This window comes from Gavia stellata, chromosome 4 (genome assembly GCF_030936135.1).
Source record: "Gavia stellata isolate bGavSte3 chromosome 4, bGavSte3.hap2, whole genome shotgun sequence".
Classification (NCBI taxonomy): Eukaryota; Metazoa; Chordata; class Aves; order Gaviiformes; family Gaviidae; genus Gavia; species Gavia stellata.
The window spans coordinates 833,072-941,748 of record NC_082597.1 but is presented as its reverse complement, the minus strand read 5'-3'; the positions used below and the strand labels follow the sequence as shown (position 1 = coordinate 941,748).

General features: G+C 60.2%; 1 protein-coding gene across 1 annotated transcript; it reads right to left on the bottom strand.

Moving 5' to 3' along the window:
• Positions 1-5,317: 5,317 nt before the first annotated feature.
• Positions 5,318-90,558, bottom strand: SBF1 (SET binding factor 1). Its single transcript, XM_059817078.1, has 43 exons — positions 90,504-90,558; positions 45,834-45,919; positions 38,472-38,609; positions 38,126-38,260; positions 34,881-34,991; positions 32,948-32,971; positions 31,632-31,737; positions 30,942-31,074; positions 29,533-29,641; positions 28,573-28,686; positions 27,736-27,813; positions 27,053-27,166; positions 24,788-24,916; positions 23,063-23,161; positions 22,209-22,413; positions 21,737-21,849; positions 21,067-21,216; positions 20,862-20,930; positions 20,143-20,301; positions 19,688-19,947; positions 19,237-19,409; positions 18,942-19,015; positions 18,635-18,830; positions 18,056-18,183; positions 16,612-16,787; positions 14,274-14,413; positions 12,784-12,991; positions 12,442-12,638; positions 12,193-12,330; positions 11,040-11,132; positions 10,653-10,730; positions 9,837-10,021; positions 9,558-9,734; positions 8,778-8,879; positions 8,510-8,695; positions 8,231-8,357; positions 8,014-8,144; positions 7,052-7,285; positions 6,728-6,838; positions 6,322-6,533; positions 5,994-6,081; positions 5,770-5,901; positions 5,318-5,599 (listed from the first exon to the last, which is right to left on the bottom strand). Exons 1-43 carry the CDS (start codon positions 90,556-90,558, stop codon positions 5,501-5,503), a joined length of 5,772 nt encoding a protein of 1,923 aa, XP_059673061.1. The 3' UTR covers positions 5,318-5,500.
• Between the last annotated feature and the right edge of the window lie 18,119 nt (positions 90,559-108,677).

The window sequence follows — 108,677 nt, the reverse complement described above, 5'->3', positions numbered from 1 at the left end:
TATATACATGGAGCGGGTAATACGTATTATTGCACATTGGAATGCCCATGGTTCTAATGATATTTTTTACTATAGGGTGTATCTGCTCGAGACAGACAAACTTCCTTTTTAGGCGCTGATTTTCCTAACCCGACAGGACGCCGTCGTTTAACCAGTTAATTTGCACTTCGCATATTTAAAGCAATCAGAACATTAAATATTCTTTGCCACCTTATCTTGGTCCACAGTCTGTTGACTTGGAGCTTCTGGAGTTGCTTCTCCGGGGCTTTTCCGTAACCTCCATCGGTTTCTTTGCTGTTTGGCGTTAGGCTGCAGTTTAGACTTGAGGCGATTGGAAACGTTCGGCTTTTTGACTGTTAGCACAAACCACTTATTTAAGGCCTGTCCGCCCTAGAAAACCCACCAGTTACCACCTTAGGCTAAAGGACCCAAAATGCTTCTTTAAACTAAAAATAAACGAAAAGAGTTTTGGGTTTTTTTTAAAGGATTGCTTATCTCCAGGAGAACTGGGAGGCTGTAGTGACTGCAGCGATGCTGGTCGGAGCCTGGGAGCTGGCGGGTCCATCCAGGCATCTCCTAAAGGGAGCGGAGCTCCGGCCGGGGAGGGTGCGTGACCGGCCCGGGGTGCCCGCGGCCATGCCCTGCGCCTGGGCTTTCCTCGTTCCTGCAGCCGCCCGTTGCGGGGGAAGACGGTGGAGACGGCCACCGCTGCAGCCCCTGTGTCGCAGCCAGGGTAGAGCTGAAGTCCAGGGTGCGAGGGGAAACCTCCCTGCGCCCCTGAGAACAGGGGATCCTTCAAACCCACCGGTCCGAGCTGGGGAAGGCACCGCGGGGTGGGGATGGGGCATTAATGTGTTTGAGAGCTGGATTTTGCCGTGCTCGGTACCCAAACGTGAGCCCAGATTTTCAGCGTAGCTCTGCACCTGCTTTTCTCTGCTCTTCTAAAAATCCAGTCGTTTTGTTGCGGTGTCCCGAGAGCCGAGTTTCCCTGAAAATCTGCCGGTGACCTGTGGAGCGCTGTCGGGAAGTCCAGCCGCTGTTCCTCCCTGAGGGGGCAGGTCGCACGTGCAGGCGCTCGGGTGGCCTGGCTGGAAAAGCGAGCGCCAGGGGCTGGATCGATGCCTTTCCAAAAAAAACCCAACCCATGAACCGATGGCTGATAGGTAAGAGGCACTCTGTATAGCAATAAGAAACACTTGCCTGCATCAACGGTGTCCTGGGGCTGTCGCCGCGGCCGTACCGGTAACGGCGGATGGATGAGGCTGGGGTGGGGAGGGTTCTTGCCGAGCCCGGGACCCCCGGGGCTCGGCGCCGGGGAACGCGGAAATCCCGTTCTAGCTCCGCGTGGCCTTTCCTCTGAAGCGGGGAGGGGTGGCGGAGGGGGTGCCCACCGGGGTTAATTAATTTAGTGCAATGAGATAGGGGAGCCTTTTTTCTCATGATGCCTACTGCCCTTAAATGTTGAAACCGGGTCTTTGTAAGCAATGTCTGTGTATCTATGTGTATATATGAGGGACAAATTTTAAATTACTGCCTTTTTTCCCTGTTTATTTTTCTGAGTAATTCCAGATGTACTTTAGTCTCTCTACTGTCAAAACTTTTATATTGTAAATCTGATGCTGGTGGCTTTTGGTTATTTTGGTTTTTGTTTTTGTAAAAAAGAAAAAAAAAGAAAAAAAGAAAAAAGAAAAAGAAAAAAAAAAGTCTGCATCTCTCTATGTTGTCAGTTTTAGGCTGTAAATTCCAACTATCAATAAAAGCTCAAAATTCACGTGCCAGTGGTGGATTCCTCCATCCTGCAGGACACGCTGGGCCCCCGCCGTGCTGCGTCCCACCCTCTGCTCGCATGAGCGGGACAGCTTCGCGCTCCAGCTTCGTGCTCCAGCTTCGGCCCGACCACCGGCTGCGGGCAGGGGGTGAGTGCAGGCAGGCAGCGATGCGCAGGCAGCGTTCGGGATGGTGCCTGCAGAAACCGGCACCTTTCTTCTGCCCGCACACCCAGGAGGGGTGACGGACCCGCGGCGGGAGGGCGGAGGAGGAGCTCGGGTGGCTTCCTGCAGCCCCCGGCGAAAGCAGAGGTCGGGGTCGCTGGTTTGCAAGTCATCTGTTGCCGTCAAAGGGAAGAGAAGGTGAAAGCGGCGTTGGCCCGGCGCTGTCTCGCAGGAGGATGGGTAAAGCAACGCCACTGCTCTAAGGCAAACGCGGTTTCACTCTTACAAATGCACCGCTCACCGCCCGAGTACGAGGGACGTGGTCCCCGTGGGTGGCGGGGCTGGGGCAGGGTTGCGGATGCGGGATGAAAGGCCGGGTGCCTGGGGGCTGTAACCGCTCATGGGAGAGGCGCTGAAGTGACCGATGTCGCCACCCCGGCCGGTGCTTTCGCTTACCCTGGTTCAGTCCTTGCCAAGGCCCGGCGTGCGAGCCTGCAAACCGCAGGCAGCGACCAGGGGGCCTTGGCCATTAGCAGCTTTGCCGGATGTTTGCCTCGGTACGTGGCTGGTCCCTTTTTGTTGAATCGCGTTAGCTGCGTTGACAGAAACTCTCCATCCCCATCCTCAAGTCTTCACCCTGAAGAGAGGTGCTGGTTTTGCAGCGCGAGGCTGGGATAGCAGCACTCGGGGGGAGCAGGGCTGGCCTGAAGGCACCACCCCGGTGGCATCCTCTCGCCTGGGGCCCTGGTGGCCTTTCAGGACTTTGTGAGGACACTGAAACATGGAGCCTCCTCTTGTGCCCTGTGGTTTTTCAAGGAGTCCCTCTCCCGGTGGCTGCAGCCAGGAGCAGCTTTGAGCTCACTGCGTGCAGTCCCTGTTCCTCTAATGAAGCAGGCAGTTAGTTAGGGCGGCTGTTCAAAGGGAACCAGACGCAGGCAGGGCGTTGCAAACCAGCACCGTGGGGTTTGGGTTTCTTTCCAGCTTTCCTTTAACCCTGTTTCCATCCCCTGCTGCAGAGCAAGGCGGTTTTCAGCGTGCCCCAGATCAGCAGCTCCCGGCAGATGCCAGCCCGGCGGCGTCGTGCCGCTGCTGGTCTCGGGGAACGGCCGTTTGCTCAGCAGGGACAGGCAGGGTGGGGTGGAGCTGGGTGCAGCCTGAGGTGTAACAGCCTGCCACCCGCCCCACCACCTTTCCCAGGGAAGAGGGGCTGCTGCCAGACCGGAGCCCAGGCAGGGACTAACGCAGCCGGGCACACCGGCACAGCTCCGCCTTGGTGCCACTGGACTCGTCAAACCAGCGTCCCTTGGCGAAGAGTAAAACTTGGCAGAAGAAGCAGGAGGGGTAGGACAGTGCAGCCTCGCAGGACAGGACAAAGGTCCTTGTCTGCCACGGGCAGCCCGGGGAGCAGCGCAGCCGCTGCTCAGGCACGTCCCTGGTGCTGTGCCAGCACCTCTGGCTGAGGCTCCGGCCCTACGAAGCTGGGGACAGCCCAGGGCCCGTGGGACAGGCGCCGAGGCCGGGTCCTGTGGTTCCTGCAGCGCTGGCCCAGTGCACAGCGGGGGCTGATACCCTTGGCAGTGAGGCAAAGGGCATGTGTCATATTAATTTTTTTATTAAATTCAGTTAGTTTTCTCTTTATATAATAACCTTTTTCCTCTAGGCACAATACAATACAAGGACTCTGTATGTTTGACACAATGTACAGAAACTTCAATAATCTACAACTGCTCAGGTAAGTTACAAAAAACCTCCATGTTACACCAGCTACCTGCCACAGCCATTATTGTACAATAAAACAAAGACGGGAACTTGGGGGTTAAGACTGTACAAAGATCTCTGCACTGAAATAAAACATTGTACTCCTTTAAAAACAAGACAGGTAGAAGAGCTGGCCGAGCTTGCGGGGAGGCGGGAGGGTCGGCCCCCGCTCCGGCGGGCAGGGAGGGCTGTGGAGGCCGGTTCCTGTCCAGCGGCGGGACGGCAGCGGGTCCTGAGCGACCTCGCAATGCCTCTTGGGGCTTCCCGGCTCGCACGGAGCTGGGCCAACCCCCCCCCGCCACGTTCACACCAGTGCAGGGGATAGATGAGGTGCTGCAGGATCCGTTTCTGTACCGAGATTCCCCCCTTACACTGACACTGTGACAGCAACAAGCAGGGAGGTGGCTGTGGGCGGTGGGATGCGCAGCCCCCAGCAGCGCTGCGCTGCTGCAGGGTGAACCTGCCCTCCTGGGGGGCCTGGGGCTCCTGCCGAGCCCCCTCTGCCAGCACGCTTGGCCTGACAGCGCGGGCAGAGCACAAGCACGGCGGGCCGGGGTGCTCGGGGAGGGGATGAGCCCCGGGGTGGTGGGGAGAAGAGGGCAGCGCTGTGCGGTGCCCTCTGGGGTGCTGCCCCCTCCTTCCCGCAGGAGGGCTCAGGGCAGGGGGTGACCTGTGCAAAGGGACCGGGTGGCACCTGCCCGCAGCGCTGTGCCCAGCCATGTCCTAGCCCTGCCGTCACGGCAGGCAGGGACCCTCAGCCTCAGAGGCCCTGGCTGCAGCCAAGCAGGAGCCCTGGTCCCGGTCTGGTCCTCTCCCCACGCACGGGGACGGAAGGGACCACACCAGGGCACCGAGGAGGCTGCAGCATTTGGCACCTCCCGTGGGAAACATGCCCCCTGCAACAGTAAGCCTGACCCTGGAGGTAGAGACTGTGCCCCAGCCAGGACAGGGAGCCACATCTACGTCCCCTCCTGTGACAGACACAGAGCCCAGCACCTGCAGCTACAACCGCCACCATCCCTGGGCAGACAGCAACCGCGCTCATTTGTTCCTGTGCGAGTCTGGGACAGCCGAAGCTCAAGGGCTGGGACGCTCTGCCCGCTGCTGCCAGGGGCACGCCGGCCAGGCAGGATGGTCCCGGTGCTCAGGCAAGCGTCCTTCGTGAACACTGGCACCCTGAGCTGCAGATCCCCGGATCCAGCAAGATGGGAGCGAAGCCCAGGGCACGCTTAGGCCAGCTACTGCACTACGGGGCAGTGGCACCAGGTCAGGAGGGAGCGGGAGTGGTTCTCCCTCCATGGATGCTCTGGCAGACATGCAAGCCGTGGGGAGGACGAGGCAGGCAGGCAGCTCCTGCTTTCTCCAGCAGCACAGGGTAAGGGGGAGGCGAGATGCACCCTCTCCAGCCGCTGACGACACCCCTGCTGCCGCAGAGAGCTGGAGCGGGGCCGCCCGGCGCAGGAGGTGCACAGAAGACACACAGTAATAATTACAGGGCTCAGACAGGCCTGGGAGGACAGAGCGGGATGGGCTCCCGCCCGCACCCCCAGCCTGCTTCAACGCAAAGAATTCCTCCGCTACACAGTCCTACCATAGTGTAACATACTGATCCTGCCCCCGCTGCCGCCTGGGGGGTGCGTGGCCGCGGGCTCCCCAGCACCGCACACCCGCGGCAGGTGCGAAGGAAGGCCGTCTCCTCCGCTCCAGTCAGTCACAGCCCGGCTCGGACACGAGCCTGGGCGCTGCCTCTGCTCCACGTGCTGGGGCCCGGGAGACTCTGTGCCTGGAATAGAGGCTCCTCTGAGCCAGTCTCATGCGTCCGACAAGCAGCTCTGGATGCGGTCGATCCACTGCTGGGCTAGCTGCACATCCTGGGCGCAGAAATTGTAAACTCGTTTTGTCGTCTTCAGCTGCAGGGGAGGAGAGAGGAGGTGAGCGGGGCCGGGCAGCTGCACCCGGCGAGCCAGCAGCACCGCAGCCCCCGGAGCCTCGTGCTGCCGGAGCAGACGGCTGGGGTCCGCGGCCGGGCCACGGGCTGCCGAGCTCCTTTCCCTGAGGTGGAGCTCTGTGCCACACTCACATCGAAGAAGGCTTTCTCGTCCACCGTCTTGGGGGCCCCCATGGTGGGGGTTCCTGGGGTGATGGACTCCACCTCGGCCAGGTCAATGACCCCTTTGCACTCCGTGTCCATCCGGCTGTCGTAGTACCGCAGCTGCAGGGAGAGGTCCCACACGCGTCAGCTCACGGGAGGGAGGGAAGGACAGGCCCTGGGTCCCACCCGCCCCTCGTCCTGCCCCTCAGTACCTGATGCTTGGTTTTATCCAGCACGAACCAGCGAGGCTTCCACGGTTTCATGAAGGCTCCTTTCTTGTACAGCGATCCCTCGTAGGACCTGCGGGAGCCAGGCAGCACGTTAGGGCGGAAAAGGGAGAGGGGCGGAAAAGGGAGAGGGGTGGAAAGGGGAGAGGGGCAGAAAGGGGAGAGGGGCAGAAAGGGCCCTTTGGTCTGTGGCACCCCAGCGTCAGCGGGGACGAGAAGCGATGGGGATCCGTGCTCTGCAGAACCCACATGCCTTCACCCCTCCCTGGAGAGGGATCCCCCTTCCCAGCGCCGCCAGCAGCCCCCCGCCTGCCTGTTCTCGCTCTCCGACATCTGGAACTGGCTGTAGAGCGTGCTGGTGCTCTTGCGGCCGCCCTGCTTCCCGCTGGAGGGGGTGGAGGTGCTGCTGGTGTCGCTGTCGAGGCTGAGGTTGAGAGTAGAGCCCACACCGCTCTCCTGCAGGTATACGCCCAGCGAGCGCCGGTGGTGGGAGAGGCCGGAGGACATCAGCAAGGAGCTGGGGGTCTGTGGGGAGCAGAGAGCACACCGTGAGGGGGAGGACAGTCCCACACCCCTCGGGCACACCCAGCCTGGGGGCTGAGCACCAGCACCCCTTCTCGACCCCAGGCTGCAGCAGCAAACACCCGCTTCGCTCGGGGCACCCTTGGGCAAAGCCGACCCCCCTACTTCAGCACCCAGTCACACAGCCCCCAACCTACCCGGCTGCCCTCCTGCCGCGCCTCGGTGCGCTGGGAAGCCTTGACCTTGTCCCACGTGTCCTTCCAGCGCTCCGGGACCTGCCCCAGCTCCATCTCCAGGTTGTGCAGCTCCTGCGGGGGGATTCAAGCACCAGTCCAGGAGGGGACAAGGGCCCTGGGACCGCTGTCCCTGTCCCAGGGGCTCAACCAACTCCAACCCTGCCACAACCCTGTCCCACTGTGTGCATGGGGCAGCGTCCCACCCCCGGGGACACCATGGGGAGCCCAGGCCAGCACCAAACCCAGAAGCAACGTGTAGACGATGCCGCCATCAGCTGCGCTCACCTCCAGCAGTTTGGAGATGGCGTCGGGCTCCACGCGGCTGCGGTTGTCATAGCACGGCCAGATGATCTTGCGCTTGGTCTGGGGGGCACTGGTGTCCTGCCGATCCGCCTCCTCCACATGCTCCGGCTGCCCCTGCACCAGCTCCCAGTCATAGGAGGGGCCCTCAGAAAGCGTCTCCTCCGTATAGTAGTCCCATATCTTCAGGTTGGAAATGTTGCTGTACGGCCTTAGCACCTGCAGAAGAAGCAGGGGGCAGGGGTTATGCTCAGGAAGGGCAGCAGCGTCCAGGCAGGACATGTCCCTGGCTACACCGCAGGGACAATCCATCCAGATGGGAAATGAGTCCCTTCACAATGAGCTTTCCCCAAGGGCAATGCTTTCTGACCGGTAACAAGAGGCAGCTGAAGCTGGAAGGCTGCGGGCTGGTCAGGAAAGGCAAAGCTGGGCTGGAGAAAGGCAGAGCTGTGCCCAGCTCTGGCCGAGACGAAGCCCAGACCAAATGAGAGCTCTGAGCAGCTCGGCCGCAGCCTGGCCGCATCGGCAGAGAGCTGCTGACCTGCTGAGCCCACGCACCAGAAGCTGCCGCTTCCTCTCCTGGAAGGACATTCCCAGCCCAAAACGAGACCCTGGCAGCTCCAGCTCAGGATCCCCCCTCTGCCCCAGCCCTCTGCAGCCTCACCTATGTCCCCCCGACTGCTCTGCGGGGACACAGCTCTCAGGGCCCCGACTCTGCTCGTGCCCCCCGAGGCGGCAGGCACCCTTCCCAGGGTCCCCCTGCGGCAGCCGGGCAAGACCGCTCAGGTGGGCAAACGCCGTGGGTCCAGCCGACAAAGGGCTGCTCACTCGGCTCCACGTGGGCGAGGAGACCCCAGGGTGTCCCCGGAAAGCCCCATCCGAGCCCTCGGCACCGGGCGGGGGCTTGGCTGGGCTGGGCTGACCCAGGGCAGGAGCAGAGCTCTCACCTCCCCATCCTCAGGGGCATACATGTAGTTGAAGAAGATGGGGGCTTTCTTGTTCAGCCGGTCGATGTAATCCCAGATGGACTTGTAGACCTGCTGGCTCTTCCGCTCACCCTTCTCCTCGTAAAGGAGGCCTGCGGAGAAGAGAGCGGGAAAGGGGCATTATTTAGGGCAAGGCACCGGGCTGCCATCCGCTGTGGGCCCCGCACACTGCCCTCACCCAGCTCGATGCGCTCGTAGTCAGAGTCCAGCAGGAACGTCCGGAAACGGTTGGAAATGTAGTGGTAGCTGAGGAACTTCAAGTAGTACTGGCTGAACTCGAACTCCATGGGGAACTGCAGGTGGATCTGCAAGGAGCAGCACAGGTGAGACCTCCTGGGACCCACAGACTGCAGGCTGGCTCTGGACTCGTTCCCCGCTGCACAAGAAGCCAGCCAGCCCCGGTACTCGGGGAGACCCGGCCGGTGCAGAGCCAGCAGCCGGTGTGCTCGGAGCTCACCTGATGTACGCAGTCCAGGAACTGCAGGAATATGGGGGCAAAACCGCTGCTCTGGCCAGCCAGGGTCTGGGCCCCGCGGTGGCTGAAGCGGTGCCCGAAGGACAGCCACTCCTTCTCCACAAGCAGACGGAAGCCCTCCAGCGTCCGGTAGTAGGGATCCGACAGCAGCTGCACCAAGGAGACCACCTGCAGGGACAGGGGGGCTCGAGACGCTCGTGGGGAGGGGGTCAGGGGCAGCCATGGTGTTCGGCAGCTGTGGGGCTCCTACCTGCGTGGTGATGTCCCAGCCGTCCTCCAGGCTGACCAGCACAGAGGAGCCGGTGTCCAGGAGCTCCACCACCAAGACCGAAATCTGCAGGATCTTATGGATCTGCCAACGTAAAGGCCGAGAGTTACTAGGCTGCAGGAAACTCATTTGCTGGACGTTGTGCAAAGCGACCCTTTCTCCTGGAAACGGGTGAGCCAAACGAAGCAGAGCACAGGGGTTATGCCACGATACACAACCCCCGTGTTCAGACGCTGTGCAGCACCCTTTGTCTGTAACAGCAAAGCCAGCGGGGCAGAACCACCACACCACGAGCAGAGCCGTGGGTCCTGAGCAGAGCTGCGGGTCCCTCACTCCTTCCAGCAGCCAGAGGGTCCAGTCCCACAGCAGCTTCGCAGTGGGACCAGTCCTGCAGAGCAGCAGCCACCCGGGTCACCCTGGCTACTGCAGGCACTGCCTTGTACCCAGCCCTTTGTAGCCTTCTGCCATCCTGCAGGTCCTGCCCTGCTTCCCCAGCCGGCAGCCGCCCCGGACACAGGCAGCTCTCGCGTCCAGAGCCACCGAGCAGTACTCTGGGCTATTTTATCCTTGTTCCTTATACCAACCTTGCTCCCTTAGTGTCCCCCACTCCATGCCAGAGTGATGCTCTTGGAGAGGGCACCCAGACCCCCATTCTCACTTTGTCAGGAGGTAAGAGCACGTGCCCTTGAGCGAGAGCCAACAGCAAAGACTCCTACCCTGGGGACGGACCAGGGCCCCGCCAGGCTTTGGGTGACAACTGACCTGGGACAGCCACTCAGACTCCTCCAGGGACCGCAAGTAGGTGACGCTGGGGTCACTGGAGGGGCAGCCGGGCACGCAGGCCTTCATCAGCTTCTTGAAGCTGGCCTTCACCTGCCGCACGTCGAACACCTCGATGGGCACCACCTCCCAGTGCTGCAGCGGGTCCGGCTTCACCCCCTGAGGGAGGAGAGAATCAGCGCCCTCCTGAGAGACGCCCGGAGCAGACCCACCGCCCCCCCGTCCTCCCCCGAGGAGGCTGCTGCCAGGCATCGGGGTTACCTTCAGCTGTGACTTGTCCCCGATGATGTAGAGCGAGGCCCGGTGCTGGCGCAGGAAGCTGGCCTCCGAGGGGGTGCCGTTGTGCTGGGCACCCAGCAGGTCTTTCCCAGCCAGGCGCGACCCAATCTCCATGTTCAGGGCGTAGCTGCTCATGCGCCCGCTGCCTCGGATGCTGCCCCACTTGCCTGTAAGACAGCGGCAGTCAGGCTGGGGGTCCCCGGCATGCTCACGGGCTGCGCTGGCATCCGCGTCCCCCTGGCCGGGCTGGCGTGGGGATGAGCAGGTCGCCACAGAAGCAGCGGCCAAGCTGCTGTCACCCCGCAGCCCAGCGCCCTGGGAGCACATGCTGGGAAGGTGTTGGGAACCAGGTTTGCTTTTGCTCCTTCTCCTTGCTGGGTGCTGTAGGATTTCCTGCCTGGTGGATACGGAGACCAACCCCGGCGGCTTCGTGTCCCACCACCTGCGCAGCCGCACCGTGCTCCTGCCCCAGGCCTGCGTCCGCACCGCCAGGACCTGCCCCTTCCCTGCCAGCCAGACCCTGTCCCTGGCCACCACCACCCAAGCACCAGCAGATGTGCAAGGAGCCTAAAGCAAACCTGAGAGGACGTTGCGGGATCAGCCGGGGGGACAGGCCCGGTACTTACCGCTGGCACCGCGAGCTGGACCAAGCCAGCGACATGCTCAGTGGAGGCATTAGCAGGCTGAGGTGGGGTGTTACTGGGGCATTAGTCGTGTGAAGGGTGGGAGAGTGTGTGTGTGGGGTCAGTCGGTCAGGTTAGCACCCGGGTGGTGGTTAGGCAGCCGGGGGTACCGTACCTCGGGGCGTCTCGCGGCCCTTCGCCGACACGCACTTGGGGGTGGAGAGAGTGATGACCCTAGCTCTGTGACCAAGCCCTGAGAGCACAGGACGAAAGCAACCTCAGCAAGGGCACCGGGGCGAGGTGGACCCACGCTCTCGCCGGGCAGACACGGGCCGGGTGGGAAGAGGCGCCCGGGGACCCGGACAGAGCAACTGGAGCAATGAGTGGGATGAACGAGATGGCTCTGGGGTGCTGCAGCAGGTCCCTCCCTCCCTCCCTGCAGCTGCCCCACGGCAGAGAGCTCGGGGGGAGCAAAGGGGAAGCATCTACTCTACAACAGCTGCCCCGAGCCGGGGGCCTTCGCGAGGCCCCCACGAGGCAGCGTTCACTCGCACATCCTCACCTCCACGGCTAATAGTACCGGGCCCATCGTCCTTCCCTCCCATCACCTGCTTCATGAGCGATCCCAGCTTAGGCTGTCTCTTGTCGGAGAAATCTGTAGCACCAACAAAACGTCAGCTCTCGGCCTTGCTGTGCTGCTCCAGAGGGGCCCTCCCGCCTTGCCTCCCCACAACTGCTCAGGAGGGAGGGGAAGGGGCCAGAGAGAGAAAGCGGCAGCAAGCAGGAGCGCCCCGGGCTGGGACCAGGAGGCCAGCATGCGGGCAACACCTTCCAGATGGAGCCACAGCAAAAAGGCACCTGGTGCAGCAGCGCAAGCGGGGGCTCGACCCTCCCGCAGCTCTGCCCCAACCCTGCCCCAGGCGCATCGCACCGTGGGGGGATCACCCAGGCACTGCCGCAGCCCGGCAGCCCCCTGCTCTGCAGATCCCTCGCCCCCACGCCAGGTCACTCCTCTGCTCCCCCCACCGCTGGTCTGACCCTCCCTCCTTCAGCCTCCGCTCGGGGATGTTCCCCCACGCCAGGCAAGAGGCCTCGAGGGGCTTTCGGCAAGTCCTCTCCTCCCCAGGCTGCAGGGCGCCGCTGGCTGGGTTCCCCCACGGTCCCTCTGCCCCCAGTCACCTCTGCAGCAATGGTGGGGTGGAATGGCTGGGACAGAGGATGAATGACAGCGGAGCGTGGCGGGGCAGCGACGGGCAGCTCTGCCCCGGCAGGAAAGGGCAGGCTGCTCAGAGAGCAAGAGAGGCAGAGACTTACCGAGGCTTCCCGTGACAGACCCAGAGCACCGCTGCCCGCTGCGCTGGGGTGCAGACGGTGCCGAGATCTCAGCTAGCGGGGTCTGTCCCCACCCGGTCCTCAGCGAGCACCCGGATCCATGCGCAGTCTGGAGCACCCAGTGCTCGCAGGTCCGGGGCCACTGGGTTTCCCAAAACCCATCCCCACCACCAGCCACGGAGGCCCAGCCGGCACTGGGAGCTCTGGAGAGCGCGCTGGGAAGGCTCTGCTGCCTCCTCTGATGCAGGAGACCAGCGACAGCAGCTCACCTGGCTGCCCAGGCTCTGGGACGGACAGCACGACCCACGGCTGGGGCTCCGCGCACACGAGCACGAGCCCTCCTGCATCCCCGCTGCGCTGCAGCCCGTGATCGAGCTCCTCACCTGAGCTGCTCATGTGCGCAGAGGTGAAGCCACTGAGCGTGTTGCGCCCGCTGGCGTCGGCGTAGTGCGGCATGGAGTTGATCACGGCCTGCAGGTACTTCTCCTGCTCCAGACTGGTGGAGTCCGTCTGCGAGGGGCCTAGGAGGAGAGCCACGGGCATCACCGCTCCGCCACCGGCACGAGACCCGAGGAGGGGTCTGCAGCCCACTCCCGGCACAGGCACTGCCCAGGGGCGGAGGGGATGGGCACCTGCGGTGGGGGCGTTCTGGGACTTGAAGAGGCCCACGACGCCTTTGCCGTGCAGCCCCCCTGAGCGCAGCAGCACGGCCTTGGTGCGGGAGTTTCGCCAGCACACCACGGGGAAGCGGTTCTGGCGGTAGCAGCGGGAGATCCGCTGGATGGTGTTGTCCTGGATGCTCTGTGGCACGATGAGCAGGCCGGGGTAGCTGCAGGAGAGAGCGGAGGCTCTGCAGAGCACGGCACGGCGCAGCACCAGCCCCCCGCCAGCTCCCACAAACCAGGAAAGACCCTCGCTGTCCTCTCCTGACCCTGCGGACCCCCCTCCTCAGCTGCGGCCCCGCTGCGGCTCACCTCCGGCAAATGGCGTACATGCGGTTCACGGTGGAGATGCGGAAGGGCTCGTTCTTGGAGCGGGTGAGGCTGCTGCTGAGGGTGCCCAGCCCCATCCGCTGGTAGTCGCGGCAGCAGGCTCGCTCCACCAGGTGGTTGATGGTCATCTTGTCCGAAGGTTTGATGGTGGTGGTGGGGGTCAAAGTGCTTCTGTCCATCTCTTCAGACACTGCGGAGACAAAGGGGAATCGGGGTCCGCTCTTGGCACAGACACAGCGTCCCACGTGCAGCTGGAGGAGACGGCCGGGCTGGAGGCGTCCCCCAACCCAGCAGAGACAGGACAGGGCAGGAGCTCCCTCCCACCACCTTCACCTGAGATGGGAGAGCTCAGCCGCCCCATCCAAAGGGCTGGGTGCCGGGCTTTGAGGCGAACGCCTTTACTTGTGAGGTTAAAAGCACAAGGAAGTCAGCTGCCTGGGTACTGACATTAGAGCAGATTTCTTTAATGCTTTCAACATCACTTGATACCACTGAGAGATGATAAACAGCCCAACACAGCTCTGTCCAGAGCTGCTCCATCACACTGGTCTCATCTCCTCCCTCAGAGGACAGCAGCTTCCTGGGAGAGGGGGGCAACACAGGCGAGACCTCAGCTCCAGCGAGGTTTTCAGCCCGGGACACTTCCATCCAGGCAAAATCACTGTCAGGTGGACACAACCCTTGGTTGCAGGCGGCTTTCTTAACGCTCCTAGTGCCAGAACTGGAGGACAACAACAGATCTCAAAGGCATCTCTTCTGGGCCTGAATGCAGCTGGTGTTTTTGCTAATAACTTAAATGATGGACACGGTGGAGGCTTGTAATGTTTGTGGCAGACCTCGAGCTGAAAAAGCACTGCAAACAAACTGAGGAGTGAACAAGAGGAGCAGAATCCAAAGCGTCTCGGTGAACTGATGGAAAGATCCAAAATCAGCCATGTCCAGTCTGTCGGACCAGCCCCACACGTGGCAGGAGGGACTAGTCCCCGCAGACACCGCTCCCCACTGAAACCCTAAATCCCATCCGCGTCATCTTCTCTGACAGGCCGTTGCACCTGGGAAGGCTGTAATCTTCAATGCAGAGGACTCCTGTCTCTTCCAGTGCTTTATTACTCTCAAACCAGTCAAGTTCTTCTCACGTCTAACCTGACCTGCCTTGCTGCAACTTAACTCTGTGACTTTTCATCTGAGGAGCTGAGGCCACAGACCAAAGAACTCCCTCCTCTCCGCAGGGCTCGCTAGGTATGGGAAGTATGTTGAGAGTTGCTGACTGGCCACCACCAGCAGACGAGAGCTGGCGGACCATCGAGAACTGGGAGAGGTGACCATGGTGGCAATCCTGTGCACCAGGGAAGCTCCCACGCCTGTTCCCCTGCAGAGTGACGGCCGAGACCTCTCCCAGCTGAAAGATGCTCCTGCTCCAGCAAACACCCCGCTCCCCACGGCCTCCCTTCCCTGCTCAGGGTGCTCCCAACCTGAGATCTCATCCTCGTTGTCCTCTAGGAAGTGCTGGCTGCTCCGCTGCTCCCACATGGGCGGCGTGTATTTCTTTCGCGTCACATACTGGCGGCCGATTGTTTTCTTGGCATTTTTCACCAGGTTTTTGGAGAGTGTCCTGGAACCAGAGAAGAGGTTGAGGCCAGCTGACACCACCTCCCGCACGTGCATGACCACAGCCCGGTGCGGCCAGAAGAGCAGCCGCTGAGGGTTAGAGACACCAACACTCAGTCACACCGAGAGCAAAGCAGAGACAGGAGCATCCCTCACCACCAGCTACAGGTGCGGAGTCAAGGTCACTGTCACCACAGGAGGGGAGATGTCACCTGCTAGCTCCCCGGCAGGGAGGAGCTGGCTCCTCAGCCGTAGGAGGGCACCAAGCCCGATGCAGATCCTACAGCGCTTACCTATCCCTGGGGGGACCCGGGTGCCCGGGGAGGCTGGACGGGGCAGCCAGGCTGAGCAGGCGCCCCAGCCTCCCGACCCGAGGGGATGCCAGCCTTGTCCCGGGCTCCAACGCCATCACCTCCGCATCAGCGCTCCCGCAGGCAGCGAGGTGGCCTGTCCCTGGAGGAGGTGGGCTCCAGCTCACGGCAGGGGCCAAGGGATCCACCACAGGGATGTTGCCAGCCCAGCCTGGACACAGGGCTGCTGCTCCCTGGGCAGAGGGGAGACAGCTTGCGGAAGGTGACCTGCTCGATGCCACGTAAGGGACAGAGCAGCTGGGTTCGGCCGCTCCCGAGGGCAGCCCGGGGAAAGCAGGGAAGGGAGACCTTCCAAAACCCACGGGTGATTAGGCTGCATAGTCAGAACAGGCTCTGCACGACAGAGCTCCAGAAGGCAGGAATTCCTGAAGGCAGGAATGGCCTGCCCATACGCAGGAGCTCATGCTCATCACTGTCTCGGTGAACCCCTGGGCTCAAGGGGAACATATTAAGGAGACGTGCGACATACATCAGCTGGGGAAGGGGCCACGTCCAACCCAGGATAACAGCTACGCTGATGCAAAGATTCCCAGAAATTCACCTTATCAGGGCGGGGGCCAAAGTGAGACTAGGAGATGGCTTGCTTTGCTTTGCAAAGCAGACGGTGAGAGAATCCAACGGCTCCCTGCATTTACCAAGGGAGGGAAAGCCTTGGGACCGAGGAATAATGCTGTCCTGAACAAATGCTCAGGTATGGAGGCCAGGAACAGGAGGGCTTTCTAAGCGGAGGAGCAAGATTTGCAGATCGTGTGGGGCACTGGAAGCAGATTTGGGGGACGGGGTGACAAAGCAGATCTCGCAAGTTCACAGACAAGACTTCTGAGACCATGCCCAGGCCCGGAGCTGGGCCCAGCAGCTCTAGAGGTCTCTGGAGGTTAGTGGCACAGGCAGAGCTCCCTCAGCACGTCCTGGGATCCACCAGAGTGCCATGGAGCACGAGGGATGACTGACCGACCGCCTCCGGAGGCTGCACTGCTGCGATGGTGAGAGCGCGCACCCCAAACCTGAACGTCAGACTGGCAGCCTGGAAAAGGGCATTCCCCAAGTGACAAGCCCACAGCCCAGGTCGCATGCAGAGCAGGTGAGAAGAAACCCTGGGAGCAAGTGAAGGCTGCAGCCTGAGCCAATGCCACCTCGCAAGCTCTCGCCCAGGGTGAAGGCATCTTACGTGGTTGAATGGCCAAGGTGCCCAAGGGACAGGACCCCCACTGTCAGGCCCTGGAACATATCGGTCACCTGCTGGGAGCTGAGTCACAAACACACGGGAGAGACGCTTAGATTCCAGGGCACACCAAGCACGAACGCAGCAGCAACCAGACCCCAGCGCTACAGCATTGCTTAACCTAGTGCAGGAGCAGGGTCTGGCCGCAGGTCAGCACCACGCACAGAGCTTTGCCACTGCCCCGCAGCGCTCCCCGTCCTCCGCCACAGCAGAGACTGCTCTCTCGTGCCCACTGGAACCTCTCCTGTGAGATGCCTCCACAGGGCTTGCGCTGTTTTGGCCTGGGCAACGGAGCAGGGAATGCCACTGAAGCAAACACCCTGCTTCCCAAGTGTGACCAGTCCTCTGCGTGGGGCTGGGAGACTGCTGCCGGACGGGCAGCACGTCCCCCCCCAAAGACAAGTGGAGACCCTGTGCAAGGAGAGGTCTGAGCAAGGGAGGCTCAGGGACCCTGACCTCCAGCGCAGGAGTCTGTGCCCCGGCTTTTCTCGAGTGACCCCTGCTCAGCGGCTCTCTGCTGGGTGGGCTGGAGGAGGGAGAGGAGAAGCCCTGCAGTGCCTGAAAGGGTCAAGCGCATCCCACATGCTGTTCTCCCCACGGCACGGGTACCTGAGCGAGGGGTTCTTCTCCTTGGTCTTGGGCTGCATGGCTTGCTTGGGTGACTGGCCCACGGTGAAGGCGAAGGTGCCACGCACGTGCTGGGGGTAGCGCAGTTTGTGCAGGTGCTTCCTGAAGACCTCAGCACTGTCTGAAGCCACCTCCTCATCGAAGGCAATCTTCAGCAACTGCAGGAACAGCAGAGAGCAGGCTGAAGGGTCGGTCACAGCGTGCTCAGCATGGCTGTACCAGGGGACTGGGAAGGGCTCTTCCCACCGGCTCCTCCCACAGCACAGGGCAGAGCTCAGATCCCAGTCGGGAGCAGGGACCGCGATGGGCACAGGCCAGGCTGGGAGGCTGCCCCGTCTGTCCTTCCGTGCCAGTTACTCTGTCCCACACCTCCTCCTCCTGGAGACGGCTCAGTACCCAGCACTGCTGCTCCTGTGATGTCCCCAGTGCCCGGGCACTGCGGCTCTGAGCAACGCGAGATGGGCTGGAAGGAGCAGACGGCGTGTTTTAGGTGCTCTCCTCCCAGCATTGCTCTGCCTCCACAAGCCTCTCAAAGATGTAAAATGCTGAATAACAACTCGCGTTGTGACATCTCTCCTTGCTGTATTTCTCTCCCCAAAACCTGCAAGGTTTTGCAGAACCACCTCCCAGGGTGCCGTGTGGGGACGTCTCACACCTTCTCAGGGCTCCAGCAGCCACTGGAGCAGTTGGAAAGGAGCCCCGAGCTAACGAGCAAGAATTTGCTCCTGTGTACAACAGGACTGTGACTGGAGCACCTCCCCTATGAGGACAGGCTGAGAGAGTTGGGGTTGTTCAGCCTGGAGGAGAGAAGGCTCCGGGGACACCTTATAGAAGCTTTCCAGTACTTAAAGGGGGCATGCAGGAAAGATGGGGAGGGACTCTTTATCAGGGAGTGTAGTGATAGGATGAGGGGTAACAGCTTCAGACTGAAAGAGGGTAGATTCAGATTAGATATTAGGAAGAAATTCTTCACTGTGAGGGTGGTGAGACACGGGAACAGGCTGCCCAGAGAAGCTGTGCATGCCCCATCCCTGGAAGTGTTCAAGGCCAGGTTCGAGGGGGCTCTGAGCAACCTGGTCTAGTGGAAGGTGTCCCTGCCCATGGCAGGGGGGTTGGAACTACGTGACCTTTAAGGTCCCTTCCAACCTAAACTGTTCTATGATTCTATGGACCACAGTCCACTCCTTCCCTCTGCAAGGGGACCTCCGGCTCCATCCCCTCAGGTGCACTGTCACCTGCTACAGAGGTTGTCTTTGGTCCCCTCAGGAAAACTACCCCCACACCACATCAGCCCAGGCAGTGAGTGACTCGTCCCAAGGGATGGTGCCAGCCATGGCCACGTACCTGCTGGGTCCCACCAGCAACATGCTCCTCAGCTGAGACAGCGCAATGCAAAGGAGCAGCCCAGAGCCCCACGCGGTCTCACCTGGAATGTGCACGAGCGCAGCTGCAAGCCCTCCTGGATGAACTGATCCACCTGGGCCTGGATACTGATCTTCTTCTCTTTGGTCAGTGAGGCGATGGGGAAGGATCGGATCACCACCTGCTCCCCCACTGGGCACAAGCATGGGAACAGGTTAGCCACATCCCGCTGCCTCGGCCCGGAACAAGGCCAGGCCACACTGGACCACGCTTGGTGGCCATCACCACAGACACCCCCGAAGGATAAGGTGGCCAGAAACAGGTTAGACATACTACAGCCAGCCCATGGCGACTTGCAGATGACGCCTAGGATGGGCATGAGTAATTGATCATCTACCAAAGGTGGACAGCAAGAGCAACCACCTCCTTTGTAGTACTGGGAGCAACCATCAAGCTTGTGGTGGCTGCAGCAGCCCCCAGAGCTGGCTGGTTGCTCACCCAAGGCAGCCACCCGAGGCCCTTATCAGCAACTCCTGCAGCAAGGCTAGCTGCAGCCACTGCTCCAGGAGAGCTACCGGCCACCTCCTCCCCAGGCATTACCGACCCGTGGAGACAGAGGACGTGGTGCACACAAGACCCTTACCCAGAGGGTCCGTGGGAGTGCCTTTGAAGATGATGCGGTAAGTAGTGAGGAAGATGGCTCCTTCTGCGGGGAGGAGAGGTGGACCACCAATACTCCCTCCAGCAGCTTCTTCCCGGCCATCAGGCATGAGGTACACGCGGAGCCCCTCCATCACACACTCCTCACCCACCAACAGGTTGGGGCGCAGCAGCTTTGGCTACGGGGATGTACAGTAGGAAGATCAGGCCCATGCAGACTGCGGAAGGGGACTTGATAGCCCCACACAGCACCAGAACCTTCCCCCCACTGCAGTGGGCTAGGTCGATACCTTCTGGATGGGAGGAAGCCTCTTGCTCTCCCTGTGCACGGCATCCAGTGTCTCTATGTGCATCTGCACAATATCTGTGGACAAACATGAAGTTAAGAGACTGCAAACAACGTCCTGTCCTACACAGCACCCACGGGGCTGCCAACCCGCCCTGCAGCGCTGTGTGCGCCTTCTCTTGGCCTTCCCACTGCTTCTTGCAGAACCATCTCTTGAGCAGACCCCCAAGCTGATCTGTAGGATCCCCAGTGAGATCGCGTGCTTGCCCATTCCCCAGCACTGCTGCAATGCGCATTACCAGGGATCATGACATGCAGCCCCTTGAGGTGCTCGTTGGTGACTCCGCTCTCCGTGCAGACTTTGTCCACAAAGCGGTTGATGAATCGCACCACGTAGTTGGCCACGTCGGAACTCTCTGCATCCTCAAATCCACTTTCTGTGTCGTAGCTCTCAGCCACGCTGCCAGCGATGCTGCCGTATGGGAGTAGGGAAGAGTTAACCCAGAACATCTCTCTCCTCTGCTGTAACCCATGTCAGGCAGAGCTCAAGGGAGTTTCCGCTCCTGATATGAACCCAGGAGAGCTTCCACTCTTGATATGAAACACCCCTGTGCACTGCAACCTCCATCAATCCTGACAGCTGAACGATCCAGACGCCCCAGGTACCACACCAAGGAGCTCCCGTCCCCAGTTCAGGTTGCTCTGGTGTCCCTGCGGCATGGCCCTGCCAAGCTTTCCAGCCTTGCTTACCTGTTGGTGACAAAGCTGTTGCTGACACTCTCCACGTCCCCCAGCCCAGAGCTGCGTAGCAGGCGGTTCTTGCTGGTGTCGAGAGGCAGCAACAGGTAGCTCATGCGGTTGGCGTAGTGGATGGCCTGGCTGAAAACAGTGCTCTCTTCCTTCTGGATCAGCTCCTGCTGTTTCTCTCGGCTCATGGTGGGCCAGAGCCTCAGCTGCTCCGACGCTATTTCCAGGGCAGACTTGGCTTCCTGTGGCCCCTCCGTGCTCTCCTGAGGGAGTTGGAAGGAGATGTCAGTTGTGTGCATGGACAGGAGACCTGCCAGCCTTCACCCCACTGTTCCCACAGGAAATCTCCCAGAACCAGCTGCATGGTTCAGCATCCTTATCAGCCCATGGACCTTCGGGGAGAGCTGCTTCTGTACAGCAGCTCTCCAGGGACACCGGCACCGTTGTCACCTCCTCACCTCATCCGTGTGGTTCTCCTCATTGTTGTCCAGGTACAAGGCTCGGATGTGGTTCTGCACATCGCAGTAGAACATGGCCTCCCAGAACTGGATGTTGGTCCACACCACGTGCTCCTGCACACAGCTGTAGGCAAACTGCGTGATGCCCGGGCTCAGTTTCTGAGGAAGCAGAAGGTGGAAGAGATTTTCATACAAACATGGCCTTTGTGCCAAGCTCTCCTCTCCAGGTAATCCTTGCTCTAGCCTGTTGCTGGGAAAGGCAACATACCCTTGGGCTGGCAGGAGGGACGCTTGCATCAGAGCTCCTCCAAGCATTCCTTGCAAACTCTTCTCAGATTTGCCCAGCACCCACCCAGAGCCCCACAGGGCCTCATGCTACAGATGCTTTATGGGAGGCAGAATCTTCTCTCAGCCCAGCCTGACTGACAGATCAAGTTGGCACTTCAGAGCAGCCCGTTTCCGAGCACCCTTCCCGCAGGTGTTCCAGCTATCTTGGGAGCCCTGAGTCCAGAGACCGGCACAGCCAGGCTGGCCAAGCTTGCGAGTGGTTGGAAGCTGCTTGACAGGACCCCATACTCTGAGAAGCACCGAGGGGACAACCTGCCCGCAGCCTGGCTGCAGCTCTGGCTGTGTCCTTCAGCCTGCCAGCTTCTGCGGCCTCCAAGGAGTTCTGAGTCGGCGAGGACTGTACAGGGAGTCAGGGTACTGCAGATACTTACTCGGCAGAAAGCGGTGACCAGCGGCAAGAGAGCGGCTGCAATCCCATGCTCGTCCATGGCAGTGCAGTCCTGGGGAAGAGAGCGCAGGTTACAAGAGGATTCACTGCAAGACCCCCAGACCCACGCCAATCCCTGCACCATGCGTCTCCCACAAAGAGAAACAAGCTGCTTCCCAAGAGACATGCTCTCCCCAGCCCTCTCCTACCTGCAAACAGCAGTTCATCATGCGGATTATGAAATCAAACTGCTGGTGATCCAGCACTGCCCGGTTCTGCTGCACGTGCAGGTTCAGCTCCTGGGTCAGGCAGTGCCTGGCTGCTCGGCCCTTCATGGCTCGCAGCACAGCTGGGAATAACTGCAGAGGAAAGAAATCACAGAGTAGAAAGACGGGGCCCAGCGGAGCTCTGGTCAGACGGTGAGTTCAAGGGCAGCCCACAACGAGGAGGTGCAGGAGGGGCTTTGCACTGTGGCTGTGTTGGCTGACACCAGGGTGTTCACAGACAGCTCAGCCACACTCGGAGGTGGAGGCAAACCAGAGCAAAACCCCATGTCTGGCCAGCTGGAAGACAGCCCTGGGAGGTCCCTGCTCAGCAAGGCCGGGGAGGACCCCAGCCCGGTTATCTCCACGGGACAGACCCGAGGGGCACTGGGAGATGCAGGAGTAGTGCTAAGCTGGTGCAGTGGAGCGATCAGCCGAATGCCCAGGAACATAACAAGGAGGAACAGAGCTGAGGGGGAACATGCGAACATAACGGGAACAGAGCAGAGATCTGGGCACGGGCAGGGAATGCCCTCTCCAGCCTGCCAGGGAGGTGAGGCAGAGCAACCCCCCCTCTCCTCCCCTCAACCAGCAGCTCCTCAGGATCCCCCCTCACCTTTTTGGCTTCTAACATCTTGTTCTCAAAGACATAGGAGATGCAGTTCCTGACCACCTCCAGGCGACGGGCACTGTTGGCCAGGGCATTGCCATTGCGCTCCATGATGGCAGCTGGGGAGAGAACCACTTGTTAGTTCAATCAGGGCAGGGCTTTCACCCCTGGGTGGGGAGAGATGGGTGTCCCCTCCCCTGCTCTGCACAAGCAGGGCTCTAGGCTCCACGACCTCATGCTGGAAGAATACTACAGGGTCTTCAGCCGTCCCCTCATGCTGGCTGATAGAGCCCAGGAGCTCAAAGCAGCCCGAGGGGCAGAAGCTAATGGAGACAGCACTGCTGTTTCTCCAAGGCACACTTCACTCATGTGGGACCCTCGGACATGCCGTAGTGTGAAAAGGAGCCAGCAACACCTGGTAAAGCTCCTCCTGAGCAGGGCTTCTCACTGCAAGGAAAGGCCCTCTGCGCACACGTACCGATGGGGGGTCCCGATGGCACCATGCATTTCTTCTCTGCCTTCACAGCAGGAGGAGCGGTCTGCAGCTTGGCAGTGGCCTGGTCGATGATCCACTGCACTGTCCCCTCATCCAAACGGGGAAAAGGCTTCTGGTGGAGGCGCAGGTGACAGCCTTCCGTGGGCTTCTGCACCTTGTGCATGGTCACAGCGGGGTACGGGTTCTCCTGGCACAGCAAAGATTGTTTCTTTTCAGGCACGTGGCCACGGCACATCCTCTCCCAGGGCAGGAGCCCCAGCGAGGCACCCTTCAGCAACCTCTGTTGCTCTGAGGCCAAACATTCTCCCAGCCAGTATCTACAACCCCCAGAAACCTGCAGCCCTGAGGGCAGGCTGTCTGGACAGCAGTGCCAGCACACTCTGCTCCCAGGATCCACAAGGACAGCTCACTTTGGCCCTGAACACAGCAGCGAGCAAAGCACCATTCGGGAGCTCCAGCCTGAGATGGCTGAGGGCCCCGCAGGCACTGCTCTGCTTTTGGAAGACCTTTGCTGGCCCACCCCGGATCAGACAACAAGCACAGCGGCTGCTCCGGAGCAAAGGCATGGAGTGCCTGATGCCCACACGACCTGAATCCAAGGAAACCCACTCCTGGGGAGCAGCTCACGCCAGGCCAGACACTTCTGGGCCCATCAGCAGGTGCCCTGCCACACCGGACAGTGTGGGGTGGGATGGGATCATGCACTGTGAGCATCAGTTCCAGGAAGAGTTTACGGAGGGAGGACAGACTGACTGGGGCTCTGACCCAGGCTCTCCCTGCCCTATACCCCCTCAGACCAGCTTCCCCTCTCCTGCGCTCAGGCCTCCAGGACTCACGTTTTTGTAAAGTTTCTCCGCCAGCTCCTTAATGTGCCGCAGTATTTTCTGCTTGTTCCCCTCTTCTGCACGCATGCGCTTCACTTCATAAGCCACAAGCTGGGAGAAGAATCACAGAATCACTAAGGTTGGAAAAGACCTGTAAGACCATCAAGTCCAACCATCAACCCAACCCCACCATGCCCACTAAACCATGTCCCGCAGTGCCACGTCCACACGTTCCTTGAACACCTCCAGGGATGGTGACTCCACCACCTCCCCAGGCAGCTTATTCCAGTGCTTCACCACTCTCTCAGGAAAGACATTTTTCCTAATATCCAGTCTAAACCTCCCCTGGTGCAACTTGAGGCCATTTCCTCTTGTCCTGTCGCTAGTCACTTGGGAGAAGAGACCAACACCCACCTCACCACAACCCCCTTTCAGGCAGTTGTAGAGAGTGAGAAGGTCTCCCCTCAGCCTCCTCTTCTCCAGACTGAACAACCCCAGCTCCCTCAGCCGCTCCTCATCAGACTTGTGCTCCAGACCCCTCACCAGCTTCGTCACCCTTCTCTGGACACGCTCCAGCACCTCAATGTCCTTCTTGGAGTGAGGGGCCCAAAACTCAACACAGCATTCGCGGTGCGGCCTCACCAGCGCCGAGTACAGGGGCACGATCACCTCCCTGCTCCCGCTGGCCACACCATTTCTGATACAGGCCAGGATGCCGTTGGCCTTCTTGGCCACCTGGGCACACTGCTGGCTCATATTCGGGCGGCTGTCGACCAACACCCCCAGGTCCTTTTCCGCCGGGCAGCTTTCCAGCCACTCGTCCCCAAGCCTGGAGCGTTGCATGGGGTTGTTGTGACCCAAGTGCGGGACCCGGCACTTGGCCTTGTTGAACCTCATCCAATTGGCCTCAGCCCATCCATCCAGCCTGTCCAGATCCCTCTGCAGAGCCTTCCTGCCCTCGAGCAGATCAACACTCCTCCCCAACTTGGTCTCATCTGCAAACTTGCTGAGGGAGCACTCAATCCCCTCATCCAGATCATCGATAAAGATATTAAACAAGACCGGCCCCAAAACTGAGCCCTGGGGGACTCCACTTGGGACCGGCCGCCAACTGGATTTCGCTAAATTCCCCACGACTCTCTGGGCTCGGCCGTCCAGCCAGTTTTTTACCCAGCGAAGAGTGCGCCTGTCTAAGCCACGAGTCACCAGCTTCTCCAGGAGAATACTGTGGGAGACAGTGTTGAAGGCTTTACTAAAGTCCAGGTAGACAACGTCAACAGCCTTTCCCTCATCCACTAAGCAGGTCACCTGGTCATAGGAGATCAGGTTGATCAAGCAGAACCTGCCCTTCATGAACCCGTGCTGGCTGGGCCTGATCCCGTGGTTATCCTGCATGTGCCCTGTGAGCGCCCTCAAGATGAACCTCTCCATCATCTTCCCCGGCACCGAGGTCAGGCTGACAGGCCTGTAGTTCCCCGGATCCTCCTCCCGGCCCTTCTTGTAGATGGGCGTCACGTTGGCAAGCCAATGAAGAGACGGGTGGGAGGAGCAGCTGTCTGCTGGGCAGGATCCGGCCACCCTTCCCATACCCTGGCTCCATCCCCCAGTGCAATGCTGCAGCCAGAGTGTTGTGGCAGATCCCCAGCTCAGCCCCTCAAGGAGCAGGGAGAGCTGAGCGGAGCAAGGACGCATGGGACAGCCAGGCACGGGGGGTGCTGCTCCCAAACTGCCGCTTACCTCATCAAACAGGTCGATCGAGCGGTACGGGGCCCCCCGCTCAGTCACGAAGCCAGCGAACGCCATGCCCTCCAGCACCTTGGTGAGGAAGTCATCCTCCGTCAGCCCCCTCTGCCCAAGGAAGGCTGCCTGGAAGAGGGGAGAGTGCGCACCATCAGCAGCGCTGCCCAGGCAACAGTCATCCCAGCTGACGTGGCAGCGTGGGTGACACTGTTACCGCAGAAAAGGACAGGCGCCTGTGCGGCAGTGGGACCACACTATCTCCTTCCCTGTCCCACGCGGCCCAGGGACAGGGTTTGCACAGAAACCTGTGCCTCTGGCCCGCAGCAGCGAGGGGCGCATCTACAGCAGGACACACTGGGTGGCAAGCGAAGAGCACCGGCATCAGCCCCGGCGTGCACCCCGGGGGAAGCAGGGACACAGCAGCTGTAGGCTCCTTCTGCCAGCTGTGACGAGGACCTCATTCTGAACAACGCTTCCTCACCCCACCTCTTCCTCAAACGTGGCTTTGAAGGAGCCTCTCACCAGCACCACAAAGGGAGCCTGAAGCACCGGGTTTCCTGAGTCTGCAGAAAGCCCTTAGGACTCTCCCCTCGGCAGATGAGCGTGGGAGCTCATCCCACCCGAAAACCGCCGGCTATGGCACGCCACGTGCCTTCAGGAGCAGCAAGCGGGGAACAGATTTTGCTCCTCCAAACACCCCCACCCACTCACTGCACACCAACTCACAGAGTGGGACAGGATGAGGGTGCTACAGCAGGGACCGTTCACCCACAGTCCAACGACACTACAGACCTCTGGACCACTACGCCACCTACGCTTGCCCTCCTTGCCGCTCTGCGGAGCAGCTGGACCAGCCCGTTTCCAGGGGAAGGAGCTGAGAGGTGCAGGGCTTGGTGCTGGAGCCACGGGCACTGCACCAGAACACGGACCGCTGAGTCCCGTGGCCCTAAACCCACTGTGAGAGAGGCACAAAGCAGCTAAATGAGTGAAATTCCGGCTATTTTGTACTGCATACTGTTGCTGCACAGAATGATTGTATGAAATGGAAGTTTGTTATACCTTATTCATTTTATAGCAGTTTTACGAAAGGGCTTTTTGTCATGTTTACTGCGTGTTTATGATTTTACAGAACTACCGAATCTTTGTCGGGCACCTGTCAGGAATCTTTACTGAGCATAAAAATATACCTCAAAACCCTTATCAACACGCTGCTGACTTTAAATGTCAGAGCCAGTGCACATTTTACAGCGCAGAGCATCGCTGGCGATGCACGAGGCCAGGCCATGCACGGCGCGGGCATGCTCACGCGCACTCTCCTGGCACGCTTTTGCGGGTACAAGGTGCTGCCCTCTTTACCTGGCGGTGGGCTGAGCAGAGCAGGAAGGCGCAGGCAGCAGGAAGGCTCCTGCCTGCAACCTCGAGCATGCAGCAGGGAGAGCACGGCTGCAGCAGGGCTGCAGGCTGTGTGACGTGGCCACGCCAAGCTGCAACGCTCCAGTCCCTCTACTCTCGCTGCCCCTCTGTTGCTTTCTCCTGCATTAAGTCTCCTCCACAGACGCCCAAACACTCCAAGCTTTTCCCTGCTCTCCCTGCCCTGCCAGCCCTTCTGGTACAGCTAACACTCCAGAAGCGCTGGGGATGGCAGGCTCTGCCTCCTTCCTCTCCCCGGATCTTAAGAAAATCCCCAGCTCCGGGCCAGGACGTGAGGGACGCCTTCCCTGAGCCTCAAAGGCTGCTTAACACCAGGCACACGGGATGCCAGCTGCAGTGCATCTGACCACAGACAGGCATAAACAGGGAAGCGCTACCTGACCCGCAAGACCTCGGGACGATCAAGGACAAACAAGGGATGCAGGTGGACCCAGGAGTGATGCAGGAGAGGCCACTTGCTGGAAAACACCGCGCTGCCTTCTAGATACAGCTGTATTCGTGCAAACCTCTTCACAGACCAACTCATCCCAACCTCCGCTCAACCCACTTAGAAGAGTTATTCCGTAGGACAGTTTGAAAAAGTAATTCTGCCACGTGGACAGGAGGCCGTAGAGCAGATGGAGCCGAGTCACTGCAGAAACACGCTCCCTGCCCTCCCTCGCTGGCCAGGCCCACAGGCTTCCTCCCTTCCCCGTCACACCGCTAACAGCAGTAGCCGTTTTCCCCTCTGGGAGCTGCCGCCCCTGCTCGGACCAGAGCCAGGCTGGTAGACCCGGCGTGCCAGAGGTGCCTGCCAGCCCCTGCACCCGCATGCCTGTGCCGGTACCTCACCTTATGGAATCGGATGACCGGCTCAGGATGGATGCGGATGATGTGCAGACACCAGCGATAGCCCTGAAGCAGCTGTGCAAACAAGCGGAGGAAGACGGCCCGGATCTCCTTATCCTGCGAAGAGGGAAGGACAGCGTGGTCACAGCATGGTCAGGGAGAGGGTGCAGATGAGCCAGCGCACAGGGGCAGGAGTTTACACCCAGTGCAGAGGCAACGGGATCAAACCACGTGTCAGGGTCAGCATCTGTTGAGCAGGGCAGGAAACTCAGCAGAGATTCCAGGGAAAAAAGGACACGGCAGGCTGGATTTGCTGTTCTGCCGCCCCTTCACAGCATCCCCGACGCTGCACACAGAGGAAAAGGGAGCTCTCACAGCCCCGGGGTTTGCTGAAGTGCCCAAACGTTCGCTGTGTGCCTCCAGCCCCTGCTCCAGTGTGGCAGTAAACTGGGCAGCCCCTGTCCACGGGTCAGCTACTGAAACAGCACTGCTGGCTTCCAGGCCGTGGCTTGGAGCTGTGGCCTCGGTGTCCTGGCAGTACTGTGCTTTGCCTCTTAACCTCAGCAACACCAAGATGGAGAGAGGCCTGAAATAGTGCCTATCCACTCTATGCCCAAGAAACGGGGTGTCCAGCAGAGACGGCAGCCTCCCAGGAGGGGTTTCCCCTTCCTCCCCGTTCCACTCACCTGCATTTTGAGAGAAGAGGCAGAAATCGTTGACGGGGGGAACGCGAGATCTGCCACCTCCAGCTCTGGGTCCAAGACCTGCACAGACAAGGCACAAAGCACACTCAGCCTGGGCCCAGGGGGATCTTTATCTTCACAGCCAGAAAAAGCGAAGCAGCATTCCCCAGACACCCAACAGCACCCACAGAAAAGGTCCGAGGTCCTTGGAAACAAACCTACAGGGCTGGAACCACCAGGTATCAGAAAACACCCTGCCGTGCAAGGGAAGCTTCAAGCCTGACACTTCCTCATGAATCCTCGCTGCCCAGAGCGTGGAGCCCGGGAACGGCTCCGTGGGCTGAGGGCAGTGGGGAAGGGGGAGCCCCTCCAGCTCTGCTGGGGAGCCATACACCACGGGAGGGCTGGGGGCTCAGCGGGGCTGCGACAGAACCAGCTCCCCGGCCTCCCCTGGCCACAGCTGAGGAGCAGAAGCTGAGGCGTGCAGCATTTGTTTGGCACGGCTGTCCTGGGCACACTCTCGCATGGCCGGCAGTCTCCGGGAACACGCAAGCAGCCAGAAAAGCTTCAGGGCCGCAGCTGCTTCCTGCCCACAGGCTGGGAGCCAGCCGCCTGATTCCCAGAAACCTTTGGCAGAAGAACCCTCCTTCCGGCACTGCCATGCACCAGAGGCCATCAGGATCAGGAAAGGTCTCCTGTGACATGGTCAGCAGGGCCCTGAGATATGGACCTCTGCTCTCAGAGGAGTCCCTGCTGCTCCGTTCCCAGCTCCCCTTGGAAATGTGTGTCATTCCCAAGGTGTTTGCACCCTGCAGACAGGGGAAAGGCTGCAGCACTTACCATGGAGAGGGCTTCCCGGGTCTGCTGGAGCAGAGGTTCAGGGAGCAGGGAGATATGTACACACTCGGGGACATTCACAGTCCCACCATCCAGGTCTGCGATAACGACATCCAGCTGGAAGTGGCAGGAGAGGCATGAGACAAGGGCAGGCTCTCTGACACCCTCCCCACCACCTCCCGCTGGGCAACGGAGAGCTAGCGAGGGGTAAGCCCAGCTCAGGAGAGGAGGGCTTGGGAACGGTGCCTGTCTCCTCTCCATCTTCTGGGAGCACTTGAGCCCTCTGTAGTTATTTTCTCTTATCCATTGTCACAAACCCAAGGATTTGCCAACACACAAGCTATAAAGGGACCTCATCACTCCCTGCAATGAAAGTGGCAGGGGGAGGACAACCTGGCAGGAGAGAGACGCAGCTTTGCTCAGCAGGCACCTGCCGAGACTTAGTGGCATCGGGCTCCTCGGCATCTTATCAGCCTGGGTGAGGCGTCAAACACTGAGCCCGGCCCAACCAGAGGCCATCCTGCTTAACCAAAGCAGCACACTGCAGTTCGTTCAGAAGGCTGCACAAAAGCTTGTTTCAGTTTAGATCAGACTCATTATGCTTTAATTCAGTTTCTGAAGTCTGAAGTGCCAACACAGCCTCTTGCACCAGCACTGCCAGCCGAGTTTCAAAATCAGATCCTCGGTTAACCCCAGCCGTTCGCGTGCAGGCTCTGCAGCCCAAAGCCCCGACGATGCGCGGCCCAGCCAGCCCTGCTTGGCTTCTGCGGCACGTCTGGATCGCAGCCCGGGCTGGCTGGCCTGAACAAGCAGAGCCTGTGCGAGCCGGCGTGCTCAGCCTGCTGCCCCAGGCACCCTCAGGACAACGTTTGCTGCTATCTGAGACTGCTGGCACACGACCCCTGCTTCCTCCTTGGACCACTTCTGCTCCCAGCACAAGGGACGGGGTACACGGCGTCTCACCAGCTCCTGTGTCTCCGACTGGAAGATGGAGTGGACTCCGATAATGAAGGGTGTTGGCGTGCTCAATACCTCAAGGAGCTGTGCAGGCAAGATGGGCACGTACGTGAAACTGCAACCAAAAAAGAGCATCACTGCAGCCAGTGGAGCCCTGCTCTCTACCCAAGCACCATCCTCAACACCAGCTGATGACCCCCACCTCCAGAGCTTGTGGGGTGACCATGTCCCCAGGAAGGCAGGCTTCTTCCTGGCACTCTCAGCCCTTCAGACAGTACGTGCCCTACAGCTGCGCAAGGTTTCTGAAGGCTGGTGGACACTGACCACGATCATTCTCTGGCCCTGGAGTTATAATCTAAGTTTGCCCGAGGGAAAGGCTTCCAGCAGAGCAATTTAACTCCAAAAGAAAGCTTTCTTTGGAATACAAATAGCTTTTCTGCAGCCTGGGGGTATGGCAGGCCAGCGTGGAAACAGTGGAAACAGTGCGACAGGAGCCGCAGCAACAATGGCCTGTCTATCTCAGCTGTCCTACTTGGGAGATGTGCAAACAGCCCCAGTGGCAGCCAGCCTGCGAGCCGGCATCCCCCTCCCTGGCCAGGCCCCATGGGTCAACAGCATCACCAGCTCCCCGGGGCTGGGCTGAGCAGGGTGCCAGCCGTCCCGCAGGAGTCACCGCGGCGACTTGGCCACCACCACCAGTACCTTAACAAAAGCCCTGTATGCGCGTGCCCCTTTCTAGGGAGGGCAGAATTTGCAGCACGGCTTTCTGGAAGCCTCCCAGTGTCCAGCCCCACTGTTCAGCAAGACTTTGTGCCCGGGGCTGGGACAGAGGGCTGCCAGTAGAAGCGGTGCACTGGGGCTCTGTGCTCTGCACAGGCTGCAACGTGGCTGAGAGAAGGGAAAGGGGACGGATTCTGGAGCGATAAGCACCTCCGGCCTCTCCCACACACACCATGGGCACCGCCGGACCATGTCCCACGCCCTGACGGGCTTGCTTCCCTCTGTCAAAGGTCACCACGGCTAGGAATAACACATGCCAGCAGCTCCTGGAGCTACAGACACTGCTGGTAACGCCTCGCTCCCTGCTTCCAGTGCTAGAGCCCCAGTCTTGCCCTAGAGAGGAGGGAGGCAGGGGTGGAAGGTTCACACCCCTTCGCTGCTGTGGACACACTCTGGAATTACATTGCTACGCATGCCAAAGGCTTCAGGAAAGGGGCTTTCAGCACAGCTGAGACCTGAGGGCCAGCAGTGCCCAAAACACAGTCATACTAGCTATGAAACCAGGAGGAAGCGAGGGCATGAAGCAAGGGGGAGGCAGGAAAGCCAGCCCAGGCTCAGCAGGTAGCTGAGCCCTAGCTGGCTCTAGGTTGCTGTTGGAGGGCTGGGGGGCTCGAGGAGCGGTGGGGTTCCCTCACCTGTACTTGAGGGGGAACATAAGTGCAAGGAGAGCCCGGCAGGCATCGGTCAGCCTCTGGTAACTGCTGGAGAGAAACAGGATCTTGTGTTCAGTAAGCGCTGCGCAGAAGAGATACAGCACATTGGTGATGCCTGGGGAGAAAGGGAGAGAAGAGCGCTCAGAAACAAGGGTTCCCTCTCACAACCCACCAGAGACCACTAATCCCCACCCGGGCTGGATCCCACTCCCCATCCCCACATTCTGCACAACAGAGGAGCTCAACATCGTCCCAAAAAGCCACTTCTGGGTCACCCAGGAATGCGCTCCTGCAAGGAACCCCCTCTTCAGAGAGATGCTCAGCAGCTCTGCTGAGCTCCCAATGTCCTTTAATCAGAGGCACAAGACTAATGGCAGCACACCTCCGGGCACTCCTTCCTGCCACCCAGGCTGTTTCTCATCAGATCTGGCCACATCTCTGCACCCGAGCTGGGGAAAGCTGCCAGTCTCCTGCCCTCCTGGGAAAGGGAAGGCAAAGCGGGGCCGGGGAGGGCTCAGCCTGAGGTGGCTGCAGTTGGAAGAGAGCCCTGAGCTGACAAGCCAGGCTCAGGAGTGTGGTGGGAAGCGACGTGCAGGGAACTCCAGCCCAGGACTCGGCCAGCTGGCTTTGGCAACGGACCCGATGAGAAGGAGGCGCGGGGAGAAGTCTCACCAAGCTGGCGGAAGAGCAGGGCCACGCTGCAGCTGCTGACGGGAAGCGAGTCATTGATGGGTGTCTGGATCACCTGCCTGTCCCCTGCCCCCAGAGAGATCGTCCTCTGCAAGAGAAAACAGACCCGCTCATTGGGCGTCCACCCAAGCAAGGGATGAACACAAGTATCAAGGGCAAGCCAGCTGCCCCGCTGCCTCGCCAAGCCAGCGGCAGCCCGTATCCCCCCCGGTGCACGGGGCCAGGGCGACTATGCCCTCAGCACAAGACTTGTACCCAATGGGGCAGCGTGTCCTACGACGGCACACCACCTCACAGCAGCACGGCTGCTGCAGGAAGAGGGAAGAGGACCCTGAAACAACACACGTCTCGCACTTGGCTGGGGCCACGGGCTAAGGGCAGGAACGAGACCTGCTGAAACAGCCGGTGGCCCCGGCCAGCACGAGGAACTCCTCGATGGCTGGCAGAAGGCAGCAGCAAACCCCATGACCCACACCGTGATGTAGCACATGAGGGCTCTCCAGAACCTCGCAACCAGAGGGGAACAGCTCGCCTGTGCCATGCCCAGCCAGCACTGCCAGGCAAAGGAGCAGCGCCAGCTCTGCAGCCTCTCCCGTCAGACAGGGTGCCTCGCCCCGGCAGCGTGAGCAGGCCCTGACGGCTCCTGGTAGGAGGGCTGGGGATGGACAGACTGGGCACAGTCTCATTGCTTCTTCTCCAATACAATTTTTTTCCCAGACCTAAGCTCATTCCCAGTGGCACAGAGAAGCCTCCTCATTCCCACCCTCTCTCCAGGCTGCAGGGGCTGGGGCAGGACCAGATCGCTGGCCCTCTTCTCCTCTTTCTACACCTCTCTAGGGAAAACACTCCTCTGCAATAGCAGGTTTCGCCATGCAACCCACCTCCTCGCTCAGCCCCCTGCAGCCACAAGAGCTCACACCACCGCAACAGCCCAGAAATCTGCTAAACGCCTTCTTTCTGGCAGAGCAGAACGAACACCCCTGACCTGGTCTTCCAGACCAGGCCACCGTGTTTTCACAACCCCCAGGAGAGCGCACTCACAGAGAGGCAAACAGCGCACAGCCAGTCTGCTGCGGTGCAGGAACGCAACCCCCTTCCCCAGAGCCCAGGCACACGTTCCCTGCTGCCCGTCAGTGCAACACACGCAGACGGACGCACATCCGAGGGTGCTCTGACCGAGACAAACAGTGCCCGGGCCCCCAGCGCTGCACCGGCTGCGGCGCGTGCCACCCTCAAAAACAATAAAAGAGAGGTTGCTAACAAGGAGACAGACCCAATGAAAGAAAAGGTGTGCGTACCGCTGCTTCGTCGTCCGCGTCAAGCTGAGATAGAGACAGACAGAGATAGCACAGTCAGTTAGAAACACACACAGACAGCAAGACAACAGGGAAGATGAACACAGGCAGAGGCCAACAACGAAGGACCAGCACTCTTGGCGAGGAGAGATGCACACACACACAACACAAAAGCAACAGCTACTACGCTGGAAAAGAGCCTTTAGACACAGCAGGAGAACAGGTAAAGCACGGGAAGGGAAGTGCCACCAACAAACTGTTCTCCCTGTAGCACACTACTTGTTCCCACAGCACAGATCGATCCTGCAAGAACTGGGAGGTGACAAATAATTGTGCCAAAAAGCGCTGTTCAGCGAACCGCAGCGGCTCACGAAGCTGCCCTGGTCCGAACAGCCTCTCCTCTCCCGTACTGCCGCTTACATGTCCCACCAGGGAGGAACCAGATGGACTCGGACAGATCTGGGCAGATCCTGCAGGAATGCTATTGCTCTCGCCCTCAGCCAGAGCATACCCGGGACGCCTGGCACGCAGTCACCAGGGCAGCACCCTGCTTTCTTCCAGAGGACTTGGATAAGACTGGCATCCATCCCTCTCCTGCAAATACCCAGACCACTGCTGGGCCCTCCCAGGACCTGCATCGCTCTGGATTATTAGAGGAAGCACCAAACCTATGGCAGGCCGTGTCGGCAGCCCAAGGGGCACCAGTTCTGCCCAGAAGAAAGCACCCACCCAAGAAGCCTGCACAGATCCACGGGTTTAAGACAGCAGCCTCCCCTCGGGGTCACGGGCCACAGTGGTGGAAGAAACCTCTGTCTCTAGGCACCAGGGACCTGTAGTGCTGCCCCAGCATTGCAAAGGTTTCTCTGCTTGGGTGCAGCCTGGGTGCAAGAGAATTAGATGTATTTTTTGCTGGGGGAAGCGGAGCTCAGCTGAAAGTGAAGCCACTGCAGGAGACAAGTGCACATCCACGGTTACGTTCCAGGTGTTAGCACTGCAGAAAAGCTCCAGGGGGTTACGCTGCTGTCTCCAAACACCTCCTGCCAGAGGGTCCAGCTGGGCTCTCTCCACTTCTGTCATCTCCAAGTCAGCTTCAGTTAGCCCTTCCTTACCCATCTGCTGCTCACGTGAGCAAGACTGAGCCCAGCTGGCCTTCCTAGAGCAGGAGGAGGAGTGCTAGAGGAACACATGGCTCAGAGGGAAAAACAGAAGGGTATCTTTGATGGCCTCCGTTCTGGGCACAAGCGAGGCTGCTGCTCCTCAAGCCCCATCCATCAGAGATGCCAGCCACGCACAGGCACAAGCCAGCGGTTTGAGGAGAGGGCTCCAAGCTGCTCAGCTGGCAAACGTTAGCCTTGCTTGGCCCATCTGCCTAGAGCTGACTCGTCCCCGCTCTCACAGATGGCCCGTGACCACTTGGCTCTGGAGCAGCTCTCCAGGCAATCAGGCAGGCCTGAGTGGAGGAGCAAGACCTCCCTGATGCAGAGGTGACCAGAGACCATGGCAATTGTTTGCACAGATCGATCGGTGACTACGTAAGCCAGCTGGTGGTCAAGCCACCCAGTACTCCCTCCTGGAGGGAGCAAGGAGCCAAGACCAAGCTGCCTAGTCATGGCAAGCTGTAGCTAAGTGAAGCAGCAAGATCATCCCAGCTGATCTAGGAGGTAAGCAGCCACAGAGGTTTGTTGTTTCTACTCTTAAGCACTTGGGAAGGCACTGCCTGCACTAGTCAAGCACTTGGCAGCAGCAGTGCACTGTGGCAGCTCCTCAATAGCCAGTGCACTGAGCCAGACTCTGCCCACAAGTCAAATCAGCCTTGCTTAGCTCACCCCAGCACAGCAAAACCAGAATACAGCTGAGCAAAACATCCCTGCTTCTGTCAGAGCTGCTGAGGAGGCAGAAGCACAGAGAGGTAAGAGGGAAGGGGCAGATTACCCACCTGAGCTCCCCCGGTGATGGGGATGGTACACGTCAGGAGGTTCCCAATGACGTTCTCCAGGGACACACTCAGTCCGTCCACATAGATGGTATAGATCAAACCCAGGCTGTTCTGGAGAAGAAAGCACAGCACAGCTGAGCATCAGAGTGGGAAGCAGACGTGTATAGGTGGAGCTGAGGAGGCCCTCCAGTTCAGAGCACCATCGCATGGAGGGGCTCCCAGTGCTTGTCACCAGACAGACATACCCTGTGACAGGCAACTCTTGGGTGCAGTGCTTGAGATCTTCCCCCTCTGACAACTCACAGTGAGTCGTCATCAGTGGGGACTGGATATTTAGCACGTGCTCAGTTTGCTTCCAGCCAGCAGGACCTCCCCATCCCAGCACGGACCTGTCCCCAGACGTGCCCCCTGGGCTAGAGCTCAGCAGGAGCAGCGCAAAGGGGGTTCAAAAGATCCGTGGGCTGAGGTGACTGAAACCAGCTGGACTCTCCCAGCACACCCCAAGCACTCCCGGTCCCTGCAGATTTGCATCAAGTCTCACAAAAACCACAAGCAAGGGATGGGAAGGAGACCCACTTCTCCACCGAGGGCTGGCCAAGACACCCAGCCGGGCCCGCTCTGCTTGCTGTCTGCCCGCCGGGCGCAGTTGGGAAGCAACACCAGCTCCAGCACGGAGGGGGTTAGGGGGCACAAGCACAGGGCAGCGTTCAACACAAGCTACAGTACACAGATGAATAAGGAATTTGAGGAATTCGTCTTCAAGGCACCCTCTGGGTGGGTTTTTTTTAACTCAAACCATCTCCCCATGTCAATGAGGAAAAAAGAAAACACAGATACTGGGGCTTTGGAGAGAAGGGGCCAGGCAGGCTCCTGCACGCTGCAATAACCGAGTGAAGAGCAAGCTCACGCTCCTGCACATCCATGAACACACGCTGCTCTGCTAGATGCTCCATGGAGGAAGCAGGAGGAGATCTGAGAGAAAGTGCGGTCTTGCCAGGTGCCAGAAGGGAGTTCTAGGGTATCCTGCCCCTCTTCCCGAGGGCTGGAGACCGGCCCAGCTTCAGGGAACATGGCAGCTACAGCCCCACAGCTGCTGGCCAGCGGCAAAGGCTCCTGGTGTAACGTGTGTACGGTTTGACCTCACCCTGAGCAAGAGGCAGACCCTCCGTCCAGCACCATGCTGACCAAGAGGTCCAGGTCTTGGGCTACAGAGACCCCTAATCAGAGAGGAGAAGGAGCCACAACAGCCTGAGCCTTGTGCTGGGAAAGTAAGAGGCTGCACTTCATATTTAGCCAGTGAAATCCCCAAAGGGCAAAGGCAGAGTTTCTACCCATCGCCCTTCTCCTGGCAGGGACAGGGAGCAGCAACGCGAGAGGCAAATCCCACTCAACAGGCAAACACACCGTTGTTCTGCCACTATCTGAGCCTGCAAGCAGGGCTGCTTCGGCTCCCCTCGGGCAGGTCAGGGGCACGTGGCACTCGCTGCTGCAAAGACCCCGCTCAGAGACCTTCTGGGGACACCCAGCAACATCTCTGGGTTTGTGTCACAGCTAAGGGGGAAATGACCCAAGGCCCAGAACAACAGGACTGTCGTGCTCTTATCGCTCATCTGTTCCTCAAAAATCTCTTAAGGTGAATAATTCAAGCAACTGAGCAATGAAATCAGGCAGCCAAACATGCAGTGCAAACGTTACTGGGCCTCCTAACAAAACCGGCCAGGGAAGATGGGCGGTCAGGTACGCAAAGACCAAAACAAGCTGGGAACCGTTTCAGCGCAGTCCCCAGGGGAGGAGCTCTCACAGGAAACGTCTGTCTTTTGGAACTAGTTAGCTGACCTGCCTTCCTCCAGAGTCATCCCCAAGCACGACCAGCTTTTGCCCCGCAGAAGAGCAGCAGACGCCGCAGCCCGGCTGGCCTCCCTCTGCTCTCCCAGGCTTGAGAAAATGAACAGCTCCTGCATTTTAGAGAATTCCAGCTCCACGGAAGGCCAGGTGTGGTAAACCCCATCCTAGATGCAAGGATGACCATACAATGCAACTGCTTGCAACAAGGGAAATGGACTGATGATCCACGCTCATTTCTGTTCATATTCTCCCTTGCTGGAATGCAGTTGCTGTTTTAACACCAAGACAGGCTTGACTTAGGCTCAGACAACTTTCCCAATAAAATACCTTCAGTATACCGACTTTTTTACTGCAAGGGTGGCTGAACACTGGCACAGGTTTCCCAGAGAAGTTGTAGAGTCTCTACCCTTGGAGATAATTCAAAACCCAACTGGACAATATCCTGGACAACCTGCTGCAGGTGACCCTGCTCAAGCAGGGCTTGGAGCAGAGCCCTCCAGAGGTGCCTCCAACCTCAGTTACGTGGTTTGGGGCTGTGAGTCTGCGAAGCCAAAGTTTCTGCTGTTTGAAGCAGCTCCAAGCCAGAGAACAGAGTGATTCCCCCCCCACACCATGAGTTATTAATGCCTTGAGCACTGAACGCCCCGAGGGAACACCATGTGCTCCCATTCACAGAGCAGGCTGTGAACAAGAGGTTCAAGAACAGGGCAGCTACCCAGAAGTGGTATCCTCACAGTGGGAGGGGAAAAAGGAAGGACACAGCCTGGCCTGATGGAGAACGCTGCCCTCCTGCAAGCCCAGCACCTGGGCAAGCTAGCGGAGAGCCCACCGTAAATGCCGGGTGGAGCAGCAAGGCAGGCAGCCTGCTCGGTCCGGAGGAGGCTGCCCACAGCCCACCAGCCCCAGCCGCAGAGCTGCGGACACAATACGCACGGAGGCAGTTTGTAAACATGCCAGCTTGCCGCCTGTGCCCTCCCAAACCTTTTACAGCCACATAATGCAGCACGTTTAAAGAAACTAAAGATGGCAAAGATAAATGCTCCCACAGGAACGGGCTGTTCTTCGTGGTTTTTCTATTAACAAAACTGGGTCAAGGCCACCAGCTGCCCGGCGCGGCCGAGTCCTTCGTTTGCTGTTCTGCAGCCAGCCGTTCAGGTTCAGCGTGCAGCTGCCGACCCGGCTTGCAGAGCTGGACCAGGATGCAAAGAGCGGGCTGGGGACAGGCTGCTCTCCCACGGGGTGCTGAGCCAGGGTGCTCCTACAGCTCCTGTCCCTGGCAGTGACTGCGTGGCTCCTGGTTGCTCCCAGAGACAGAAGGTCTTTACTAACACTGCTCTCCTCTCCCTCCCGAACAGGGGCCCTGCTCCCCCGGCCCCAGCGGCAGCGCATTTCAGACTTACCCTGAACACCTCCGCATGGTCCAGCCGCGACACCAGCACCAAGCTTTTGGGAGCAAAGAGCTGTGCGGGTTGAACGGGAGACGATGGCTCCTCTTCCTCCTCCTCCCCCTCACCATTCCTGGGGTGGCTCTGAGGCTAGGGAGACACACATCAGCCAAATCCCAGGGTTAGAAAAAGGATGCTCTTCCCTCTCCCAAGCCTCCGATGCCAGGGCCCGGATTCCTCCGACAAGAGGAAAGCGGGAACCACTGGCCAATGCCAAAGGCAGCCAGCTGCCTCCCAGCCAGTGCTGCTGACCACCCTGCCCAACCCGTCCCCCCAGACACGACCCCGGCAGCCGCAGTACCTGTGCGCTCTCGACGGCCTCCCAGAAGGTGAAGCAGGCGCAGTAATGCCGCTCCGAGTTGATGTCGGTCAGCACAGCCACGAAGAAGGTGGGGGGGTTCCTCTCCGTGAAGAGCTGCCAGCCGCTGGGCTGGCAGAACTGCAAGAGAGGGCAGGGGACGGCGGTCAGAGGGGCTGACCTGCCCACGCCGCTGCCCTCGCTCCCGCGCATCGCTACGGCAGCGGGAGCCGGGAGCTTCTGTGGGCTGGAAGATGCAAAAGCAAACTACCAGGTACCAACACTGCCAGGGGACAGGGAGCTTGATGTGGCAGCACATCACCTATAGAGTAGGTAAGGAAAGGGGGCTGTGCCTCCTTCCCCAGCACATGCTGCCCACCCGCAGGCACCACGGTCCAGGGAGCGGGGAGCACTGGCCAGAGCCTCTCATCCCCTCTCAGGGGGAGAACCAGGCAGGCGCCTTCCCCTCCTCTCCGCAGGGACAGCAGGAGCCGCTCAGAGAAACCCAAGCTGGGAGAAAGGGTGACGGGACACTCTAGCCAAGCTGGGCACCCTCCGCCACCCTGCACCCTTCACCCATCTTAGAGCTGCAGGAGCTCCCCCGACACAGGGGCTGCGAGGAGCTGGGCTGTGCCGTGTGAGCCAGCATTGAGCCTGCGAGGCTTGCCAGGCTCTGCAAGGTCCCTGCAGCCCACCAAGGTGCCGGGCGGCCGCACGCAGGCACGGCACAAACTGCGGGAAGGAAAGGCAATGCATCCCTGGGGCGAGCTCTGCACAGTGCAGGGCTGCCTCCAGGCACCGGCGTCTGCTCCGGGAGGTGGCACTCCTTCCTCAGGCCAGGCAGCTGGAAAACACCGGCCCAGGCTGTGCCAACACCACACTTCGGGCAGCTCCGAACACAGTTTTACCGGTTTCTGGGGACTTTCCAAACACCCTCCCAGGGCCAGTGGGTAATTCCAGCCAGCGGCCCCAGGACTCCCCCTGGGTTTTGAAGTCTCAAGGGACTTTTCTTTATTTCCTTAGCATCTGCATCTGGCTGGTGAGGAGCCGTGGAAAATTCCCGACACTTCTGGGCCCTCCCTGAGACAGTTTCCCAGAGTGCGAGAGCTCGGCTCCTTCCGGGGCTGTGGCCCGATGCACTCTGAAGATAAGGCGACTTGAGCAAAACCGAGGATGAGAATAAAGTAGCAACAGGGCCAGACTGGCAGAAAGGGTTGACATGCCACAAAGCTGCAGAAATTGCTGCTCCAGCCCAGACCCTTGCGAATCAAAGCTGGTTTCAACCCGGTGAAGTTTTCCAGCTGTTCACCGCTCTCTGTGCCCACCCTCACGCTCCACGTGCACGCACACACTCTGCTGCACAGACCCTCCTCTGCTCCCCTGGGCAGCCCGGTGCCGCTGCGGCTGTAAGAGCTGGGCATCAGCCGCCGTGCACGAGCTCCGCTTTCTTCAGCTGCCCAGGTACCGCAGCGGGAAGCAGGCGAGGCAAAAGCACTTGTGCAGCTGCTTCCCAGACTCTACCATGGACATCCCTGTAAACCTGCGTCCCAGGGCCTCTCCTTTCTTGTGCCATTTTCAAGCCGGGCTGCCTCCTGCCCGGCTCCCCTGTCAGCACGCAGGAGGAAGGTATGGCTCAGCAGCCATCAGGGTAAATACACAGCGTCACTCTCCCAACAAGAGAGTTCCTCTCCTCATTGGGCTCCACAATGAACCCGTAGCTCACCACTCTGCGCAAACATTTCCCGGACATTGCAGAAATGACGAGAGCAAAGCACACAAAGCTGCTGCCCTCGAGGAGTTTGCTGCTGGGTCCCACCCAGCACTTCCCGACTGCCACATCCCGGTGCAAAGGGATGCAACACCACGGCCACAGTGTCAAACCTTCCCTGCGGAGACAGGTATGTACAAGCCAGGTGTCGGGGGTCAAGTGTGCTCATCCAGAGGCCTGAGAAATGGAAGTCCAGATCCCCTGGACTGCTCCTCTAGAAGGGAACCCCGGGAGGACACCGACATCACCGCCACCGGCGGGCACAGGCTCTGCTCCGCTCATGCAGTCTTCTGTGCCAAGGAGCTGCAGCCCAATCCAGAGGCAATTACGCTGTTGCTAAACAGGCGCAGGGTAACGATGGCACGACACAAACATGAACATGCCTGAGCCTCTTCACTCGGGGTTACATCTGCTCAGGCCAAGGCATGGCTCCGCCATCTTCTGCCCCCAACGTGCGAGCTCAGCGAGGACCACCAGAGCCCTCGGTCCCATCACGGGCGGTGCAGGAGGCTCCTGACACCCCCCTGGGCTCCAAGCACCAAGCTGTTCTGGGACTCCTCCTGAGCCGTGGGATAAGAAGTCAGCTTCTTAAAAATAGCACTTGGTGAGAGCACGGGTCACTTCAAACCACAGCAGGCGATGCTGTGGATCGGGTCATGTCACTGGGGTATGTGACTATGCCCCGGAGCTGCTTGCAAAGCAGTTTGATTGCGTGCAATGCGCCCAGTTTGATTGCACTCAATGCTCCCCGGCCCGTTTATCCTGCAGAAGTCAACATGAAGTGGCCACATGTTCATAAGGCACGAGGCACACAGCTGTCTGACCTCCACAACCTCAATCAAGCTAGATCCTCTAGAAAGGACACGCATCCTCCACGGAAGACAGAAATCACAGAAATCACAGAATCAGTACGGTTGGAAAAGACCTGTAAGATCATCGAGTCCAACCTGGAAGGGCGTAGGTTGGCTGGTGATTAGAACAAGTGTCCTCCAGAAGCAGCCCAACCATGACCGATGGTGGCACCATGGCACTCTGCAACACTGAAGGGACTTTAACACTGCCACAGTTAAAGGAAGACAAAACTACAGGCCCCCACGCAGAACTAAAGATCTCCATGTGCAAGAGGTGAGCTCTTCACCCATGCCTTGCCCAAACTCAGATCCACGCTGGGAGGATGCTGACGCTGCACTCGTTTCCCCCACCGCTTGGGCAGAGCCAGCACTGCCAGTGGTCTGCCCTCGGGTGCGGTACGACCCACTGCCCGTGCAGCGCAGTAACACGGCACACGCTGCCAGGGCTCCACGTGGCCATTGGGGTGTGCGGGAGCTGCTCCGCACAGCGAGCGCTGCAGCGGCGTCAGCCTCTCCGTACAGCACATCGCAGCACTGCTGGGTGCCCACGGAGTGAGCTGCAGAGAGCCAGAAGAGAAGAAAGTCTCGATTCTTACGTGAGGGGGGTGTTGATGGAAGCGACTGACCTGAAGGATGTACTGCAGCTCCCCTACAGACGGGCGCTGGTGGATGTCCCAGCCAGGCTGCACCTAGGCCTCTCCGGAGCAACAGCTCTTTGTTTGTTTAGAAAAATCCCACAGGAAGGCAGAGCTGCGTGCCAGGCTCTGCAGACACTGCCTAGAGCAGTTTTAGCAACAAAACCAACCTCTCATGACAACATGTGTGTGTGTCTGTCTGGCAAGCCTTGTTTTCCACAGCATTGCACAGATCAGCGCTGCTTTACCACCTTTTCTTCTTCCACCAGTTACATCACAGGCCTTTCCCAAGTTTGCAAGGATTGATTTTGCAAGGATCTAGCCTGCGATGCCCCAAGGCATCCTCCTGAACATTTATTTCCACCCCAGAAAGCTCCGGGAGGGCAACGCAACCCTGCAGCAGAGTCGGCTGCCAGGCAGGAGGGACGACACGTGGAGCCACTGGCCACCAGCATCCCACTGGGTAAGGAGCTGCTTGCCCGACTCCTGATCAAACCCACGGTGAAGCGTGGCAGCAGCTCTCCTCTCTCCTGAGCGTTGCCGAAACAGCAGCCGGCTGCGTGGGCTCGGCTGCCAACCTCAGGTCCCTCTGCACCAGAGGTTGAAGATCTGTTGGTCAAGATGGACACACCAGATGAGGCTCCGCGCAGCTACCATCACCTGACAAAAGCAAAGCAACAAAGGAAGCTTTTCTGCGAGCAGCAGAGTGCGTTACCATCCCCTGGAAGCGGGGGGCCTGCGGACCCTGCCCCACCAAGCCCCCCCAGCCAGGGCCAGGACACAGCGTTCTCCTACGGGCAACCTCTGCCCCAGCGCTCCTGGCAGCCAGGGAGCAAAACCAGTGCTCACCTTCACCAAACAAGGAGATAGAAGCTGCAAACATGCAAGCAATTACCTGCTGGTTGGAAAACAAAAGGATCTCACTGATCTCAGAGAGCAGCAGAAACCCTAACGCCAGCACCCAGGCACCAGGAGAGAACGCAGGCATATGCCGGCTCGGGTGGCAGTACGTGCTGGCAGAGGTGAAATGTGTCTGGAGGCTTGGACGTAACCAGTAGGCACGACGACACATGCAAGAACCATCCACGAGCGGCCTTAAGACACGGGAAATACCGCGCTGTGTTAAGCAGACCTGTGGGACTGTGGTACAGAAGGACGTAAGGGCCAGCGCTGCGGGTGGGATCTGAGAGGGAGAGGAGGATTTGCACTAAGCCTCGCTGGCGCAGAAGGAACCAGCGGGTGTAGCAAACCATAGCACGCACTTACAGCCACCGGTTTTAGCAGGAATCTCCGTTCCCGTAACGCACACCTTGCTCGGTACAACTGCAGGCACTGCGACCAGTAACCCTTGGAAGTGAGGGCTGTTAGTCACAGCCCGAAGCGCGGCTCCCTGCCGTGGTTTCCCTGCAGTAATACCCCAGTACTCCCAGTTGCTCCACGGCCTGGAGATCCTGCTCCCCCAGTCTGCCCGCACCAGGCTGGCAAGGGCAGCCAGCGCAACCCACCGTGGGCTCGAGGGCTGCCAAGGGAGACGGCTCTGGCCTGGGACAGGAGGATGCTGCAACAGAAGAGACACGTTCGCATCCTGTGTCTCTCTCCAGAGGAACTTCCATCCATTAAAATGAGATATTTTTGTTTGGAAATGCTGTCAGACAGCACGCAAGGGCAGAAGCTACAAATTCCTGCTTCCTACACACACCAGAAAACCTTCTCCCCAAAAAAGCTGTTAAAAAGAAACATAGCAATGACTGCAATGTAACGTACAACCCAAAATCCCCCGGGGTGGGCTCCGTCTGATTTTCGGAAGCTGCCTTAGTTTCAGCCCTACATGCTGTTCACCCAGGACGCCTCCTGACAGCTTGTGGGAAGCCTCGGAGCCACCCCCGGCTCCCAACAGGACGGGGCTCCAATTGTTTAAATTCCAGGGATTTTTTGGCTGGACAGTTTGACCCTTGGGGAAAAAAGCAGCTTTCCTCTTTCTTGGGACAGTTCCCAAGTCCCCTGCAGACAACCAGGAAACACTAACCAGAAAAATAATATATACTTTTGCCTCGGACAAAATAACACATAAAAGTCCGAAATTGCGCTGGAGTTACGGCGAGCACGCGATAGGAAGACAAGCTGGCCACTGCCGCTGATCCCGGTGACTGGCCACACTTGCTGGCAGGCACACGGCATGACTTGGCGGCTGCAGCGGTAACTGCCGAAGCCAAGCGCCTGGGACAGGGCAGAGGGACAAGGATGGGGATAAGAGACGTGTCCAGCTCTGATGCCCTCCGCTCCACAGGCCGGTTGCTCCCGGCCGGCAGCTCTCCTTTGCAAGCGCCAGCATAGCCCCTTGGTTAAGTGTGACACGAGAGCTTTGGATTTCACATGACACAGGGTGTCCTGATCAGCCTCCAACAGCCACAGCTCAGGTGGACATTCTCCAGCACCAGCACACATAAAGATGGAGATGACCACCGGCTCTGGACGATGCCATGAAACGTGGGAGGCAGCTGAGAGCAGAACTGAGTCTGGACAGGTGAGTAGGGGTGGCCGCAGATCCACCGCTCAAAAAACGAGCATTAAATAGCACAGGGGACTTGCGCAGGCCATGAAACGAGATGCCGGCTGGGCCACCACCCCCCTCAGCTACCCAGAGCCCTGCCCGTGGGCAGCACAAGGCAGAGATCTCACGGTGCAGTGCCCTGAATCCCCGTGACACATCTGCTCTAAGGAAACAAGCTCCCGAGGCCAAGGCCACCCTCCCAGCGAAGCCCAGGGACCTGGAGCGGTAACCGGGCGGTTTGCCCCTTGCTACACCAGGTCCCTGGGACTCCCGCAGCCAAACCCTCATCAGAGACGCACGAACGCCCTTCGGCAGGTCCTGCTGGGAGGTGACTCAGGCCAGCCCTGTCTGAACAGGGAGGTGCAAACCCTCTGCGCACACCAGCGGAGGCAGGAAGGACTGGCAATTCCCAACTCCTCCGCTCCAGGAGAGGACAGGGGCTCTCAGCTGGCCGGTGCTCCCGCACTGACCATCACACAGCAGCCTCACCAGCGCCGACACCTCCCAGCACAGCAAAGGTACTTGCAAGGCCTCAAGCAACGGGGTCAGGATACTCCCAGCACCACGAGGCTTGTAAGGCGGCGAAGGAAGCTCTAAAGGCTCATCTGTCTTCAGGTTTTGTACTCCACTGCACTTCAGCTGGGAACAGGGAAGAACTGCAGCAGGGAGGAGGAGAGCACCTTAGAAGGGGGCTCAGTTTAGGGGTGAAAAGGGGTCTGGACAACTGGCAACCCAACCCACTCGCTTTGGCTGGCAGCAGAGCACCAGCTCCTCTCCTTTAGAGCTCCTCAGCAGCAGCACCAACGCAGCGGGGAAGGGTTTGAGAAGAACTTCCACTCAAATTTAGCAACCAAGGAGAACAATCCTATTATCCTTGATTAGTTAAAAGCTGGTTTGTGAAGAACCCACGCAGTGCCAAATTAGACTGGGTGTGTCACTTTATGGGTATGACCCAGCAATGATTGCAACCTCAAAGGGCTCGCAACAGCAGGCGAATGTGTCCAGAGGGCTGGAGAAGGGATCCAGGGCCCAGGAACCCTCCTCGCCGGGCGGATGCAAACAGAGCACACCCAGGCCTGCCGGAGGGCAAGCCGCCGCCGATACCAGCTGCCCGAGGAGGGGAGCAGTTTGCTCAGTGAAGTGCTTGCGAGAGGCCTGACAACGGCAGAGCCCTGCTATTCGCCACGGGGCTATTTATACTGACGCTGCATCCATGCTTTCCTCCAGGAAGCGTTCCAGCATCCCGAGCAGCTGATCCCAGAGGAGGAGGGGGGTGAGGAAAGCGGTCAGGAGAGGAGCCAGCCCCAGGCAGGGTGCGCAGCAGCGACCGCCTCTGGACAGCTCTGCTGCGGCCCGGCTGGGAGCTGGCACGCTGGATCCCATGGTTTTCCAAAGCTGGAACTGCGCTGGGGGGCAGGTGGTAACCCCTCTCTCGTGGGCTCCCCCCATCAGACCCTGCAGTGCCCAGCGAGATGCATGCACGCAGTGCCACGGTGTCACCTGCCCCGCACGCCGGTCACGCTTCCCTGGGGTCCCGGATCCAAGGGACAGCACACTCACCAGCTCGATGCCTTGGGGAAAGGGGTTGTCCTCCCAGTCCTTCTCCGGGAAACGCTGGAGTATCTGTCCCTGTCCATCCCCACTCCCTGCAGAGACAAGAGGGGGATTAGAGGGCAGGCAGCAGGTACCCAGCCAGCATTTCCGCCTCCAGTAACGCCAGGCTGGAAGCAACACCGGGACACTCTGGCACTGTGTCAGCCCTCCACAGACATGGGCAACACAGAAGAGACACCGGCCCCTTCCACAAACACAGCTGTACAGCAGCACTGCCCCTACCAGAGGGAAAAGCAGCAATTTTAATAGAGTCACAAGCAAACAGCTCTTAAACTTGTTATCTAAAGGTGTGTAACAGGCAAAGCAGAAGTGCGGCACGTCTCTGGTCAAGTTTAAGTTTCCTTCCTTGTGTCACTAAGACAAGATCATACACACAGATTTTGAACTGTAATTCACTGCTCATTATCTACAGCTTGCCACTTGACATTTTCCCCGAAGAATGGTGTCATGCTGCTCAGTTTTACTTTTGGGTTCCCCTGGAGCTGCCGTTTCCCCGTGCCTTTACAGCACCTGGAGCCTGTACCACCACTGCGGGGAGCACTCCCATCCACGCCTGCCCACCAGCCCACACCAACCCACATAAGAAAATCTGCTCTTCACCCAGATCATGCCCTGATCTAGCTGGCCACGCAAGCACCGGGGAGCAGGCCAGCTCTTCTGGTAGCAGCCGGCTCTTAGGACAGCCTGAAGCAACAGCTAACCCACCCCTGAAACTCAGGTAGCTCCTCCTGCGTTCACAGAGCCTACAAGGCTGGGGAAGCGCTTCTAGGCTGGCCACGTCCTTTCAGCGACAAAGCTGCTCAGGGCAAAACCCTGCTCCAGTGGACCAAGCTGCAGTCTGGGAATTGGAAATCCTGAGAAGGATTTTGCTCCTACCACAGGCTAGGCACAGCCACGAAGGCTGGCTGCCCCTGTAAAGCAGGACCGTCTCAGTCCCTTGCGGAGCTGCCGAGGGATTACCGCATCCACTGCGTCGTCCTGGGGGATGACCACCTCTCTTGTCCCTCACAGTTACAGCTGCTGCCTTTGGGAGCACAAGCGCTGCCGGCCTCCCTCCGGCACAGCCGGATTTTGGCCCCGGGACTGCTGACAGGGCCAGGTTAACAGGAGGAGCCTTGCCAGAAGGCGTGCACCACCGAAGGACTATTTTCGGCCCCTAACCCTGTTTCCACCGCTCCACTTACTTACCACCAGCCAGCCACAGCTGAATTTAGCAGAACAAGGCATCAGAAAAGATGCCACTTATAGTCTGAGGACCAAAATGGAAAGGTCAGTGCAAAGCTGTGAAGAAAATAGCGTCAACCAAATCTCCACCCCCGCTGACCTCACCCCCGGACAGGTCCCAGGCGCCGCTGACAGCATCAGTCACTGCAAGGTGCTCACGGCCAAACACGTTGACTAAGACCTGCCTCCTCCAAGCGCAAATGACCTGACTCAAGCTTCACAGACAGGAAAAACCCTTTTAGACACACGCGCCAGAATTGCAGCTCTCTAACGGCCTGCCCATGGCGAGCGCTCTCGGACCCGTGCCCTCCACGACGGCTTGCTCCAGCAGCCTTGCCGCGAGTGCAGGTATCTTCACTCGCACTCTCTTGGTCACAAGGGAAACAGACACAAGATCATCCTCAGCACGAACGTAAAAATCACTCCAGGAGTTGTTCAGAGCAAGGGGAAACTTGACCCCCTGGGTTTTCTCAAAGCCCAATGCTGTCACGCTATTTAGCAATCTGTGGGCTAGGTACATCGTGATTTTAGCGACTGTCATTAATAAGCAGCCTGACTTAGGAATTCTGGCCAGCCAGGCGCTCTCCTCAGCTATTCCTTAGGCGGCCTGATCCTTGCCTTCCTACTTCCCATCATGCAACACACGCAGCATCCAAGCTGCTCGCCGGCCGTATCGGGCTGTCTGATCAGCGTGCCCCTTCCTGCGGAGGGGAGCCGGACCAGCCCCGCCGATTCTTCTGCTATCCCCAGCCGAGATGCCTGGGAAAGCACGTGTGCCTGCGAACGTCGGCCTTCACACAGCTGCTTCGCTTCGCGTCTTCCTTCCTGCCTCCTCCGGCCGCTGCGCTGCAAAAAGGCCGGCACGACTTAAGGGGACACCTGGTCACAGTTCCTGGAGCAGCCTGTTAAGGTCTAAATTAGCGTTAAGCTATATTTGGAAGTTTACGAGATGTTATCACAATACAGGAAATTCTAAATAAGCAAAAAGTTAAACACTCAGCTGACACAACACAACCAGATGACCTTAACTCTCGGGCAGGCCAGCGGTGAGCGCTAGCACGCTGGGGACGCTCTCCGGGAACCGCTGGTTCTCAGTCCAGCGGGGTCATGGCCAAGCGAGAGACTCCCCTCTGCTTCCCTGACTCTCGGTGTCTCTAAGTGATGTGACAAGAGGAGCTCGGAGCAAATGTCCTGGAGAAAGACCAAGCCAGGACTCCATCTGCCGGGACCCAAAGCCACATTTCCAGAGTGCTTCCAGTCCCCCGCAGAGAGGTGTCTACCTTCCCGGGTAAACTCACCCAGCAACTGCCTGCTAGCCCGCGGGAAGGAGGGTTGTGCCGATTTACAGCAAGCTCCACAGCAGCCGGCACAAAGGCGTTGCAGTCCCGGCCACCCAGCGCAGGCGAGGCCGGTCTGTGCCCCAGTGACCGGGCTCCTGCTCCAGGGAAGCCACAGGGTCTGGCCAACGGGGAACCCAACCGCCCAGCAGCTTCTCCAGCCGCTTCAGGAGCTGGACCTTCTCTGTGGAGCCTGCTGCGATGACAGAGTGAGGAGAGTCAAAGGAGAAGTGAGTTTTCGTGTGTTTTTTAGGCAAAGGATCGTGTTTGGAACAAGTCCTTTTCCAGCACTGACACCTGAAGCCCTCTGTTCTCAAGAGCGAAGTTACTGAAAGCACGGCAGGGTGTTTCATCAAGCAATACAGTACAACCCGTACAGCCTCAAGAAATCAGTCCTGCAGGCTCAGACACGACTCCCGCAGCCCCGAACCTTGAAAATTCGGTATAATACAGGGGAACGCAAGGCTCGCAAGTCCTCAACACATGAGGAAGAGGTGCTTCAGCCTTCCTTCGCCCCTGGCCTCCAGCACAGAGGCTGGGGGTTGTCCAGCTCTGCCGGGAGAGAGCAGGGGGATCATTTCAAACACGGAAATGTTTTGGCAGCTCACCCCCGGCGCAGGGAGATGGACCTCAACTTCAGCATTGCTTTGAAGTGTCATTAGCAGAGGCTTCCAAGAGCTGCTCGGTATCTTGAAATGGAAATTATTTAAAAAGTTTAGCTCTTTTAAAGCATCATCAAGTACTTTATGCTACAAAGCACTGACCATAGTTACTAAGGTGGCTTCCTGCAAAACAGTATTAACCCACAGGGCACGAAGCCATGAAATGCAACCCGCAAGGGGACCTGAAGCTTCTGCCAAGAGCACTTACTGCTAAGAACTGTGGTAAGCGATGCAACGTACCCAAACCATGCCTGCAAGCCTGCTCCATCAGATGCAAATCAGGCACCAGCCCTGGACTACGAGCAGGTTGCTAATGGTGCTCTTGGAACGAGCAACGATCCACGTAACCCTGGCAGGGCCGCGAGCGGTATCAAACAGTGGTTGGGCAACTACCCCGCAAGAAGTACGAGCTATTGCATCAACCAACGTTACGGGCTGACTAACCTGCCAGCACATCCCTCAGCAACGCTCCGGTCTACCTGCAAAGCAAGGTGGTGGCTCTTGGCACGAGGGCGCGGGAGCTCAGCTGCCAAGTGCTGGCCAGCGAGAAACAGGGCATTGCACAGGGTCTGGAAGAAAACAAGCACTCTCTTTAGAGAAGTCCTGTGCAAGAGATTCTCACCCAAAACATGCAGGCTGTATTTATTACAAACCAGCACCTGACTACCCAGGATGGCTGGAATTAAAAAACAAAACCACTACATTCAGTAGTACAACCACTACTACAGCTGCTGTGACAAACTGTGATGAGGTCAGGTCGGGAACGATGTGATGTGCAGAGCGAGGTCCAGCAGGCTCTGGCCAGCTCCACGCTCCCCCTCTGCAGCTTTCCAGGGTGACGGGGAGCAGCACACCCTCGCTGCAGTCCATCAAAGCTGAACCCAAGCCAGATCACGCTTCAGCACCTGGCTGCGTGACGCCCGCGACAAGAAAGCTAAGGCAGGAAGCTCCCCCGGTTCACGCCTGCCCAGCAAACAGGAAAGGTCTGCCAGGGGCGAGAGAGCGAGCAGTCCAAGGTTGCAATCTCTACAACGCTTCGACAGGCATCGACGGCTCCCCGGGACAGGCCTCGCTGCTCAGCTGCAGGCTGCGCTTCCGACTGGCAGGCAGATGGTTTGTTGTGGGACAGAGCGCTGCAAACGCTGCGGTCTGAGCTGCAAATGCACAGCAGCGCATGCTGATCGCATGGGAGCTGCAGGCTGCTCTGCAGGCAACCCTCCTGTCCCACACCCCAACCCACAAAACTATCAAACCGCAGGTGACAAGCTACTGTAGCTCTTCCAGGCATCGCGAAGAGCTACGTCCCCCCTCCCCATACCTCCACTTCTCTTCCTCCGTATGATGGAATTCACTTTTTAGGGAAAAATCAATCAACAGCTTAAAAAGAAAAGGGGAAAAAGCCCACACAATTTCAGTCAATAACTTGCAGCTCTCCCAGCGGAGACGAACAGGAGACACGCTGCAGCCCCAACGGCTGCTGGAGGACATCTCTGCAGGGTCCTGCCCTGGCCAGAGGAGACGCAGCCTCACAGGGACGGACACCTCCCTACGGCCCAACGGCTCCCACCAAGCTCCCAGAGCCGCACGGTTCTCCTCTCAAGCATGCCAAGCGGGAAACACAGTTTTATTTTTCACTCTAACATCCACACCTGCTGTTTAGCTTTCAGATATAACCATTACAGGCAAAGTCATCACTGGCTCTTATTTCTCTTGCTCTGCCTATCATGCCTCACCCCAGCAGAGCAGTTCCAGAAACCGTCTCCGGACAAAACCCCTTCTCCTTCTCATTTCTTTCATTCTCAGTACGAGAGAAGCACCTCTGAGATCTTCCCTGACTGTAAGATCTTCACATCTAGGCTTCTGCGTTCATCCCACTGGCCTCAAAGTTTCCTACGAGAAGACTTATCATGCTGAGCTGATGAGGAAGGCAGGACCACTGCTTAGCACTCCTAATAACTGGGAGTCAACACCTGCAGGAGTGGAGAAGCTGGGATATTCTAGCCCATGGACATCAGATCCTCCCCCCTGGAGAGCAGGGAGAAGCTTTGGGGGATTTATAAAACAACAGAGAGAGAAAGAGAATGAGGCAGAAAGAGGGATTCGGAACTGAGCCCAGCAAGCCATCCTCATCCCGGAGACTGAAGTCCTCCCCCCGTCCCACCAAACCCACCGCACCGGCGGGCACAGCAACCCCAGAACAACACGACGAGTGTCTGCTCGGAGGACAATGACTGCCCTGTTCCCCCATTACATATTTATGAAAGGAGCACGAAGAATGGCTTTTCTATGGAGGAAAACAAAAGGGCTGTGTGCGGGTCTGGCGGGGCCGGGGCTGGCCCGCTCCTCCCGGCCACTGCGGCAGCCCCACGTCTGCCACCGTCCCGGGCGCCCCGAGCCCTCCCCTGGGGAAAGCCCACCCGCCCCAAACCGACTGAGCAGCCTGCCCTCGTCCCCGCACCCCGGCCATGAGCAACGTCCCCCCGGCACGGGAGGAGACGCCCCTGTCCCCGCCACGCCATGCCATGCCACCCCAGCAGCACCAACCGTGGCTGGGAGTGCCGCGGGGTGCCATCCACCCGTGCGGACACCCCGGGGGGCACAGCTCACCTCCCGCAACCCGCAGAGAGGAGTCACTTTGCTGCCACGTGTATGTGAAGTGGCACTTACTGGACTCCCACTGTCCCCTCCGGCTCCCCCCAAGAAGGCCAAGTCCCTGCTGCAGGCACGGCCGCCTTTTCTGTCTGCACAGCGGGGCCAGCAAGCCAGAGGAGTAAATAATCCAGACAAATAAATAATCCACACTTTTTCCTTCGCTTTGTGTTTTAGCGCAACTTCCCAGGAGAAGAAACTTGGGAAGAGACAAAGCTCGACCCTTTCCCAGACCACAGGAACACCAGATGCCTGCGCAGCAGCCGAGTCACCGGCACCTCGCACACGGACCGGAGGCAGATTTGAACCAGATACGGAACGTGCGCTCGGCAGCAAGTCTGCAGGACAGGAGCAGGACAACGCAGAAACTTTCGCCTCTTACAAAGGTCCTTTTGATGGTATTTAAGGCAAAAGTCTCTACAAAGAAACAAAGTTGTACCCAGAACACCAATTCCTGTCCTGAGTATATTTAAAAAGAAAAAAAAATTAGGGAAAAAATGAACTCATTCTGTGTTTAACTATTGCCTTGGTGATGTTTGAGGACATGTTTGACTCTCTGTAAACACAAGATGATAATGATCAGGAGGACAAACAGTTTGGGATGGGACTGAATGCAGAACTGGGTGGTGAAGCAAACTGTCTACAAGCAACTCCGATCAAAACACGACCAACTCGTTGCTGGGAAAGTTCCTTACAACGATGGAACACCTCGCAAGGGCAGGCAAAACACGCCATTCTTGGGTCACTCACTCCCAGATAAAACATCCTCAAGGAAAGTCAGTGGGAACATCGCTGCCCGGCCAGCGCGGGGTGGTGAGGACCCGCTCCTGTTTTCCCAGCGCAGCACCTCCACTGAAAGTCATGACTCTCGGAGGTTCTTCTGGATGAGCCGCTTAGTAAGGAGATGTTTATAGAAGAGCTAAAATTAAAGCCTCTGAAGAACTGGACGGCGTTGCTCTCCCTTACAGAGCTCTTCACCATTCTATTTTCACACCATTCCTTCCCCGGGCCCCCGCTCCCATCCCTGAGCTGTCATTACCTTCCTTAAACCTGTTCTTACTCACTCTCAAATTAAGGCCGAGAAGTGTCGGCGAGACACCCCGTCTCCCCCCGGCCGGTGGGTGCACGGCACCAGCCCGGCGAGCAGGCAGCCCGGGAGCGGCTGGGGACCGGACCCCCCCGGGCAGCACCAGGCTGCAGGGACCGGCAGCGCCAGGACCTGCGAGCTGCAAACTCGCCGGGGTCGAGCACGCCGGCCAACCCCTGCGGGGCAAGGAGTCGTGGCTGGAAAATCCCGGGAGCCCCCGTGGGCCTGCAGGGATGCGGACTGGTCACTCTCCCACCACCCCGGCTCCCTGTGGAAAGGTCCGCTTGGATCTCCCAAGAAGGTGGAAGCCACTGCGCTTGCCCAAGCACGATGCCTTCAGGATGATGCTCAGCAGCCTCGACACATACCCCAGAGTAAAGAGCTGCACGGGGTCAGGAAAGATCCCGAGATCCGGAACTGGTCCGGTGAAGGAGGGACCAGCTCGGCAGGAGCTCCTGTTCAGCATGAAATAAATCGTCCTGTGCAGGGAGCTGGAGAGAAAGATGTACTACCGTCTACGAAACAAACCGCAGATCGGGAGGCTAGGCACGGTACATGCTGATATGGAGCGTTGCTCCTTTGTAAAGCTTTACTGTTCCTTGAGCAGATGCCAAGAGGAGAACTGTATTTATCTTTAGAAACATTAAGGCATAAGAGGAAGTAATTAAAAAAAAAAAAATCCGTCTGTTTCCGAGAGCTTGTCCCAGGAAAGTGCTGTTCGGGGCCCGGAGGGTTACTGGCAAGGAGACAGAGATAAGCGTTTTACAGCTGCCTACCACTTGTTCACCCATAGCCATTTCTGGAAACGCTCCCTGCCCGTGCGTAACAGGAAGCCTCGGGCTTGACACGACCAGCAGAGCCTCCACGCAAACACGGGGCCCCCAGCCCACCCAAACCACCACGCACACCGTGCCTCGGTCACCGCCGGCTGCCGGAGAGAGCACCCGCTCCTCCCAGCCCGCGTCCGGACACAGAGGTCTCTTCGGAGGAGCCCTCCGTGAAAACCGGTCCCAAGCCACGACAGCCCGGGAACTGCTTTAAGGCACAAATGTGCTGCAAAATCAAGAGCTGCAACGTGACAGTGCCAGCTGCCCGGATGAAGAAGGCGAGATGGATGTCGGGCACGTTCCTCCAAACCCGGAGGGACCAGGAGTGACGCGGAGCTATGGAAGCTGCTGGGAGCAGCATTCTCCACCCAGTGCCACCAACTGAAAATGCTCACGTGAACTTTGGCTTTTACTCTCTCTTGAGGGAGGAACTGGCTCCAAACAGCAGGTCCTTGCTGTTCAAGCTGTGTGCTCCACCTGAAGCGTGGAGGTGACGGCCTCACACCCTGAGGCACGGGGTGATCGGACACAGACTCCCCATCCCGCTCTCGGGAATGCTACGAGGCTCTCCCTTAATCTAACCTCACTGAAAATAGCTTTGCCCAGTTTATACTTTGCAGGCTGGTTAGATTTGCAACAACTCCCAAATCTCTACAAACCACAACTCAAAAGCCACTGTTTTATCGAAAGTTTCTGGAGAATCCAGTTTGCCAAAAAGCAAGACAAAGTTGTATCCCAGCCCTGCCCAGTGCTGCAGAGGGAATCCCCCACCCAGTGGGAAGTCTCCAACCCCGAGTATCTGCAAACGCCTCTCTGGAAGGGCCGAGAGCAGCAGCAAAGCGTCAGACCTCACCCAGGGGCCTGCAGAGGACTCACGGTCCTCAACCGGGGGAAACGCTTCCCGACCCTGACTGCTCCACTCCAGCACTCTCCATTCACCGCGGCCCTACTGAAGTGGAAATAGCAGTCCCTAGTGCAAGCAAAGCACTCCATACGATGAGACCGCCCAACACAGGGCATCTTACAAATTCAGATTCACTCGTTCAAAAATAACAGGGGGAAAAAAAAAAAAATCATGGTTCTCAATGTCCCACAACTGTCACTGGGCATTTGCAGATTGTCTCAGGGACCACATCCTCCAGGGAGCATCCCCGGAGCAGGAGGGCAGCTTGGCGGAGTGGCACACCACAGCAGGCACGCCTTGGCGGCTGGGCAGCGGCTGGGCAGCAAGCGCAGGCAGGGAGACCGCAGGCAGCGTTAAGTTTGACCCTCACCCTTCCCCGGCGCAGAGCAGCATGAACTCAGAAAAAGGAAGTGACAGTACGTGCCAGCGTCACCTTAATTATCTTTTTTTACCCCACTTCCTCCTCGCTCCAGAGAGGCTGCGGTGCGATGCTCGGAGAGGCTGCGGTGCGATGCTCGGTGCTGAAGAGCAGGCGGAGCAGCCAGACGAGCTCAGCGGAGCTGCAAGGACTGCTCAGCGGCACAGGATGCTCCATCCATCCCCTTCCCTGCCCTCCCCAGTGCCCGCGGATCGATGCCTGGAGCAGGGGCTGTGCAGGGCACATCAGCACTCCTGCCCACGCGCCTTGCCGTGCAAGCTGCGGCATTAAGTCGCAATACAGGAGCAGCATGAGAGTCAAAACAGGTCATAAAAGACTGTTAGATTGCTGCTGTCTGGAGGTGAAGGGGCTGTACAGCCTGGTAGATGCAGAGTTACTTACATGAAATAGGCCCAAAATTTGAGTGTCTCCTTTCCAACACAGACTAAGCAATGAGAAGATTTTTAGACTGACGTGGTGCCAGCACACACGGCTCCGGAGTGCACCGGTGCTTAAGGTAGAGTGGGTCATAACGCGAGAGGAGACCTCGCTGCGTATAACCTGACTCAGTCCTTCCATGTTTACAGCAACACACACGTTATAAAGCCCTGTGGCTGAAATGGTACCATATTCCACAATTAACCAAAGGTTTTTCTGAGGAACCGACGTGGTGTTTGGATTTACCCCGGGGCTCAGGCTGAGCTGAGCAGCCAGGCAGCATCACTGGCTGCAACCACATCCCCAGCTCAGCCCGAGGGCAGGCTCATGGCATGGGACGTGCCTGTCACCAGCCCCACAGCCCAAGTTTTCTTCCTGCAACAAAAATAACGCCTTGCTGAGCTGGACGGGATGGCACTGAGAGCCGTGGCTGGTGCAGCACCCAGGGCGGACGCTGCTGCCCAAATCCTCCCCGGAGAAGGGGACCCAGCACCCATCGGGAGCTCTGCGTCTGGATGCAGGGACAGAGCTGGTTTTCCCTGCCCCAATTTTAGCACCCCTTCCTCTCTGACGCCGCGGGGCCGGAGCAGAGCTCCCGCCCGGCCAGCCTGACCGCAGCCAGAGGAGCCGTCCTGCCGAGCGGCACCGCGGTAATCCCCAGCCGTCGCACGCGGGCGCGGAGCAAACAGCGCGGCCCACGCACGGCTCCGCGGGCGCGTGGCGAGCTGCTAAAAGCATTTTGGGGAGGAACCTGTTCTATTTTTACCTGATGCCAAATTCCAGTTACTTCCCAGGGGAGCTATTAGCCAGCTCCACTGGCACCCTATCCCGATAATTACAGGGCCACGCCACCAACATTTACCCAAGGCCTAAAAACAGCACGTGCTGCCCTGACGGCTCCTCCTGCCCCGCCACAGCCCAGCAGCACCAGCAGGGACCCGCCAGTCCCTCCAGAAACCCGCTCTGGTCATGCAGGCAGGACACGGCGGCTGGGCACACCCCATCTCATGGAGCAGCTGTGGGGATACGATGCACCTCCGCGACCCACTGTTACTTTCAGTCTTAAGCTTTGGGACCTTACAGCCCTGCTGGCAGCGTGGGCTTTCGAGCGCTCCAGCCCACTATGCACAGAGGCCTCGGGGAGAATCACAGAAAGCAGTGTATTCACCTCAAAAATCACACAGAAGCTGTGCACATCCCGAAACGCAGCACACCATTCTCTCCCAGCTGAGCCGTGCGGGGCACAGATGGACGTGCCGACTTGCCAGGTCCTCGGCCCGGGATCACAGCTCCAGGGTATCGAAGCACATTCTGGCAGGACTAATCCAGCGTCGGGCAGCAAATCTGAAGTTTTAACGAAGGAGCATCCAAGTGCTTCAGCATGATACAAAACTCAGTGTTAGACACCCCCCGTCACATGTTTGTGATGAACACTACAGCGTAGACATTACAGCCTTCCCACTCATCACGAGGATCCCAGCTTGCATGTTCGACCGAGCTCCGTTCGCTTTCCACCCTCGCTGCATCCCCTGCCGCGCCCCCGCCGGCACAAAAGCCGCCACCGGTACAACAGCCACCCTAGCACAGAGCTTTAGCCCCCACAACGTGGCTCCGCACAGGAGGAGCACATCCTGCTCAGCTCGGCACCGGATGGCTCAGAGCCGTAACACCCCAACTGCCAGCAGGTCCCGTCTGTGTTGGTCGCATGTGCCCCATCGTGCCCGAGGCTGGCTGCATGGCACAGGCTCCGGGAGAGGCTCTGCACCATCACCTCCCGGTGCCTGGCAGGGACAGCCGACGTCCTCCCTCTCCCGGGACACTGGCACCGGCTTCCTGCAGAGTCACGCTTCCGGCATCGCTCTTGGCCTGCAGAGCAAAAGCTGAAAGTGGCCTCTGAGCTTCCCAAACACCCAGCAGTGAGGGGACATCAGCCTCCGGTGTCTGGCTGACAAGAGAGGAGGGAGGACACGGAGCTGCACCCTGCTCCTCGGCAAACCCACACCACCCTGAAGCCAGAACCTGACGGGCAGCGGTGCCCAAGCACCTGTGGGATGGCTCTGGCGTGAGCCCATCTACACTTTGCTGTAGCTGGATCCTAAACCTGGAACAGCCCTCACCTCCCAAAATCCTCCATGAATCCCCGCACACTGCTCAGGAACCTCGGGCACAGCGCTGGCACGTGCAGCCGGTGACCTGCCCCAGGGCCCTGCACCTCCTCCTGGCACCATGGTGGAAATGACCACTGAAACCATCCTGCTGCCGCAGCCACCGCCGGCAGTGTTCGGCTCACGGCATCCAGCGTCACGGGGATCAGGAGCTATTTGAGAACGCAGCAGCTGAGTGCTGTGGGCCAGACAAATAACACTGCTGGGAAGCCACTGGAAGGAAAACTCCCCTTGCAGGCAACGGGCAGCAGGAACAGCAACACAAACAGCGAGTGCAAACGTGCCCCTCGACGCCTCACCTGCCTGCGGTGCTGCCCGCAGCACTGCCCACGCTGTCCCCAGCCCTCCCCAAGGGAGGCTGCGAGCTCCCGCACACAAAGCCCATGAGCGGAGGGGAACAGCAGCTCCTCTCCTCCCCAGCCCCGCTAGGCACTGCTCGCTCTCCTCGCCAAGAGCAGGAGCTTAGGGGAAATCCACAACTGCGGAGCGCGGTTTACGGCACAGCTGGGCTTTCCCCACTGAAACGCCCGTCGGCACTGTGCTTTACAGTGGTGGGTCAGTCTCGCACAGCAGCACGTACGGTGATGAATTTTCCCTGTTCTGAACTCTGACCTAAGCATGAGCTTCTCCCATTGCATTAGCTAATTCTTGACAGTATTTGTATTTTGAGACAAATCTGCTTTCGCTGCTTTACTGCACTCCCTGATGCTCTCCAGAGCTGCAGTAGCCAGAAGCACATGGTATCAGTGGCGAAGCATCACCACACAGATCATGGACTTGCAGCACCGATCAAGACACTTCTACATCCTTCTATCGTCAAACCCAAAGATGAAGGTTTCTGTTTAACACTGAGGACTGAGAAATGAGCCAAAATTGCTCCACACCTACGGATCTGAAGGACCTACCCCTCACCAGAAGCTTCTGGACTGCAGGTGTCCTTCTGCTGCGCCTCTACAGCCCAACCCATGGTCATCTCCAGCCAAGCACCGCCATCCACCAAAGCTGCTCATTAATTACTGCCTCTTCTTCAATCAGCACATTTCAGTCCCTTTTCTAATCAGTTCAGAGCGTTTTTTGGTTGGGTATTATCTCCTTTTAATCTCATTTCCAACACACTTCCCAGAGCACAACAGCAGAGCGGAGGGACACAGAAGGCCAAGAGAAAGCCCAACCAAGCTGGGAGAGAGCACGGTGTATTCGACAGGATACACCTGACGGGAGCGGCGAGGCCGGGGAAGCCCAGCCACAGCTGACCAGGCGATGGAGAAGCAAGACGAGGACATGGGGCCGGTGCACCCATCGGGGCCAGGGGGCCGTGGAGGTGGCCGTGCAAGGACACGCCAGCCTGCGCTCGCTCAGCTCCCCTCTCCCCAGGGTGCCACCACCAGCCACCCTCAGCTGCCCGCACAGCAGCCGGGCTCGGTTATCCCTTGTAAACACAGTAAACTACAGATTCCGCTTCTATGTGCTCCAGGCGCTGCTTCTGAATTCCCTGCTCCCAACAGCCAGTTTGTTGGGAAACTGCAGTGACAAACAGATGGAAATCCCAACTGGCAAATGGACACAACGGGTTAGCGGGAGCAAGATACAGCCGCAGGTGCACAGCAGAGAATGAAACCAGCTTCAAGTTTCAGGGCAAAATGACTAACTGGCAGCACCTCTCCCGTCTTAAGGGCACACTGTCCATCTTGCTGGGCAATACACTGTAAAGCAGACAAGGACAGAGGGGAAAAAAACCCAACCAACAAGCAGACAAGACTGTTCTTCATTGGCTCACACGTGAATACCCCAACTGCCCCCCTTTTCAAGCACGCCAGGGAAGAAAGAGGCATGATCTAAGCACTAGCGCAGTTTGTCTCAACCCTACAGAGATCATCTACATCCACAGAGTTTGCCAGGATCAACATCTCCCACAACTGCAGAAGGAGCTTTTGTTCCTGGTGCCCCACGCAGGAGGCGGCTGCAGGGAGGAGCAAGGAGTCGGAGCTGCCATCAGACTGGGGAGCGCGGCACCTTCAAGGGAAAAAAACGCGTGCTGTCAGTGACAATACCAAGAACTGTCAGAATATATAGAAACTAGAATCAAGGTCAGCTTCCGCAGGTGCCTCAGCCAGAGTCAGCCGTGCTGGTACTACGAAGCGACTTGCATTAAGTGTTGAAACGGGAGGAAACGTTCTTGTAAACACATTACTAACCCTGCTAGAAAGCACTGCCATTAGCACACCGACTGTTCTGGTACAACGCACGGATGAGTGCATCGACCCTACTGAACGGCTGCCGTCCACAGCACGAATTGCCATTGGAAAGCCAGGGCTCTGCAGGGCAGTCGGAAAGGCTCTTCCAGAGACCACCGTGCTCAGTCCAACCAGCGGCATTTCGGCTGCCCCAGAGCCGTTGTGCGAGGCAGCCTCGCAGAGGTCACTCCGCTCTCCAGCTCCAACCAGAAGGACCTGAGTGAGAAAATAACTCAGGTGGCACAAGATGAACTCTCAAGCAGCCATAATCCACACGAGTCAGCCACAGCCTCCCACGAGACTCCTCCACGTGTGCCTGGTGGGGAGCAGCACCTTATTTTGGGGTCAGGAGCTCTGGTGCAGTGGGTGCTTGTGGGCTGTGCAGGCTGAAGCTGCTGCGGGTGGGAAAGCAGGCGGCAGCGATGGAGAACCATCCTGCTATCAGCCAGCACAGCCTCCGGCTGCAGCACCAGCAGACCAACGGATTGGTCGAGATTGCTTGCAGGACTGGTGTCTGAAGTTACAGGATTTACGAGCAGCAAAGGCCGGGAACTTTGCAAAGTCAGTGCTCAGGCTCGGTGCTAACAGGAGACTGGGATGCGACAGACATCTGCCTGCATCGCTGAAAGAGGGAGGGGAAATGCCATCCCGTTGCATCCACCGCAGGAGATGCAGGAAGGAACTCACCTCCCACCAGCCAGCCCAGAGGAGAGCAACTAAGGACTGCAGTCTTCCCTAAACTGGGATTTATTTGATCGATTCAGTTCTTCCCCCGCCCCCCCAGCCTGGTAACAACGATCATGCCCCATTCCTTCCTCCTCTTCCCACACCAAGAACTGCACTAGCTGGGAGACATCGGGACGCTGTGCAAACTGACCATCACCAGAGAGCCACAACGAAAGCGGACATGACTCTTGCTGTCCACGGGGGTGGAAAGCTAAGGAATCACTTAGCTCTGCTGCTTCAGCGCAGACCCACCAGCAACACAGCCATCTGCTACGCGGCTCCTCTTCCGAAGCTCCCAAACACAGACTTTCTGTGCAATGCAAACCCTTCCCAAGAGGCCTCTTGCTGGGGCAGGGTGCAAGGAGCAGAACGGCAGCTCACCAACAAGGGCAGGAAAGCAGGCAGCGGCTCAGCAGCTTGCCCAAGGTGCCCAGGCGGTCAGCCTTATCTCCGGGCTTCCAGCTCTGCGTGTGGGCAGAAGGAGCACCTCCGTGAAGGAGCACCCGCCTCGGGGGGGCTGACGCACCCAGAGGCTGCCCGGAGCCAGCTGGGCAGCGGGAAGGAGGGAGCCAGAGCAGAGCGGAGGGTTAAGGAGAAGCGAAGCAGCGCGGTTCCTGCAGGAGGAACCTCTCAGTATGAGCCAGGCAGCCCAGCCCGAAGGAGGAAGGGGCTGATGCTAACAAGAACTGAAAACACCATCAATTACAGACTGCTCTAGGATGGAGAACTAGCATTCTCCCTCCAGCCTTCAGCTTCCGCATCGACAGTTCCTCAAGGAACCAGGCACGCTTTCCGAAGCGGGTAGAGCCCTCCCTGGGGCTGCAGCTCCCGTCCCGCAGAGCGACGGGCAGCCCCCTGCCCCAGAGCTGGCCGAGCCAGGCTGACTTCGCAGCCCGGGTGCAGTGCCTCTCCAGGAGAGGCTCTTGCCCGGTGTCAGGATTGCCGTTCCCTTCCACCCCACAAACACCCCGCCGTGCAGGGAGGGGACGCAGCAGCAAGAGGCATGCACCCTGACTGGCGGTCTTGGGGTCTTTCCCCCTCGCAACACGGGGGCAGCGGGCAGCTTGCCACCTTTAATCCCTTTGTAATCAGCAGACAAGCAGGGAGACGGCCACTGCAGCGGGCGAATCCAAGCACCGCGGTGTGCCGGCCAGCACTGAGCCCTGTGAGGGAGATTACCGGGATTAACGTGTCGCCGGCAGCTCCTGCTACCGGCTACCTACGGACACCACCGACACTCAGGTGGGGCTCGTCCCGGGTCCTCCCAGTCCCACCCAGTGTTACATAAACCACCTCATCCTCCGCACACAAGAGATTATCTAGAAAGCCTTTAAGAGGCAGGGGTGTCTCCTGAGGTCACGGAGCTGAGCGGGAAGGACAGCAGCACAATACCGAGTGCCTCCTGCGGGCGCCTTTCCCCAGAGCTGGTCCCAGCCTGATCCCGCTGCCAGGTCAGAGCCGCCGGTGCCACTCGGCTCTGGCTGCGCCAGAAGCAGGGACCAGAGTTTCTGGGCCGGCTCCTCAAGATCAGCAGGGCATGCAGCTCTTCTCAGCTTTACCCCAGGCACAGGCCAGCAATCCTGTAGATGGTGACTGCTCTCTGCTTGGGGAAATCAAAAGGCCTGCCCCGTGCTCGACTGGCACGCTGGATCCCAGTAACCCCAGCAGGAACAGCCTCCTCCCTTCGCAGAATGGCTGATTTCAGCCCCAAGGGAGAAGCTTCTAGGCAATCTGAAGCACATCCATCACCTCCATTAGTGTAAGAGATGCACTATTTGATTCGTAATGCAAGGAAACACTGTTCAATCTAATTTTTATGAGTGGGAATCAAAATTCTACTCCTCCCAACAAAATCAGCAGATCCGAGGCATGGGGCCGGCAGCAGAGCACAGCATTCATTCCTGGTCTGGCTGCCTGTCTCTGCCCACACCTGCAAAACTGGGTACCTCCCTAGAAGTGGATCCTGGAGACCAGAGGACAAGGCTAGAAGAGTTTCCACATGGCTTCAGGAGCTCCTCCATCTCCACAAGCCTAAAATTCCCCATCCACTTAAAGAGTGCAAATGAAATCATAAGATGATTCAGAATTGATTTTGAGGGCAAGAGGAGACAGGAAAGCCTAACAGGAGTAAGAAAGGTCTTAACAGATTAAGACCTGCCCGCTGAGCAGCTGAAATCACAACTGGAAGCTTGGAAGAATGACCATGAAGCCAAGACATCATCAAGAGAGGGGACAGTGACGCAGCTCAGTGCTAACATGGGTCTAAGAGATGCTCAGGGATGACGCTGTGCTTTACAAACAAACCCCAGCTACTCTCGGGGTGGGAGGCATCTCCTGGGTCTTTCACTGAACCGCAGTGCTGCGTCCAGGAGGAAAGCTGGGCTTCCTCCAAAGAAATCCCCGCAGCCAGCTCAGCATCGAGAGCTCCTGCCACGCAGCTCTGCACCCACGCACGACGGCTGGCAGGGCTCGCATCTGACCGGGTCATAGCTCTGCAACGGCGTGAGCCAACGGCCCGTACTGCTCTGCCAGACACGTGATGTGGGAAGCTCAGGGAACAGCAGTAATGTCAGTTTTTCATTTCTTGAGGCAGGAAGACCTGGCCCAGCCTCAGCAGAGTGCGTGAGGATGGGCACGAACCCCTGGACTCTGAGCCAAGGGCTGCATTTTCTACCTATGACGGAGCTTAACCCTTAAGAACAGGGAAGTAAAACACTGCTCTGATGGGTGACGGTTCTGGCAGAGAGGAACACCCCATCCTGTAAAGAGCAGAGGAGAAATTCAGCCAGAGCAGAAGTGCACTTCACTAAGATGCCTGCCCTACAGCCTGCTCTCTGCCTACAGCCACAAAGGTGGAGTTTCCAGCCTTGCCATAACTGCTCAGACTCAAAATGGCAATCCTGCATCTTTGCTGCTCTTTTGCCAGAAAAATTAAGCAGGAAACTGTTATACGGACAGGAGACTCTGAACGCCTCCAAGATCCAACTCATCACTATCCCTGTCCTCCTTCCCACAGCACCCTGCTCTGCACCGCAACGCCAGCGGTGAGCAGGGCTGCTCACCAGACCGCGCACGCGTGCGCCGCGATGGATGGAAGTTGGCAGCGTACTTCACTTCAGCTGGACCTACCTGAATTCTCTGTGGTCCTACAGCTGAGACTAAGCTCCAGCCTGTCTGGCCACCCATTTCTTAACTATAAAAGAAGTATGGCTAATGCCAGCACTGAAAGGTCTTGAAGTCTCCCAGGGTTCCCTCAGCACCCGAAGATGCTGTGACCACGCAGGCTAGGCAAGACCTTGGTCCCTGCTTGCGCATCTCCCACCTCACTTCACGGCCACCGACCTCCCTTGCAGCTCCAGCACCCGCCTGCTCTGTCGCTCTGCTCCCACGCATCCCCTGGGCTTTCCCACGTCACACAAGTTTTTCATCCATTTCTCTTCACGAAGCCCATTCCCCCCCTCAAGACAAAGATTTCCACGAGGGTAACTAAGTGCAAAACAAAGCAAGTAGCATCTTCTGAACTCCCCTTTCACCTGAGCTTTAGAAAGCACTGTGAACACTTGAGGACATGAAGTTACTACCCTGTCTCCAACAGCATCAGGCACATTATCAGCTGTTAGTTAAGGACTTTTTGTCCTGTTTGTAAAGAACTATTTGTAAAGAACTTTGTCCTGTTTGTAAAGGTTCTAGTCTATCCAAATGAAAATTATTTTAAAAAGGAAAAAAGTGATCACAGCCTCTTAACTCAACAATGCCTAAACTCACAGAAATAGTTAATCTTAAAGTTACAGCAGTCTTATTAATTTATACGCAAGTCTGAAGTACCTGGCAGTGTCCCTCCTACATGTACTATAACACCAATTATCTGAGCCGTCAGCAGCTTTAGGTCACTGTTATAAACGCTCACAGCCGAGATGGGCGAGGGGAGATAGGGGCACCAAGTACTGTACCGTTTCTCCCCATTTTTAGTAATGCCCTGTCAACAAAAAATGACTACACTTAGTCCAAGAGCCGGGCCGCCCAACTGTGCTCAAGATCCATGCCGGCAGCTTCCAAGAGTCCAAAGGATTCCCTGCGGACCCTGCAGCCTACAAACGCCAACACCATCTGCCCGCGCTGAGCCAGCTGCCGGGGGCTGCTGCAACACCGGGTCTGAGCCAAGGGCCCTTGGTTCTCCGTTTGCACGGAGTATCTTGGTGTGCGGGAGCAGCGGCCAGGACGCATTGCCTGCAGCCCATGCCAACCCCCGGCTCCTGACCCAAGCCCGGAGGCAGAGCTGCGACCCCGCTCAGCACAGGGCTGTTCCAGGTCCCCAGCGCAAGAGGCCGTGGACAGGGAAAGCCATTGGCGCACGGAGCCATCCTAACCCTGGCCTTGGGCACAACAACACAGCTTGGCCTCCCCAGCCCTCCATTTAAAGTCTTCGGGTGGTCATGAGCCTGCAAAGCAAATAAACAACGTGAGAAAGGAAGCACCACGCTGCTGCGGCATTTTATTGTCTTTTTCTCTCAGCAGAGAGCCCAAGTCGTGGTTGCACATCTGCCCTCCAAACAGCTTGTACTTTAACTGCAGAAAGAGGCTTTTGAGAGCCTTTTCCCCCAGAAAGGGAGAAAACCCCTCGAACGCTTTCCTAGGCTTCACCACAGCGCAGAAAACAAACTTTCAGCAACAAGGCAAGCTCATGGTGACAGATAATATGGTGCTCTGCTGAGCACCCGCAGCAAAGCCGGAGTGGGGAGCTCGCACGCCTGCACAGGACTCGGCTTCGTAACACTCAACGTTGCATGAAACAAGGAGGGAACTCGGTGCAAAAAACACAGGGAATGGGAAATGCACTCGGCTGACCCGGAGGGCGGCTGCACCGCACCCGACCGTCACCGCTGACAAACTCTCTTACCACGCTTGCTCCCCTAAATCAGATTTCACAATTCATCCCAAGAGATTCAAGGAAAATAAATTGTCCCTAAGACGATTCCAGTAAAGACAGGCCACAGAGGGATTTAGCTCCCGCCAGAATCAAAATTCCCATGTTCAAGCATTTTGGCTGTTTATAAACAGACTCTCACCCTGGAGGGGCCCAGAGTCCCATTGCAGACAGTATTTTCATCAACTGGAAAGTCACCAGTGGGGAAAATGCCCAAAATCAAAATCGAATCTGTCTAAAATAAGAGATGAAGTAGAGGAGCTGCATAGGGAGGGAAACCTCCTACAGCAGCTCCTTGAAACAGATCCTCTGCCCCATCACCGCCCCGTTCCCTGTGCCCAGCTCGGCTTTGGGCTTTATTTTGTCACCATCAGCACAGAAACACCTCCCGTCACACAGGAAGACACCGAGTTTGCAGGCAGGTTTCAGCCTTTTCCTCCGACACATCTGAAGGTTTCTGTGCAAAGAGGAATTTCCATGCAGCCGGGTTTACAAGCGGTGGCCGCAGCGGGAGCAGCGCTGCAGGGAAACTGCCTCTGCAAGGCAGAGACCTCGCTGGCCATCCCCAGGTTATGTGGTTGTTTCAGGAGGAGCACATCGAGCCGCCTCATCCCGAGAGCACTCCCTGCCCCGGGCTCTCGCCTTGAGCTCCGTCAGCACGGACCCCCAACGCCGTCATTCCCTGGCACTGTCCCTGGGGCTCCCCACTGCTCAGAGCACCGTGCCGGGGTGCCAGGGCCACCCCAGCGCCCCGCTTTCCCCTGCACACCGCCTGCACCGGGCCCTGGGTCTGCCGGGGAGGACGCTCTCCAGATGTCCACCCCAGCACCCAAGCCTGAGAAACAGCACGAGCAAGATAAGGAGGTGGAAGAGCTACGAGAAAAGCTCGGCGAGTCTGGGAAACTCCTTTAATCCATCAGCTTTTTAGTACTACCAGCAAAGTAAGCGCTTCGGGCTGGAGGCTGCACGTGTTGTCCACCTAAAAGCCTACAGAGCGAGCTGCCTGCTCACTGAGGTTACTCAAACCCCGCACACAGCCCACCGAACCACGGCAGCGATCAGCCGAGGCCAGAGCAGGAGCTGGGACGAGCCCACCACCTCCCCGTCCCCCCATGTCCACCCAGCCCAGGCCAGAGCAGGGACAGAGCCCACCAGCTCACCGTCCACCCAATCCCCCACCCAGCCCAGGCTGGAGCAGGAGCTGGGACGAGCCCACCACGTCCCCGTTCCCCAGTCCCCCACCCAGGCCAGGCCAGAGAAGGAGCTGGGATGAGCCCACCACCTCCCTGTCCCTCCCTCCGGACCCAGGGAGGGGAGTCCACATTTTCCAGCAAGAATTTCTGGGAAGCGATCCAAGAGCAGTGAGCAATCTTCCTACTCTCTCCCCTCCTCCAGAGCCCCTTCCTCACCATCCTTTTGCCCGAAGCCTGGGCAAGGAGATGGGTTTTTGCTTTCCGGGCGGTGCACAATGACACTCCCAATTTGAGATTTGTGGGGCCTAGCCCCCCGTTTGCAGATGCCGTGGGGCCGGGGGAGCTCCCTTCCAGCCACGCTGGCGCTTGGAAAATTCCACGAACCCCAAAGCCCTCATGGGCTGAGACAAGGCAGCGGAGCCAAGCAAAATAATCACGTTGCAAATGATTTCAGTGAAAGAGAAAGGGAGGGCTGCAATAGGAAACGCTCTCAGGCCAGCTGCCGACGGGAAGGACAGCGTGCTCCCTGGGGGCAGAGGCCACCAGCAACCACATAGGTGTCCGTGTGCCGGCACGGCTCCCAGCACTTCCCAAGCCTAAGGCGACAGGCAAGGCTGCCAGACCAGGTAATCGATGGCATTCAAGTTTGCACAGCGATGCGAGATGAAGCAGCGTGCAGTAACCCCAGTAACGTAACAAGCAGATCTTTCCCCGGACCCCGAGAACTCCTTTTTTGGCATCTGAAATGCTCCGTTGCGGTTTTGGGTCTGACCAAGCAACTCTGACCGGTCCGGTGCAGTCCTGTCCTCCAGCGAGGGCTGCCCATGGGCACTCACACACATTTTTGGACTTCCCTCACCCTCAGCTGGTAGCCACAAGCTCCTGCTGAGCTGGACAGGGGCATTACATGCCCTCCTCAAGGCTGCACAGAAAATGAAGACGGCGTGCATGGCACAGACCCTGCCGGACACTGGTCCACCCCGCTTCAGCTGTAGCCAAACAGTCACAGCCCAGAGCATCTCGCTGTCAGCAGCACTGATGTGGGTGCAGAGGAAACCGTGGCAAAGACAGCTAGGCTGACCCCGGGGGAGGAAGCAAAAAGAACAGTGAGTGGAAAAATAACTTTTGTCCTTAATACAGAATCACAGAATACAACAAGGGGAAAAGAAAACAAAAGTGAAACATTCATGCTACAAGAAAACAAAACAACAAAAAGGAAAAAAAAACCCAACATACAAAATAAAACAACAAACCAACCATCCTGTAGTCCCACATTAACCCTTCATCAAGACAGCACTGCTTAACCGATGCAGGCACGGACGCACGCCGCACACACCAAGTGTCAGAAGAAAACAGCAGTTTCAAGAGACTGTGAAAACCACCTCCACTTGCGCCGGACACCGACTGCTACGCCACTTCTCTCGGGCAGGAACCGGCCCGGGGACGAAGCTGGAGGCAGGGAGCCCGCGGCAGCACGGCTGCTGCGGTCGAGGCCAGCCCCGGCCCCGCTGCCCTCCTGCACCAGCTCCTGCCCACAGCATCAGCAACTCCTGCACGGGACGGCTTCTCCCAGAGCCGCCGAAGCCAGAGCTCCGGTCACAGCACCCTTTAAAAGCTGCAGGTTGATAAAAAAATGAATGTTCCCCAATCTCTCCAGCTGAAGGAATGGATTTTAAGTAGATGTAGGGGTTGGACTGCTTTGCCCTGATGAAAACTGCAGCAGAGAAGGGGCTGAAGGCAAGGAGGGGAGCAGCAGCCGGGAAACCTCGCCACGGCTCCCTGGGGAGGCACAAGCCGCCCCTCTGCTGCGGGAGGCCGACGCCGGCCCGGCTGCCGGGCGCAGGAGCCAGGCACTTCCAGCACCGCCGGGGAAGCGCCTGCAGCCGAAGAGGGAAGCAGGCTAAAAGCAGCGCATTAAGAGCGAGCAGCGTCACAGTGCAGACATCTGCATTGGCAAGTGAAATAAAAACCCTGCCGCACGAAGCCACTGCAAAGACAGCTCTCCTCTCAGAAGAGAAAGACAACTGCCACCGGCCAGAGCACGGCACGGCAGGCATTCAGTCGGAGCCCCTTCTCCACAATACATTCACTCAAGCGCACCAGCTTTCCATCCAGCCGCTCTGGGTGCTTTCTGCTCGGAGCATCCATCCCGCCACGCAACAGAACAGCCTTCTGCACGGTGGGGACCTGCAGGCCCCCCCTGCGCCGCACACAGCGGCGGGGACCTGCTCGTTCCCCTGGGGCTAAGCTCGTCCCTCTGCCACCGCTCAGGATTAGGCTGAGGATTTAGGGTTACCCACAGCCACACAGGCAAAGCCTTCGCTGGCTGATGCTTCAGAAGCAGCACTGACTCCTGCACTGCTGAACCCTCGTTTCTGAGACACTGCCAGAAGTCAGGGGACGGGAGACTCGTACACAGGGATACTGGGATCCTCCGCTACTTCCAGTGAAGGAAACCACCGCGTGGTCTCCTCTGCTGGTGCAACTGCAGGGAAAAACAGCAGAGACGTTGCTGTATTCTCCTGCTGCTTTAGACAGAGGTGACACAGATGCCCTTTACTGCAGCTGTTTTTCAGCCAAGCTTCAAATGGTTCAAGAGAACTTATTTCAGGTTATCACAAGAATGTCCTGTACAACAACATCGCGGCTCTGCCCCCGCCTTCGCACTCGGCTCTGCAGGAGGTTTTCCCTGCGTCGCATTTGGCACCTTCAAGGCCCTGGACCTTCCTGAACCAGAGGCAACGGAAAGGCAGCAGATCTCCCTGGACACTGGGGGGGAGACTTTGCATTTCCAACGGCATTTTGAGATCCACAAATAAAAGGTCCTGAGAAACACAACAGACTAAATCCCCAAATCATCTCTCAGATGTGGATTCAAACAATTCACCATCGTAGGGACCCGGCTGCTGCAGGGCTGGAGCAGGAGCAGCTCACCGGCACGGGGCCACGAGGGCAGGCGGGACCCCCGTGACCCAGCCAGGGACGGGGAGCCCGGCCCGGGGCTGTGGGACACGCTGCGGGGTGCAGGGCAGAGCATTTGGGGGCTGAAGATGATGTGCTATGGGGGGCTTAGAGAGGGGAAAGGGAGCGGCCAGGTCTGGGGAGGAGTGAGCGTGGGGAAACAGGGGATGAGGAGATGAAAGGGGCCGGCTGCTGGTGAGCGAGCACCGGACACCCCGCGCCTGACCAGCGTGGCCCTTCTGTCCTCTTCTACACCCCATTTCTACCCCTACCCCGGCTCTGTTGTGTGCACATGGGGGTTCAAGTGCCAGCAGCTGGGTGACGGGCCGAGCCTTGGCCACGAGTGACAGCTCGCATGTCGGCATGGTCACGAGCAAAGATCAGGTGAGAGCAGCCGGCGAGTAGGTCGGTGGTTGGGGAGGCAGGTCCACATGTGCTCCAGAGCGAGACAATCGGGGGGTCCAGGCCAACTGCTGAGCCTGTAAGGCATGGGATCGCGTGAGACGTGTTTGCACGTGTGTCTGTCCGTGCGCAGGAGGCAGCTGGGGAGAGCCAGGACCCGGCCACAGCTGCCGGGCGGACTGTGTGCCTACGCCCAGCTCCTGGAGGGATGCACAGGGTGGGGGCTACACAAAGAGCCAGCAGACAGGGCAGTTCCTCCTTGTGCGTGCAGCCCCGGCACTGCTCTTTCATATCCCCTTCTCACACCAGCCACAGCAATCTTCACACCAATCAGGTGAGCACAGAGGTTGTGTCTATATAAGGGAAGACAGTCGAAGGACTACATGCTGCTCAGAAAACCCCAGCTTCCCGTTCAGTCCCCTTCAACCCACAAAAGTTTTTTTTCTTTTTAGAGTGACAACAGCAAACAATACCAGGAACGCGGCTTTAGCGGGCAGTGCAACGAGACACACGAGGGCAAGGCGGGAGCAGCGTGCAAGCTCAGGTGGCACAGCAGGAGGGTACAAGCTCCTCTCCACGAGCAGCTCGAGACCAGCGTGGAGGGAACACGTGCCTGTAGTCTCCCCAGATACTTCCCTGCTCCTTGATGCTTCGTCATGAGTCTCAGGATAGGTGAGGTTGATAAATCCCTAGCCCAAAAGTACTGGCAGCTGATTTATAGGGAACAAGCTACTACGGCAAGGTGGCATTGCTGCTCAAAAGCTGTCATGTTAGCACAAGGAACAAGCTGCCATGATGAATGTTCATCATCCTGTAAAGTGGGGAATAAAGGAGGAATAAAGTCTAGTCACCCCCCTTTATTTTTATTTTTTAAGTGCAACAATGCAGCTCACTGATTACCTCTCCTCAGGAGAGATGCTAACGTTATCCTGTTTGGAAAGTATCTTTTTTGCTTAAGAAAGCTCCATACCAGCACAGGAGAAGCTGCAGTAGGACATACTGGCACAAACAACAGGAAGCCACAGTAGTCTGCAATCCCCAGAAACCTGCCAGGATCCTGAGGAAAGGGAGAAGCTATGGATGGGGGTGGGGGGGGTGGGGAGCTCCAGGAATGAGAGGTCCCTACTGCTTTCTACCCACAGCAAAGAGCAACCAAACTCATGACAGCTTCATCACAGAACCCTTCTGGAAATTTGAAAGCCACCATGCTTCAGAGACAACCCGTTGTCGTTTTCAGTAAATACAACACTTCACCGCAGAGTCCCAGGCAGCGCTAGGGAAAGCACACTCCCTTTTACGAACGGCCCTCCGTGAAGACCAAACGGTGATCTCCAACCTGATGCAACCACCCGTCCTGGGTAGGTCTACACTGCCTTGGATCAGGAGAGACTCCTGAAGCCAAGCTCCCGTCACCGCTGCCCGCACACTGGTTCACACCACGGAGCATGACCTGTACCCACTCTGGATCCATCTAACCTGGAAAACACAAGCTGGTCATTACGTCGTGCTCAACCGAAAGGTCCATGGCTGGAGCTGGCATGGTGTGGAAGGGGATCCTTGGCACCAGCGGCTTCACCTACGGATCTGCTCCTGCTGGGCCTCAAGCCTTGCACCAACATCCTTTTCTGTTATCGATTTGCCTGTGCTGCTATTTCCACAGCACCAACTCAAAAGCCGTTTGGAGATTAGGGGAAGATTTAGAGTCCCTTCTCCTTAAAAACCCTCTTGACCTGGTCCTGCTATTCCCAGACCGGGAACCCTGTAGGCCAGGACATTCAGTTTCTGTCCGTTCACCCTCTCCTTTCACCCCAAACTGGGTCCGCGTTTCCACGCAGGAACCCACAATGATAACCCCACTTTAACCGCCCTGCCAACCCAGCCCTGGAGTGGGCTTTGTCAGCTCACAGCTGCTCAACAGCAGGAGCCGGGTCTATGAAGGACCTGTGTCTGAGGTTCTCAATGACGTTATTCTGTTGGGCCGAAGGGGGCTGTGACCGTGGCAGGGGCTAACCGGAGTCCTGCTCCCCCTCTCCGGGGGTCAGGTTCCTGACCAGGGACGTTCTGAGCTGACAACATCCAGCACAGGGTGGCTGTGGCACAGAGCACACTCATGTTCCCCCCACGTGTCCTCCACAGTCATGCAGCGCATTTGTCTCAGCCGGTGGAACTGCCGAGCACCGTGCCACGCTTCACTGCTGGAAAACACTGGTAAATCCCGGGATTTACTTTAACGCCTGGTAGTCTCTCCATCTGGCAGAAGATCTGCAAATCCCACGGCAGCCTTGCCCTCCCCATCTAAGCCTGAGAGCGCACGCTGCGCTGCTGGCGGGGCCGCACGGGACAGGTCCCCTGGCCTCTCCCTGCAGCTGGGGACATATCAGCAAGGTCACCCGATGCTGCTGCCTTGGAGGAGCCACACATCCCTCCTCCACCTCTGTGGCTCTGTGTTGTCCTGCGAGGCAGGACACGCTTTCCTCCCTTCCCACCCCGTCAGCTTTATCCTTTTCTCACCATCCATCCTTCCCCGCCGTTTTTGGGTTCCCTGTCCTCGTTCTCAGCATGGTGCTGTGTTTCTTATGCAACTCATCCACCTGCCTGTAGCATGTAAGCTGAGCGGGTGTGCTGCTCACTCCTCTGCCCTGCAAGACTCCTGCAGAGAAGGCAGAGCAACGCTGGCAGCCACACGCCAAGGCACTGCCCATCCTGCCGGTACCTGCTGCCCACACTCCCCAACCTGCGTCTTGATGCACAAGGTCATCATCGGCGCTGCCCACATCCCTCAGGTCAAACTTCACGGGGCAATGATAAAGGACGTCCAACAGTCAACATCCACCCAAAGCGAAAGCCCAGCGCAGCTGAGCGCTGGAAAGCAGGAAGAGAAACCGCTTGCTCCTGGAGTGTCCTGCAGCTTGGAAATTTGACTGCTGGAGGAGAATTTCCTGCAGTCACAGCCCTGTGCTGTGCCCACCCTGGCACACAGCTGGGGGGAAACGCCAGCAATAAGCACTTTGAGATGAGACCCGGAGTATTTCCCAGCCTTGGGCACCGCTCTCACCCACCAACCTTCAGCCCCTCGCCCGGGCTCCGCAGCCAGCTCCTCACCCCCCAGCCCTGCAAGCCGGCAAGGCGGGCGGCCACACCGTGAGGGTCTGCAGTGCTGGAGATGAACTGACTGAAGGGAATTTAAATACCCTATTTTAATATCAACTTAAATCTGTAAAGAAGATTAAAAGTGTTAAAGTCACTTTACATTTGTCCCTTGTTACCTTTCCGCGTGGAAAAGGCTGCGCTGAGCATGGCACACAGCACAGTGCTCCCTGCAACATGGGCAAACTGCCCTGTCAGCTCACTTCCCTGTCCAGGGGGACAAATTACACCTACACATATTAAAGCAATTCTGCAGCTTATCACGTATAATAAAATGCTAGATGTGCCATTTACCATTTTCTAATGTATATCCAAAGGCTGTTTTATTTAGGATTTCTGCCCAGCTACCTATGAACAGTGGTATTCAATCACTGTACACATATACGCACACACATATATATACACAAACGAAGCCTTCCTCAAGCCCTGCAGGATTGGTTTCACTAACTTTGAGATGATTATTGAACTGTGATCTCTCGAGAATATTTTGGGGTCCGTGGAAGAATCAGCATTTGTCCAAGCGTTTGATTTCAACATGCTTGGCTTCAAATGGAAAGCTGCTGTCGCACAAAGAAATTGTACCCAGGAGAAAACAGACTGAAGAACAAATACGGTATTAATTGTCATGCGTATGCTTCTGATGGGCAAAGAGCTACTCGAGAACCTCAGCGGTGCTTTTCTCTTTCGTACTATTATGGGGAATAGAGAGAGGAGAGGAGGGACAGGGACACTGGTCCCCCTTACAAGACAAAGAGTGATGGCCGTAGTCATGGCTGAAGAGGAAAGCTGATCTGATTCTAGGAGTAATTCTTAATCTTATTTGTCGCCTTCCTGGGGTCTCCATTCCTCTCTTGATGGGCAGTGCTCTGCCGGGCCCACGCACAGATGATCTCCACGGGGTGGCCTGGGGAACACCACCAGAACAAATCCATCATCCACAGACACAGCTGTGTGCTAGACTTCATCAGGTTGACTAAAACGAGCATTTATCAGGATCCAGCTGGTAGATACCACCCTCCCTCCAGTACATGTTCCCTAAACTATCAGGACCGTTTCCTCGGCGGAGTTGGATTACCCATCTTCTCCAGTTGTACAAGTAAAAAGATAGAAAATTGGACCTAGAACTGGGCCAAACAGCTGAAAATAATGGTTGCAGACAAAACACCCAAGATAAATTCACGCACACCGCACAGACAAGGCAGCTCACTGCTCACGCCGGTGCAGCAGCTCTGTTCCCCAGGCACAACACGTATTTCCACAGCATTACTTATTTTCTCACTATAACCATCCTCGTCTTCTGCAGTGAAGCTCTGAACCTGCAGTGTTGGCCTTCAGACAACAGCTAATCTTCCCAGTCCCCTGAGCGTGTCTCCTAAACCCCCATTACTCCAAGCCGCTGCCTCCCAGGCTGCCTCAGTACTGCACGGACCTTGAAAGAGCCTGGGAAAGGGAAGCGGGATTCAGGGATCAACCACATGGTGAGCAGGGCACTGAAAGGAGACAAGACTGAGAATACTGTTGTCCACCTCCGAACCATCCAAGTCGTCCAAGGAGGAAAACAATGGAAATGCTTTCAGGAAAATCCTCCATTTGAACTGGGAGTGCTTCAGTGCCGCAGCACTCCCACTCTGAAACTGAAGTCAGATGGTATTAAATTCTGTAATTACCCTTTAACGCCGAGGATGTGTCTGCTTTCCATGGGCCGACAAAACTGGGACGAAAGCTGTGACTTTTTAGGGGAGGTGGGGTTGTTCGGGGGTTTTGGGGTTTTTTTTGTTTTGTTGTAATAACCCCACAAGGGTATCCACCCACCCTGCGCTATGCCCAGTGCTCTCACTGGATCATGGCTGCAGACAGCCCTTCATCTCCCAAACTGAAATTACCTCCTCGGTCAAAACACCCAACCCCGCATCGCTTCAGGCAGTCACACCATCATCCTGCCGAGATGCGAACAACAACGCATTTACTTTTAGTCACACATGCTTTCTAGACCTTCATCCCTAAGTTGTTTACTTCTCACCTTCCACTTTATGTGGACTCACAAACACTTTATATACCCACGAGCTGCCAACAAAAATGGCACTTTTTATGGTGAAAGCCAGAAAACCCCGGCTGGCGGAGCCCAGGCAGCGCCGACACTGGAGAGCATCGCTGCCCCCACACCTGGCGCAGCTCCTCCTTACCCTGCTGCAGCCTGACGTACGATCATCACTCCTCTCGCTCTTTGGCAGGACTTCACGGCTCCCAGCTGCCCGATGAGTGAACAGCCACAGCTTTCCACGGCACTTCCTACTGCATCCTTAGCTGGGAACAGATTGCTCTAAGCGAATGATTCAGAGGACCAAAGCCCCGTACGTTCATGAAACACTTGTCTCATGACTTTACCCAACAACAAGCCTGCAGCATCTCAATTTCTGGAGAAACAGCACTTGTGGTGCCATCTACTCATTCCAGTGTGTCAGATGACAGATCATATTTATTCTCCTTGGCCTGATGCCACCTGGGATTCTTCATCTCCAGAAGAAAGAGCCAAGGTATGTCCACAGATCCGTGGATGCTTTATGAAGGGCCTTGATGAGAAAATAGCAACTTTTTCTTGGGCAAAACCTTCTCTGAAAAGGCCAAGACCATAACAAAGTAGAGGTTATGACACTTATCTTGGGGAGGTCTGCCTAACTTCTGTACTGATTATATACGATCTGGATAACCTCACCATTAGACCCTTTACTGGACCTCTGAGCAAGTCAGACGATAGCTGCATACCTCTGAAGTAGAGTTTTAGAAGACTCAGTCCATTCTTGCCAAAAATTCAGTTCTCTAGGGTTTTTTTTCATTTGTTTTCCAACTGGCCTTACAGCCTTCCTCTCCTTCAAGTCCTGGAGGAGCCTCTTCTGCACCCACCTCCAGGGCTGCACTCTGAGCAGACGAGTAAAGAACCCCAAAACCCAGCAGCATCCTTCCGTACTCTGCCGCGAATGGGAGAAAGCAGCGTTAATGTCATTAATGAGAATGATATTAAATGCCCTCTTGAGCACCTGTCTCCGTAATACTGCTTCAAGAAGATGGCTATTTCAAATGGCCAGTTGCTCCACGGCCTTGAATTCTGGCCTCATGTTTCTCCCTCAGAGGTATTAGTTGAGAAAGTCCCATAAATCAAGCCGTGTTGCAGGGACAGCTGGCCAGAAGAAGTTGCAGGAATTTTCCCTGCTGCCAGCACCTGCAGGCTTGGAGCTACGCTTCACCACCCTCAGAAGCGCCTACAACCACGCCGGAGCAAAGACCCTGCGCGGCAGGGGCTGCAGACAGCCGCTGCCAGGCAATGCGCAGAGGTGACGGAAGGAAGAAAGTTCCCCTGCTAACAACGAGAGTTCCCTACCCGCAGATCGCAGACAGTCCCGTCCCTGCAAACTGGCACAACCGCTGCTGAAGGACCACACCGGCTTAAACCACGGTGCCTCGGAAGCACCCACCACCACCGAGCTGCCCTGGGGGAGGGCACTGCAATAAACCCCCCCCACGGCTGCACTCCTGAATCGAGGGGCTCTCACAGTCCACATCTTACCTACTTCTTGTGCTCTCTGCTATCCCTCAAACATCACGTTAAACTGGGAGGCTGCAGGTGGAGAGCAAGCTCCTGCATGTTCGAACAGCGCAGCATCGGAGTCGGCCCCAGGTGAAGCTCTCCGAACAAAGCAGCTCAAGCAGGAGTTGGAGCTGCTCCTTGAACGCTTCATTCTGACGAGACACAAGTCCAAAACATACGGCAAACCTCGAGTTCATGCATCAGCGTTTTAAAAAACGTACAAAACCCTGACATCCTCGATGGAGAGGAATTTCCGAGAGATGCAACATTTTTAAGAGATACTTCTATAAAATGAGAGTTGTCAAGAAAACTTAAGGTGAAAAGAAGAGAATCAACATTCCCATCCTCTACATGAATATGACGTTAAAGTGACCTCCATTGCCAAGACTTACAGAAGAAAAAACCAAACAGGGATGTAAAAGAAAGATGGTAAGGTTAAAACAGTAAGGATGCAGATCATTATGTGAAACGCGCAAAGCAACCTTCAAACACAGCCAAAAACCAGTCCAAACAGAGAGGAAAACAAAAAGTTAAGTAAAAACATGGACCAGAGTCAAGACAGCTGAGAGAAACTTGGGAGAGCCTGGAGCCAACGACAGAAGAACAAGAAGTTTAATTTATTGAACCAGCAGCAGAAATCCCCCACAAAGAGTCACACACTGCTGGGCTGCTAGAAAGAAAGGAGCGGGTTAGGAGAGACAGGTCACGGCTTCAGGACACGGCTTCAGGACACACAAGGTTTGTTTGCAGTGCCGCTGTCCCCCTCGCCTCCGGCCGCCCAGAGCCGCGCCGGCACGGCACCTCCGCCGGCACGGCTGCCGGGGCAGGACACCAGGGCAGCGCTTTTGTTTGCCAGCCACGCTTCACAGCACAGACATGCAGGCCAGCCCAGCACGGCCTCTGCTTTACGGAACGTTTTCAAGGAAATCCTCAGTCGGGACTTTATGCTTTCCCATACACGGAGACACGCTCGTCGCGCTGAGCTGTCAAGGAAAGTGGCACTAGAATGGACTGGAAAATTAAAAACACACGCAGTGACCAAAACCAGCCAGGGTTTATCCTAGAACTGAAGTAACAAAAACATGAACAATCTGCCCGATGCCTCAGAATCGCTTTTTGTTCCCAACTCATTTTTAAATAAATAAAATTACAAATAAAGGTGTTCCTCTGACTCAAAACCATACGACAATCCAGCAGAAGACATTGACAGGCAAGCGCTGGCTGCAGAACACGCCCGTCAATTCTCCGATACGCTCCCAAGAAACTTCAAGAAAAGAAATCTTCTTTGGCTTGCCTGTACTCAAGTCAACTTTAAGATGTCCACTGATGCCCACGGTCCACAGCAAGGGCTTGCAGCCCAGCTAGGGCTTTCAGCTGACACGACACCAGGCTATCTTAACTCTCCTGGTCCAGCCGGTCCCCCACAGCTGAGCCCCTCTGCCGTTGGCTCTACACCCATGGGAACAGCAGTGACTCAGAGCTGCCGGAGCCGGTCCAGCATCGCCTGACCCACCCCAACACCCGCATTTCGGGACAGTCTTTCTGAATCGATCCCCTTCCCTGACGGGCGGCAGACTCCCACCCCACGCAGGGGCAGGAATGGCACAGATACATGCCCGGAGGAGAAGGCGGCTGGGGAGAGAGGAGATGGGTAAAGCAGCCAGGCTGGGAGCGCTCCCGAGAAGCTCCCAAGATGGGTGCTGGGAGCAGCGCAAGCTCCGGGACAGGACTGGACCCATCACTTGGGTGTCTGCTGACCCTGACCAGAAATGGGCACAGCAGACGCAACACTAATGTCTTGGAACACAAGTTGGACGGCTATAACCCCAAAAGCCAAAGGCCAAGTCCCTCAAACACCCCTCACGCCCAGACTCAAGCTGCACAGCTCTGCAGCCGTGCTCAGCATTTCCCCCTTCGCCTCCAGGCTGACAGCTCCAAATACGCTAACATTTTGCTCGGTAATAAAACAAATGCAGAGTTGATGTAACAGTATTCCAGGTGTCGGAGATGGAAGAAGCTTGCTGAAGCAGTCCTCCTTTAGCCAAGCTCCTCCGGTCAAAGAGGCAGCTCCGTGGCTAGGAAGGAGGTCTCAGATGCCAGTGGCACGAACACTCTTTACAGAGACCTTCCTCCAAGCACGACACAGAACCCCAGAATTTCAACCCAGCACCTTGCTAAACACACTGGGCTACATCAGACCGTATGGCATGAACTGGTTGGACTCGATGATCTTACAGGTCTTTTCCAACCTTAATGATTCTGTGGCACTTACACGCTCAAGTACTTGCAGGTGTGTGTCACCGTAGTTACTGCTTAGCCAGCTAAATGTATTTTAATCTCCTCGTCATGCTGGGCATACAAGCCCGCCTGAACCAAGCACCCTTCCAGAAGCGAGGGCCCTGAGCCGAGCACGACGGCGGAGGCGCAGTCCTGGCACAGGGAGTGCGGCAGTCCCAGCTCCAGGGATTTGGGAAGCCCGAACCTCAGCCGTGTGCCGTGCCTCCAAACACGGGCACTCCAGGCTGCTCTCACCTGCTGGAGAGCAGGGCTCTGCCCTGCTCCCTCAGAAAAGTCTCCCATTATTATTACAGAAAACTTAATTTTGTTCTAGAGCAAAAAAAAGACATGTTGATGTGGTGCTTAGTGACAAGGTTTAGTGGTGGACTTCGCAGGGTGAGGTTTACAATCGGACTTGATGATCTCAAAGGTCTTTTCCAACCTAAACGGTTCTACAGAAAGAGCTGAGCAGCTCTCCAAATCATTTTTGTGCTTTAAGATACTGGTAACTCCTTTCTCCCAACTTCATATCAGCTGCAAAAGTTAACAACATATGGTTCTCTCCCGGCTCATTAAGGGAGGCTATAATTAACATCTATTCCAAAACCTGCTACAGTGGTGCCGTACTACCCAACCCTCCCCTGCGCAGTTTTGCATAACTGGTTGTTTACATCCTTCAACCTCCAGCTCATAAAAGCATCAACGCTCCCATTGCCACCGCTTTCTCCTGCGCGGCGACAACAGCGTCCCTCGCTGAAGCCACCGCCTGCGTCGGGGGAGACACGGTCCTCAACCCCTCCTCTGTCTGCAAACACCCGCCGCTCTATCACACTGCCAGTGCTCAGCACGTATCTGCCAGGGTGATGGCCGCGATTTCACTTCAGAATTCAAGCACCTCTCAAATGGAGAAGGGCACGATCGCTCCTCGCCTTTTAGGGGAAAAAAGCGCTGCCTATGCCCACAGTCAGCACAAACTCCACGGACTCCCCGTTATCACAGCCCGTACAGCTCACTAATCTTGATTTTAACCGCATCGTCAACCGCGCTGTAGCTGTCCCAAGGAATGAGGCTGCGATTTCCTTACCCAATTTAACATCTCAAATAGATCTAATGAACAGAAGCCATCATACTAAGACCAGCTGCCCAAGTTTAATCTCCAACACGGGCCAAGACGGTGCACACAAGGCACAGATTTAATTGCCGCAGCCTGTGCCGACGCTTGCTGCGGTGTGTCTGTCGATTGGAGCTGGTCCGTGCCGTAAGGCAGCACCTTCTTTCCTAAGCTTTCCTACTGTCACCGCAGGTATTCTCGTCCACATAAAGACCTAACACATCACTACACGTAGCGTTTAAGCTCCTTGCCTCATTGATAACCCATAGGAGTCACTCCTGCAGATAATTACTGCATAAATCAGCACAGGTCTCATTCTTCTCATTAGGAAGGTAAACTGGAGCAGTCTATCTTTGGTACAGCACACTTCACCACGTATATTGTCTGACCTCCTTCCTAACTAGGTCTGCTAAGTTCACATTTATCTCATCCAGGAGCTTATCTCTCCTGGTTTCTAATCACCTGCCTTTCCAAAGGAACCCCTGCTGTACCAGTCCAGCTGCTGGCAAAGTCCAAAGTGCCATCCAACGTGCTGCTTCCTCACTGACAACGTTCATCCTGCACGGCTCAGATGATGTGCGAATCCACGAGAACCACTATTTCACTCATTTCTAAGTACAACCCATGACGCAACCCCTCGCGGGCACCCCTGCTGCCACCGTAGCCGCTGCTCCAGAAGAAGCTGAAGCAAACAATTGTCCTCCAGTTTCGCCCCGTCCAGCGCTGAACAGAGATGTTGTGTTCGAAGGCGAGCACGGACAGTATCCCCACTCTCCACTCGGCAGCAGACGTGGCAGCAGCTGTGCTGACCAACTCTCCCACCCCCGTGCTCCCACAGCCCGTCGGGGTGACCCCCAGCCATGCCGGAGGGATGGCCGGCACGGGGCAGTCGGTACAGGCAGAGGCGCAGGCAGGAGGAGCAGGAGATGCACGCACTCTGCGCGATGTTATCTGCCCAGGGCTCAAGCTCCTCTCGCTCACCTTGGAGAGGTGCATTTCCAAGTTCACCATTTGAACGAGACAGCTGAAAACCTGACAGATGAAGACGGAGGTAACCAGCACCGACTGCCGCAGCCGTACTCGTGCACTGCACTGGGACGCACAGCCGTGCTGGAGCGGTACACACCGGGGGTGTTGACACGAGCATGTTTATGCTACAACAACTGCCGGGGTGTTACAGCCAAAGGGGTACCCGGTCCTAGCACCATGCCTTGAAAATGCCTGCCGGTTCTCCACGTACCCAGCACTCCCAACAGCCTGACCAGGAAGTCTTGCGTGTAATTAATTCACTACAGGCTTTTCCAGGTTTCAATTAACAGACGCACATCTCTGTTCTCAAAACATTAATCTGCATGAGTGCAGGTATCTAAATCAAAACCAAACCAAGAAATATGAGGGTAGGGTCCCTAAAGCAAGGTCAGAAGTCTTTTCCCAGTCTAAAAGAGCAATGTTATCGCAGTTTTGGAATGGAATTGACTTGGAGGCTGCCGAGAGGACCAGTGTGCACAAGGCCGGACGGCGCTGCCCACGGAGGCAGCGTACGCAGGCAGAGGGACCCAGACTTGCCCCAGGGTCTGCAAGAGGTATTCCCCTCCATCCAGAAAGCCGAGACCCAGCGGTGCATCACGGTTGCAATCCCTCAGATCAGAAGCTGTCCAAGTCCAGGGCAGGGTGAACTGGTCCTTCTCTCTCGGCTTTGATGCCAGAGCAGTTCATCTTTGGAAAGGGTGCAACTCCGCCAGATGGAACAGCGCGGTTATCTGGGCAATCAGCACATTTCGGAGACCTCTGGTCTGGGGAGGAAGGTGCCCTACAGAGAAGAGGTAAGCAGCCTGACTAGCTTTCTGCACCACTTCCTACTGCTACCCACAACACAAAAATACGTCTAAAGAATAGAGACAGAGAGACTCGGTTTTTCCTCCCCAAAAAACTTCCTGCTGCATCGTCTTGATCAAAAAGCATTCAGAAACATAAAAATAACGTGCAAGACTATCCAAATCTCAGTTACAAGGCAGCAGCAGCAGCTGCCAAATATGCAGGCTGTTCCCTGCAAACCGACACGTGGCACTTTTGAGCCACACCATAAACAAAAACCGATTTGAATCGGTGCGAGAGAAAGGCCTTTGCTCCTGGGAGACGAAGGGCCCTCACATGCTGCTCTTCCACATGCCCTGACCTCCACTGTCTGCCCCATCTCACCAACCAGTAGCTGCCAACACCTTCACCAAACCCTCTCTGCCTCGTTTTTTCCAGTTGCAAAACTGGAAGGGATGGACATACTTTGGATATTGGAAAGATGCATTCCTAGAAGCAGGATGATCCCTGCCCCGAGGCGCTTGCAGGCTCTCAATGCCTGGTTTGATGTAACAAGAGTATTTAGTGGTCAAAAGCTTTACAGCCACAAAGAGGAAAAGACAAGCAGCCCAGCCCCGGAAGGCTTCATGCCACAATCATGGCAAGAGGTGGAGAGAAAAGATCCCCCGGCTCAGCAGTACCACCCCACCGCTCCTCTGATCCCCCCCCAGGCATCTTGGGGTAACCGAACTGAAGGGGTTTTCAAGGTGAACACCTCCTCCTGCCCTGGCTCCGCAGCGGGAGCTCCCACAGGGCGCACGGCTGGGCAGCCTGGGGAGCTCCAAGGCACATTTCTACCTTGGGCCAAGTCGGTTTTGTTTGTTTTTAGCGTCCATAAAACCACAGCTGCTTTTCAAGCCTAGCATCCCAGCACCAGAAACGAGAAAATGCAACTTGCTGCAAACAAAGTCTTCAGATTCCTGCTCAAACTGAGATAAATACGAGCTCAAGTGAGAGAAATAAAAAAGAAATTTGCAAAATTCTCACTGGCAGTAAACAAAACATTACTAACAGTTAAAGAATCTGGTTACAACATATGTTTTAGACTGATGCTTCCTCCTCACGTTCACCCACTTTGCCGAAACCGTGACACAGGTGTTACGCAGCCATGTGAACACCAGCTACGCTCTCGGTGACGGTCACAACAACAAGAGCTTCTGGCAATGAAATCCAGCGGCCACGGGAGAGCATCCTCACAAAGGGGGAGAAACAACTAGACCACAGCATTAAAGCTTTTGTGCCAATTTATCCTGCACAGGTATTGCTCCCGGGCCAAAACGACTCATCCCACACTGATATAAAATACATTTATTCCCCCATGAAAAAGGAGTATCACCCAAGATGCAGTAGAGAGAACTTTCCATCTTGTCTCAAGCGACATTGCAGGTTTACGACTGCGGAGGTGAGCCTGTGGAAAGCTTTACACCGAGATGCTTCCTGTGCCATATTTAGACCGTTTCAAAGCATCATCCCACTCAGTGACCTTTGGGAAACGGAGCTGCCGACCGCATGAGACAGCCGCAGGGGCTCCAGCTGCCCCGGCACCTCTGGGAGAGGCTGCCGGCACACGTCGACTGAACCAAGCACCGGCAGCGACAGGAAACAGCCGCAGAAAGAGGTATGGGGTAGGGAGAAGTGGTGGTGGGGAGAGAAGAGACACCTCGCTGTTCCTGTGCAGACAGCAGCCCGGCAGGGAATGGGCACCCAAGCAAGGCCCAACGCCAGTCAGCATGCCACGTGCGCAGCCGCAGCTCGTGTGCAGGCTAGCAACGGGCTCACCAGACCCTGCAAGCGCAGGAAGGTTTCAGAAGCCATGAGACGATCGCCCGGCAGCGCCCACGCAGGCGCTGGCATGCCCGTGATGGCAGCAGAAGACGCTGCTGGCCCGACAAGCAAGATGGACTCGCACAGCCATGAAGAAACGGCGGCAGAGTCCACATGGCACAAATGATGGCTTTCAGGGCCTGCTGTCTCACGAATCTTATGTCGACCGCAGGATTAATCTCTTCTGATCTACAACAGTACCTCAAGGAAACTGGAAGTGCTGAGACCTACTGAAGACAGGGCACTGCTGCACTAAACCCACCAACCTATCCATCAGACCTGGCGCTGGCTGAAGGAAGATCTAATCCCATGTCAATGTCAGGCATCCGACTCCCTGGTTTTTGATCCACAGCACACAGAGCTTCTCTTCCTGGGCAAAAGTTCAAAGAGAACAAGACAAGTATTAATAGAGCATCTGGGATCAGAGGAGCTGCAGTTCCCAGACCAACCGGTGCGGCTGGGATGCTGTGGCGTGGGGGCTGGCGGCTGCCAGGGGTAGGGTGACCCCCTTCGACAGGCAGCCAGACTGATGGCTGCAACATTCTCTCGTTTCACGCAGCCAGGTAACCGGACAGAAGGCAGGCAGCTTTGCACGTGGCGTACACAGGGATTACATCCTCTCTTTCCGAGGTCCCCTCTGCAAATATTTATATAGCAAACAGAGCTCACTGTTAGCAACCACTGGAGGCATTTCAACGTATAGGGGTTTTCTTGCTAGATGTGCGCGTTACAAGAGCCCGGTCTGAGTCAAACCGATGAGTCACTTGGCCAGGTCCACGCACGACAGAGCGAAGCGTATTTTTACTGCCAGTTAGAAATGCCTCCCACCAGCGAGAGCTGCATGGACATCTTGCAGCAGCAGAGAGCCTGGCACTCTCAGGCTGAAAATCAACTCAAAACACAGGTGGGACAGTAGCAGGACAAGCCGCGAGAGCTCTCCTCTGCCCAGTGGGTTTACTTCAGCTTCTCTGGCTTTCAGCGTTAGCTCCTCACTCCAAGCACAGGCTCCAGCTGCGCAGTGAAAGTGTGAGAGGCAGAGGAGCTGCGAGCACCTCGGAGGAGCGCAGGACGCATCACGCCTGCGTCCTCGTTCCTCAGACCGTCTGCACGGGGCCTGCGCCACCAGAAGCTGCGTCAAAGACTTCACGGAAAGAGACAGCACCAAGCACGGAGGCAGTTTCCTCTCAACATCCACCCTTACCTCCCACGGAAGCTCAAAACCAGAATTAATGTGCCCAAACCCCAGCCCCGACTGCGGGAGCAGTGAGGCACTCTGAAGGAGCTATGTTTCAGTACAGCACGAATACACTGAACGTAGCACGACACTCCAGTCTGCTCAACTGCAAAGGAATACGGAAAATGCTGCAACCTCCCCAGCTCAGCCGAGGCCTCTGAGCAGCCTCGCCAGCCTCCATACTAGCCCCTACCCCCTCGCAGAAAATCAGCACCCACCCCGGGCTGTCCGGGCCTTGGAAAGCAGCAGCAATCTGATTTTTGGATCAGAAACAGCAGGGTTGGGGAGGGCTGGACAGCTGCAAATTCGGACACAGCTAGAAACAGCAGCAGATCATCAATGGCTTATTCAGAAATGCATGTATTCTAAATCCCCCTTTTTTTGTTTGTTTGTTTTCTAAATCCCCACAGGGAAGGGGCCATGCCTCGTTCAGTGCTCCGTATAGAAAACTCTAAGATAAGCCCTTCATCCATGCTAAACATGTTTTGAAACTGAGCTGTTCTGGACTCTCAGGCCACGGGGGATACACAGAGAAAAAACCTCCCGGATCCCGAGGCAAAAAACAGCCAGAAGTCCTGGCTTTGCAAAGCAGTCATTTGTCTGCATCAACGATAAGAGCCAAGAGATTTAAAAACATCCATTTACAGAGAATAATGTGAGCAATCATGACACAATATGACAAACACTCACATATGAAAAGACCCATTTCTTGCTGCTGGGGCGCATTTAGCTCCATACATTTACCCGGAGCCCCGGAAGCATGCAGCCCCCTTCCCGACACAAGCGCATGGACGCAGGAGCTGGCTCGGTGCACAGCAGCTGTGGCTGCAGTCACAACCGACCGGGGCACACGAACATCAGCGTCAGGCAGCCGCAACTCCTGGTGAGACAGCTCGGCTCGCTGTAGCGTGTCGGTGCTCTGCTTCCCTGGAAGCAACCCCTGCAACCCAGCGGCTCAGCACACCAGAGCGTGGCTTGCAAAACCGGAGGAAAAGCGACTGGATGCCTGCCTGACTGCCAGCCCAGCTCACGGTCACACTGGCCGGCTGGAGGATCTCACGCTGTACCGCAAAGACACCACCTTCACAGCCAGACAACGCGTTTCTTGAAAGAGTTAACGGTTCTTTTTCACATCCTTCCAGATGAGCAGAACGCCAGCAGAGACGCTGCTTCCAGAGGTCATCGCGACTCTGCGTCACGAGTCTGCCTGTGACGGGGAGGACCGGGCCCCTTTGGGAAGATAACGCTCCGCACCAGGAGCAGACGCCGACTGTAAGCCCCAGCAAACGTTGCGGGCACGCCGGACTCCACCATCACAGCACCCAACGCCTCCAGGCAGCCCCACACTGGCTCTGCCAAACCCCGCTTGCTGCCTCGCTCAGCCCTCAGCCCGTCCCTCTTGCTTTCAGTTTTGTTCCCACAAAAGTGCACTGAGCTACGTTAACACCTTACAAAGAAAGGCTGAGAGAGCTGGGGTCGTTCAGCCTGGAGAAGAGAAGGCTCTGGGCGGACCTTATTGTGGCCTTTCAATATATAAAGGTGGCTTAGAAGAAAGAAAGGCTTTATACCAAGGCCTGTAGTGACAGGACAAGGGGCAACAGTTTTAAACTGAAAGAGGGCAGGTTTAGATGGGACAGAAGGAAGAAAAGTTTTACAGTGAGGGTGGTGAGACACTGGCCCAGGTTGCCCAGAGAGGTGGTAGATGCCCCATCCCTGGAAACATTCAAGGTCAGGTTGGATGGGGCTCTGAGCAACCTGATCTAGTGGAAGATGTCCCTGCTCATGGCAGGGGGTTGGACTAGACGACCTTTAAAGGTCCCTTCCAACCCAAACCATCCTGTGACTCTACCTCTGGAGATGATGCAGAGCTACCTCAGGTCCCACCACCCCTGCAGACCGTCCCCTTTCACCGTCCCCAACTGCAAACCCCTCCCTGCCCGACCATTAATCCTACTGGCACACAAACTCCTCGGCAGCCACAGCACCTCATCGCATGCAAACATGTCTCTGCTGCACGCACACGTCCGGCTGCGGGCAGAGCAGAGCCCCCTCCCTGCCCGTGCCAGGGGTCCCATCCAGCTCTCCCGGGCTGCTGTGCGGGTCTCCCCCCACCAGCACTCAGCCCTGGTTTGTTTACAGCTGGCAGGGAGGTGCCGGCACGGCATGGCCGCGGCAGAGCAGCCTGCCACCCAGGCTACGGTTCTGCAGAGACTAACCCAACCTGTAAAGCAATTAGTCACCTGCAGATGAGAGCGGCGTGCCCTGCCTCCAAACTTTATCTAAAGTCCCTGTAGGGAGGGGAAATGTGAAAACAGGACAGCACGCGGGGAATAAGTGTTGCCATATTGATCCCAAAAAATGAAATAACTGGCATCAGTCAATCTTCGCATCCCTAGTGGACGGATCCTCGGGGATGCTCACGAGGGTTTGGCACATCACTCAGACACACGTCTTACTTCAAACCGCCTGTCACACAGCTTGGGAGAGCACTCGGGCACCTGCAACCTGGGATGGGGAAGGGTTTTGCTCAAGCTGTCGCTGGCCAGAACAGACATTTACAGGGTGCTGGCCAGCGTCATTCTCTGGCAGAGGATGCCCCGACTCCTGGGTACCTCACCCCGGCGAGGTCACTCGTGACTGTGTTATCTCAGCAGCAAAGGAGGCTCGGGCTCTGCAGTGGACGGTCCCCACGGTGTCCCGGACACATCTCCCCACCTCATAGTTTTGCCGTGCTCGAGGAAGACAGCTGCATGTCTTCTGTCGACCGCCTCCGACAGAGGTGCTGAATTCTCTGCCGTGCCAGCAGCCAAGGGCAAAAAGCCCCCCTGAGTTGTACAAAGCAGAGTAGATCACAGCCGCTTCCTACCACGGGCAAACGCTCTTGGCCGCAGAGTGACCCCCGCGGGCCCCAAGGCAGTGCCGAGGTCTCCATCCGCCGTCACGGGGAAGCAGCAGCCCTGCAGACCTCGGGCAGCTCTGCTCAGCCGAAACACAACCTAGGGAAGGCCTGCAACTTTCAACTACATCGCTAATTAAAACCGGACTCCAGTCTAAAAGCACTTTGCTGGGAGCAGAGCTACTAACACCGTACCTGTGCCTTCTGGTTCGAGGGCCTCTCAAACCTGAGGCCGGCGGCTGAGGGCAGGTAGGCCCAGGGCAGACACAGACACATTTTTACTGGGACACCGGACAAGTGCCACAGCTGGTGGCGGCTTTTTATGCTGCCAAAACCCACTAATGGCTTTCAAGTCAAGGCTGGGTGTTTTGCCAGGGTCCGTACTAGCCCAAACACAAGCGTGTTCAGCTCGGTCCTCTGGCCTGTATGCTACCGATGAGATTTAAAATAAAAGAAGTGAACAGTTAATCAGAGGAATGCAAGTCATTAATTGTGAGCTCTTTCCTTTCTAATGCCTCACTGCAATTAATCACTTCTCCTCGGAGCACTGTCCGTCTTCCCCAAACACGTCTCAGATGATACTAGGAAGATGTGTGACATTTATTGTTCCCTTCTGAAACTCAGGTTTCAGAGTCTCAAGACAAGGAACACAAGACCATACACAAGCTCACCCGCTCCATAAGGCCCACCGTACCCGATCGGTTACTGACCACTACGAACCACCACCAGTTTTACGCTGTAATATCAGCCGCAGCTCCACGAGGGAGGCCAAGATGAGCAAGAGGGTGCAGAAGGAAATGCTCAGAGGCCCCAGAGACAGCACTCAGAAGCGAGGCGAAGACGCTACAACTGCAAAGCATCGCCCCAACCCTCCATTCACTCCCGGAGAGGCCGATGCATCTGTCCCCAGACAGTGCAGCCCTGGGCAGCCCACCTCCCGCAGCTCTCCCAGGCAGAGTCCGGCCTGGAGATGGCCCAAGGGCACAGCGGGGGGAGAGAGACACTCCTTCCCGCTCCAATGCTACGGGACACTGGGACACCGGGAGAGGACACCTGCAATAATAATAATAAAACACTCCACCACGTGATCAGACATTACTCGGAAAACACCAAAACTCTCATCCGGCTGCCTGCTCTCCAGCCCAAATGCCTTCCCAAAACCAGACCTTTAGTGGAGCTGCACTGCCCAGAGCTCCTGCCTTCGCAGGGGAGCCCCAGTCTGCTCTGGAACAGGAGAGACACAGGACCAGTGACGGGAGGTGGGATCTGCACTCAGCATCGCAAACGCTCCCATCCGTACGACCGTGCAGCCGCTCTGAACGTTAACTAAGCTCTCAGCCTCAACAGCTTCCCATAATAATCAAACCCACAGTTTAACAGGCACTGCGTGGAAAAGGATTCCCTCCCATCAGCTCCAAGCGCACACTTAAAACAATTCCAGCCAACAGCTGCTGCTTCTGTGAATGTGCAATTTGGGGAAGAGATGTTCTCGGTGTGTGTTCTGCAAGAAAGTCCTTATTTTAAGTAAACCTAGCCTCGTTTATAATGCTGACAAAGCTCATTTTTACCAAAACCAGTCGGGTGCAGGAAGGCAGAAGAAAGCAACATGGAAAGAGCCCCCGAAACCCAAACAAATCAAACCCCGCGACCAGGACAACCAACCCCAGCACCTGAAGATGAGAACGGACATGGGCCGAGGACGAGGTCTTTAAACAGACCTCTGGGTCGGGAGCCTCCGAGGCAGCGGTGTGAGACAAAAGCCAGCCCGGCACCGAGCAGGGCCCGACCTCGTCCCCGTCCGAGGGGGTTTTGGGCCGCTCGGGGGGAGCCGGGCTGGGAGCAGCCTCCGCACCACATGCCAGCGAGCGGAGGGCAGGGACCCCCCACCCCAAACCAACGCAGCCGCCGCATCCGGAGAGGTGACGGCTCGACGGTGGCGGGAGGGCAGCCTCTAAAATTACAGAAACTGTAATTTAGGAGAACCACGCACAAACGTTTCTGGCTGCCGGTGAACGGGCAAACGCCCGTAAGCCCCGGGGACGGGGCAGCAGGAGCCGCGCACACCCAGCGTCGGTGCTTCTCCCCCGGCCCTGCCATGAGGGGCTTCACGGGGGGGGAACCAGCCCGGGGTAAGCGCCCTGCGCCCGGCCCGGCGCTGCCCGGTGCTGCCCGCGGTCCCGCGCCCCGGGCCCGGCCGCCTCCCGGGGTGGGCGGGCAGCCCCACCGGTTGAAGGACGGCGGCAGCCACAGCCGCCCCGCTGCCCGCCGCCCCGGCCGGGCCCCCCCCCCCGCCGCCGGGCCGCAGCGGCCGCCCCCGGTACCGGCCCCGGTCCCGCCCGCGGGCCCGGCTGGGCGCCCGCCACGTCGCGCGGGCGCGGCCCGCAGTCCCGGCCCGGGCCCGCACCCACGGCCGGCGCGGCCCCGCGTGGGCCCGTCCGCCCCCCCACCCCCCGCGGCCCCACGCGCGACGCCACCCGCGCCCCTCCCCCGCGGCGAGTGACAGCGGTCGCGCCCCCGCCGGCCCCGCGCCGCCGCTCACCGCGCTTGCCGGGGTCGTAGCCCACGAGGACGAAGTAGTCGGCCAGGCGGGCCATGGCGGGGGCGGCGGCCGCTGCGCCGCGCTCCCAGCGCTCACAGCCTCGCCGCCGTCGCCGCCGCGCTCCCCGCCCGCCCGCGCTCCCCGCCGACCGCCGCCATCTTGGCCCCTCGCGCGGCCGGCCCGGCCCGCCCCCACTGCGCCTGCGCCGCCGCCGCCGCGGGGGGCGGGACGCCGCACCCCATTGGGCGCGGCGGGAGGGGGCGGGGCCGCGGCCCGGGGGGTTCCCCGGGCGGGGCGGGGGGGGGGGGGCGCGGCCCCGCGCTGGGCGCGGACACGCGTGTGCGGGGTCCCCCGGTGTTGGCGGCCCCTCCCGCGTGTGCGCAGCCAGGCGAGAGCGGGGACCCGCGGTGTGCGCGGACACGCGTGTGCCGGGGCCGCCCGGGTGTGCGCGGAGCCCTCGGGTGGGCACGGCCACGCGTGTGCGGGGCCCCCCGCTGTGCACAGCCCCCGCGTGTGCGGGGCCCCGCGTGTGCGGGGCCCCCTCGGTGCGCACGGACACCGCCCCCCCGGTGGGAACGCCCCTCCCGGGTGCTCAGCCCCCCCACACCCCCCGCAGGGCGCACGGCCCCCCCCGTGTCCGCAGCCCCCGTGTGTCCACGGCCCTCTCGTGTGCGACCCCCCCCCCCCCCCGCAGTGGGCATGCACCCCCCATTTTGCACAGCCCCCCGGGAGTACACCCCCCAGGGTGCCCGGGTGGGTACGGCCCCCCCGGGTGGGTACGGCCCCCCCCAGGCACACGCGGCCCCCACGCACGTGGTCACCCCCGAGGGTGCAGAGCCCACTGGGTGCCCCTGGTCCCCAGGGACCCCCGCCCCCCTCAGCTGTGCACGGCCCCCCCGTTACGCACGGCCCCCACTGGTGTGCGCAGCCCCCCCGGGTGTGCACCCCCCCGGAGGGACGGGATCCTGGGACACGGTGACCCCGTCCCCCGTGGGGTGCCGGGACACACACGGGGGGGCTGTGCAGCCGCTCACCCCCGTTGACAGCGGGAGATGCCGCAGGGTTCGGTGGTCCCATGAGGATGGGGTCCCGAGCCCACAGCCGGCCGGCCGGAGCCAGGATCAGGCCTTCGGAGCGCCGGGAGGCAGCCCCACAGCCGTGCGGGCAGCGCCTGTCCGGCAGCAGGGCCTGGTGCCAGTGCCGGTGCCGGTGCCGGTGCCGATCCCTCCTGGGGCACTCAGTCCATCCTGGTCGTCCCTGGTCGCCGCAGCTCCCACCGGCACCCAGGGCCCACGTCCTTTTGCAGCCGCCCCGGCACAAGCCCAGCTGCCGGGACAGGGCCAAGGGTACGCGGCATGCCAGAGGTGCCAGCAGCAGTGTGCCCTGGCACAGCCCTGCGGTGCCACCGGCCTGAGAGCCGAAGCGCCAGCCGCAGTGGCAGCCCCTACTTGCGGCGTGGCCATCCCATCCTGTCCCATCCCGTCCCGTCCCACGGCTATGCCCCGGAGCTCCCCTGTGCCGGGGCCCGGGCACGTGGCCGGGGGTCCGGGAGCAGGACCCGCCACATGGCTGCCCACGGCCATGACCGTCCCGCGGTGAGTGGGAACGGCGGGCACATGCCGCGGCACGGCCAGTGCCGGAGAGGGGGATGATTCATCGGAGAAAATCCCTGTTCCCACTCCCACGCGGGAGCGGGACGTGGGGTGCGTGCGGGATGGGGGGGCAGCCTGGCACCGCCCGATGTCGGCCCCTGAGCCGGGCACACGCTGCCCCTCCGGGCACCGGCGGAGGGAAGGCGGGAGCGGGTCAGCCCTGCCTGCGGGCAGCTGCCAGCCCGGCAGAGCCCGGCGGTGCCAAACCCAGTGGGTAGCAGCGGCCCCGGGAGCTCCCCAGCCCCCCTGGGGGCTCCCCTCGGCCGGACCCCCGCGTGCCCAGCGCTTAGGGGAGCAGCTGCAGCAGGGCACGGGGAATATCTGGGGGCAGAGGGGACGGAGAAAAGGCCTTTGGGACATAGAAATAGGGGAGTAGAACTATGGGATGTAGAAAAAAATCCTTCTGGTCCCCTCGGGCAGGGGGTGCAGGGGCTGGGCTGGATCCTGTGGGTCCCTGCGGGCAGCGGGTGCCAGGGCTGGGCCGGATCCTGCGGGACCCCGTGGGCAGCGGATGCCGGGGCTGGGCAGACTTTGGCAGACGGCCTCTCCCCCTCCCCGGTGTCCCTGGGGGCCCCCCAAGTTGGGAGGGGCGCCCAGCATGCAGGACACAGCCGGCCCCGGCAGGTCCCCAGAGAGTGGGGTCCCCTCTGCACCCCCACTCCCCGGCCGACGCGGGCGTGATGCAATCCTGCACGGCCCTTGCACCTCCTGCCGCCCCGGCATCACCGGCTGCTGCGTGCCAGGGCATGTGCAGCTCCGTGCCGCGGGCACCGGCCCGGCCCCCGCCTCCCCGCCCTGGGCACCGCTGTGGGGTCCCACCAGAGCCCCCTGACAGGACAGGCACGTGCCGGCTGGACCAGCCCCAGTGCCACCACCGCTCCTCCCGGGGCTTGTGCCACGCCGATGACAAGCGCTGCCAGTCACACCGTGTGGGGCAGTGGGTGGGGGCACCCTCCCCAGGGCGAATCGGGATGAACCCCGGTTTATAACGGGGGTGTCGGTGTTTTCTTCCCCACAGCTCCCCCCTTGGCTTTGCTTTCCGGCGTTGCCAGCTTGCCGCTGCTCCCCTGCGCCCCGCTGCACCGCGGCCACAGCAGGCTGCACCGTGGGGCGTGAGGGCAGAGGCGGTCGGACACCCCGGTCCTGGCCCGGGGCTGTGAGCTCCAACGCGGGGTGCTGGGGTGGGGGTGGCTGGGGACCCCCTGGGTGCCAGCCCGGCGGGAGGTGCTGCGTGCCCTGAGCCGTGCCGTGCCGTGCCGTGACAAGCCACCGCAAACTACTCCCCAACGCTGGGCCACCACCAGCTCCCGTGCCAGGGCAGCACCGTGCTGCTGTGCAGACCCCACCCCAGGACACGGACCCACGGCACAGGGGACACTGGGTCCCACGGTGCTGGGGCAGTGGGTCCCTGGTGGCACCGAGTCATAGGTGTCCCCGTGCTGCCCAGCTCAGCGTGCCCGTGCCCTGCGCCCGCACCGGCGTTGCTCAGCCCTCGGCCTCTTTCCAGGGCTTGTGCCGGATCTCCCAGCCCCGGGGCTCCACCACTGCCGTGCCGAGGGCTGCGTCCCCGATCCACAGGGCTGGCTGTGGGTCTGGCACCGGCGTGGCCATCCCAACATCCCCACATCCCTGCGTTCCTGCATCCCCATGCACGGGGCCGGGTGCTGCCATGGACAAACCCTCCTGCTCCAACGGTGGTGCCAGCCCTGCCGGGGCCGCGGGGCTGGTGGGCACCCACTGGCACTGGAGCCACGGCCGGATCCCAGCCCAGACCCAGCTTGGAGGCAGCGAGGTCAGCCCTGTGGCAGCTGGCAGACGGGGAAAGGACACAGGTCGGGCGAGACCCGCTGGGGACGAGGTTCCGGGTGCAATCCTGTGGGATGGCGGCGTGGGGCCAGGGGATGCGCCAAGGCAACTGTCCCACTGCCGGCAGGGCAGCAGCCCGGGGACGGCCCTGGGGAAGGGCAGCGGGAAGCTCCCCGCAGAGGGTGACGGCGGGGACGTGGGACATCAGCGGTGCCGGATGGTGGGAACAGGGAAATTGGGCTGAGCTGCCGTGGGAGCACCCGAGGGCGAGATGTGCATGGGGTGCATCTTGCCCTGCGGCAGGATGGAAGGGGTGCGGGGCCGCCGGCAGCGATGGGCACCGGCGGCAATCAGTGCCGGCTGAGCGGGCCGTGGTCGTGCCTGCCCATGGGGCCACGGTGGCAGTGGGTGTCGCAGGACCTGCGGTGGCAGCGGGGGCAGGCACAGGGGCGTGTGCCCATGGGTCCATAGCACATGCAGACCCCAGCCGCAGCTGCACGCCCGGGACCCTCCCAGGGTTGGGCCGTGAGCTGCTTCCAGCACGGCTGTAAGTCCTGGGTGCTCTGGGGCTCGGTGGGCAGTCCTGGCTCCCTGCCCGCGGTGCCCCCGGGGACGGCCACAGTCCTGGCTCCCTGCCCGCGGTGCCCCCGGGGACGGCCGCAGCCCCGGTTCCACAGGGCAGGAGCAGCCCCGCAGCCAACCTGCCCCAACACCCCGATGTCCTGAGCCACCGCCATGGGGCCGGATCCTGCGGTGGGGCACACCCATCTGGGTGCATGCTGCGGGACCACCATGGTGTGGGTGATGCCAGGCCTGACGCCTCCCCACCGAGCTGTGGGTCCCCAGCCTCGCTGCACCCATGGGTGCCACGTGGCCATGGGCTCCCTGTGGCCCCATGGCCACTGCTGCTAGAGGGGGGCCCAGCCCCGCTCGGAGGGGGTGACACAGGGCCAGGGGCTGTGCTGGGGTGCCCACCCCTGTGGCGGAGGGCAGGGGGTCTGCAGGCTGCACCCCTACCTGGGGGTCTGGGTCCCAGGGCTGCCCTCCACAGCTGTCCCATGCCGAACAGCAAAGCCGGGAGCGGGTGCTGGGGGAGGGACGGATCCTGGTCACAGCCCCCGGCCCCAGCAACCTGCCGATGTCCCCGAGCCCACGGGCAGTGGGACCCCCCAGCACCCGGGCGAGTGCCCCACCGCTGCCTGCCCCGCACACCTCGGCCAGCCCTTGTCTCACCAACCGTGCTTTGTGCCAGTCTCCCTGCTTTCCCCGGGGCTGGTCCCTTCTGCAGGGATGCTGGGGACGCTGGGGATGGTGGGGACACTGGGAATGCTGGGGACGCTGGGGACCCTGGGGATGCTGGGGACCCTGGGGACGCTGGGGACCCTGGGGATGCTGCAGACCCTGGGGACGCTGGAGACGCTGGGGACGCTGGAGATGCTCTGGACACTGGAGACCCTGAGGACGCTGGGGACACTGGGGATGCTGGGAATGCTCCGGACACTGGAGACCCTGAGGACACTGGGGACGCTGGGGATGCTGGGGACCCTGAGGACTATGGATGCACTGGGGTTGCTGGGGACACTGGAGACGCTGGGGACACTCCCCATGTTTGCAGGGCCAGAAGATGCATTTCTCCCCTCTCCCGGCTATTTCTGGCTGTTTCCCGTGGCCGTGATGCAGTGTCGGAGCGGCTCTGCCACCATTTCCCTGGCCAGGGACATGGACCCGGAGCCCGTGGGTATGGCACCCCGCGCTCTTCCGGCCGCTCTCCCCATCACCCTGACGCCAGCGAACCCCCTCACCTCGCTTTCCATCCCGCTTCCCCGGCTGAGCGATCGGCAGGGCAGGGATGCTCCGGCACAGCCCCGGGCTGGCCCCCCTCCCTGGGGTTCCTTGGGGTCGGGCATCGTCCCGCGCCCTTGGGGGGCTCAGCACCTGCCCCAGCCCTATTGGGGGGGGGGATTGGCGGGGCTGGGGGTCCCTGCCATGCATGCACTGCTGGAAGGAGCGGGGATGCAGGCGGGGGGCCGGGAGGGCGCAGGCAGCAGCAGCAGCAGCAGCAGGCAGGGTGGCGGAGACGGAGCCGGCAGCGGGACTGTGATGCTGTGCGTGCAGCCGGGAGCTGGCAATGTGGGTGCTCAGGGTGCTTGGAGGCGGTGGGTGCGTTTCAGATGGCAGACCACTCACCACGGGGCATCTCTGTCAGCCGGGCGATGTGCCGTGAGCGGCCGGGTTTTGGCAGGGCGTTTGCCGCCGGTTCCCTCCCTGGCGGAGGCCGCTGGCGGGTTTCCTTGGGAGAGCTCCCCAAATTCCCACCTCGGTGGGGATTTCCCCAGTGAGCCCTCCCCAGCATGCACAGCTCCCCTCCGTTGCCCCACATCTGGGGGTCAGCCACCGTGCGGGGGGGCTCTGCTCTGACGGGGGGGCTCAGACATGATGTGGGGGGCTCCACTGGGATGGGGGGGCTTCGCCATGATGGGGGGCTCTGCCGTGACAAGGGGTGAAGCCATGACGTGGGGCGAAGCACAGCGCTCAGGTGAGGACCAGGAGAAGCCCCGGGTGCCCCGCTGCGAGCGTGGGTGATTCAGCGCGGCCGGGGCAGGGTGCCACCCATTCCTGCACCCATCACTCCTGGCCCGGCAGCTGCGGTAAAGGCATGTTTACCTTCCTGCTCGCTTGCGTCACGCGGGGCCATGGCGCTGCCAGCTGGGGCAGGGGCTCTGTGGCTCCGGTCCCCCACCCTGGGCAGCCCCCTTCACCCCACGCTCTGCCACCCGCCCAGACGATGCTGCCAGCCGGAGTGCCGGGGCTGGCCGGGGTCCCAGGGGACGTGGCCACGAGGGTCCCAGAGGGGCGCAGGGATGGGGTGCCAGCCCCTCGGGGTGCAGCCCCTGCCCGGGGGACCGCTGGGCAGGGAGGGTGCAGGGACCGCGCTTGGCCTCCCCCTCCCCATCCCTCCTGGGATGCAGCGGGTGCTCGTGGGCTGTGCCGGGGGTGCAGCCCACCCCACTCCTTTTCCACGCACCTGCCCCCAAAAGCGCGTTTCGGCGAGCGGGAGACGGGAGCGGGGCTGCAGTCACTGCTCGCAGCCCCCGCCCTCCCCCGGGGCCTCAGCCAGGAGGCAATTAAGCTAATTGAAACTTAGCAATTGATTCCCATGGCTGGAAGCCAGGCTCCTGAGGAGGAGGAGGAGAGTGGGAGAGGGCAAGCGTTGCCCGTCCCCAGCAGTGAGCCAGGGTGGCCGGAGCGATGGCAGCTCCCGGTGCGGGTCCGGCTGCGGCACAGCCAGGCAATGGCAGCTCCCAGTGTGGGTCCAGCCGTGGCACGGCCAGGCAATGGCAGCTCCCAGTGCGGGTCCGGCCATGGCACACCCAGACCATGGCAGCTCCCGGTGCGGGTCCGGCTGTGGCGTGGCCAGGCAATGGCAGCTCCTGGTGCGGGTCCAGCCGCAGCACAGCCAGGCAATGGCAGCTCCCAGCGTGGGTCCGGCTGCGGCGCGGCCAGGCGATGGCAGCTCCCAGTGCGGGTCCAGCCATGGCACAGCCAGACCATGGCAGCTCCCGGTGCGGGTCTGACTGCGGCACGGCCAGGCGATGGCAGCTCCCGGTGCTGGTCCGGCCGTGGCACGGCACCAGGTGCAGGTGAGCCTGGACACCGGGTTACCCGACGCCGTGGTGAGCTCTGCTGGGATGGCTGCGGGCCGGCGGCCGGATCCAGCACAGCTGGTCGGTGAAGCAGGATCCGGGGTCCTTCCCAGCACCCAGGAGCGGTGATCCCCCGCGGAGGGCAGGGAGCCGGGTTCTGCCCCTGCTGCGGGAGCGCGGGCGCTCAGCCGGGCCTCTGCCCTGTGCCTGGGGCAGCGTGCACGCCCGGAGCAGGGGCTGGTGGAGAGACCTGCTGCTGCTCCTGCTGCTGCTCCTGCTGCTCCTCTGTCTGCAGTGGCTCTCGGAGCTGCAGAGCCGAGGCGTGCCGGGGTCCCAGCCGAGCCCCGGCCTCCCGCTCACCCCCTGCCCCACGCTCTCCGCCCCATGGCGTGGGAAGGGGCGACTGGCCAGCGAGGGCTGCTCCCCCCAGGTAACCTGCATTAAGCAAACGCTAATTAGCCAGAGCCCCCTCCTCCCGCCCCGGCTCATGCCCGTGCTGCTGACCCCGGTGACCCAGCTTTGTCCCTGGGGTGGCAGTGGCTGGCACTGCCTGGCACAGGGTCCGGACGGGGACCTGCACCGGGTCCCAGGAGGTGCCTGGGGGCAAGCGCCAGCCCGGACCCCCGGCACCGCATGGCATGGCACTGCCTGGGGTTTGTTTTGCCGTGGCAACACCGTGCCAGAGCTGTGCCGGGGCTCAGCCACGGAGACCATAGGGTGACATCCCACCGGGGCATGGCCCATGGGGATGCTGCGGTGGCAGCGGGCTCTGGGCAGGAGTTCGGTGCATCGGTGTCCCGCAGCAGCGTGTGCCGTGCCGGGGTTGTGCTGGGTGCTCGGCCCCACGTGCCCCCGCCCGCAGCTCTGCCGCGCTGTTTTCGTGCCGGGTTTCTCTCTCTCTGGGATAATCCAGCAACAAACAAGCGGAAGAGCTCGGCACGCCGCAGAAATTCCCCCCGGGGAGATGCGCGGAGAGCCAGGGACTGCGGCCGTGGGGGAAAGCTGTGCCGCTTCAGGCCGGGGCTGGACCCTCAGACCCACTTGGGGGGGTTGTCTCTCCCCGCGCCCCCCCATCCCGTCCCCACCACCCCATGATCAGGTGCTGCCGCAAATCCCCCTGCACGGGGACCGGCTGTTTGAAGCCTTTGTGTCCTGATAATGCGGAAGAATCCCAGCGATTCGGAGCACGCGGAGGCCCCCGGCCCCTCGGCCTGGGGAGGCCGCGGCAGGGGGAGCGGGCAGGGGAGGGGGCGCGGGCACCCCTGCCCTGGGGCCTGGACCCCGGCTCCGACACCCTGGGGTGCTGGGGGCTCCTTGCCCTGTCCCGGTGCCAGCACCACAGACACCGGGGACACCCAGGCCCCGTCCCAGAGCAGGAGGCGGGGGGTCCTGACGAGGGGGTCTGGCGGGGACCCCTCCCCTGCTGAGCTCTGGCTGCCCGGCTGGAGGAGCAGCACCCCGGGAGAGCCCTGAGCCCCAACGCCTGCCACCCCCCGTACCCCCCGGGCACCGCTGGCAGCGGCTCCCCACCGCCCCCGGTTTCGGTGAGCTGCGCCGGGACTGGTCTGACCTCTGCGGATTACATTCCTTAATTGTTTTAAAAGGCCACATGTGATGTTTAAAAACATTAACCTAAATTAGCCCTGGGAGAAGGTGCGTGCAGGCGCACGTCCCCGGAGAGCGGCTCGCGGGCTGTGCCGGATGCCGGCTGCAGCGCCGGGGGGGTGCCAGGGTGCTGCACCCCCCCCGGGGACAGGGCTCCCCAGCAGCGTGGGGCAGAGGTGGGGCAGGAGGGGCTGGCCGAGCTGGGGGCACTGGGCTGCACTGGGCTTCCCCGCACAGAAGGCAAGGGAGGCAGGATGCGGCCCTGGCCCTCCAGCCTGGGTTTGCCCGGCGAGTGTGGGGAGCAGCGAGCGGAGATGGGGGGCTCTGTCCCCCCGAGCTCCTCGGCATGGCAGCGGGATGCGGGGCACAGGATGGGGGGTGTCGGGGTGCCCCTGGGGACAGGGGCCCCGCTCCCCGGGGCGCTGCGCGGTGCCAGGCGGGAGGCACGCAGCGGGGCTTGGCAGGGCTGAGCGCGGCGCGACGTGGCACAGCACGGCTCCCGGGGCCTGGCAGGGCCCAGCACCGCCTGGCCTGGCCCCCGCTACCGCTGCCAGCCCCAGGGTGTGGGTGCTGGGGGGTACCCTGAGCCCCCCCATCAGCCCCAGCCCAGATTCCCTGGATGGCTCCCCCAGCCCCATCCCACTCCCCCCGACCGGGTCCCCCAGCCCATCCCGGCCCCCCCGGGCCGCCCCCCCAGCTCCATTCCATCCCATTCCCCCCCACCTGGGTCCCCATCCCGTCCCGGCTGCCTCCCCAGCCCCATCCCATCCCCATCCCACTCCCCCCGCCTGGGTCCCCCATCCCGTCCCGGCCGTCCCGGGCGGCCCCCCCATCCCCATCCCAGCTCTATCCCATCCCATTCCCCCCCGCCTGGGTCCCCCAGACCATCCCGGCCCCCTCGGGCTGCCTCCCCATCCCCATCCCAGCCCCATCCCACTCCCCCCGCCTGGGTCCCCCATCCCGTCCCGGCCCCCCCGAGCCGCCTCCCCATCCCCATCCCAGCTCCATCCCATCCCACTCCCCCCGCCTGGGTCCCCCATCCCGTCCCGGCCCCCCCGGGCCGCCCCCCCAGCCCCATCCCAGCCCCATCCCATCCCCATCCCACTCCCCCCGCCTGGGTCCCCCATCCCGTCCCGACCCCCCCCACCCCAGCCCAGCCCGTCCCGTCCCGGCCCCGCTCCGGGCGGCTCCCGGGGGCGGCGCTGGGGGAGCGGCGGGGCCGGGAGCGGCGGCGGGGCCGGGCGGGCGCCGGGCAGCGGGGCGGGGGGGCCGGTGCGGGGCCGGTGCGGGGCTGCCCCCGCCCGTGGCTCCTCCCGCGGCCGCTCGGCTCCTCCTCGCCCGTCGCGCCGCGCCGAGCCCGGCGATATTTAACCTGGGCCGGGGCGGGGAGCGGCAGCGCCGAGCGAGGCACGGACCCGAGCTGAGCCCCGGCCCCGAGCCCCGGCCCCGAGCCCCGCGTCCCGCCCAGGTACGGCCGGGACCCCTCGGGACCCCCTGGGGACCCCGCACCGCCTCCCCCGGGCTGCGGGACGGGACGGGACGGGACGGGACGGGACGGGAGCGGGCGGGCTGGAGCCGAGCCCGGAGCCGAGCGCAGCCCCGAGCCCTTCTCTTCTCCCCGCAGCCCCGCAGCCGCTGCCCCGGCGCGGCCCCGCCATGAGAGCCCCGGCGCCGGTTGCGCTGGGTTGCATCAGCTTGGTGCTGTGTCTGCTGGAGCTGCCCGCCTGCCTGCCCCTGCCCGACGGCCGCTCGCCCAAGCGCAGGTGAGCCGGGACCCCGCGCCCCCCTGCCCGCCCCCCTGCGTGGGGTGGCTCTGAGCCCCCCTGCCCGGCCCCCTGCGTGGGGTGGCTCTGTGCCCCCCTGCCCGGCCCCCTGCGTGGGGTGGCTCTGTGCCCCCCTGCCCGGCCCCCTGCGTGGGGTGGCTCTGTGCCCCCCTGCCCGCCCCCCTGCGTGGGGCGGCTGCGTGACCCCCTGCCCGCCCCCCTGCGTGGGGCGGCTCTGTGCCCCCCTGCCCGGCCCCCTGCGTGGGGCGGCTGCGTGACCCCCTGCCTGCCCCCTGCGTGGGGTGACTCTGTGATCCCCTGCGTGGGGCGGCTCTGTGCCCCCCTGCCCACCCCCCCTGCGTGGGGTGACTCTGTGCCCCCCTGCGTGGGGCGGCTCCGTGCCCCCCTGCCTGTCACCCTGCATGGGGTGGCTCCGTGATCCCCTGTGTGGGGCGGCTCTCTGCCCCCCTGCCCGCCCCCCCCTGCATGGGGCGGCTGCGTGACCCCCTGCCTGCCCCCCTGTGCAGGTGCAGGCAGGGGTCCCCTATGTGGGGCGGCTCTGTGCCCCCCTGCCTGCCCCCCTGCGTGGGGTGACTCTGTGACCCCCTGTGTGGGGCAGCTCTGTGACCCCCTGCCTGCCCCCCTGCGTGGGGTGACTCTGTGACCCCCTGTGTGGGGCAGCTCTGTGACCCCCTGCCTGCCCCCCTGTGTGGGGTGGCTCTATGCCCCCCTGTGTGGGGTGATTCTGTGCCCCCCTGCCCGCCCCCCTGTGCAGGTGCAGGCAGGGGTGCTCTGCGTGGGGTGGCTCTGTGTCCCCCTGTCCACACCCTTGTGTGGGGCAGTCAGGGGTGCCCCCCTGCCCGGGACCCAGCCCTGCACCCTCCGATGTGCCCCGGCCCCACAGCCCCAAGCCCCCGTGGGGGGGGCTCCATGCCCACCGCTCAGCCGAGCCCGAGGGGCCGGCTCCTGCCCCAGCCTCCGCCGGGCAGCCCGTGTCCGTCTGTCCCGCTGGCTGCTCTCCCCGGCTCCCTTGGGGAGGTTTAGGCCGGGCCCAGCCTGGCAGCGCGTCTGTGTGTCCTGCTGTCCCCACGGCGGGAGGGGACGCACGGCCCCGCACCGAAGCCCCTCGTGCTGGCGGCAGGTTGTGGGCAGGTTCCCCGGGGGGGACGATGCCCCGGATACCCTGTCCTTGCTGCGTGTCCCGTGCCTGTGCTGGCGGGGACCCGGGGGGACGAGGCGAGGGGTCCCCGGCCCCACTGCATCCCGGTGGGAATGGGGGAACGCTGCTGGGAGGGAGCAGGATGCGGCCAGGGCTGCGGGGACGCAGCGTGCGGGGGACAGCGAGGACCCGCAGGTTTGGGAGGGTGCCGGGGCCAGAGCCGTACCCACATGCGTGCGGTGGGCAGGGTGCGCGGGTGTGCGAGGGCTGGACGAGGTTTCTGTTCACGCCGTGACGGAGAGCGTGCGTGCGCAAGAACTCACGGCGCGCGTGTGCCGAGGTGCGTGCAGCTGCACGCGTGTGCAAGGCAAGGGGTGGCTGGGGGGCTGCGGCTGCCCGTGGGGGCTGCGGGGTGCCGGGATCTCCTGCCCAGATCTCCTGCTGAAGGAGGCACCTTGGGTCGGGACTGAACCTCAGGCGGGCGTCGCGTGTGCGTATGTGCACGCGTGCGTATGTGCACGTGTGTGTGCGTGCACAGGCTCTGCGGGTGTGCGTGTGTGCGTGCACGGGCTCCCCAGGCGTGCATGTTGCTGCTTGAGGAGCGGGTTTGGGCTGTGCCCAGCGCCGTGGGAAGCCTGCGTCTGGCTCCGCAGGGATCTGCGAGCGGCTCCTGCCTGGCGCCGCAGGCAGCCGTCAGCGCAGCTCCCGGGGGTGCAGGGGGGGGCCCTACCCAGGCTGTGCACAGGGCCACGTCCTGCTGCGGGGATGGATGGGGGGGGCCGGGGCACCCCAACACCGGGCAGCTCCTGCTGCCGCTGCGGGATAGCACGGCCGCAGCTGTGTCTGCTGTGGGCCGGGGCGTGGGGGTCCCCGGGACGGGGGGTGCTGAGGCATGGGGGTCCCGGGGAGGGGGGGAAGCTCTGCGCCTCTGCAGCGGGGTGCTGTCAGGCCGGACCCCGCCACACGGGTGCCCGGGGCGCAGGCGCGGGTGCCCGCAGCCGGGGAGCGTGGGTGTCGCTCTGCAGCGGTGCAAAGGCCGTGGGAACGGGGTGGGCAGCAGCGGGGAGGGGGGGGGGGGAAGCCGGAGGAGGCTGGGAGCTGCACGGGAACCGCTTGTGGGAGCTGGGGGGGCCGTGCGGTGCAGCCAGCGGCAGCCCTGGGGTCGGTGGGTGCCCCACGGCGTGTCCGGCGAGGCTCACAAAGCCCCAGGACCAGGCATGGAAGCCAGAGCAGCAGCGATCCCATAGGATCCCACGCGCAGCCGGATGCACTGGGAGCTCAGCCGAGGCGGGCGCACGCCGTGCCGGGGCCAGCTGGGGTGAAGCCGGGGCAGAAGCCAAGTGTGGGGATGGAGGGGAACTCCGCAGCCGGCAGCCATCCCGCGGGACACTGGCACGGGGGGCTTCTTGGCTTGGGGGGCCGGCAGTGCCGGAGCTGCCAGCAAGAGAGCCGGCTGGGAAAGTCCCGCGTGCCATGGCCCGGGCAGCACCGGGACGGGAAGGCCGAGGCTGCCGGTGTTTCCGGGCACCGGCTGCCTCCTGTAAACATGTCCCAGGACGGGAAGGGGCAGCGGGCGCTTGCCGGCCCCCCCCGGTGCTTCCCGTCTCTGCAGGGCCGGAGGAATTTGGCCTCTGTCCCCGCTCCCGCGGCTCGTGGCCAAGTGGCGTCCGGCCTCGACCCGGCTGTGCCGTACCCGGCTGAGCCCTCTGGCACCCCGGTGTCCCCGTGGCCCTGGGCGGTGGGGGAATGGGGGGCAGGGGGGGTCGGTGTGGCTGCCTGCGCCTGCACCGGGGTGACGCCGTGGGTGCGCACGCACGCCGGGCTGGGGGAGTGTGGTGTGAGTGTGCATGCGTGTGCTGGGACACGCGTGTGCCTGCGTGTGTACAGGGGTTATAGAGTGTGTGCATGCTGGAACATGCGTGTGTACAGGGGTCACCGCGTGCGTGTCTGCACGCACACCGGGGCCGTGGGTGTACTGTGTGTGTACAGGGGTTATAGAGGGAGTCACTGTGCATGCGTGTGCGCATGCTGGGACACGCGTGTGCCCCCGCGTGTACAGGGGTTACCGTGTGTGTTCACGGGTAGCGAAGGGGGGGTGCATGCAGGGACACGTGTGCAGGGGGGCGCGGGGGCTCGGGCCGGGGGGCGCAGCGGCGGGTGCCGGTGCGGGGTGCCACCCTGCATGCCCGTGCGCAGGCAGGGCCGGCGCAGGCAGCAGAGGGGCTCCCGCCAGTGCTGCCCGTGCCACGTCCCAGCCCCGCAGCCGCCCGGGCGCTGCGGATTCCTCCTGGGCAGCGAACCGGGGTGGCTGCGGGTGGCAGAGCCCCGGGGCCACCACGGTGGGTGCCCGACACCGGTGTGGGGTCACCGGCTCCTCCGCAGGGGGAGGCCGACCTGGGCTGTGCTGGAGCCGGCAGTGGCGGGGGGGTCCCTATTTGGGCACCCCGGGGGGATCCTTAGTGGGGGCAGCAGGGTCAGCGCTCCCGGGACCCCGGGGACCCCACACAGCCCCAGTGGTGCCTGTGCTTGTGGGTTGTTGTGGGGCTGGCAGGGGTCACACGGTGCTGTGGGGGGCCCTGGGGGTCCCTTCTGGCCGGGGAGCTCAGCAAGACAGGAGGGGACGGGGGGGACGGGGTGTCCCAGCCCCACTGGTTTGGGATGGGAAGGGCTGGCCCCGGGCTGCAGCCCTGGCTGTGGCAGGCAGCTCCTGCCGGCCCTGCCGCTGCAGCACGACGCCGGAGCATGGAGTACGTGTGCGGCTGCAGGTAGCAGCTCCCCTTCCCTGGCTGCCGCTGCCACCGCCTCCTCCTGCGCCGGCAGGCCCAGGGCACTGGGCAGAGCCGGGCAGAGCAGCCGGGACGGGCAGGTGAGCTGCCCCAGCCTGTGGCTGGGCTGGGGGGGCTGCCTCCCCCATGCCCACCATGGCACCCCCAGCACGTTTAACCCTGGTGTCATGGTGCCATGCAGCCCCCCCTGCCCGGGGTGCTGCGGCTTTGCCCGCTGAGTGTTGACCCCCCCCCCGGCTGCTGACCCCACTGCCGCTCTCTTGCAGGGAGCCCCCGGACCGGAGACCCTCCCCGGCCCCACTCCTCAGAGACCACCCAGGACCGCGGCCCCCCGCCCTGCTGCAGCCCGCCGGCGGCCCTCGGCACAGACCGCTCGTCCCGCGGCACGGCCTGAAGCTCATCCCACGCCACAGACCCCGGCTTGCCCCGCGGCACGGTGCCCGCCTGGCCCCCCGGCACAGACTGCTCATCCCGCGGCACCACCCGAAGCTCATCCCCCGGCACGGACCGCGGCACGGTGCCCGCCTGGCCCCCCGGCACAGCCACCGCCTCATCCTGTGGCATGGCCCCCGGCACCCGCGGGGCCGCCGGCATGCGTCGGGGCGGCTGCAGCATGCGCAGCTGCTGCGGGTGGGCTGCGTGCTGGGCACCTGCCAGGTGCAGAACCTGAGCCACCGCCTCTGGCAGCTGATGGGCCAGTCGGGCCGCCAGGACTCGTCCCCCATGAACCCCAACAGCCCCCACAGCTACGGGTGAGGGGGGGTCGCCGCACCGCACTGCCTGGCCCCGTGCCCCCCGCCCTGCCCCACGGGACCCCCCACTAAAGCGCTTCCAGAGTCAGACGTGGCTGGGCTCCCTCTGCACCTTTCTGGGGGTGCGCGGTGCCCCCCGGGCAGAGCCCGGCTCCGGCCATGGCCCCACCAGGGACACGGGGCCTGTGGGAGCATCCTCACAGAGGGGCTCCCACCCCATCACCGGCCGGAGCCCCATGGAGCGGAGAGGACCACGGGCGTGAGCCGGGGAGCCAGTGGCCCGTGGTGGCCAGCAGTGGCCCGTGGTGGCCAGCAGTGGCCGGGCCGGCCGAGGCTGTTGACGGCGGGTCCAAGGGGCGGTGGGGGATCCTGCTGACCGCAGCAGCGCCGGCGCCTTGTGCAAGAGCACGAGGCCGAGCCCCTGGCCACGCTCCCGCCTGACTCAGCAGCTCAGCGCCCTGCCGCGGCACACGTGGCCATGGGTGGGGTGAGCCCCACTGCAGCACCCCCGTGGCACCCCACTGCACCCCCCTCGCCCCATCCCAGACCCCTCCTGTGCCCGCCCGGCGCAGTATGGCTACGTGGGCGGGGGTCCTGCAAGGACAGGGTGTGGGGACCCCGCAGCAGGATGGGGGCACGGGGTGACCCCCAGCACCTTCCCCATTGGGGTCCCAGGTCGGGCTCGGCACCTCGGTGGCGGGTCCCTTCCCAGGGCTGAGGCTGGGGTGCCATGGGGGGGTCCTGTCCTCCCCAGAGAGGGTGCTGTTCCCTTCCCCTGGCACCCTGTCACCCCCCACCCCGTACTGCCCACAGCCCTGCGGTGAGATGGGGACCAGTGCTGGTGGGCACCGGGGGATGACGAGCTGTCCCCGAGCATGGGGGGCAGAGGAAAGGCCGGGGTCCCGCGCCCTGCTCCTGCCCCATCCCCTCCCCAGTCCCGTCCCCGCTCTTCCCCCTGTCTGTCCCCTCCTGTCCCCTGGTGCAGCCTTGGCCACAGCGTGTGCAGGCTGGACACAGCCCCTGGCCCCACCCGTGACAATTTGTGCCCCCATGGGCTCAGTGGGGGCCCCAGGATGGGGTGGTGGCCACAGACACGAGAGGACCCTGCGTATCCCTGTCACCCCATGCTGTGACACCCCAGGAGTGCCGCTGTCACCCTGCCGGAGCTGTCACCCCCATGGCCTGGTGGGACGGCGATGTGTGGCCCCGGTCCCCGCCCCGGCCCCCCATCACGGGCTGTCCCTCGGCCCTGGTGCAGGGACAGACGGCTGGGGGGGACGACACGGATCCAGCCCTCCACGGGGAGGGCAGGGAGCCCAGCCCTTGGCACCTTGATCCTTCCTGCCAGCACCCTTGTCCCCTCCTGCCAGGAGCACCCACGTCCCTCCTATGAGCACCCGCATCCCCGCCTGGGTGCAGCCGCCCCCCCAGGGACCACCCTCATCCCCCTCATGAGCACCCTTGTGCCCCCCCTGCCTGGAGCACCCTCATCTCTCCCGGGAGCAACTTCATCAGCCCCCCAGGAGCACCCCCGTTCCCAGGAGCACCCAGTCAGCAGCAGCACTGGGTGAGGGTAGGGGGAGCACCCAGGGGTGCTGCTCCCGGCCCCTCTCTCCTCCTTCCCAGGGGTCCCGGCCTTCGCTCGAGCCGGCTGACGGGGACAGGACCGGATGGGGGGTCCCATGGCCGTCGCGGGAGGTTCCTGGGCCGGGGCTCCCCTCCTCGGCGCGGGCAGAGCTGCAGCTCTGGGCAGCCCCGGCCGCAGGCAGGAGCTTTGCCCCCAGCCCCCCCGGGCCCACCTCTGCCAGCTTGGCAAGGGGGTGAGGGACCAGCACCGTCCCACGGGGACGGGCGGCCGCAGCCCAACACGCTGCTGCCATGGGACGCGTGGGCACGGGCGCAGCCCCTCGCCCAGCCGAGGCCTTCATCCCCCCCTTCCCCGGGTGCCCCCCAGGCTGCAGAGGGGCAGTGCTGAGTCCCAGGGGTGCCCGGGCCACATCCTGCCCCGCAGCAGCACCGGAGCTGGGCTGGGTGGCGTCGCAGCGCAGAGCGCTCCCCTTCTCCTCTTTTCAAGCGAAAATCTGATTTTGTGCAGAATAAAGTGTGCGAGGAGGGGTAACGTCTGGTGCCGGGCCGGGCGGTGTTCCCACGGGAATGGGGCACGGAATGGGTTGGGGGGGGGCGTGAGGGGCTGCCTTGGGCAGGGCAGGGCCACCCGGGTCCCACGGCCACCGGTGACAGAAGGTGACCGGCGGTGGCTGCTTCCCGCTGTGAGTGCAGGGACGCAGCGAGCGCAGGGACAGCCGTGCAGCGCCCGTCCCAGCAGCCGCAGCAATGCCTGCCTGGCACCCGCAGCCGCGTGGGGCCAGTGGGTCTGGGCAGGACGTGTCAGGGGCTCCCGTGGGAGGGTGCAGGGACCGTGCCGGAGGGTGGGGGGCTGCACCCCCAGTACCAGCAGCTGCTGGGCTGCCCAGGGCCCCTGCCCGCGGGCACTGTGCCCGCTGCTGCCCGCTCCTGCCTCTGCCCTGGCACGCAGGGACCGCAGGGGAACGACAGCAACCAGGCCACGTCACGGCACCGCTTCGGTGCACGCAGGCACGCGTCACCCCTGCACACTGGCGTGCATCAGCCGCATGCCCACCGCTTGGCAGGACTTCGTGGCCCCCGGGAGGGGATGTGCCCGGCTGCGACGCCGTGCCAGCTCGCTGCCGGGGCCTTGCTCCGCACGCTTTCAGCATCAGCAGTCGCTAAATTTAACGTTCTGCGAGGCACGAGGGTGGCCGGCGCCCGTCCCACCCAGACGTGGATCCCATCAGTGGCCGGACGGCGATTGCCGCGCTGGGGCGGTGACACCCAAGCTGTTTCCCATGGTCCCCGGCCCCCCAGCCCTGAGGTCCCTTCATTCACTCCCTCGCTGCTGCCCGCAGCCCCATCGGGGCACCAGCTCCAGCCCCGCTCCCCGTGTCCCGACCAGGGGTTATGCCGTGGCCCCGTCCTGCGGGGTCAC

Excerpts from the sequence above, each read along its gene's own strand:
- SBF1 (XM_059817078.1), bottom strand. The coding sequence starts at position 90,558 with ATGGCCCGCCTGGCCGACTACTTCGTCCTCGTGGGCTACGACCCCGGC. Across the intron at positions 19,016-19,236 it reads GCTGCATGTCATGATCCCTG|ATATTGTGCAGATGCACATA; the intron begins GTAATGCGCATT and ends GTTTGTCCACAG. Across the intron at positions 8,358-8,509 it reads TCCTGGACTGCGTACATCAG|ATCCACCTGCAGTTCCCCAT; the intron begins GTGAGCTCCGAG and ends TGCTCCTTGCAG.